The following is a 144,179-nucleotide window of genomic DNA, read 5'->3' as shown; positions in this document are numbered from 1 at the left end:
TGAACTTGAACGTAAAACTACACCATACTCCGTTCGCAAACGTAAGTTATTCGGTCACTCCTTGTGTTAAAGAAACATTTTTACAGCGTATTCGACTGTACTGCGTTTGAAATTCAGCCAAAAGCAGTAGCGTCTTCGAAAAGCACTGAAAGGTTATACAATAAGCTTTGGAGGTAATTTGGACGGAAACTCGTTTCGACATGTTCTCCCGTGCAGAAACCAGGACTGGTTACCTTTTTGAGAGGCCATGGTCATCTAACTGCCTTTGAATACAACCTCATTTGGCCGATGCATTGACAACTCAAAAACGGACGCAAGGTATGTGTTTCGGATGAGTGGCAGTTGGCGGACCTTAAACACCCGCGAAAGGTGAAATTCTTAATGATTAAGTCTAGTACTTTATGCTTGCCTATCTGCAATTCCATTGGCTTAAATTGTAGGTTGTATTCTAAATTAAGTTCACAACCAAACTATCAGTTGACTTCTATAGAATATTTAACGTTAATGAATAGTATCACACGGTTGAAAATTCAAACCGATATAACTCATCGACAACTTACCTTGACAAGTTGTTGGAGGCCTTATGATGTTGATCTTTCAATTAAGACTCTAAGTTGAAAACATATAAATAAAACACGTTCAATGGTTGTGACCTCAAAACATAACAAAAGTTGCACAAACGGACAAAAGGCTACGGTAATTATCAGTGCTATTCAATCTCATCCCTTCGCCTACATTATTCGCTGGGAATTATAGGCTATAACCACCATTGTAGCACTTGGGAGAAACTAGAGATGACCTGTCACCATGAGGATAAAAAATAAATTGGTATCTCATGAAAGGATTCTTGAACAGTGGAAACGAATGCTTCCCATCGTAGTTTATGGCGAGAACAGTAACCGGAGGACAAGGCAGAGGCTATAGAGTTCTTACTAGTATGTGAGTTACCATTAAAAGAAAAAGATATATTCAAAGAAGGAACTCGGACTGATTTTGAAAAATACGTCAAATCAAACCATAAAAGTGGAAGAGGGAAAGAGACAGAAAGCTACTACTACTACTACTACTACTACTACTACTACTACTACAACTACAACTACTACTACTACTACTACTACTACTACTACTACTACTGCTGCTGCTTTTATTTGGAAACTATGCGAAGCATTGGTAGTTGTTTATATGTGTACAAGATAGTGTTTGTTGATACATGTATATGCTGTTACCAATTTAAACGTACACACAGCGGTCTCACAGGCGGGGTCATAGGATGAACAGGCAGTTAAAAGCGAATATGTAATAAGTTTAATTATTTTATCAAGATCGTAACAAAATGAATGTATGCTTTTTACTGGTACTTTCCTTATTTTGATTTTTTTTATTAAAACGACAATATTGTGCGATTACCATTCTTTTGTCACCATTCTTTTGTTAGCAAACATGACATCATAACAATTCATCTTACTTCTACTAAATACTGCTTCTGCTGCGTCTGTTGATTATTCATGTTGTGACACGGAGACGACTTTAAATGAAAGAATTCACTTTTGCAAACGTAAGGTAACTCTATCAACTGGTGAAAAGGCACGACATATCATTTCAGTGAGAAACGTCAATCTTTCTTAATACTTTTGCATGGAAAAGTTAATCCAATTTCCCAAATGGAAGTTATTTCGGTTGTGAATTTGTTATTGACAGTACGAATTGTGTACATGGTTGTCAATCCTTACAAATATTTGCCATATACAGATAAGGCAACATCAAATCATTGTTTCCTTCGACAGATTTACAGCGACTTTCGTATAGTATTATATTTTTAACAAAAAAAAAAAAAAAAAAAAAAAAAATGAGAAAAAAACAACACTTCTTTGTAAATCAACGCTTCATGGAATTACGCAAAAATTCAAGTAGATTGAAACAATTGTATTATTAGAATACTCACATGGAAGGGAGAATAAAGTAATATTTTATTCAGGGTTATCTTATGCAATGATAAATAATGTAGAAAAATTGGTCCCTCTTTTGTTTTTCCTACTTCTTCTTCAAACGAAATGGAAATAGTAATACTTTTAAATGCTTGTATCTTAAATCGTTCGCTTGCTCGATAGTTTTCGTCAAAAATCCGTGGAACAATAAATTATAAAAAGAATGGTGTTTCCTGAGGACTGATTTAGGATATGCCTTTCTCGGGTAATATGAATCATATTTTTTTCCAAATTTAAGGTTATTTATGGTTTATATATAATAAAGAAAAGAAAAACTCTTTGTTAGTATAAGTATTTTGCTATATTTAATTGCAGAAAAGTTACGACACATTATACAAACAAGAGATAATTTGTATTAAACAGGCAAATAAGGTTACAGAATCCGATCAAGTACACCATATCTATCGAAAAGTAAAGCACTCAAATTTTTCTTTGTATGATTGAGAGATTTTTTATTTGTTTTATAATTATAGCCATTAAAATAACATACTTCTGAAAGCCAGTGCTCTGACTTTTAGTTTTAGAAACTTGCATTTTTAAAGTGTCTTGCTTTCACTCTGCATGACGACAAATCCTGATGATGGACAGCCTCGCAATGTTTTTAATTACCAATCTACTTGTTCAATGAATACACTTGTCTGCAAGTTTATATATTATCACAGTTTACGTCAATGAATCTCGTTGCTCTCCGAGAATATGTTGTTGAAAATGAGGCTGTTTCAATTCCAGGCTATGTCAGCATTGAACTGTATCTATCACTGTTTATTTGGCAAATTTAAAATTCTGTTACTGTTTCATTTCAGTATTTTCGCTTAGTTAAAAAATGAGCTTTAGACATGCAAGAGTTTACTGTAATTTTCATTTGATGTTATGGCAAGTGCAACACATACTACGCCCTTAAATAATAGCATCGTTTTTTGTTTTTTTTGCAGTACAATGGTTAAGACAGAGACTTAAATGATAAAAAAGTTAGTCTGATCCCAAAGGACCAAAAAAGAGATACTCCGCGACCATTTACGGCCGCCAGACAGCTGTATCGAAAGATTAGAAAGCGTTAATGGCGGTAAACAGTCCGACCACAAACACAACGCTATCGGTCGAAAGCGGCAATTTTTCTATTTTTTCTCTCAAGTTCAGTCGAATGTCTTTGTCGGGAAACAATGTTTCTTTGTTGGCATAAAACGATCATTGACAATCTTTAACAGAATTTGGGTGACTACATCTGTGCGTGTTATTTTCAATATTTCATATACAGAAAATATGCTAGAACATCCATATACAAGCCGTACATATTTACAAATATGATACAAATGTTTTTACTTTTTTTTTTAAATTTACACTGTTCACGATAGGCTCGGAAAGTCCAAGAATGTTTCAAATATTTAGAGTAAAATATTAGCGAACTACGCACATAACACCTGCTTGTTGTTAAATGTTTCAGAATGCATATGGATGTCAATAAACGGCGAGTAATGAAGCCATGGTGTAGAATGATTGGATATAAACACGGTATTTTTGACCGTAAAACTTCATGGAATCCAGGAAGAAATATTATTAAATGTGTTCACAATTGTTTAAACATTCGGAGAACTATTTCGACATTTAACAACGTTATTCGATTGAAAAAACAACAACACAGTAATGAAATTATATTCATGTCTGTTTTATTTCAATCTCATTTCAACATTTAGATGCATATCTAAGTGTTTGGCCCAGACTTTCAATGGACTGAAATAATTTTGAAGATCATATGATATCATAAACAATCAAAATCAGAAATAAATGTTCTGACATCAATTTAGATAACTGATATGGATTCAGTAATCTTTCTTTTTTATAACCTTTACAGTGCTCATTTACGACATAAGTGACAGGTGTTACATTTATTGAAGATGCTCCTGTTGAACATCAACTTTTTATACTAGACGCATTTGATTTATGACGGTTGTTAAGCTTAGCTACTTCTATATGGTGATATAAATGACCATAACTAAATAGATGATAGCTACACTTACAGAACATATATACAACTGACACATTTGTGTGTTCTATTATCATTTGCAAACATTTATTTTTATTCTTTTTATATAAGGATATTTTTGGGGGCTGTAACTAGTTTGGAACAGGTTGGGCAAACATGCAACTGCAAAATACTGCAGTCAGAGACAAAATAAAGGGGAGATAACATCATAATCATTTTTCTCCCACCTCAGATAAGAAGATCCAATAATTTAAACATGCTAGAAATTCTTATTTTGCCCACGGGCGAAGATAAAACGCCCGTATGGAACTCCTTTTAAATGGTCACCACATTGTAATTACCTCCCTTGTTGAAGACTGTCATCTGTAGCATCATGGACACCTTGTCTTGTGGCAATATTTAGAAAGCTAATTAATTATTTCTCGCTTCAAATGTCACCATAAAACAGTTTTCACGCACCTTTCAAGAAATAATGCTTCATTCTCCTTAGAACTATTTAAAGACCGATTTAACTATTAACGTAATCTGAATCACTGCGCGCATATCCATGACAACCACGAATCATCGCATATCCATACGCAATTATTTTCACTAAGCACAAAAGAGTTCCAGCAAAAATTACATTTTTACTTAAATTTGTTTAACTGAGGTGGGAGAAAAAGCATCTACCATAGCCGCTCGTGTAAGATAGGTTCATCCCGACCCTCGCGCAGGGTGTTTGCGGAAACTCGGTAAACCTCGTTTCAGCAAAACACCCTACGCTCGGGTTGGAATGAACCTATCTTACACTCTCCGCCATGGAAGATACTTATAGTCTACCAGTTAATGAATATTTCAACCTCGATTAAAAATTGATATAACGTTGAAATATTGACATTAATTGCAGCGCAGTTAAATAATCAGTTCTCGATTAATGGCAACTAAGCAGCCAAAAAGCATTATTGCTGTGTAAAAAGTCAGATATTGAGCCAATCTGGTCAAAACAGATTAATCAGCGAAAGAAAAATAAACTAAGTGATGTTTTTTTATCTGGAAAAATGTAAAATTCTTTAAAAAAAATCCATCTCCCCAAAAATCATCCGAAAACCACGATGGGTAGAGACAACCTTCGATTTGAAGCGATGTGGAACATATGTATTGTGCCGGTCTGTCGACTGGGAAGGATATCTGATGGTATTGAAAGTGCAAGTATGTTGATTAGAACGGATAACGAACGACGGGGAAACTGCGTCTGTTGATGGAAACGGGTGTTCTCGAAACGCCGTGGGTTGCCATGCAACAAGTATAACCACATAAATAACACATCGATTATATCGATAAATGAAGCGCAAATGTTATCGTCGAGTCTCAAATTTAGCTACAATGTCATACATTTATAACAGAATTAAAGGGTAGTTGTAGTATAAATGAATGCCGCAGCCATTCTCGCAAGCAACATATAGACAAGATTATATTAATAATTACATGTGCGTTTCTTTCAATCAGATGCTGCCATTACAGCGCGTGTATACAGGTATACATCACTACTTATGTATGACCTTCTGGAGGATAGCTTTTATTATATTTACGTCAGTAAATGCCTTTAAATCGCATGTCCTCAGTAATTTGAGTCAACTTAATATTCGCTACGACATGTCGAATGCCTCTATTCAAGAATACTTCAGACGCGTTGGTTATAATGACATGGGTATACGATACAATTGATTGTATATTCGCAAGGGTTCTTTGAAATATGCCTTCAAGACAGTGATTGAAAACACACATAATCAAAACCAAATTCATACAGTGTCTTTAAGTATTGTGTTTCTTTTTTAAAAGGAATTACCATATGAATATATGTATATGAATGGCATTTAAATGTCGTACCTATGGATGATCGTTCTTTGCTTAACACTTTCAGTATTATATTTATTCAATAACTTATATTTTTCTTAAAAATTCTCTGAGCAGAGTGAGACTTCTGCTAATGATCTGTGTTGCTAGTTCTTATTAAGCTTGTGGTGAAGACATTGGCATATTAGTTGAACGCTTTCTTTAGAATAAGCATGCATAGTACCCACACACCTTACACAACCTATCGGTATGCATAACGACTGAAATCCGACAGACCGGCAATATTCACCTTGTCAGACATCCATTCCAATCGACAGCCAATTGGACGACCGGCCCCTTCCTCATCGTTACGCATCTCTTCAAATTGACATATAGATGCCTCAACCCTTGTTGTACAATAACACTCGTATTTTGACAGTGGACACAATAGAGACAGGCTAAGGCGTCAAACATTTTCTTTTGATATTTGTTAGGCTAAATGATCGAGGATGAGGTAAACATCATTGAGATTACCTTGCCCGTCAGATTGGTCTAGGAGAAACTATAGTAACAAGTCTCTTTGGAACAAGTTGAATGTTCGGTGACACCAAATATAACAGATAAACATAATTTGGTGAATGTATGCTTTGGCGGACACTGAAAACCTGTTTCTTAAACTTGTTGGCGTGGCGGGGATTTCGCACTTTCGCAGAAAGTAGCCGACAAAGTAAGAGCGATCCTTTAGAAACACAAATATTAATTGAAAGATTTAATCGAGATTGTTCATTCGTAGGAAAGTTAAACGCATTATTGTCAACAAGCATCGACTAAAAATAGTTTATGTCCATACATAGTTTCACCACTGTTTGCATGAAAAGTTATACAAATACGAAATAACGTTTTAGAGTGAATGATGCTGGCTTGGCAGCGAATATTTTGGCAATAAAATATAGGATACTCTTATCAAAGTGCGTTCGATAAAATATCATAAAATCAAGATCTCCGCTAAGTTGTTATGTCAGTGTTACGCATTAAATTGCATGTTGTTTTTTTCTTTTTCATAAACTTGCATGTTGTGCTTGTATAAATTAAATAAACAATGTTTGAACCGACTCCAGCAATTTTTACCTTCGAAATATACTTTCATTACTGTACAGAAATATAGATTCGAAAACGTGATTATCCGCAAACCTAATCTGCATTCCTAAATATATTTTAGATGTTACTGGATTAAAAAGGCATTCTTTAAAGTCTCTTTGATAATCCGCAAATCTAATACACTACATTCCTAAATATATTGGAGACGTTACCGGATTAAAAAGGCATTCTGTATATGTATTTGTATGCTTTGTATTTGATCTGTTAAGCCTGCGTATCTTTGATCCATCTTGTTAAGTTGTAAATATTATCTTCACTGGCATCATTCTGTGTTCTTTTATACGTATTCTTTCATGAACTGAAATCGATACCATTTTCTACAGAATATATAACTTGTAAGGAAAAAAATGAACAATTTATTTTTGTAATCGATATACGCAGGCATTAGTTTCAAAAGTAGAACAGTCAGCTTGATTTGTCATACCTTAAGCCTTAAGCAGTTTTAAGTAAATTTAATAATGAACATATTCAAGATGTTATGTATATCAAATTAACTTACATGATGCTTAACTAGGTGACATATCATAAACATTTATACTGGATGCAAAACTGCTCTCTAAGTTATTCATCCGGATTTATCTATACAAGTAATTACTATTAGTATTTCCTTGCCCTTAGCGATCATTTATATGGCAAAGTGGATCTAGAAAATAGTGTGTTGGTGCAAGACAGAGACTGCCGTTTTCATTCAATGTATGTGTCTCAATCCAAGACAGAGACTGCCGTTTTCATTCAATGTATGTGTCTCAATCCAAGACAGAGACCGCCGTTTTCATTCAATGTATGTGTCTCAATCCAAGACAGAGACTGCCGTTTTCATTCAATGTATGTGTCTCAATCGAAGACAGAGACTGCTGTTTTCATTCAATGTATGTGTCTCAATCCATGACAGAGACTGCTGTTTTCATTCAATGTATGTGTCTCAATCCAGGACAGAGACCGCCGTTTTCATTCAATGTATGTGTCTCAATCCAAGACAGAGACCGCCGTTTTCATTCAATGTATGTGTCTCAATCCATGACAGAGACTGCTGTTTTCGTTCAATGTATGTGTCTCAATCCAAGACAGAGACTGCCGCTTTCATTCAATGTATGTGTCTCAATCCATGACAGAGACTGCTGTTTTCATTCAATGTATGTGTCTCAATCCAAGACAGAGACTGCCGTTTTCATTCAATGTATGTGTCTCAATCCAAGACAGAGACTGCCGTTTTCATTCCATGTATGTGTCTCAATCCAAGACAGAGACCGCCGTTTTCATTCAATGTATGTGTCTCAATCAAAGACAGAGATTGCCGTTTTCATTCCATGTATGTGTCTCAATCCAAGACAGAGATTGCCGTTTTCATTCAATGTATGTGTCTCAATCCAAGATAGAGACTGCCGTTTTCATTCAATGTATGTGTCTCAATCCAAGACAGAGATTGCCGTTTTCATTCCATGTATGTGTCTCAATCCAAGACAGAGATTGCCGTTTTCATTCCATGTATGTGTCTCAATCCAAGATAGAGACTGCCGTTTTCATTCAATGTATGTGTCTCAATCCAAGACAGTGACTGCTGTTTTCATTCAATGTATGTGTCTCAATCCAAGACAGAGACTGCCGTTAATGTATGTGTCTCAATCCAAGACAGAGACTGCCGTTTTCATTCAATGTATATGTCTCAATCCAAGACAGAGACTGCCTTTTTTATTCAATGTTTGTGTCTCAATCCAAGACAGAGACTGCCGTTTTCATTCAATGTATGTGTCTCAATCCAAGACAGAGACTGCTGTTTTCATTCAATGTATGTGTCTCAATCCAAGACAGAGACTGCCTTTTTCATTCAATGTATGTGTCTCAATCCAAGACAGAGACTGCCGTTTTCATTCAATGTATGTGTCTCAATCCAAGACAGAGACTGCCGTTAATGTATGTGTCTCAATCGAAGACAGAGACTGCCGTTTTCATTCAATGTATGTGTCTCAATCCAAGACAGAGACTGCCTTTTTTATTCAATGTATGTGTCTCAATCCAAGACAGAGACTGCTGTTTTCATTCCATGTATGTGTCTCAATCCAAGACAGAGATTGCCGTTTTCATTCAATGCATGTGTCTCAATCCAAGACAGAGACTGCCGTTTTCATTCAATGTATGTGTCTCAATCCAAGACAGAGATTGCCGTTTTCATTCAATGTATGTGTCTCAATCCAAGACAGAGATTGCCGTTTTCATTCCATGTATGTGTCTCAATCCAAGACAGAGATTGCCGTTTTCATTCCATGTATGTGTCTCAATCCAAGACAGAGACTGCCGTTTTCATTCAATGTATGTGTCTCAATCCAAGACAGAGACTGCCGTTTTCATTCAATGTATGTGTCTCAATCCAAGACAGAGACTGCCGTTAATGTATGTGTCTCAATCCAAGACAGAGACTGCTTTTTTCATTCAATGTATGTGTCTCAATCCAAGACAGAGACTGCCTTTTTCATTCAATGTATGTGTCTCAATCGAAGATAGAGACTGCCTTTTTCATTCAATGTATGTGTCTCAATCCATGACAGAGACTGCCTTTTTCATTCAATGTATGTGGCTCAATCCATGACAGAGACTGCCGTTTACATTCAATGTATGTGTCTCAATCGAAGACAGAGACTGCCTTTTTTATTCAATGTATGTGTCTCAATCCATGACAGAGACTGCCGTTTTCATTCAATGTTTGTGTCTCAATCCATGACAGAGACTGCCGTTTTTCATTCTATATATGCATTTGTTCTTCCGTAGGATCTGTCTTTAAGATTGGCGTCATGTTTCATTTGGATGGAACTACAGGTTCCAACCAAGGAGCTATTATTTGACACCTTTCATGCACTTTATGTAGTTCGATTTACGTTTTGCAAATATTATTGATTGCGTTACATGAGATCGGAGACACCATAACGGATCGTATCTGCATCATTTTGTGGGGAGGAAACGCCATATCTCAAAATATAAGCAGTCATATAATACAGACAAACAACGCATTGAAACGAGCATAGGGTCTTAACATACAGCAAGTTGCACGCGTTAGCCGGCCGAAGAGGTTTGTTTGAAGGAAAAGTTTACTCTTAGTTACCATTGTTAGCGACTATTAACAGAAAGAAAAAAAATATTATTCAAAACCTTAACCATACGTCTTAGAAAATCAAGTTTTCTCCAGACAAATATACTGAAAATTGTAGGTATTAAGTTCTCTTTCATTTATCAATTAATCTTGATTATTGTACTCGAATTCATATCGTATGTAGTAAATTGGTTGGCAATTAGCAAGTTGGAGAGCATGTCCTCCCACTTTCTTGTACGACATCCTTTTAGTTCATTAGTATTCAGACAACGACACATGCCGTCGAGATAAAGTATCAAACTCTAGACGTGCAATTTCCTATGCGACAACCCCAGGACCAAACACATTTATATGTTCTTTGTATTTTTATAAGAAACCTGGCTACACATGAAACGTTATTAATTTTCTAAGGAACTTTTTCAGGAAAATAGGTCTGCAACGGAAGGATTCTGAAGCAATTACGGTAGCAATTTACGGGTTAAAATGAATGAGCTTTTGAGTAATTAACGCCAGCTTATCTCATCTGAAGATGGAAGATGAATGACTTCCGGTTCAAACAAGATCTCGCTGGTAAAGAAGTCAGTTGGTTTAAAAAATGTATGCATGCAAAATTCTCATCCTTATGTTTGATTTCATGATTTGTGCAATATAACAAACATTATCACATATCAGACCGTATAAACACATATTTTTAAACATCGCATTTACTAAGACGAACTATGTCGGATTGGTGTTTAATTGTATGAATGTATCGTACTTCAGAGGAGTTGGCTAGTTTCATTTGTTTAAAGCGTTGTCAGTATCTGGTTGGTGATGGAATATAGTTTATTTGATTTATTTTACTTTATTCTTCATTGTCTTCAAAATTGACGCTTGATCAAACTTGGTTTATAATTTTGCTTTTGCATTTTTATATGTGCCGGAAAGTTCAGGAAATACGGCAGCAGTACAGCACTTCCGATTTGGGATACCATTTCTGTACAAAAGCATAGTTTTTTTAAAGAGTTATTCTTAACCTTTTATCCATGCTTCATTTTATCTGTGAAATGCGATCTGATCTTTTGTCAGCAGTCTTAAAAACTGGTTTGCCGGTATTTACGCAAAAATTGGTTCATTCCAAGACATAAAATAAAATGGTTGTCAAAACGGTTAATCTGTGAGAGTGCAGCTTTAAGAATTACACAATCCCATTTATATTGGCTTAGTTAACATGTTGATGGGATGTTGTATTTCAAGAGTATGTATAAGTGTAAACTCCAGAATAAGGTTGCTTTAAGTGTATTAAATACCGTAATGTTTACCTGTTGTTTTTTTCGAAGTACTAACATATTCCATCCTTATAATACATCCAGACTTTTATTTGGAGCTTATAGTATGCTTTTTGCTTTGATCCAGATGTATATCAAATTACCCGAGCGTTTCGTTTTGATTATCGCCCCTAAACATATGGTAATTGGTCTGGGCTGTCTAATATTTTTCTCCTTTTTGTTGGCAATTCTGTTTTTTCCAGACTCTTTATTTCAAAGTTACCACTTGCCTTATGGGTTTAATCTTAAATACACACGATATTGACGTTACAGTGACGCCTGGGAGGACTGAAACCAATTTTGTTATAGCTTGTAGCTCAACGCAGGAACAGTTACAGGGTTTCTTACAAGAGGAGGGCGCACGCATGGGCGAAACCTAGGATGTGCACCACCTCCTTGTTGAACCGATCAAAATGAGTTCTTAAGGGGGACCTTCACAAAGAAATTGTAACTTATATTTGTCTTAAGTGGTGCAATCGTTGTAATGAATGCATATTTCTACTATTGACCAAAAAACAATTGTGTCTTTCCTCCTTTTTTTTAGTTTAAGGTGTTTGTGACTCGCCGGTTGCGACACATTTGTTCTTTTTGTGTGGTTTGTTTGAATGTGTATATAAACTATGCATGGTTTGTATGCTTTGATGTTCTGTTGACCGTCGACTTTCAGGCTTTTGATGTAATTTAGCACTTTTCGTACTCCGATTTAGAAATGAATTTATTGTATATTAAACAAACCCGGTGCTTTGTAACAATGTATATACTATTTTCACATATTTTAATTAACATACTAATATCATATTGTTGCGTTAGTTTTAATATAAATGACCGACATGCTGAAAGATGTGTCTTCAAAGTGCTTAAATAATAAATCATGTCCATCTTCGGCAGGATAAATAAGAGACAGAACACCAAGCTTGACTTTAAACTCATTATTTAAATAGTTTAAATGAAAGACGAATAAATTATGCATCAGGAGTCTACAGAAGCTAACCGATCTGATACCTTTAATGAAATAGCAAAGCAAAACAAATTATAACCATTCTTATTTCATTGCACTTTTGGGTAAAAATCATTGCATCATATCGAAAACATGATCTTTAATAGCAAAGAATAGTTTTCCTAATATATATGAAGGAAGTAAAAACATCTGGTGAGAACAAATTAACTGTTTATTCTCTGTATGATTGAATTTCAGCTTACGAGACACCAGTTTTTCCGAGACGTTGGCAATGAAAGAGCAAAAACATACGATTACACTAAATAACACTTTCAACAAGAAAATGAAACATAATACACTTTTGTCTTCACCGCATTTAAAAGTTTCCTCTTTAATACACGTACATTTAGTGTATACTTATTTTAGGTAAAAGGTGATATAAGGACTCAGTACTGTGTCCAGTTTTGGAGACAATGAGAACGTTCCCCTGATGGTAATCCAACCAACGGTCTCTTATGTGAATGGTCGACACCTTAACAGCTATAGTCGACTAATAGTATGGGTGAAACCGACTTTACATTTTGTGTTTCCATCATGATTGCTAATACTTACTCTTTGGTTGTTGTTTGGTAGTTTTGATTATTCATTTTAGTAGTTTACAACAATAAACTCCTTGGTCGAACTCCTTCTATCAATATAGACTTATAAACACGGCGTTTAACTCCACTTTTTTTTCTTTCAGAGCGTGATATTCCACGAGGAGGCACATCCAGCCTACCCCTGGTTCCGACAGTGCATCACATTCAACTTCTTCCCAACCCCCGCCCACGAGCTAGTGTACAACCTTTTCACAATGGTGGCGATGTACGGTCTACCTCTGGTAATCATTTCACTGTCCTATGGGCTCATTCTGAGGGAAATCTCCAAGAAAACGCGCCAGAGTAAAGGTAAGGAAAATATTGTATTTGAACTTTGAAATGTAAGATAAGTAAAATGTGGAATATATTTTTTACACATAATTATGTGTTTATGATATGAAAATGATTGCCTTAACATTCATTTCAACTTTCAAGTAATGGTTAGAGATTGTTAGTATGTTCTTAAAATTTCTTAATTAGATTTGATGCGAATTATTTAACCATAACCATTTATTTTGTTTAAGTTCATACTATCACTCTTTAAGGCTTTTAGTGGTCTACATTATAGTGTGAACACTTCTCAAAAACTAAGCCAGTCACTGTTAATGTCTACCGCTTCACCTGATTTATAATACTGATTTACAGAAATAATTGCCTTCGCATTAGACAAAATATAATTTTGACCTCTTAAAACATTTGTGATACGTATATCCTCATTAAGGAGCCGCATTGTCATTAAAATTGAAAACTGTGCATTCCGCTGCATATTACATCATAAATATAACAACAACCTGTTCTTAACAGATTATTACAAATTTCCTTTTCTAAAGCAAATTCTTGTCTTATATTTTTTATGCTTCGCTAGGCTTGAACTATAAATTGTCATAAATATCTTCAATTATGTAACGAACTATACTTGGGGTTATAAGATATTTTCCTAGTATCAATTCACCACGGGAACATTTGCTTGTAAATGCAGTTTTCATATTTTGTAATTGGCGGCAGTGAAGAGAAGAGTGCGTGTTTGTTATAAAGATCAGACGAAACGAAATGTATAAATCAGTACTACAGCAACGTCAGAATATATAGCTCATAGGTTTCTCTTATGTGTTTATATACGAATACTTTATGTTAAAGTATCAATGGCTTAAGCTCTAGGACCGTGTGCTCGGAGAATGGGTATATCACAAAGCGATGGTAAAGAAACACTAATTCCTTGACAACCAACATACATTTAACATAACGTGATAATCTGTGCAATAAACACATTCCAGAGGAGATGCTGGACTTAAACTGTCCCCAGTCCAGCGGGCGGCTCAGAAGGTCCGCCGTCGGTAACATTGAGAGGGCGAGGTCAAGGACGCTCAAAATGACGATCGTAATTGGTAATTTACAATTATATCCTATCATTGTAGTTCGAAACCGTTTGTGAAAATGTAAGTAGATGTGAGGTAGGTAGAATTGATTTTAAGTAGCGTTAACTTTAGAAAGACAGAGTGATAGAACTTAAAAACAATAGAAGCTATATACAATCAAGGTAAATATACGTTTAGTTCCTAAGTTTCGCAATTAAAAGTAAGAACAAAATTCTCGATAGTTTTTAAGCAGTGTGGCGGTATACCACGTCATATATGCTACGTCGGAATGCAACATTTTGTTTTTAAATGAAGACTTAAAACAAAGATAACATTTCTTTTACTACACCATTTTAAATGAAACAAAGGGCAGTCTATGCCGCTTAAAGAGCCCTGCCTTCGTTTTATTACCGGAGTTTGATAAGGTGATTAGTTTCATCAAACACTTCGACGAAGCTGTTTCCAAAATAACCTTTTGACAGTACTCCGCCAGACGGCCGTTTTGGTAAAAGGTTTGTCGAAATGTTTTTAGAAACTAAACTCTCAATCAACAACTCTGGTAAAAGACCGAAGGCGGGGATCCGTAAGCGACGTAGACTGCGCCATGGCGAAAAATGGTGAAGAAATAGTGAAGTTATCTTTGTTTAAAGTCCTCAGTCTTAGCTAAATATTGCCCTCCGATGTAGCATTTATGGCGCAATTTATCACGTGGTACACGAACACTGGTAAGTAGAATGCTAAGCGTCTATGTATTAACAGTCATCATATCCGAAACCCTGAAATTCCATAATACAGTGTAATTACAATCCTGCTTAGTTGCCGTGCCGAACATGATTAATTTATCTTAATCATAGTTTTTAATGAGCACCCTGCTACGGCTTCAAACGTTATTGATCACGTCTTTATAACCGAATACATTGATATTGTTGTGAGGTCTTTTAAACATAGTCTATTTCGCAAAAGTTAACCAGATGCTTACTGAGGTCGCAGTAACGAAGTCAATCTTATATCACATACATATGTTAGGTAAAATGGCTACGAATGGAATAATTGGTATATGCATTTTTATTGCATGTTTTGTCATTCTTAAATTTGCTATTTTTCGCGCATATTTCGAGAAAACAACCATTCCGATAGACTACCAGATTTTTAGCAAAAGAATCATCATTTGATAAAAGGCGGTATATGCATCGGATGAATGAAATCCTTGTACTTGCTTGATTAAAGTGCAAGACAGTTTCAATTCCTTATAGTATTGAGTTTTATCAGTTTAGCACTAACCCTCAACTTTGTGGAAAAAGTGTAGGTTCAGGATTTTCACTTTTGAGTTTTTTGTCTCTGCTGTAAAGAAACATTTTTGGATTTACTGGGGTTTCAATTATTTGTCAAAACCCGGCTCAGAAGTTTGATTTGAGACGAGACATAACTTTAAACATATACACCAGTAAACTGTTATTATTGTACATATTCAGCTCTACTATAGGGCATAGAGTCATCGAGCCAGGGTTGTTATTTATGTTATATTTTCTTTTTCAGTGGGAGTTTTTATATTTTGTTGGACACCGTACTACGTTTTAGCTGTCTGGTGGTGGTTTGACAGGTATGTTATATATGCAGGCAAATTCATAAACGTTATTCGTCCCATGTTTGAGAGAGTTTTCTGTAGTTTTGTCCACACATTCATTCCCGTACCAGAACGGTTACAGGCAGGATAGGCGTAACCATTCTATTACTGCAGTTTAAATTCCAAAAGTATCTTTATTGATTAGGATGTCCTTTAAAAGGTAAGTTTGTTACGCCTTTGTCAAATTTTACTCATTACAGCATCTATTCCATTTTGCCCACTTTTCAGTACATTCAGCCTGCATTCTACTGTGTAGACTATGCGCACGGATAGTTTGATCTGGCGATATAAATTGGTTTTCTAGTTAATATTTTTGTAGAATAATTTTTACTTTAATCATCCAGTTTTTACAACTTCCCCCGGATTGGTGCTCAATGCAATTTAACACACGTTGATTTATACGAAAATTATTCATTGACTATTTTGGTTTCAATATTCTGTTCATTAATTTTACGTAGATCGATACTGACGAAAGCACTAACAAACACCAACTGATTTAGTTTTTACCCGCGGCCGAGGTTCGCCGTAAATTGCCAAAATTCAACTCTAACATATGCTAAGTAAAATATAAAGCCACTGAAGGATATTGCGTAATATAAGAAATTAAATATATTGAAATGGAAAGCAAACCATTTATATCTATGTTATTTGATTCCCTTAGATTTGATAACACTGATTAATTATTTGCATCTTCATTTTATATCTTTCAGGGATTATAAAAATGAGATAACCACACTGGATGGATACTAAATGCTATTTATCATTTAGAAAAAAATGTCTTTAACACTCTTTAATGGACAGATAGTTAATTAATTCTTTATCTGCATAGAATGAAATTATTTAGGTGTATGTGTTGGCATAGCAACGTCTTTATCTACATATTAATTATCCACTTTAACTGTTCAGTTCCCATATGATTTATATTCGCCGGAGCCAATATCACCTTTTAATTAGTGGCTTTAACCAGTCAAGCTATAAGTACTTAACTTTTTTTCATCCTTTTTTCCTTGGCACGCATTACAGGCTATTGAATACAATACTTTTAATAGTGTCGGAAGCACTGACAGCTTTCTCTATCATATACGAAACGAATAGTTGTTGGAATGCATCATAGAAAAAGATAAAGAATATCGTCATAAACATTGTAAGTTTTATATACATATTAATTATGGTACCAGAATATATAACACAATATAAATATTAAAAACATTAAAGATTTTTAATGACTTATTATTCTATCATAAAAACTTACACAGCAAAAGACCCTTGTAGGTTTGAAATGACCCTTTCTGGACCGGGCCATTTTGGACCGGGTCTTTCTGGTAGATGGACATTTTCTTACCTTTTTCCACAGTACCAGAATCGAGTAATCTACACAGCAAATTATATATCAAATTCAATATTAGAAGAACGGATCGCCGGCTTCATTGTTTATCTATAAAACAGACAAGTACTCGAGTTTTAAACAGGCATTATAGAGAGTGTTGCCCATTAAACTTTCCCATACATACTGAATTTTAATAACTAAATTATCAATTAAAGCATTTATAACATTCATAACTTTTTGCAAAAATAAGCGTTTAAGAGATTAAAAATGAAAACATATATTTCAAACGTTTGCTATGATATATATAATAAAATCATTTTGATATCGGTATGGCTCTTCTATAAGAGTAAAATGTGATCGGCGCTTAAACCGGTAACCGCGGTACCGTAAGATATAATCGCCTACGAAAATTTCCATGCTGCATTCATTGCAGGCTATTAATGCAGTTTTACCGAGCTTAGACGGCACGATGAACATGAAATGTGTGTAGGTGGTTCTGGCGATATGTGTTTTATAACTTCGTGCTTAATGAAGTTACGTTAAAGGCGAAGGGAGAATATAGCGGTCCAAAAAGATATCCTAATATTGTTTTCAGTCCTGATTAAAATACATCAAATCGTTCATTGCTTCTCATACATTTCAACCAGCAAAATTATTAAATTAAAAAACAGTTTCAAATTTGATTAATGCAAAAGTCATTCCGTTCGGACGTAAAAAAATGTAAAAAAAGAACAGAATTTTATCCAGAACTTGGTTGCAAATGATTCAATCTGAGTGCTGTTGGAATCTACAGCTACGAGAGCTATGGGACGGGTATCCTAAACTATAAGAAAGCTGTCATTGAAAACAATAACTGTGCAATCAAACTTGCATTTCAATCTAACAAGATCCAATTTAAAAGCCTGGGGATCAAGGCATAACAAAATTAAAAAAAATACCCAACAATACGAGCCAACACACTCTAAGCAACAATCTAAATATCGTCTTTGGTAAACCACTGAAGTATCAACATAGTTTGCAAATCAGATACTCAAACTGTTGTTATATGGAACTTTCACAACTAAATTAGAGTTTTTGTTTACTAGATATGTTTATAGGGTCAATGATGAAATTACATAAAGCTAAATATACTTCTTTCTGGAATGTAATAATTACTTGGCCCGTTTATATTTTTTTAAATTCAACTATAGTATCTATTTATTTTCCAGTGAATCAGCTCGGGAGTTGGACTCGAAGATACAGAGCAGTCTTTTCATATTTGCAGTATCTAATTCCTGTGTTAACCCTATTGTTTATGGTAAGTTACTAGAACGTTTTGATTTTGTTACAGTACGAGTCTGAGAAGTTAAACACAATTTAGTCAACGGCGGTTTAAATGAGGTTTTTGAGTCTCATTTCGATGATGGACGCGAAAATGTAGAAAACACATTTGGAACAAATGTTTCTACTCGTTAGTATCGTTAATTAAATATTTTCCATTATTGATAACGCCCTTTATGCTGTACATTTTTAAGACTTCTTTTTCCTTTTTCTTTGTAATTATTTCAAGTTTGAAGGTAGCGGGAAAAAGAATGCCTACGACGTATCTGATGTTTACAAATGCGAAAAGCGAGAATATCAAGCGAAAACGAAAATAAAAGTTTCAATATTTGTAAACATCAGATTCGATGAAGCTTTTCTTTCAATAAGGGCGTCACATGTTATGGCAATATATTAGGAATACTTCCTACCAGTTATGTCATGGCGCTACATTTCCCCGTCATTTGCGAAATCAGACCAAAAAAACTTTATCTAAATTGCTGTAGACTATTTTTAACTAAAGTCCCTGTTTACCCAGAAGCCAAACGTAAGGAAGTTTGAAACAAAATCTTGACTTGCATGAACTACTCAAATTGAATTTCCAAAAACGAACAGCTTAAAAGACATTGATGAATGTTTAAGGACACTAACAACAAGCCCATTAAATATTTTTACAGTAATTAGTTGAATACATTAATTGACGGAAGTACTTTTTAAGAGACTTAGCACAAATTAATACATAAAGCCTTTACAAAAAGATAAATATTAAAAGTTTAATGTACGTGGGTGTCATAAAGTACAAACTGTGTTTTTGACGACAGCAAGGTAGCCTGCACTCTCCTCCAAGAACCTCAAAGCTTCATGGTCACAAATAAGTAAATCAATTGGAACAAATACAAATGTCAATTATGTTCAAGAGTTGGTTAGTTTACAACTTTGCAACGACCCAAGTTTGCATTTTATCGCTTAAATCATGACCACCACCTTTTAGTACTCGAGAAGCTACGATCACTATGAAGCCACGTGCCGAGTGTTAGCCCAATGTCAGGTTTGCAAGGGGCCGCGACGGAACGTTTCAGTTTTTGCTCTGGGTTTTCTGTTATCGCATGTGTTTAACTGTTTCTGAACCAATAATTGTTTTCACTGGTGTCATTCGATCTCGGTGGTCTCTGTTAGTAATCCCTTTCTATATTTTTCTTTATACCATCCTTTGGAGCGTTTTCGTCTTTTCACCAAGTATGATTTAGACCATATTAGTTGCGTGATATGGAATACTCTTTTAAATCAGTTAAACTATTTTTAGGCATTATCGCATTGGACACAACACTACGACATTTGAATGATTGATTCCGTAACAGGTGCATGTTTTTGTCGAGCCCGCATGCGGTGAGCGAAAAAAAGTTGTAGAAATGGCAGTTCCGTGTATGTGCCTTCGTGCGTTCGTCAATCCGAACTGAATTCGGCTGTATCTTCACAATGCATTGTAGACTTTTCAAACAAAATGCCATGAAGGTTCAACATGATGAGGTGGCGTGCCGCGCACAAGAACCAGGTCTTTACCTAGAAAGTCAAGGTTAGAGCTCAAAGGTGGAAATGATTCTGGTCCTGGCTGTATCTTGACCATGCCTTAAATGATTTATATGATATAACAAAAACACACTTAACATGAGGGTTTTCCATGATAAGGTATCATTTCTTGCACAATGCCCGAGTATGTCAAAGTTCAAGGTAAGCGGTCAAAGGTTGAAATGATCCTTGTATTGGCTGTATCTTGACTTTGCATCATACGATTTTCCAAAATAAATTCATGAAGGTTCACCATGATCAGGTTGTGTATCATGCACAAGACCCAGGTATGTAAGTAAAATGTCATGGTTACGGATCAAAGATTGAAATGATCCTTGTCCCTTGTTTTAGGTAAAGTAAGGCAGGGTCTTTCTTTTTTCTGCTAAGTATTGATACTTATCTATTCCCCTCAGTCCTTAACCAACATTTATGTAAGATAATTCGGCTTTCTTTCAAATTCACATCAACATTGTTATCTTACGAACGTTTTAAAACAAAGTGGTCTTTTAACTCGCACTATTTTAAACCAAATTACACCATGCGTTCCATAGTGTAAACCCGGCTCATTAATTCTTTTAACATGTCCTGTTAAATAGTAGATATCACGATACCTGATTTTGATGTGCGGTACTACAGTGTAGTGTCTGAAGGTGTGTGGCCTACAGTCTAAAACGGTTATTCAATGTTTTAAACGAGTATGCTATACTAACAATAAAGGGCTAGTGACTATAAATTTTGATGCTATTTTACGGAATATTCTATTAGCACTAGGTTATATACGTGAGTGGGCATTGACGTCACGCAACCGGCGATAATACACCAGGAGAAATAGTGATAATTTCCTTTGTTTAACCTTTAATAATAGACCAGGAGAAAAAGCGATACTTGCTTTAGATAGTAAACACTCATCCCTTTTATTTTTGTTTTAATAGTTGATATTAGTTATTTCTTATTACTAGCGCCAATGCGCTCTGGATTCAAAATATTGTTCATAGAAGCTTGGGCCGTTTTAGAATTACCAGTCCCTGGTAATCGAAGGAAAATGTAACAAAATAATATAATATGCGTTGTCCCTTTAAAGGGAATGCAGGAAACATGCATCTTACCATGCAGTGCTCATACACTTACCAAGTTCCAATAGTGGATTTGTACGAGCGTCACAGTTCATATGTCCAAGAAAACGTGAGCACGCTTTTAACTAAACATTTAATAAACAGCATTGCAAAAATAGGTCAGATTACTTTACTGAACTCAATTAACAAATGGTGAGATAAACTTAGTTCCACTGATTGTATTTTTTATATTGTATACTATTATTCAGTGTTAAAACAATAAATGGAAGTTATATTATGCTTTCAAACCTATTAAAATTTTGGATTACTTGTATGCAATCTAGTATAAACTGTAACTTGAAAGCTGTCAAATACTTCGGAAGCAATAGCATTAAATGGTCATGGTCAAAGAAAGTTTACCCAAATACGTTATGGAGTAAGCAAATACGTTAAAACATTCATTTAATTAATGAAAACAAAAATCATTGGGCAATTGCGCTGAGGTTGGGCTTGCATTTCTACGAAACATAATGCAATACATTTATTTTTATTTCAGCGGGAGCCTCCCCACAATCCCACAAATATTTTTTTAACCAAACTGGTGAAGTAGCATGGCATAAAACGTGATTGTGTTCATTTTTAGATATCCTGTTTTCTTCAACATGATAAACAAATGCTCGAATCAGCCAAACATTATATACAATAATAGCTGTTGTATACCCACGAGAACAAACTGAAAATTCATCTCTTCGGATTGTCTATCAGGAGTTCCCGAGGCCATCCCATAAGAAATTGATGGACCTGAAAAACACGTGTGGTTATTTCTTTTGACTCATATAAGAATATTTTGGTTTGTGTATGTCTTATTGAAAACCATTGTATGTAATAACATGCAGTCGATACCCGTTGGCTCGATATCCCAGGGACCGGCCAAAATACTTCGAGCCTCACGAATATCGAGCCAAGCGGGAATAGTTATATAGAGTTAAATTAATCGGTCCTATACGTCAACTTTGAGCCAACGCGGAAATCGAGCAAAGCGATATCGAGCCAGTGTTTCGACTGTAGTTTGGAATGAAATTAATCATACGGCTCAAAACTGTAATGCCATATGTGTTAAAACGTTCATGATATCTTAGTTAGTATATTTAACAATAAATGTAAATTGAAAAACTGTGTCAAAAACATTTACTTCAATATCATATTTTCAAGTTTAAAGTTAATAAAGTTAAACCCCATTTTTAATATAATATTACAAATACACATTTGTCCAAATTAAATGCAATTTTACAAATGCACAATTATCAAAAGTTTCAATAAAAAGGTAGCTTGGGGTCGTATTCATAAAACATCTTAAGTCATTTCCTAACATAAGTCATTTTCTTAAGTTAAGAATCTTTCTAGTGAATAAGGTTAGGAAATTACTTAGGATGTTTTGTGAATACGACCCTATGAGATAATGGCTTAATAATTTCTGATTTCCTTGATTGCCATTGCCTTTATTGAAAATGCATACTTTTATGTTAAAACACTTACATTTCTCTTTAAATTTGATTATGAAAATGTTAAGAAATTTACTTCCGTTAAGAAATGACTTCAGATGTTTTATGAATACCCGCACAGGCCTCCACAGTTCGTGAACCACAAACAAATTAAAATTCCAACAAACACTTTCGCATACATTTTAAGATTTTAAACACTTAAAGATGCACTCTTATACTCCCAAATAAGATTTAACAAAATTAATACAAGTGTTCTGGTATACCGAAAAGTATGAATAAATATCGAAGACAATGGTTCTTATGAAGGGTGCCGTGTTTAATAAGAAAGAAAGGTACAGAAAACGCGGTACTTTTACCATGTGAGATGATAGTTGTCTTGATCACTTTAAATATTTGGGGACTTACCAATCATTATTTACTGTGTGTGCATTTTCAGCTATTAAATGCAATGTTACAATCTTGTTATCAGTAATGAATATTTTCCATAAATGCATTATTTAGTAAGTAGTTAAAGGTTTATCACTCAACATTTATGTTTGTGATGCATATGTATGTATTGATTTTAAATACGAATGTCTCTTTAAAAAAGAAGTTTCTTATTGCATGAACAGATTATTTGAATCTCAAAAGAAAACACATAATTATAAACACATAATTATAAATATGATACCAGGATAAAGTCACTATTGTAGAGTTTAAGATTCGCTTAAACAAAAACGGTAACGCAGAGAACACGAGTTATTCAATATCAAACCAACATACAACAAGATAAAGTTGATGCCTGGCATCTGTATGAATTGTATACATTTTAATTTTTATATGACGCATCCAAAAGGTTTTATGTACAAGTGACGACGAACATTTTACAAAATGGCAAAGGTTACGCTGCCCGTTGAACGGACAGTTCGCTTTCGGAGAAGGTCGGACAGTTTGCTTTCGGAAAGGGTCTTTAAAGAGCATTATTATTCGCTGAACGTGTGTTAATATCTAACTTCCGATATTGTTGTAGATGAAATGCTCGATATTCCCGAATTTATCTCTGACCCTCGTAGTTATAAGGAGCATTTAAATCCACGTATCATCAAGATTCTGTATGTTTAGTATATTGCAAGCCATTCACGACTCGACTCGATTTGGTCAACGTGCATCACAAACGAAGAGGTACAGGGCAATACGCGAATTTCTTAAAAGTAATGATAACTCTCGCAACTTCCAGGGAAGGAAGAAACATATCGGATTTGATTAAGCATTGAATTCCCAATTTTCTTTAAAATATTTTGTTATTGTCAAATACCACGGCTTGTTAAAAAAACAAAATTTAGGCGTTCCCGTGTTTTTGTTATATCTGGGTGTTTGATTCAACCCGTTGGAAGCGATAATGGACTATCCAATAGACATACGTGGTTGTTCAGCAATCCCTTATTTTCGATGCATATATATATAGACACGCGAGTTTTCCTTGGTCATGATAACTAAATCAACGGCTTGAACAGACTGCTTGAAACGGCATTGGCTCACGGCAAACATGACCTGTCTCGTCCTCCATCCAAAACAGTGAGTACAACAATAAATTCAAATTTTAGCTAGATTTGTTTTTGTCATCGTATAAAAACGATTGCTATAGTGAAATATCATATATAATGGTTATTTTATACTATATTAATTTTCCGATATTGCACGATTTAAAAAAACAAACAACATTGACAAGCGGACAGAAAATCAGCATCACACAATAGCCTATTGCGCATGCGCAATGATCTATTTCCCCCATTGCTCGACAAAAGAATAAGACGTTTGTCTGTCGAATTTATTTATTTATTTTTTTTTTTAAATCTAAATAATTGGTTTCTAATATAAACGTCAGTATTGGTATGAAAAACAACTGCGTCAGTCGACTGATCTGTGGGACTGTTTCACTTCGATTAGGTTGCTTAACTTCCATACTAAGACAACACGAAGTGATCAATTTTGTTTTGTTTCAGTTAACTGATTGGAGTATTCCTAGAACAATGACTTTTAGTTATATTAACTACGTTGTTAATAATACTATTCACAAATTAAATAAAAATATAATTTTCGTATTTTCAAAATTCTAGGTCAAACTCCCATAGTTTACAAACGCCGTCGTTTCGTGTGCGGGCGGAGACGTCACCTAGACAGAATACTTGTATCGCCATAATTGGCTCGAAGCAGGTTGGTAAAACCACGATAGCTAATTGGTTCGTCAGGGAATGGCTGGCGAAAGAGATTGTTTCATCCACAAGCGGAAATCCCCTTCTCATGACCGACAGTATGTCGGTAGATCTGATCGACAACGATTACCATGACTTGTCATTAACCAGCGTCATGAAAATGAATCTTCGGCGAGCCGATGGGTTTGTGTTAGTGTACTCCGTGGACGATGAGTCTTCGTTCGAATACGTCCGGCAGCAGAGGGAAGAGATCTTGCGCATGCGCGGACACCATTTGCCGATTATCGTCGTGGGAAACAAAACAGATCAAGAAACCCGCCACATAAATCCAGTTATTGCTGACTGCATAGTCACAATAGATTGGGAACATACGCACGTGGAGGTGTCCGCGGTGGAAGGGCGAGAGCTGCAGACCGTGTTTGAGCTGCTCTTCGCCCATCCGGTTATCAGACAAAAGACTGGGTATTGTGGAATCAAACGTAAAAGTGGCCGTTCGAAATCCCTACCCCACTGTGCTGTGAATAGCATCAAGATGCCGGCATCGCTAAGATCACTAAAAGGTGTCAATCCATTCTTGAGTTTCATCAATGTTGTGAAAAGAAAAATGTCAAACGACAGCCAGGCAACAACCGGTACAACACGCGAGAGACTGTTGAAAAGGCGAATATCTTGACAATACAACGACGGATGTGTGCACAAAGACCAAGCATTAGATATTTTGAATGTACATATTGCGTCTTTCTTTGATATGTTTTAATATTTACTATTGTTAATATGATTGCACTAACGTTATTATATCATACATGCCAATGACTTTCATTCAAGACAGTGTTTCAACAAACGTTGTTTTTCCTATATTACCATGTGTTTACCATTTTAATTTACTCCTATGTTTTTGTGTTATCAATAAATGTTACAAAAAGGTATCGTAGGTCTTCCGTATAGTTAAGAAGTTGATGCCTAAATATGGCATCGTGCGTATTTTCAAAATCATTACAACTGAATACGTTTACTTTGTTTGCGTGGCATTTCAAGTTATCGTTATCATGTCTTAGTGATATATGTAATAGTTGGATAGCATCAAGTTACATTTTTATTATTAATAATTTGCGGAGTAAGCGTAGCAAACGAGTCCTTCTTAATCATTAAAATATTACTTCCAGTCATCTTACTGTCTTAGAATACTACCTCATTGGCTGATACATAGAAAACGAAAACTCAGACGCAGAGAGTGCACGTGTGTATCGGATGAGTAGCAGTAGGCGGACCTTTAAACGCCCGTGAAAGTTAAAATTCTGAATGATTAAGCATAAATACGTGATAACTGCGTAGGTTATATTCATCTAATGACAGTCAGATGTTGTACCCTGTAAGAAGTATCCAGGTATCCTATGTTACACCAAACCCGATGACTTAACATTTTGGTATCATTTGAACGGGTATTGTTTGCTTATAACTAACATATAAAGCAAATGACCGAAAATGCATTATACGTATAAATATAATTCCAAGATTCGCCTTTACATGAACCGGCTCTACACCAAATTTTATCATTATATATCATTTGGAACTACGGTAGTTATTGAGAATAAAGTGTTTCAACTGCTGTGTATCAGTAAGTGGCATTGACCTTGACACGAAATGCATCCCATCATGAGCTTGCTGTATACCAAGTCTTATCACTATACATCAATTCCCAACTGAGCGGAAAAACAGCGACCCCCAAAATACAATCCTTAGGTACGTCTCCACATGAGAGATATAACGTACTTAGAGTAGAGACAATCGTCGACAGCTCATGTATATATATATATATATATATATATATATATATATATATATATATATATATATATATATATATATCAAGAAAAGTTTGTCAAACAGTAAGCCACGTAAAGCCGCTTAACCAGAAACATGTGGGTGGTTGATAAAAGGAGAGGACGGCGTTGAGAAAAGGTGCACGGTTGCAAAAGTTTTTGTGCAAGTGCATTTCAACATTGTTTTCATAGGAATGTTGACTCTGACGTTGGATCGATCGACCCCATACCCCAAAATACGAATCAACTTTACTACTGTAGTTTTACGGTCTTAGTCTCTCGAGTTTCATGACCTACTGACGCCCAAAACAATACAGGTCATCTACTGGTCAAGGGTAACTCATCACTGAGGTCAAACCGTTCTCTAGTTATTGTGCGGTCAAAACTTTTATAAAACTGATGATTGGACCTTACCTCTAAACAATAGGGGTATCTGCTGGTCACCGGAAACCTATTACGGAAGTTTCATGGTTCTAGGTCAAACCTCTCTCAGGTGTTTTGCGAAGAAGACTTTGGTCTACCGATTGGACTGACCTATTATCAGACTGACCGATATTTGCGAATATATATGCCACTTTTTCAGAAGATGGTCATAACAAATGTTGCAGTATTCGAGTTTCTTGATAAGTGTCATTTTGGGACTATAAAGAGCATACGGTGTACTATTTTCACTTTCATATCATCTACAAGTATGATCTAAAGTATATAATTATGAAAGAAAATAGAATTAAAACTAGTTCTATGCTAATATCCATCACCATTTATTACATGTGTACAGCAGTGCTCGCATTGTGGGGCTAATTTTGCAAAACAGTTACATTTTATCGCCTTATTTGATGCAAAATATGCGTATAATTTCACAACTCAGTGTCTCTACTACAGATTCAAGAAGGCGTTCCATAGGTCAACCACACTATTGCTGAACACATATTGTCATCATTTGTGTTAAATACCTCTTCCTAAAAAGTTTGTTCATGTGCCCTCATTTTGTATCATCAATCCGAATATCAGAAGTAAAACAAAGTTGGTGCAATTCAAGTCCACATACTGATCGAAGATAGATATAAAACCACCATACACTGCAACAAAAATAGTGTTTAATTGTTTTATTATAAATTTAATTAACATGTAAAATTTAGATAAAATGATAAATTATAAAGAAAACATTCAATAACTTTTACAAAACAATGTTAACAGGTTTAGCCCACATTCTAACATATACAATGTAGGCAAGCAAATTAATTACCGCACAAGCTAGGGAAGGTATAACTTAATTATTTTTAAATAATACATGTACTTCCAACAGTTACCATCTGCTTCACTTTAAAGCAAGTACCAACACTAAAATTAGGATCCATATTATGCGAAGTTGATATAAGCAGAGTTTAACTCCATTCAAAATAATAAACATGATAAAAATCTTTGGTAACAGGCCGACATGAAATAAAAACCTGTATTTAACAAAAAATAAAATGCTGACAAATTGTTAGAAAAAATGCAAACATAAATCATGTGTAGCTTCTACATGTATACAAAAATCATCTGTGGCCAGGATTACAAACAGTCTCCTGTCCAAATAAAAAAGTTAAAGATGCACTCTTATTCCCAAATAAGATATACCACAATTAATACAATTGTTTTAATATACGAAAAAGGATGAACAATGTCGAAAAACATGCTTCTTATAAAGAATATCGAGTTGAATTTGAAAGAAAGGTGCAGAAAACATGGTATATCTACCTTGTGAGACTAAAGTAGATCAAATAAATCTTTTAGCATTCGCCAATCATTTAATATTTTTGCATTTTCAGCTATTAAATACACAGTTATAATCTTGTTATCAAAATTTAATATTTTCCATAATGCATTATTTAGGAAGTAGTTAAAGGTTTATCACTCAAAATCTATGTTTGTTTTACATTTGCATGTATTGATTTGATATTGATAAGAGTAAGTCATTGAGAACTATAAATAGTAATGATTTCATCACTCAACTAGAAGGTAAGTAACAATGAAATGAAGATTTGCAGTTTTTTTGCTGGAGTCTGAAATCAGACTGGAGAGACTGTTCGTAATCATGGCCCCTTAGCAAACAGGCTCGGTTCCAAGCAATAACTAGTAACTTTTAGTGGTAAAAATCAAAATTATGCATCTAAAACACCAGTTCCAACTAGCACTATCAGATAATATTGGAGTGTTTGATTGTAATGTTACATAAAGACACCTTTGGTACGAGAAATAAGGCAAATGGAGATAATGAACACTTGGGTTGCATCCAATCAAGGAAACTTTCAACAACAAGACAAATTCAAGTATAATACTCAATAACATTTGAGACATCTTATTCTCATTGACTTTTATCCGATCAGTTACTTGAGATATGGTACACAGGGTACATCAAATCAGTTCAGTTTCCTCATACATTAAATGTACACAAACATGAACATCTGCTTGATTTCTGTTTGTAACTATTAAAACTTTTATATCGACAAAAACATTTGGCACTTCACGGTTTTCAGAAATGAGTCTTGCAGATTGATGCTATCAGATATAAAACAATGTATCCAATCCTCATCCTATGCATACACTACTTGATTAAGAGCAATAATTAACAAATATGACACTGGCAAACAGTACCCACCAGCACTGGCAGACAGTAACTTTCCAACACTGGAGGACAGTACCCACTAGCACTAGCACAGTACCCACCAACATTGGCAGACAGTACCCACCAGCACTGGCTGTCAATCTTTGGTAACAGGATACTGTCTGTCAGTGCTGGTGGATACTGTCTGTACCCACCAGCACTGACAGACAGTCTCCATTAACACTGACAGACAGTTCCCACCAGCACTGGCAGACAGTACCCACCAACACTGACAGACAGTACTCACCAACACTGGCAGAGTACCCTCCAGCATTGACAGACAGTACCCTCCAGCACTGACAGACAGTACCCACCAGCACTGGCAGAGTACCCACCAGCACTGGCAGACAGTACCCACCAGCACTGACAGAGAATACACACCAGCACTGGCAGAGAACCCAACATCACTGGCAGACAGTACCCACCAGCATTGGCAAACAGTACCCACCAGCACTGGCAGACAGAACCTACCAGCACTGGCAGAGTACTCACCAGCACTGACAGACAGTACCCACCAGCACTGGCAGACAGTACCCACCAGCACTGGCAGAGAATACCCACGAACAATAGCACCATCAACACAATACACAATGCAGAGGTAGCTCAAGTATCTGACAGTCCTGTTTATTTACAGAAAACTTATTTCCAGCATCATTGTGTATTCTTTATTTCTAGGCTTACAAAGTTTGCTTTCAAACAGGACAATCGTAGAGACAGGTTATAAACTGACACACAAGTTCATATGGCAGAGTAATGCTCACTTCATCATCACAAGAATGATTTTAAAATGCCCGTTACAACACTTCACACATAGCTGCCAAAGTGTTGTATCAAAAAGAAACTGAATGCTAAACTTTGATAGCAAGGGAAGACTGTCAGGAGAGTGCACAAGGGTGTGGACTGACCAGACCAATCGACAGGCACTGTAGTGGTCAGAGAGGAGAGATGTTGCAGTGGGCAGCCATCATGGGAGAGAGTTTGTACTCTGAGAGACACAGATGAACACAGGCTGTTTTCAGGGAGGAAAGTTTCAGGTATTCTCCCCCATGTATTGCTTCTTATGATTCGTGGCAATGTCTGTCACTGCGATCAGTTTCTTCACAGAATTCTGAAGAAAAACAAAATAACAAACATTTTAAATGGACAAAATTATTTCCCATGTTACATACCAGTCTCTGAACTATGCTTACATTAAGATATCAGAGTAATTGTTCCAACATTAGAACAGTCTTTATAATACTTTTAAAAAACTTTTATTTCTAACATTACTGCAAGGTAACCTTCTTAGAGGACAACGACTAGAATACCATAAATATTTCACAGATTAAATACAATTTACCAAGTTTTCCACCACGCCGTGCCCTGTTATTGATATGACGCTTACACTGATTACAACTGCCCTCAATAATTAACTACTTTGTTTCTAGAAAGACAGTACTGAATCCAAATTTATGTGCATTTATTTGTTTAGAGTCACCATGGGACACGTAAATACCTCCATTGGCTTAATGCAATACTGATATAGGTGTTTTGGCTTTTTGTCAATTACCTGTGAGTCGGAAAGTTTCCTGAGATCGTCGAGGTGTGTGGCACATAGCTGATGGATGGTGGCGAGGTCGCGAGCTATATCCCCCACGGCATTATCTTGGATTTCTACACAGTCAGTCCCTGTCTGAAACCAACAACTCCAACATTAGTATAAGGGCCGTATTCAAAATTTGGGCAATAAAAATAGAAACCAGAAAAAAATACAAGGTACAAACATGTTGACACTAAAAATACAATGTTTATTTTAGGACAGAAAGTTGTTCTACTAGTTGAGATTTAATTGTATTAAATTCAATTGTGGAAATTCATGACAATTCAAGGAAATTTTTTGACAATTCAAGGAATTTTTTTAAGTGATTTGTACAGAACAAATTCAGAAAGAGGTTTGTGGAATTTTCAAGAAGAAAAATTGGAATTGGTGGGAAGATAAATTGGCAACATAATGTTGTTTGACCTTTTTCCTACATTGGCTAACTCACAAAAACTCAATTTTATTTAGAGTAAGTTTACTCATCGACGCCAATCATGAACGTAATAAGAATATAACTGGAGTCCAGGTTAACTTATATAAAGAATAAAGTAAACTTGCAAACAAAGAAAAAAACTAATGTATTTAAGAGTTTAATCCATGGCCCAGCTAAGCCGTTGCATGATAATTGGCCCTTGTGTAAATAATAAAAGAGCTCCCATCTTCAAAAACCAATATAACAGCCCGAGTGACTTGCCACACATGTTCTTAATATCATAGTGAAAATGTGTAGCAAGTCCTTAATGGTTTACAATAATGGCTAACATTTAAGTCACCATAATACCACCACAGTTAAGCTGCACATACTGAGAGGGTATGGAGAAAGTCGACCATGCGTTGTTTGTTTGACTTGATGAAAACATTAGCCTTGGCCATAAACTGTTCCTTGCTCTCCACGAGGTTGGCCAGGTTCTGCAGCGCCTTGGCTATCAACTTCAACGCCCGAGCCGACGTCTCTGATGGGGTTTCTGTTGATACAGAACACAAAGCGCCAACTGTTACATATACTCTAACAGTCCAGCATAAGTATCATATGTATACAACTCACATCCAATCTGAATGAATATATTCAGGATGCGAGATCCTTCACAGTAACTAAATACATCTGAAGGATTGATCAAGACAGTTGTTCACTGACAGCAATGCTTTTTGCATCATTTGTCAATGCCCATAAGCAATAACTTTTCATATTATATTTCATTTTTTTCTCAAAATATAATATTAAGTCATAACTCACATATTACACCAAATGTTTTAATGAAATGAACATAATGGATATTGGTAATAAAGCATGTCATTGAAAGCTGATGCAGTCATTCTTCTGAAGTTTGATTTCCACATTATCATTTGTGCATTTTAATAGTTGTAATTTTGCACTTTACCTGTTATCAAGTTGAAGGACTTTGGGTGAATAATGGCAGGACAAAGTAACCGAAGAAAGACAAATCCACTGAAAAATAATAGTTTAAAAATCACTCCAATATCTATCTAGTACCTGCTGGGTTTTAACAGAGGTTTTGTTTTACACAGATTTTATATTGCAATAACCAAGAAGAAACAAGAGATGTTTGTCAAACAGTATGCCTCCCCTGAGCGCCATGTTGTCAGGATTATTTGGACAATTGAATGAAAGATGCATGGACCTCTAAGTCAAGTTTTAGGGCCATGAGTGCAGACAGTGTCAAGTTATCACACAGACAAGCTTTTTGCGTTCAAGTTCACTATGACCTTGACCTTTGACCCCTAAAATCAATAGGGGTCATCTACAGGTCAGGCCCAACTCCCTAGTCGAGTTTGATGATCATAGGTCCAGGCTTTCAGGGATGTGATTGACCTGGCAGCTGGAGTGCTGAAACCATTTCGGCCATGGATTCTTGGGGCACTTTTAGGGTCAAAAGCACACTGCCGTAGAAGAAAAACTGGCTTTTTAGAAGCTCTTTTGAGGGTTTTTCTGACTTTAAATTTGAAGAAAACTGGGATAACAACTCTAACAACCAAAAGCACACTAGTATCTTTTTAAATAAGCTAAAAAAAATAAAAAAAATTTTTTTTTTTTTTTTTTTGGGGGGGGGAGGGCCCTGGGGCCATTAGATCCGCGGAATTCCGTGAATCCGCGGACAAATCACATCCCTGGCTTTAAGAGAAGCTTTGTTAACTTTTTTGTGTTAAAGATCACTCACTGACCTTGACCTTTGACCCGAAGAAACCCAAAATCAACAGGGGTCATCTACTGGTCAGGCCTAACCTTCATGTCAAGTTTGATGACCAAAGGTCCAGGAATTGTCGAGTTTGCCTTCAAGGTCACTGTGACCTTGACCTGATAACCCCCAAAATCAATAGGGGTCATTTACTGGTCAGACCAAACCTCCAAGACAAGTTTGAGGGCCATTGGTGAAGGCATTGTCGAGTTATCACACGGACAACTTCTTATCATTCAAGGTCAATGTGACCTTGACCTTTTGGCCAGATGAACCCCAAAATCAATAGGGGTCATCTACTGGTCAGACCCAACCTCCAAGTCAAGATTGAGGGCCATGGGTGCAGGCATTGTCAAATTAACAATCAGACAACCTTTTAGCATTCAAGGTCACTGTGACCTTGACCTGATGACCCTTAAATCAATAGGGGTCATCTACTGGTCAGGCCCAGCCTCCATGTCAAGTTTGATGACCATAGGTCTAGGCATTGGTGATTAATCACTCAGACAAGCTTTAAAATCCTTTTAACATTTAAGGTCACTGTGACCTTTGACCCGATGACCCCTAAAATCATTAGGGGTCTTCTACTGGTCAGGCCCTATCTTTATTTTAAGTTTGATGACCATACGTCAAGGAATTGTTGAGTTATCACTCGGACAAGCTTTGGTCTACCGACGGACCGACCAACCAATATGTGCAAAGCAATATACCCCTCTTCTTCGAAGGGGGGGCATAAAAATCCAAATGGCTAAATATCAAGGAACCCCAATATGAATATTAAATTTCATCAACAATCATAAATAACAATTTTGAAAATAATAAGGAAATGGCATAGTGTACAATTAATGAAAGCAGTCAAATCTAGGGAACAGATTTATATGTAAACGAAAATTAGCACAATTCTTTTGGATGAATAAAATACTTGCATGAAATTATGACAATTAAATGAACAGTTTGGTAATTGAAAGACATAAATATTAATCACGTTTTTAAAGTAATTACCTTACAACTCTAGTCTTCACACTTTCGTCCTCCGGCCATTTGGCGGAGACAGTTCTTTGTAGACTTCCAAAAATATAACGCAATACTCTACAAAGCCAAAAATCATTCCAATTTGAATTGTACAATACCATGCAAAATAAAATTAATGCCATATATTATAATTATTATGTAACAATATCTAATTTTTTCTAAACATGTTTCCTACCAGACAAAGCATTTAGATTAATTAAACACAAATAATAAATTGAAAGGTATTTTTAAAAAACAATGACTTGTAGTATTTCATTGCCTGTTTAAATGTTCACATGCCATTAAATGTGTTACATAGTATTGAAGAATTGCAAATGTCCCACCTGGGGCATTTGTCAGCGGACTTGAAGATGGAGTCCACCATGTCCCTGAGGAACTCGAGAAAGTGATCGCTGTTACTCTGTAGCTCTGACTGGTTCTCCAAATACTGAGGGTTCAGCTGAAATAAAAGAGCAATGAAATAAATGGCCTGTTGTAAGGAAATTCTTAAATGTATATTTAAGTTATGTATAATGAGTTATGCTGCATGTAAATGTTGTAACATATGGTGTCTAAGTTCAGTCAACGTTATAAATTTGATTAACCAGTGCTTAAAAAATGCCTGAAAAGAACTGTAAAGACATGAAAACATTGAAGTTGACAACTGTCTGTTTTGATAAAAAGGTTGCAATGTCTATGTCTCAGCCACATACAAAAGAATAAGATATTAAATCATCCAAGATTTCAAAACGTGAGATCCATTTCCTAAAGATAACCATGCAGAGTTCTAAAAAAAGAATGTACAAGTATCAACATTTGATAAGATGACCAGCAGCACCATTACCTCACAGCTTTGCTTGCTATCACAGATGCGACAGACAGGGCCCTTCACGGCAGAGTGCACAAACTCTGTACACACCATCTTCATGTACTGGTCCATCAAAGTCGTGGCCAGAGTGGAACTCCGGAACAATGTTGAAACCACATCTGCACGAAATAGGTAAGCCTTCATTGTGTATTCAACTCATTTGCATGAGAACAACATATCTTGTACCAGAGGTCTAGGGAACAATTCGGCAACTTAAAACCATTAAGAAATACAAATGTGTATTCAAGTGTTTATTGCTTAACTACATATCCTCAATAATTGTACAGAAACATAATGCTACAAATATAGAATAGTGGCAAACAACACTGTAATATTTAAACTTCAATGCAGTCAATGTCAATGCAGTCAGACAGACGGACATCTCCGGTATATTTCCATTTTGACTGACCAAACTTTTTTTTGGTTGGTCACAATGTCCGGTGAAAAATTTCAGTCATGATGTACACCGTTTAATTTTCGGAAAATTTACTTTCAGTTTCTTAATAAATGTTCAGTGTTATTTTTAACTATATTGTCATGATTATTCAGCATGTAAATCCATGTATCACTATTTGTAAAAGCCGAAAAATACACACAAAGTTCCGATTTCAGCTCGTACTTTTATATTTATTAATAGACGGAATATTACGGAAATGTTGGGAAATTTCAAAATTCCCTTTGTATTTTTAGGCGAAGTGGTTCCCGGCAATCATGTTAATTTAAATATAATGACAATTATACTGATCTGACAGTCTTTCCGCTCTGTTTAACATTGTAAATAAGAAGAACTCTTCTTTTGTTTTTTCATAAATGTTGTGTCTTGAGTTGACTTGAAGAACTATTAGTTATATTTTATAAACATAAAGTATTTTTAATTTAAAGATGAATTAAAAATGTTAGATATCGCTATACCATGGTTTGAAATAGAACGAGTTGTTTGGTAGGCAAGGTAGGAAAAAAATGATGACTTAAAGATCCCAAATAATGATTTTTTGGTCCTTATGTTTAGCTTCCTTATTTATTTTACAACAGTAGGACACTTCTCACCCAGAAAATCTAACATGTTATAGTGGGAAATAACTAAACTTGTTTAAATAAGGGGCTTAAAATCAAGATTTAGGCTTATGTTACTGAATACTGTTAGAAACATTTCGACAGGTGAAAATTTGTTGGTACAGGTTAACTTATAGTGTTTACCTGTCGCAATGTCCTGTGAAGAAGAAAAAGTTTTAGCGATGTCTGCAATGTTTCAAAGGAATTGACACAAAATTATTTTTGAAATACCGGTGGATTTTCATATATGTTTTTTTTTGAAATTTCAACAAAATTGGTAAACATTACCTTCTTTCGCAATGTAGTAGTCGTTGATGTTTTTAAGTAGCACTTTAACTTGTCTCTCATTCCTGAATAAGTTAAGGAGAGCCTTGGCCAGAGACACTCGATCACTGCCACAAACATCGGCCAGAGTCAGGATATTACCAAAGTCATTCAGGATCAACTGGAAAACACACAGAATGATGTATTATTAACCAAATACCAATCTACAAAGCTGAATATATCTCTTCTGGATACGAAAGCAAAACATTAAACAAGTTGACCACCTCTGGGTGCTGGACAGGCATCCAATCTAGATTTTTTCTCACTGTAAATCTGTATGGAAGTAACAAATCATCAATTTTAACAACATTCCAGTATATACAACAGCTTGCTTTTGGTTAACATAGAGTAGACAACTTAATGTAAGAAGTGATATCATTTGTGCTCACAAAGTTGTATGACTTACATCCTTAAGGCTTGTGTATTGTTCCACGGGCATGATAACCTGGTGTATGTATCTGGAGCGCAGACGTATGGACCCCATGTCGACCCGGACTGCGGGGGAATAAGGAGTTAACGTGTACCACTTGTCCACCAGCTCCCCATTGTCAAACTCCTGCAGGGGGATTGTCACATTCGCTACAACCACACAAATGGAACCGTTAATAGGGTGTTTTGATGATGTCATTTATTTCCCTAGGGGTGGGTCAAACACAATCAAGCAATCAAACACTGATCTGTCATATTGAAACCTATTGCATGAAGCATGCTGATGCAAATCAATTTGTAGGCAATTTTGAATCTTAACTTACATTTCAATTTTTTGACAAATACACCATTACTTAAACATATACTTTTTTTCCAAAGGTGAAAATCAATTCCCAATTGCATGGTTTGAAGGGAAAATGTTTTCCATAACAACTGTTGTATGAAAAATTATTTATTCTGAAAGAAACAAGCTCATCACATTCTTATAGCTTTTCTGTCTATTTTTTTTTTTTATCATTCTTGATCACTTTTAGGCAAAACTGAAATTTCCAATCAATTACCGGTAAGTCAAAATTATGCATTTTTTCCCAGTTTGAAAGGCCCCAGTGCTATTCCCAAAATGGTGAGAAAAAACACTGGCATACATCTGTATAACCTAAACGCATAAGAAAAATATATATAAATGGCATTATCACAATTATGTAATTTATTGCAAGTTTGTTTTGAACCAAGAAAAGTTGTGTGCATCACACTTAAACACTTCATGATACATTTATATTTATAAATTACAAAGGAAATGAATGAGAACCAGACCCTATCAATGAAACTGTTTGTACTTGAAAACAAGTGCCATATTTCCCTATAGTGACACATACCTACTTCTGTATCCTTTGAACGCTTACTGTGGTTGAATATCTTGGCAGCAATGAAATTCACATCACCGGGAATATCACTACAAGTAAGAATACAAAATAATTACTCATTATTGAACATCAAAAGGTTTTAAATGAGCACTTATATACTATAAGGTTATTGCTGACTGTCAAACTCTAAAGAATGGAATAGAAACTAACCATTCAATAAGTATAACAAACATACCATGTCAACTATACTATAGTATCCTTCATAGGAAAGAGTGGTGTAGACAGCAAATAAAATCTCAAGGATTCATGCAAAAGCCAGTCACAAGATTAACAATGTTAATGGCTAGGTTGCATGCCTGAGGGTTGTATTCAAATTCAATTCAAATTGCAAAAAAAAATACATAAAAACATGTAAAATAGGCACACTTTTGAAGCTAACTTTTCACAAGAGTGATTTATTTAGAGTTATTTTCACTGTCAAATTTTGGCTGTTTCCCAAAGCCAAGGAAACATTTCCACAAAAACTCCTTTTTTCCACCAAAGTTAAAAAAAAGAAGAAAGTGCCACTCCGAAAAGGGCACTTATGTTCTGAAGTAGGGCAGGGCATGTGGGGAAGGGCAAAATACATTCAGCAGTAACAGAAAATTATATTAGTTATAAGATAAATAAACGATGCCCTTATTTTCCCAATTTCGAGATTTTAAGGTTTATTTGTTCCAATTTTTTTTTTTACAAAGAAATCTTATTTAAACCCTGAATCACTGTACACATTGTAGTACAGCCTCGATCACTTACTCTAGGGTAAAGGTCTCTCCCCAGAAGATGTTGTTTAAATCAACGTGTTCAGTGCGGCAGACCTTCACATTGTTGAGCGTGATGACGCAATAGGGGTGAGAGAGGTGTTTGGGGGGCAGCTTGCGACTTTCGATCACCTCAACAGTAAGGCTGCGTAGCTCCTTGAGGACGGTGGAGCGTTTCTGGATCCGCGTCATCTGGGTATTCACACAGTGCTCTTTCAGGGTGTTGATCCAGCTCTGTAACAATGGGAAATCGTGTACGAAGTATTATTTTTGATTTGCTTACTATTTCTTGAATGTTGATAAAAAGTTGCGCAAAAACATTTACACCAAACACTAAAAATAACAAAGCTTTACTGCTTCTGATGCTATCATAAGTATTGGGTTTTTTCGAATTACATTTAAACGTTCAAAACAAAGGAAGATGCACAAAAGAAAGGTAATAATTTTAATACATTATAATATTAAACTCACTTGACTTTAATAATCAAAACAAACAAGAAACATTTTTGAGTACAAACAGAAAAATACTAGCATTTATAATGTGGTTTTCAATGAATAGCTACGTAGCCACGAAATCCCCTGTTAAAAAACACAAATATATCACTAATAGTTTATAACTGTTATCAATGTTTTGTACCTTTAACATGGAACATTAAATACGGAACTATAACTGTTCAGACACGTTGAATTTTAAAAACTTTACTCCAAGATGTTCCAATAGTTTTGAGACTACATACTGTGCCCATGTCAGTGTTTTCTGCACACAAGTAGTATATCTGGTAGTGCTGCAATGCATTGGTGACTAGTTGGAAACAGTTGGGCCTGTAAAACAAACAAGGATTGAGCTACACTTCAAGGCTACATTGGATCTGTATTTCTGTATTGTACATGTATTTAGGTCATCCTTATTCGTAACTTGTTTTCAGTGACATAAGGTCTGCATGAAAGACTTTATATCTTCATTCTTTGTTTAAAGGAAATGATTTAAGGAAAATACTGATAGTAAACACATTAAACAATAAAAAGTTTGTGGTAGCGACATTTACTCTTGTGATCATAATAACATGCGATATCCTTCGACCTTGTCAATTTCATTAATATTTGACACAGATATAGATTGCTGGGTACACCTGCTAAGATATTCATGATCTAGTTTGAAAACCTGATTAAACAGCAAAGTCAATAAACAAAGTGAAATAGTGGCCTGAATGGCCTTCAAAGTAGAGCCCTGTGTTTACTATTAATATATGCTAACTATTTACTTTCTTAGTTCTGAATAAACACAAAATTATTGTGTGAATCAAACGTTGTTGCAGGTTAATTTAAAAAACTATTTTTTATTGAAATCTGGTACTCTCCAACACAATGTTCAACTCCACATTGTCTCAACCTGTGTCCTCTAGGGTGGGGCCATTTTCCACCACAGGGACATAATTTGAACAATCTTGGTAGTGGACCACTACATTAGGCTGCATACAAAATATTAAGGGTCTGGGCCTTGCCGCTTCAGAAAAGAAGATTTCAAAGATTTTACTATGTAAGTATAGAGAAAACTTGTGAGCCCTGGTTAGGGTCCACCTTTGACCACAGGTATATAATTTGAACAATCTTGGTAAAGGACTACTGCATGAGGCTGCATACCAACTATCAAGGGTCTAGGGCTAGTGGTTACAGAGATGTTATAGCAAATACTTTTACTATATAAGTATACAGTAAGCTTGTGACCCCTTGGGAAGGGCTTCTTTTGGCCAAAGGGACATAATTTAAACTTTGGTAAAGGATCACTACCTGAGGCTGCAAACCGAATATCATGTGTCTGGGCTGTGGGTTTTTAGAGGTCTGTAAAGTTTCAAATGTTGACAACGGACGACAAACCACAAACAAGACATTGGACGATCACAGTAACTCACCTTGAGCACTTTGTGCTCAGGTGAGCTAACATTGGTCAGCCACAGGGTTATACAAACCGACCTGCCAAAGAAGCTGTCATCCACAGGGTAAAGCTCGCTGTAGTTAAGATCTATCAAGCCTTTCAACTTTGAGCGCTTCTCATTCTCAAAGAAGCACAGTTCCCTACTGCTGCCATTTAAGATAAAGAAATAGCTCTTCCACTTTTTCGTTTTGTTGCCTGAAATGCATTAAGATTAATAAAAAATACACTATTAGTATATAGTGTAAGCATTTAAAATATCAGCCGATCACAAGTACATCCCATGAGAATTTTGACGAACTATCACAGAATATCAGCTTTAATAATGAAATGAAGTCAAAATTTATCATTATTTAAAAAACAATCAATAAAAATCAGTCAATTCACAATTCATAATATTGATGAATTTCTGATGATCATACGAAAACTCTAAATACTCCCTAATACTTTTATCTGCAAACTACATGAACAGTATATACATTGTAAGCCAAATTAACCTACTTTTCTTCTGGAGGTAGCCTGTACGCTCTATGCGGTCACTGCGGCCCATGAGCCTGTGTGGCCCCGTGGAGCTGCGTATGAAGGCATAGATATCCTCTGCAGAACTCTTGTGTTCCAGCTTAGCCAGCAGAGGAACCTTTTCCGGTAAATCTTTACTGTCCTGAGGAGGAAAATTGTATATGGGAGATATAATCACAATTTTTATGTCTTTTTTGATTGGAAATACATAATCCACTGTCATACTATTGCACTATCAATAAACAGTGTGCGCTACAGAATCCAGGGTTCCTACTGGCCATCACTTTGTAGCCATTTGTGACAATTTTTCAAATTGGCGATAATGATATTTTCATAATATTTACTTTAAATGACGCAAGCAGCGCACTAAGTGACCTTCATGATAATAGGTTCAGTCCCTGCAGAAATCAAGCCAGCCGCTGTTTTGACATATATCAGATAAATATGGCACAGCTGGGTAATTCATTCGAAAATTTAAGGCTATCGCAGATTAACAATGAAATGATCATGTACTTTTGAATCTTGTACTTACATATTTACCAATATATTTTGTCAATAAAGAATGAATATGTTATTTTATGACAATGAGCATGTGCTATTTATGTTATTGCAACAATGTGCTAATTATAATATAATAACAGGAATGTGATTTGTCCACGGATTTTCACGGATCCAATGGCAGGGTAAAAGATAAGGTGCATATCTGTGTAGCTGATAAATATACAATTAAGATCTGTGAAAAAACAATTATTTTAAAATTGTAGAGTGACAGAAAGCAATTGGAATAATGTGTCATGCGTTAACTTTGAAATAATCATGTATTGATAAGCAAAACTCTTTTTTCGAGGAGTTGTTCACAGTTTGTCAGAGAGGCCTGACTGGTTATTCAATTTTCTTTTAATATCCAAAAAATAGACACAGTGTCTTTAATCTACTTTCTGAACTAATGTTACATAGCATTAACTAGTCAAATTTCTCGTTTCTGCTTTCAAAATGGCTATGAGAGGTAGGTCCTCCTTAGTAGCACACTGTTCAATACAAAAAACATTGTTCTAGTACTTTGGATGGGGTTATAACTGCGGTCTGCAAGCCAAACAAACATGATGCATATTTGAACACCACTGTGCAGTTAGTTTAAGCAATTGCTCCTAAGTTGATGGAGCAACCATTCGCTTGTTCCTCAATTTAAATTCTGATTACCGAATAAAGTGTAAAGTTGATGAGAAAATACCCAATTGACCAAACTTCTTTGGGAGTCCCTCCCAAAAAGAGACACTCCACAAAAAAGAGGCATGAAATTTTCCAAACCAAGGGGAACCCTGGAATCATGGACTTTGCTGCTACGTTTAGCCCAGCTAATCTCGCAAGCTTGCTTGTTCTAGTGAATAGTCATTTATTTGGAGATTTTACTGAGTGACAACTCACCCTGCACACAGCAGTAGACAGGGTATGACCCTCAACTATCTCCTCCTGTTTATATCGTCTTATGATCGAGTCCATACTGAAAATGAACATTAGAATATCTACAATCATCAATGTACTATGCGGTAAACTTAAGATTGTCAACTGAAACAAGTCTCAAACAGGTCATGGGAACAGTGGGTTTTTGATAGGAAGTTTAAGTTATTGACACTAATAGGTTTTAAAGTTTGATATCTATTTTTGTTTTACTTTTATTGCATAACTGTAAACACAAACTTTCATTAATGTTACTAAATGAGTCATGAATCAATTTATGGGATTTATGTGTCAACATCCTCTTGCGTGTCTGATCTGTGTCCACTTCAATCACTCTGACAGTGATCCAACAAGCATTTGATTGAAAAATATATGAAAAAATTGCTAGAAAGTTGATTTATGGTCATAAATTAATTCAAATGCATAAAAATATTGTCATAAAGAAGATCAAAGAATGAAACTATAAATTATTTCTCTGCTCATATTGAACATTCTTCAGAATGAAAAAACACATTTTAATAACAAAAATTTAATGGTTGTACATCAAACTTTTGTATTTGTTAATGTGGAAAACATTTGGGACTATTGAACCAAACAAACAATTTCATTGTCAGTTGATACTTCTACTCTAAAAGATTTTTTCTCTATCATTGGCAAACACATCAAATATGATTTCTGTTTTAAAATCCAGATCCTGACTGCAAGCCAAAAAATTTTGGCCAAAGTCTGACCAAAAACAACTAGGACAGTAGCATGACACATACTGAGGCCATTGCCATGACTTAGTTGTCTTGTGAGTATGTCATAAACTTAAAACAACCTACTCATCAAAGTATCTTCCTCCCATGAGGAGTTGCCTGCCCACTTTCTCTATCTTGAACCTCTGTACAACCTGCTTGCAGAGGAAGAACAGTGTGTAATGGCCCGGTGAGTTGTCACTGGGACGCACAAGGAAACTGTTGGGACCAGCTGGAGTGGTAAAATGTTAATCTTGAAACAGGTGAATGTCATAGTAAATCTTCACAATTCTTTTTAACATGTCATAGTAAATCTTCACAATTCTTTTTAACAACAGTAAAACATCAGTTACTAAGATATATTTCATATTATGACCTATTTTTTTTACCAATCATTGGCCCTGTTTATGTATTGCGTTGAGGAATTTGCTCATACGTTCAAAAGCTGTCATATACTAAATATGAACATGTGAAAGAAAAACGAAACAGTGAATGAATAGCAATGTTATTTTTACAAAAAACAACAAATATTCTTAACAAGCAACATTGGAATATGACATGGCATGTTATGGCTTAAGTGAGATTTTAATTTCGCGGAACTCTTTGGCCATCGGCAAAGCAAATTGACAAGAAGGAATTATTTTCAGATATTATGATATACCACCATTTTGGAACAGTTTAATTTAGATATTAATTACCCTGTCCGACCTAGTTACATTTTACAATTAAATTCTCATCTTTTACATCTCACCATTATCTTCTCAAATGCCCTTATCAGCTAAAATCGGTCATGCATAATCTGTGATCATTCTTTTTCACACCTATTCATTTTACTTTCATCTGTCGTTGCAATTTTTATAACTTGCAAACTATTGCACCTGTCAATTGTTTATTTTGGAACAAGCTTTCGGGAAATGTTTGAAACTTTGACCTTGAGGTAATCATAAGCTTTTGTGTATGATATTTTTTGTATTTAGGACCAGCAATGGTGCTAAAGTGCTCCACTTATTTAGGTTTAAATCTATTGTTAGTATATTTAATATGAAAATAGAAGCAATAAAGGTCAGGACTTAGTCTCAATAATGACCAGTACGCAGTTCTCAAGAAATCACCTGCTCGAGGAACCGCAGTTTTGCTGTATTATGATACACAGTCACATACATAGTACCAGATGAAAACATGAAATTATTACAATACAAGAAATATACTTGCATTCTGAACACAATTGGTAGACTTTGTTACCATGTACATTTTTGTGTCAGAATTTCACACAGTACCTTGTCTAAGTTTGTCAACAGCGTCATCTTTGGTAATTTTAGGATGGAAGTAGGGCAAGCTTTCCACTGGGTCTATATTCCCGTTCTGCAAAGAAGTGGTGGAGAAAAATGGATAAAAGCCTACATGTCAAAAGTCAAAAATAAGTGTTTCAAGTAATTATTCCTTTTGAAATAGGACTTCCAAGATATAACAGATATTAAGTGTTTAAGAGAGCTGTTTAGATGTATTAGGTAATATGTTCTGTCTGGAGGTAGCACAAGACATACCAGATCTTCTACGAGCTCCTCATACACCTGCCCCTCCTCACCCGTTCGCTGATTACACATCCACAGCCAACCATCACCCATCTCGTTGTTAACAACGAAGATGTCACCCTTCTCAAAGCTGAAACATATATCATGTATATTGTTAAGACAATTCCACTCTGGGGATTTAATATATGAAAAAGAAGAGCAGAATTTCAAATCATCTCCAAAAATATGAAATAAACTTTGAGCACTGTAATTTAACTTTAGAACTGATATTGTACACCCTATGTTGATGACAATGACATCTGGCAGCATAATGAATCATCAGATGGTTAATATATTTAGATATTTTAAGGGATGGCAACGAGTAGGAAAAACTGTACTGAGGTACTCAAATATCATCAGATCAAGAACTCTGGTACTCAGAAAAACTTAAATTGGTTTTCGGAAGAGGCATACATGATCATGTACTCTTTACATGGGTTAATGTTATAATGGCTATTTCCATGTCTTTCATCTTTAAATAGGTGTGTAATTATGTACTTAGAAAAATATATTAAAATAAAATGTTGTTTCATTTTTTAATGTGTGGTCTGTCCGTTTTATTTCATTCTATATATAAAGATATCCCACTTCAAATATAGCTCATGCCAAATAAAATTAAATGATATACATGTAAAAACATATCACGTCGTAAAACAAAGACATGAGAAACACTCAAATGATAATAAACTGAAAAAAAATCAGGGGCTGTTTTCACTTTCCTCTTGAGAATGAGTTTTAATCCCAGATTAAAAAAAAGGAATTCTAAAATTTTATTTAACATCTTTAATATAGAACTACCCCTATTAGTCTAAAACTCTCCAATTTGTTATAATAATGTACTGCTATCAAAACTTAGCTAATTGGCATCAGTTCAAATTACAAATTTGGGCCCTTAGATAACAGTTTGAATAATCTCACAACAACTGTCATTAGATCTGATATTGTGCCAATCATGACCCTAGCGGGGATAATAGGGACCGTACATTGTGTTTTCTTGGCAACATGCCAGTACTGTTACAGCATCTGTATATTGTGCATTTAGCGAAATTTAAAACAACACTGTTTTTTTGGAGTTCTCAAATAGTTCATTAGTATTGGAGTACTCAGGTGATTGATCAAGTACTCGTTGGGTAGTTGTAGCCATCCCTAGTAATTTAACAAAGTTTGTTTTACCTCAGTTCATCAGTCTCCTGCATTTTGCAGTAGGGGAAGATGGCTATCACTTTCCTTCTATCATCTACTGGCTGCAAAAACATAAATTGTGTTATAAAATTTCACTTTTCTATAATTGTTAAAATTTTAACACTCATTTTGAAAAAAGGCAATTAGTCAAATTATTTAGTTATGTGTACTTATTAAAGAAATAATGATACTGCATTAATGATTTAGTCAGTGGTCAAAATTAACACAAGCCTGCAAGCCCTGCACTGGTAAAATGTTATCGGGCTTGCTGAAATACTGAATTTTATATTGCCTGGCTTGTTCAAAAATTTGATGCCAAGCAATTCTATAAGAAATCAGGCTTGCTCAAAGTCTAATTTTGATGACTGCTTAGTTGGAATGCCCAATTATATCAAAACACATTGATATATTACCTCAGGTGGAGGCACTGGACTGATCAGCTGCTCTCCCTTGAGGAGATATGAGACAGTTGTGTAATAGCCAATCAAGTCTGACAGAGTGTCAAACTGACGACCACCAATGTAGTAATCACCTGTCATGGCTGTAATTCTGTAAAAGAAGTCCCAATACATATTAAGGTCTGTAACAAGAATATGACATTTTCATATACTTTCATGCATTCTATGTCTTATACATGTAAAAGCATTTTTGTGTTGTTTTTTTAACTCACAGGTAAACTCTTCATAGTGTTTTTATATATACATACATTTTTTATGTAGCTTAAATGGCAATTGCACCCCTCAAACCTTCTTTGACTGCAATCTACCATGTCACTACTGTATCTTTCTATTTAACACAATATTGAAATCTGCAAAATAAATATAATCACCTTTCTTCCTCTTGGCAATAGAACATATTCTGTTTCATTTAAATAACAAACAAACAATAACTAATGAATTCACATTAAGATACCTGAAATGATTTATTCCTGTTTTCCCATAGTAGGAGAGCACATAAGATCCTGGTTTGCTTTCACTCTCCCGGATCAGATAGTCTCCAGGAGTGGCCCGCTCTTTCAGCCTAATCTCAGCAGTGTGCCGATCAAGCCTACCATGATACCACCTGTTTTCGAAAGAATATCAAGTTCATTTATGTTTGCAAACAAAATATATAAATATGTTTATTTAAAAATCAAGGAGAGCACCACTTCTTCTGCAATATTCTTTATAATTTGCAAAAAATATAGTTATATACCTAGTCAATTTACATAATTTTTACCTGATATTGGACAGAAAACAGCAAAAAGGCCATTGAAATTCCACGCAATAATAATCGGAATTGCATTGAACCAACATTTCATTCATTGAGCTAGACAGTAGAACCTGCACAGCCTTTGCCCTTGGCATTTCCCATTCATAAAATGATGAATCCCATCCTTCATATTTCCATTCATAAAACTAGATCAATGATTCTATAAAAATGTCCTTAACGACTTCAATCTGTCATCAATCAGATCACTAACATTCTTGACTTTGGTTTGCACATACACACTTTCTTCAACTCTCATTTTAATAAATAAAAGACTTGCATCCTGAAGATCTGACGTGAAATATAGAAATGGGATTGGTCGCTTTCCGGAGATGATCAAACGTGGGTAATTATCTGTCAAACTTTAATGAAAGACGTACTCATTTTCAGGTGGAGCATTTAGGGCTGGAACAATCTGAATCTCTAGATTTTCTGATGCAGGATCTTCTTCGTCGACATTTTCGCCTGCGCCGCATTCCTCGGAATTTTCCCCAGGTGCTCCTTGGTCGGCCTTGTTGTTGTCGGCCATTTTTCTTCAATGAAATTGAGGTCATCGAATTTGAGCGTTTTGATTGGTCGTTTTTTTTTCGCGGGAGCCCCTAAAATGCGGAACGAGTTTGTAAAGTTCAATAAACATATTTGGCCCTCCAGATGTGGACAATGTTCAGGCGCGTCGGAAGCTTGTTAACATTAAGGACGCGGATAAGTGCTTACAGTTTTATTTTTTGTAAAAATACGTACCTTTCATTATAAAACTATCTCTTTAAGAGGCAAATGGCGAGGTTCATGTACAAGATACAGTAGTCTTTATCTAAAGTCAGGTAGATAGATTTATTCTCCCACCTCAGATAAGTAGATCCAATAATTTAACCATGCTAGATATTCTTATCTTGCCCACGGGCGAAGATAAAATGCCCGTATGGAACTCCTTTTACCACATTGTAATTACATCCCTTGTTGAAGACTGTCGTCAGTAGCATCAAGGAAATCTTGTCTTATGGTAATATTTAGAACGCTAAAATGTCACCATAAAACAGTTTTCAGGCACCATTCAAGAAATAATGCTTCATTCTTCTTAGAACTATTTAAAAAGACCGATTTGACTATTAACATTAACTGGATCACTGCGCGTATATCCATGACAACCACGTGCTATCACATATCCATACGCAATTATTTTCACTAAGCAAAAAAGAGTTCAAGCAAAAAATACATTTTTACTTAATTTTGTTTAACTGAGGTGGGAGAAAAAGCATCTGCCATTGCCATGGAAGATACTTATATTCGTGCATATAAAATTATGTCATAGTAACAAACCAAATATTTCATAAAGTTATTTCACAGACTGATTAACAAAGTATAAGGGATGATATCTTTACTAAATCCCAACATCATTCGAATGCGTTGGATACATTTATCAAGAAGCATTTGCTCAATGAGCTATTTTGCGACATGACTAACAGACATGCATAACATATCAAATCAAAACAAAGAGCGGGTGACCTGGAAATAAAAGGATATAATTTAAATAGGTAATATAAAGGAACAAGCATTTACAAACGCCGTATCTTATTACTTTCACGCATACACTTACAAATAGTAAGACTTATTAGAACACTGTTTACAGTGATAACCGTGATCAACTATATATATGTATACTTTACCTTGCTGTATGGTCAGTCAACATGCGCAAGATTTCTTCAGGTGACATACCACTGTAAAATGGTTACTTCTTTCAAGAGTAATAATTCAGGATAATCGTATACTTTTAACCTGTTAGTACTGCATTATGAATGAGCATTATGTATAGCATGGTGCATCGGTGTGTGGTTGATTAAATTCAATTCTAATAATGAATAAAGCTTGCTAAAAAGTCATTGGAAATAATTGCTAAGAGAAGTCACTTAATTTATCATGTTACTTAAATACTACTAGACTTTGCTGAAACAGTAGCGTACAAAGCTCCTATAATTGGTCCAATTCGGGCCCTACCTGGATATGTAACCATCCAAATCTCTGCCCGGCTACCGTCACCTGACAATATCATGCAGCACCTACCACTGTGCAAGATTCACTGTGTGGGAATGGACACCGGATATAGCTAAAAAAATGATCAATCGATAAGCGTTTGATTTTGACACATGGTCAGTTTTCTATCATTTTTTGTATTTTATGTTGATATAATTAACAAAATCGAAGAGTTTTGAATTACTTGATACTGTGCAATATACGACTATGATGGAAATATGTCTCCTCTTTTGTATAATAGCCCAATTCACTCCGAAAGTTTCATGATCGCTCACAAATGTTAATTTATGTGGTACGATTTCAAACATAAATCAACAAATTGAAAATAAGAATAAAAACTGAATCGAGCGATTTCATTGTAATTACATAATCTAGTGATGTGTAAAATATCATAATGATATATTTTGTTGTTACGGAGATATTCATACCTTTTGATGCCCTGGCAGTGTACTGGGGATAGATGAAGCAAATAAATAACTGCACAGGGGATAGCTATTAAGTGGACGGGGGATAGTAACGATGTATTTAGAATAACGAGACTGTGATAATGATTACGGCTATTTATCTATACGCGAGCTCGAGGGAAATTGTTCGATGTTGTCCATATCGAGGGATGAGAGCAAAAACATGTTGTTTTTTGTATCTGTATGCACTTAAAACTCTTTCATTCATACATATTAGTTAACCATGATGTGTTTTTCACAAGCATCAATATCTAAATATTTGAAATACGCCGGTAATCTGATTTATTGAGTAACACAAAACATATGGCCGTATAATTTTTGTGGTGTTTGCATTTCATATATATAGTATTGCTTTGTAAATCAAGTAGGTACGTTTTTGCACACAGCAAGTCACCAGTAGGGAATGAGATATTTTGATCAAATTTGGAACACGTAAAGCTTTTTTCTTAGCTTGAGTCGATTTTGGTATTACTTAGAACAGAATAATGGTCTCTGTTCGTTCATTTCAGTGAGAAAGAATGTATTGTGACCAATATATATGCAAAAAGCTACAGAAACATGCTCAGTGGCAAAAAGTGTAAACAGAAACCCGGTTTAGTGGCAATGGGCAAACGCCAAAGACATAGAACACAAATTCACAAACAAGAAACATAGAACAGCACAAAACTCTACAAACAGCACGACCCTGATATTTTCGCAGCATATACGTTCATTTAGGAGAGCATGGATCAAACTCATTGTTAACTAAAATTTGCTCAATAATTTCTTATCAAATTGTACTCTCACTTTTTGCAGATTATTTGAAAGTTTGAAATAGACCTGATACATGTATATTGTATATTAACAGTGTCACTATCAATTTTTGTCCCATTTTATATGTTATCACCAGGACACAAATTTCTCAACTTTGAAAATATCCCCTGTACATAATACGGCTATCCCCAGTACAGTACTGTGAACATTTCTAAGGGCATATCTTTAACAGTTTAAAAGTTACATTGCCATATCTCACAATAAAAATAGTTGAGCTTATGCTAGTGAAATCCTTCGATTCAGATTTTTTATTTATGCGATATATTTCCTAAAAATAACAATACTTGTCGAAATTCTGTAAGTTTTGAGGTGATCAGCTCAGATTTGAAGAAACATTTTACGAAGTCTGCTAATTCGTAAGCACTTTAAAGTATACCATAGGCCAAATTAAGCATTCAGCTATTAATGCAAACACTTGCTTCATTTGTGGATACGGTAGATATGCGTTTACACAGCAAGATCTTACCTCTGATTAAGAAAAACAACTGCATAATTGTCTGTTTACTTATCACTTTTTGAGCTATATCCGGTGTCCGTTCCCACACAGTGAGATTGTAGTAATTAAAAATGTCAAATCGTTACACCTTAACAAATACTTGTCGAAAAATAAATAACTAGCTGTATGCGTTAGACAGATGTGAATGATCTATAATTTTGAAACAATCATAAATAGATATTATCTCTTGTTATTTAATTTGAATTTTTTTATTAATATACAAAATGCCCGTTGAAATATTTTCTGGTATTTGAATGCCACATCTTGCCCTGTGGGTGTAGGCAAAAAAACTCCTTTTCCGCGGAGACAAAAGATAACTGATATTCTGTGAAACACTTTATAATTCTCAATTATATACTTCTGTTAAAGTTATAAAAGATTATCTGCACATTGGGCATTTTGAAAAGGGACCTATCCAGGTGCTGATGAGCCTTTTAAATTCCAGGCAGTTTAGAGAGCGCATTATTGCCTTTGGGAGGCTGTTTCATACCTGACTAGCCTCAACGCGGAAAGCGTTTCCCCATATCTATTTAGTCTTACTGATGGCACATATATACAGTGTGTGTATACCACGTTATAAATTTCGTCATAAATGCTACGTCGGAAGGCAATATTTTGATTTGAAAAATGACTTTAAACGAAGATAACTTCACTATTTCTTCACCATTTTAAAGGAAACATAGCGCAGTCTAAGTCGCTTACGGAGCCCCACCTTCGGTCTTTTACCAGAATTTGATTGCGGGTTTAGTTTCTTAAAACACCTCGACAAACCTTTTTACAATACGGCCGTCTGACGGAGCACTGTCGAAACATTATTTAGGAAACAGGTTTGTCGAAGTGTTTGATGAACTAATGACTTCATTAAATTTCGGATATAAAACAAATGCGGGGCTCTTTAAGCGGCATAGACTGCCCTTTGTTTCATTTAAAATGGTGTTGTAAATGAAAAGTTATCTTTGATTTAAGTCTTCATTTTAAGTACATTTTTGCCTTCCGACGTAGCATATATGACGTAATTTATCACGTGGTATACACACTGATATACTCAGTTTTCATATCTGAGATTAAAATGACACGTCTTCAAAACTACAATGTTTTGAACATATTCTGGTGAGATACCGTACACACATTTATAAGTTTCAATAGCGATGCATCTTACCATGCTCAGATGTATTGTTGGCAATTTAACTCTATGAAGATTTTGGTAAGTTGAGGTGTAATTATTTAAAACAATTTTTAAAGCTCTGTACGTATGAAACTTTTCCATTTTTTTTCTGTGTTGTTTCTACAGAATTCAAAACAACAGCAAGGACAGTAGTTGAAATTGGATCTTAAAGATTTTAAAGAAAATAAGCTTAATATTGATTGTCAAAAAAGATTCATACCATTTAAGGATATTCAGTTGCTTAATTGCTTTTTGTGCACATTTTAGAAATCTGGGTATCACAATTTAATAAACTATCCACCCCAACGCCTAAAAGTTTAACTTGCTCTTCACAAACAATTGTGTGAATAAGTATATTGAATTGTTTTATTTCTTTAACAGACTTTGAGCCAAATGTAAATGCTGGAAATTTGTCAGGGTTAGCCTGCATTTCATTGGAAGTAAACCAGTTTATCATAATGTTACTTTCTTCTTCACGAGTGATCTTAACAACATCGGGATTTTTACCACCCACAGAGAGAATGTTGTCATCTGCATACTTAGTAATTATACAAGGCTGCCTTGATAAAGCATACGATGTCATTGAAAGAGATGCTGAAGACTAGAGGCCCTAATATGGATCCCTGTGGAAAGCCTTTTAGGATGGAGTCCCATTCACTTGCAGTTTGACAAAGTTTGACTGTGCATAAGTTTTCCTGCTGGGGGTGTGAGACCATTTGCATGAATTAAGCTGGTCCAAGATGAGATCTTTGGGACAGGCAGTCGAATGCTTTTGAGAATTCCATTAAAACTGCACCTACATATTTGTTCTAATCAAGGGTCCTTGTCCAGGGTTGCACCAGCCTTAACAGGGTTGTTTGACATCCATATGTTGTTCATAAAGCTGCCAGGAAAGGATGAAACATGTTATCAAAATGACTATTCAAGCGCTCACTTATGACCCGTTTATATAATTTGGATATCGATGGTAAAATACTGACTTATCTGTAGCTTTTTCTATAAAACGGTCATCTTTCTTGAAAATAGGGGTAACTTGTGCTAGCTTAAAACTATTTGGAAATGATCATTGGCTTATGTTTTATTGGCCATGTTTTGGATGGGAACTTTTAACGCATCTTTGTCAGCAATGATGATTTTGGGAGGACTCAGATCTATCCTATTTTGGATTTAACCTGTCAATATATTTTCCAATATATTCATCGTCGACCGGGTATTCCGGTGACATTTGTCATTTTTTTCAGTATTTTGTCAAGACAAGGGAGGGTGTTTTTCTTTAAGCTAAGTTTCACCCAGATAACTCAATATTTTCGGCTATTTCTATGTAAAATGAGTTCATTTTATTCACCACAAGTTTGAGATCAAAAACCAATTTTCCTATGTTGTCGTTGAGTATTATTGAGTTAAACGATTTATTTGTTGGTTTCTGTTAAAGATTTAATTGTCGGCCAGAAGTTTTTTCTCTCACCTCTGTGAGATTTTGTATTGTTGAATTACATGCCGGATTTACTTTTGATGCATTTCAGACAGACTCCTGTCTCCGTCGTTGATTGTTATGGGACTATGATATGGGGTTTACCTGTGAAAAACAAATTAAGAAAAAAATGATAGAGGTCAGAGACCACTTAATAAATTTCTTATACATTCTATAGTCAATTGACAAATTTGCACGCGAAATAACACTGATTTCTAGTATTTCACAACCCTTAAAGCTGCACTCTCACAGATTTACCATTTTTACAGCTTTTCTTATTTTTTGTCTTGGAAAGAGCAAATTTTTGCGTTAATATCTGCAAACCAATGATATAAGATTAATGACGAAAGATCAGATCGCAGATTTTCGTATTTCCGTTCGAAAATTAATGTTTTATGGCTTAAACCGTTACTAACGGTTTAAGAAAAATGCATGAAACATCATTTTTTTAACTTAAATTTAAAAATCTGCGATGTATTTTTTTGTAAGCAGTCTTATATAAATGGTTTCCATTGATTTTCGCAAAACAATGACTCGTTCCAAGGCAAAAAAGTTGTCAAAACGTTCAATCTGTGATAGTGCAGCTTTAACACCAGCATCGAGCGCACACCTCTAACACCGTACGCACATCTCCAGCACTCAGTGCAAATCTCCAGCACCGATCGCACACCTCCGACACCTAGCGCACATCTCCAGTACCTTATGCATATCTCCAGCACCGAATGCAGACCTCAAGCCATTAGCGCACATCTCCATCACCTAGCGCACACCTCCAGCACGGAGCGCACACCTCAAGCCATTAGCGCACATCTCCAGCACCGAGCGCAAACCTCTGACACCTAGCGCACGACACCAGCACCAAGCGCACACCTCCGACACCTAGCGCACGCCACCAGCACCAAGCGCACACCTCCGACACCTAGCGCACATCTCCAGCACCGAGCGCACACCTCCGACACCAAGCGCACACCTCAAGCACCGAGCGCTCACCTCCAGCACCGAGTGCACACCTCCAGCAACGAACACTCACCTCCAGCACCGATCGCGCATCTCCAGCACCAAGCGCACATCTCCAGCACCTTGCGCACAACACCAGCATCAAGCGCATATCTTCAGCACTGAGCTCACATCTTTAACACCGAGCACACACCTCCAGCACCGTGCGCAAACCTCAAGCCATTAGCCATTAGCGCACATCTTCAGCACCGAACGCACATCTCCAGCACCTTGCGCACACCTCAAGCACCGAGCGCACACTGCCATGATCGAGTGCACACCTCCAGAACCGAACGCTAACATCCAGAACCGAACACTCACATCCAGCACCAATCGCGCATCTCCAGCACGAAGCGCACACCTTCAGCACTGAGCTCACATCTTTAAAACCGAACACACACCACCAGCACCGAGTGCAAACCTCAAGCCATTAGCGCACATTTCCAGCACCGAACGCCCATCTCCAGCACCAAGCGCACACCTCATGCACCGAGCGCACACCGCCAGCACGGAGTGTACACCTCCAGCACCGAGCGCTAACTTCCAGCACCGAACACTCACCTCCTGCAACGATCGCGCATCTCCAGCACGAAGCGCACACCTCAAACACTGAGCGCACACCTCCAGCACCGAGTGCACACCTCCAGCACCGAACACTCACCTCCAGCACCAATCGCACACCTCAAGCACTGAGCGCACACCTCTAGCACCGAGTGCACACCTCCAGCACCATACACTCACCTCCAACACCAAGCGCGCATCTCCAGCACTGAACGCTAACCTCCAGCACCCAGCGCACACCTCCAGCAATGAGAGCAGACCTCCAGCACCTAACGCTCACCTTTAGCACTGAGCGCGCATCTCCAGCACAGAACGCTCACCTCCAGCACCGAGGGCGCATCTCCAGCACAGAACGCTCACCTCCAGCACCGAACGCTTACCTCCAGCACCGAGTGCACATCTCCAGCACCGAACGCTCACCTCCAGCACCGAGTGCGCATCTCCAGCACCGAACGCTCATTTCCAGCACCGAACGCTCACCTACAGCACCGAACGCTCACCTCCAGCACCGAGCGCGCATCTCCAGCACCGAACGCGCATCTCCAGCACCGAGCGCTCACCTCAAGCACCGATCGCACATTTCCAGCAATGAGAGCACACCTCTAGCACCGAACGCTCATTTCCAGCACAGAACGCTCACCTCCAGCACCAAACGCTCACCTCCAGCACCGAGCGCGCATCTCCAGCACCGAACGCTCACCTCCAGCACCGAACGCTCATTTCCAGCACCGAACGCTCACCTCCAGCACCAAACGCTCATTTCAAGCACCGAACGCTCATTTCCATCACCGACCGCGCACCTCCAGCACCGAACGTTCATCTCCAGCATCGAACGCTCATTTACAGCACCGAACGCACACCTACAGCACCGAACGCTCATCTCCAGCACCGAACGCTCATCTCCAGCCCCGAACGCACACCTCCAGCACCGAACCCACATCTCCAGCACCGACCGCTAACCTACAGCACCGAACGCTCATCTCCAGCACCGAACGCTCATCTCCAGCACCGAATGCACATCTCCAGCACGAGAAGCTCATTAATAAAACTATTGGCCGGTACTTACATTTACTAATGAAGAATTTAAGTAAAAAACATCATAACAAACAAAATCAAATTGAATCTTAAAATAATCTTAGTGGTGAACATATTTATTTTTCCAATGAGAAGGTATACAAAGTATATTTTAAATATTCCAATATATTTATTTTAGTTAATCAGCAGTCAGCCGTTATTGACTTGAATCAGGTGAAGCGGTATATATAACCGGCGTCTACTTACACACAATAAATGGTAATAATACTGCGTCGCATCAAACCATTTATTTTTATAAATTCATACAAACAACATTTAACCATTACTGAAATGGCAATTAGTCTGTATTTAAGAAATCCCAATGCAGAAAGATGTTTGGAAGACAATTGATAAATTCTCCCTGACAAATTATATAGACCATGAGCAAGCGTTGTTAACACTGCCTCTTACTCTTAATTGTACAACCTTCTGTCAGGAAGCATGGTTTTGTGCGCAAAACTCCATTTTCACATAAAATAATTATACGCATCAAAATCTTGACAGCGCTTTTATATTTTGCGTGATTTCAAGAGGCTATGCATCATGTTAGCAGTCTCCCATCATCCATATATAGAGAAAACAACCGGATTGTGTCATTTTTCAAACTTTTAATAATATTTCTGTTTTATTTGAGACAATTCATAAATTAAACAACCATGGATGACAGTCACAGTAACGCGCGCCACGACATATACAATTATGAAAGTAAAAAATGTAAGCATTCATTAACACTACGATGTTGTAAGCATCCCGCAAATTAACATATACCGTCAGTACCTGAATGATTCTACATTGTAGACAACTAAACTACATCAATCAGTACATTTTTTTGTAAATCACATATGTCAAACAAATAAAATACTTGTTTTATATACAACCGTTATACAACATTAAAACACTCAGCATCCTGACACGTATCTAGTAAATGTCGCATGAAAAGTAATTTCCTTAAAAGAAAAGAGACCTTTATGCTCAGACGTTTAGTGTTAACAGTTTTATGACTTCTCCTTTCTTAATGTCATGGTAACGCAAACAATGTGAAAATGGGGAAATATGCTAAAAACATGAAAAGGAAAACTGTACAGTATGATATAAATCAAATGAAAGACGAAGGATATAACCTTTCAGCCCTCAATGAACATTCAAATGCAGACGCGACTGTCGAAAAGTCAAGCAATGCTTTACAAATTGAGCATCATGGCGTCGTACCGTCCACGTTGTGCACGGGGTGGTGCAGGTAAATTGGTGATCGATGGTAGAATGATTAACTACACGTGCATATGCTACTCGGGCAGTTGTTTTGTTGGCAGTTAAGAGTGCACCAGCGGTCCATTGCGGAACCCTTCGACCTGTCCACGCCACGACAGTTTGCGCCTCCGCTACTGCTGTTTTCAGCACCGCTCCAGCCCTGGGTCCCACCGGGACACGTGCACGCACACAGATCAGTGGGGCACTGTCCGTTCACGCACGCGCCTTGGCAGAAAGAGTCAAAATCAGTGCCCTGCAGTGTGTTTGTCGCTCGGCATTCAAACTCTGAACCGTCAGGACACGCCCCAGATGAACTGCCTCCATATGACGGTACGATATTTTTCTGTGATTCTTGGAAAGCAAGTGAAGCTTCATTGAATGGCGCATTTGATTTGATGTTAAGGCCCGGCATGCCGAATGATTTCTGGAACTGTTTGAGTGCATCATTGTATCCTTTAATGTAAAGTTCGTTCTGCGACCCTTGACTGCTTCCGGATGATGGAGATTCTCCTTGCTCCGGATACTCCCCAGGTTCGTATCCAGGATAGTTCACCTCCGTGTTAGAAGAGTCAGACTGATGCCACGGCCGGGAAGTTGTAGGTTTCCAAGGAGCGGGTGTTGGTGCCTGCCAGGGTGTTGGTGTTTGCGCTTGCTGCCATGTCGGTTGAGGGGCGGGAGGGTTCCACTGATTTGTCGGAGCGATAGGAGCAGCCGCCGGCAGGCCGGCCCACGGTTGAGTTGCTGCCTCCTTTTTCTGGGCATGTAAAAGCCGCTGGAGAACATGTTTCATAAGAGCCACTCCGGTGTCCATTTGCGTATCCGAAGCAGATTGGACGTTGTATGTAGGCCCAGCAGCGACGTAATTTGTGTTTGGAGCCGCGACCGCAGGTGCGGGAGCCGGAGCGGCGGGAGGTGTAATACCAGGAGCCAGCGGTGGCAGGGGCGACACTGCATTGGGGCCGATAGCGACATCAGCGCAGTTTATGAAGTGTTCCTGATTTCCACAGCCGAGACACTCGCCACCGTATCCGTCTGGCCCCATACTCTGACCTGCAAATACATAAAATATATCCACAATATGAATAAGGTAATCATATACTTATTCTGTAATAGTGGATTCTTCTTTAATTTTTGAACATTGGATACGATGTCGCAGAACCCAAACACCCGGAACCTTTTGATCGAAGTTGACATTTACTGGAGCCAAACTGAATGATGAGTTGCCTTGGTTAAGTTATTAAATTGAATTTTCTGGGTCTATAATTAATATTACATATTATAAACTTTAGCATGACATTAATCTGTCATTGTCATAGTTTTATTAATTTAAGGTTGTATAATTAATATTTTTATGTCAGTTATAAAGTCTTTAACCAAGACTGCACGGAGTTAACGTATAGCTAATGTCCTTAGAAAAAGGTTCAAAATAAATTCAAATGACTGACTTTTTTTGCATTTTTGTGGCTTTGAACAGCTGTCGAGTAGTTATAACAAAGACCACTTTGCATTATAGTAAATAAAGTTGCATGTTTTGTCAATTTTAAAATTATATGATTGCTGTTTACCTATTATCATAAACATGTCAGCATTCAATAGAAACACAACACATCCGTTAAATTTTAACTAGAACTGCTCATATGGAAAGAAATCGCCTAGCAAACCAGCAAAAGTCTCGTACAATTATGATGTTGCATTTGTTTTTACCGTAACTCAACTCTTTTGGTAATAACACAATGGAAACTACAGGGACAAGTCCAGTAGTCGAACATTCAAAAATAAACCTGTTTAGAGATACAAGGCAAGAGCCCAAACGACAATGAACTCGAGTCACAAACGTATAAAAACCGCACAATCATAAACATAGCTTTATCCACTGGCGGCTCCGGGGGGGGGGGATCACCCGGTGTGTACCCCCCCCCCCCCACCCCCCTTTAATCGTCCAAGTTTATTATTTATTTCACCTTAGGAGGTAGTAGTTAATAAAATACGCCAACAATGCACTATTTCGGACTAGAAGTTGTTAAAATTGTCTTGTGGTAGTACCCCATAACACCCTGCCAAAACTAAATAATTGTCGGATCTGAGAGAGGGGTGCACGTAAAAAGCTATCGCGTCTAAGTTACGCCCCTCTAACGTCAAATCCTGGACTGCCCCTGTTAACGATAAATGGTGGGATTACCACCACTTGGAACGGTCAGTGATACACTAGTTTACTGGAATGCGAGTCTATTGGGGACTAAGACTAGTTTGTATGGCCTTATAACCTTACACATTACCCAACATTTATCAATTATAACAACATTTAACATATAAGCCTCAATAGAAATGCATTGCACGCGAACGTACCGGCGACCCATTTCCACTGAAGGACGCACTGGGAGCACTGGAGATTGGGCGGCAACATCACCATCAGCTCAATGACCACGGACCCGTCTGGCACGGTGATGAAGTAGCGCGTGCCGTGACCTACGATGTTGAGGAGGTGGCGGTCCAGGCACGCATGTGTTGCCTTCTTCCGGGGGTCGTTAACCGGACACAACCGGAACTCAAAGTAGCCCTGATGGTTGCTGGTGAGCTCTACGGTCACGTTGATGAAAGCGCCCACCTTGTACTGACGGGCAATGACGCCCCTGGCGTACTTGCCACCCGCCTCGTGGTCACGTGGGCCCTCCGGGCGGTCGCCGCACACCCCACACTGTCCACCCTGACGTTCGAACTGGTTCTGCAAGATACAAAATAGCACACAGTAAAATATGATTTTTTAAGTATATCGTGAGTTTATTTCCGGACATTTGAGTCCGTGTCTTATTGCGCTGTTGCACAGCTGCGCCGGTGTCCATTTCACCCGCTCGATACTTTTGTATCCACATAGTGTAAACTAGTGTATCTTTTAGTTATTTCACTTCTAAGATATTTACGTCTATAAATTGCAAAACAGTTTTTTCCAGTGTGGTTACATGATTTGAAAATGTTTCCCGCGTACATATACATTTGTTTGCGTTTTTTACAATAATCTATTAGCTGCACAGTACGATTTTGTTTTGCAACCTAATATGATATTATTCTAAAATTCATCATGGCTAAAACAGTTACTCTATTTTTTTTTTGCATTAGCACCTTTCAAAATGCTGCTTTTCATCAAAATGAAGTGTGCAGTAATAACCGTTCACATTTATATTTAGTTTGTTCTCCGACAGCTGCTATGTCTAAAAGACGTTCGTAGGTCATAAATTTCAGCAGTGTATATTTCCACGTTTGCTTTATTTTGCTATAAATTTGATGGTTTCTGACAAAATACTAAAACAAGTTTCATTATTCAGTTGACAAGTTTGACTACTATTACTGGAATGATGATAAAACAGCACTAAATTTGTAGTTTCTTCACAAAATACCGCCAGGTAAAGGCGACATAAAAAGCAGTCCGCTCGTTTCCGTTCAGTGTGTACAAACAACAGGCATTGTTCATCCTAATTTGTTTTGTTTATGTATATATAATTACTTAATTCTATATAAGGGATTGAAAGGCAAGTATGATCATTACCTAATCTCGAAGGGAAAGTAGAGACTGTCCTTAGTGCCAATAAAGCAAAATGAATTGCATTTCTTGTTGACATGTCTCCTTTATTCATTTGTAACATGAATCAAGTTTTACCACACTATTGTTTGGTATTTTTATCAATCCATCTTCGAATTCTTATTATTTTCAATGTAGTTTGCATTTTTTGGACTAAAGTGCTTGTACAGCGAACACATGACCTCTCGATCCACACGCTGGCATTTTATCCATGTATCTGACATAGGAGACGACCAAATGAATACATAGCTATAAATACATATGGTCCGTTTTACCGTAATTATGTTTTACTATATTTTAGTAGTTTATGTAGAAATGGGAACTTTGGTGAGCTGGACTCGCTGATTTGCGTCGTATATAAAGACTGCTTGTTTAAACTTTATGTGGCAAATGACGCACTAGTTTACGTATGACGGACTTTATAGTGAACATTAACATTCAATAACGTCCGACGAAAAACAGTCAAATCGCCATTGTCCTGGTCATAAAACTCGCAAATTAATATCCAATGATGACAGGTGCCTGACAATACACAGAAATGAATCGATACGGTGAGTAACGCGGTCAGTCTTCTCGTGACGATTGTCGGACACTCGGGCCATAAACTTTGTATAATTGTATTTATATACAATTGTGTTTGTGCAACGTTTCTGTTTCTTATAAAAATGCAATTACGTGTATGGCATGCCCGTATAAACTATTGAATCATTATATTATCGACAACTTATTTAAGCATCGATTGACACGATTTTCTTTGTGTTTCATTTTGGGGCGTATCAGGTTAAACATTCATGTCAAAAAAGAAACAAAATATATGAAAGTACGCATGTGTCAAGATGCAAACTCTAGCAAAGTAATAGGAGTTATACATTCTGGTTGTAATTTATGTTTGAAGCTTTTAAATGCATTTCCCATCATTATATCTATATTACAACACCATTTTCATATACCTTTTGACTCCGGTAAGCACTAACTAAAATTCATTTAGAGCGAATTCTTCTAAATTTCAAATCCAAAAACACTGTTATTCGAGATATCATATAAATACATATACGTTCTCTCTATGCAATTTAGCGCGTTTTCCATCTTGTTTTGGCAAAAAATCTTGTCATTATTATTATTAGAGATCAACATATTTTATCGAAAAAAAAACCGTTGAATTTAAATAGCATTTTCTTACTGCTGATTTTCAAGTGAAACATTCTAGTCTAATATATTGACATACCGTGAATCCTCCACAGTTGAGGCCCATGTCGTTGTAGTTGCGGGGGTTCTTGTAGTTGAGGCGCCACATGGCGTTGCGTGCCGCCGGCTCCACCATCCGTCCGTGGCCAGAGGCCCCTTTCGGCCCCATTACCGCCAAGGCCAATATGACCAGCAGTCCGCGCAAAGGTAACATCACAGGAAGATGTCTGTTCGTCGAAGAATAAAGTATCAAGTGCAAGTTAATCATGAATTAATTGTTAACCACGTTTGCAACTTAAGCGTACTTTTTTTGCAGTAATTGATTATCGTAGGTGTGTACGTATAACTTCAAAAACTCAAACACTGTAGAGGCAGCTGTAACAAAAAAACGAAAGTTACAAGTTCTCCTCCGCCGTTTGTTAGTTAAAGCTTGTTATAACTGTATGACACTGTTCTGTTGGCTCAGGTTAATATACACCATAGCTGGACGAACTTCGGCCCGCGTATACACGTCATTGACGTTAGCTCGTCCTTAAACGGCAAAACTACGTTTTCGCGTTTCTAATAATAGATGATTCTCATTAGTCTTAAACGGCCTATAAACTGTTATTGAATACATTTAGATGATTAATTGATTTTTTATGCTGGTACATTGACTTAATTTGAATATACAACATAACGCGGAGGTTGGGGTCTCCGAACTGAAATGAATAACTAAAGAAACCTAAATTAGTGACTAAAATCTAAACTTGAAATACTTTAGCCATTATTGTGTTCATTTTGTTTTTCAGCAATGCTCGTTTAATGCAATTCACACGTGTTTTCAGACTATGACGTCACAAACCTTTGGAGCATTTTGACGTTGATCTATATAATAAACGATGTTCAAACCTAACTGAATTTTAAATTATGCCTGAAATTGCATGAAGACTGTATGATACTATCAAACATTTTCAGTAAAAGTTCAAATTTGTTATTATCATTGTGGCATAGAGTTTTAACAGCAAGTATAGCCATCCTGTCTGTGTGAAATGTTCAACCGTGCAGTGTCAGTTACAATGCCTGTACAACTATATAAAACTTTCTTTTAGATGACTAACTTTCAAGAACAAGTATCAAAGATTAAAAATGAAATTCTTTCATGATCATTTTGAATTAACTTGTACACACAACACACATAAACCAGCATCCTTAACAATGTGTTGTCGTATACTGGTTGTCGTATACTGTATACTGGTTGTCGTATACTGGTTGTCGTATACTGTATACTGGTTGTCGTATACTGGTTGTCGTATGCTGTATACTGGTTGTCGTATACTGGTTGTCGTATACTGTATACTGGTTGTCGTATACTGGTTGTCGTATACTGTATACAGGTTGTCGTATACTGGTTGTCGTATACTGTATACAGGTTGTCGTATACTGGTTGTCGTATACTGTATACTGGTTGTCGTATACTGGTTGTCGTATACTGGTTGTCGTATACTGTATACTGGTTGTCGTATACTGGTTGTCGTATACTGGTTGTCGTATTCTGTATATTGGTTGTCGTATACTGGTTACTGGTTGTCGTATACTGGTTGTCGTATACTGTATACTGGTTGTCGTATACTGGTTGTCGTATACTGGTTGTCGTATACTGTATACTGGTTGTCGTATACTGGTTGTCGTATACTGTATACTGGTTGTCGTATACTGGTTGTTGTATACTGGTTGTCGTATACTGTATACTGGTTGTCGTATACTGGTTGTCGTATACTGGTTGTCGTATTCTGTATACTGGTTGTCGTATACTGGTTGTCGTATACAGGTTGTCGTATACTGGTTGTCGTATACTGTATACTGGTTGTCGTATACTGGTTGTCGTATACTGTATACAGGTGGTCGTATACTGTGTCGTATACTGTATACTGGTTGTCGTATACTGGTTGTCGTATTCTGTATACTGGTTGTCGTATACTGGTTGTCGAATACTGGTTGTCGTATTCTGTATACTGGTTGTCGTATACTGGTTGTCGTAGGTCGTGACCGGTCGTTTAAAGGAATCACCCATCTTGTGATATAGAGTATGTTGTCATCGAAAGTTCTCTATTAATATATTATTAACAGAAAGCAGAACAAACTTCAGCCTTAGTGTCTGCTCGTTGTTGTTTGTTGTTTTGTATTGGCGTTCATTCAAATTGATTTATTGAATAACACAAAATTGGAACAATTTTTGAATAACTCAACATTGGAACTAATTTGATAACAAATATTGAATAACTCAAAGAACTAGTTTGATAACAATTATTGAATAACTCAAAATTGGAACTAATTTGATAACACAAATTGATGTTGATTTCAACTCTCTGAGGGAGTCTCTCAAACACTCACATAAAGAAAAAAATAATGAATTGATGTATCAAAAGTCCTCAAGGTTCACCGTAACATCATTTAGTCGACGTCAATGGTTATTAAATTAAGTGCAATAATGTATATGTTTATTAACATATCTGTAAAACACTCATAGTGCTTTTCTTTTAAAACGTAGCATATAAATCATTTTTAATCATACGCATGTTCAATGAATTTTATACTTGTTTTTATTCTTGACAGTACAAGATGGTTATTTGCATTTTTTTGTTACACAAGTCTTTAATCTAAACAAGACCACTTAGGAGATGTCAAGATTTTGCATGTTGATGTTCAGGACATAATAGCAATTAATGGACATTAAACATATTGTTTTTATTCCAAAAAATCTCACTGAACATCAAAATATAATTATTCGAAAAAAAAATGGCTGATAGAATAGCTACCGAATAAAACCTTTTAAATAGTCTTCAAACGCTGAAATTTGTTTTGTGAAATAAAGATGGCTATATCCACTGGCCCCAGATTTCAAGCTGATAATATTTTTGTAAAAAAATCAAAACACATACGATGCCAAAAAAGTGAAAAATAATTGAAACACCTATTTTTTTCTCACGAATTTCCACTTTGCACTGTCTATCTATTCTCACATATATAGACATTACAAAGTGCATATTTATTAAAAATATAGTTTTCAATAATAAAAGTTTGCAATTATAAGGTGTTTTAAGATTTAAAAATCAGGCGCCCGAGTGGCTATATCTTGAACAAGTATAAGATATAGATATTTTATGGTTAACATTATTTTATTCTTATTCGGTCTGTTTTGTTTAAGGTATTTAGCAATACAGATATCTATATTTTTGTACTTTATTGATGAGTATAGAAAAAAAGAGAAAAATGGGTCATACTATATATCGCAGTAGCTGTATAAATATTGATTTTGGCTAGATTGTAGACCAATCAGATGTTGAATATAAAGCGCTGTGGTTAAATATACAGCAATTTAAACGTTTTACTTGCTGTAGACTTTAAGTGGAAGGGAGCCATGTATGCCTTGAAAATATAACTTTTTACCAAGTCGTTACACACTCAATAAGAGTAAAACATATTGAATTTATGGTATTTGTAAGTCTTAGTACCAAAAACCACACAAATGGTTTATTTGAATTCAATTATACATTTTGTACTTTTGTACTATAAACAAGACAAAATCTGAATCCCAAACTACCAACTGGTTGATTGTTGAATATTCGCGAATTACCTACCGGAAGTGGTCGAATATCCGACTGGCGAATGTACGAATAAAGGTGATTTAAAACGGCGTTTTTATGAAGATACATATGTGTACATGCATAAACATACATTTGGCGTGTGAATTCTCCATATGTGACCGTTCAAACCATGTTAATGGACATTATCTGTATACCCAACTCCTGACCGGTTGGTAATTGAATATTCGCGAATAACCGACTGGAAATGGTCAATTATCCAACTCAGGCGAATGTTCGAATAAAAGTGGTTTAAAACAGTGTTTGTTACGAAGATTCATTTGTGTACATGAATAAGAATGCAATAACTGTTTGATTTCTATACATTTGTACCTTTTAACCATAAACAAGACAAAATCTATACGTGCCATATCACCCGGCGGGGGGAAAATCCCCCGGAATTCCGACCCATCCCCTGGTCCCCCAACGGGGGATCCATATCCCCTGCAATTAAATTAAAAAAAAAATCAGAGACTAGCTCAAGGTTAAAGTGGAAAGCATCCATAATAATAAGAGTGTCAAATTACATAAAGGACCATGATGACTAAGTCCAAAAAGTAATGTAATTAGAGTGTTTTTTTGTATTTATTGTTATATCATATATGTCGATATTTCGCAAAATTTCGCTGCGTAAAAATTCCCTGGTGTAATACCAAAATCCCTTGGAATTCAGACCATAATCCCCTGGGAAGCCTCTCAAATATATGGCATTCGCCAGTCGGATATTCGACCGGCGAATGTACGAATAAAGGTTATATAAAACATTACGAAGATACACCTGTTTTCATCTATAAAAATACATTTGGAGTGTGATTTCTTCACACGTGTACCTTTTAACCATAAAAAGGACAAAAGCTGAATCCCCAACTATCAACAAGTGACTCTGGATTCTCGTCAAGACTTCTGTGACCGAATATCCGACGTCTTATCCACGTATATTCCTAGTATATAGCCGGCGTTATGATGATGACCGAAATCCGATATATGACCGACGTCTATAAATAAAATGAACGTACAAAGTACTTGAAATACTTGATTTCGGCCATGGATCATTTTGCGAACTTTAAAGCTGAGATTGTATTCATTTAGACAGATCAACAGTCGTGTATTGTCTGTATTTCCTTAATGTTTTTGTTGTTGTTTTATGTAATAGTAAAAGTCATTCGTTCCAATAATTTGGTAAATGTATAACCTTTTTAATACTAGTTTATGACAGCTAGATGGTTTAATTTTTATTCAAACGAAAATATAAATAAAACAGTCAGCCTCATGTTTAATTTATATGTTCCACAAAACTTCAATGTCATGGGGCTTGAAAAGTGAACTTACAAGAACCACAAAATAAATCACTGAGTTAAAACACCTACGTGATCTAGCCTGTCTATATTTAAACTACATTAATTATTTTTCAGATAATAATAGGTCAAAATTAATATGAATGAATTAAAAAAGATGAGCATCAGTGTTTGTTAAATACGATATGACCTCCAAAATGTTACAGCTTTTAACAAGATTGCCATGAAGGCCTTATATCACCCACCGGAGTGCTGTAACTATAAGCTTATTTTTGTTTGTGTGCTTTTTAATTTTTGTTTGTGTGCTTTTTAAATACTTTTAAGGGTTCTTGATGGTCGTACATTACATCGAAGTAATTACACAGAGCCATGTCTCAGAAAAACAATGCAGTGTGTAAAACATTTCGGCAAGGATATGGTGGAAAACTGTTGACATAGTGGCCTTTTTGACCAGAAATGGCCAATAACCAATCTTGACCAAAGTTTCCATCCTTTTTCTTGCTTTGGTAAAAGATGTTGAAGAGACGTGTACAATATGTCAAACGTTTGACCATAGGTCCGTGACCAAGTGACCTGATATTTGACCGGTCATGGCCAATAATCAGTCTTGACACACATTGATTTTAAGTAATTTTCAAGATAATTTGGTAGAACACATGGTTTCAAGCGTGTTAAAAAAAATAGTCGAACTTTTGCCCTTATCAGCAATTAGTCACAAATGAAGTTAAATATATAAGTGTACAAACTAATTGTTTCATTATCATTATTATTATTATTTTATTATTATTATTATTATTATTATTATTATTATTATTATTATTATTATTATTATCATTATTATCATTATTCTGTCCAACGTTACTGGTGATAGGGTAGAACATGCTATTCTTAGTGTTGTAACAAGATTCCCCCCCCCCCACACACACACACACAATTGTAACAATTGTGCATAGATCGAAATGCCAGCTGATTGGACCTGATGATCTCAACACCAAAAAGGGCCATGTACTGGCCATGCCCAACCTCCACATTAGGTTTGAGTACCGTCAACGCGTGCATCGTTATCACTCGGACAACGTTTTTGCATTCAATGTCATTATGACCTTGACCTTTGGACCTTATGACACCAAAATCAATAGTGATCATTCACTGGTCCCACCCAACATCCATATGAAGTTTGAGGACCATGTGTTGTGTTTTCACACGGACAAGCATTCTACATTCAAGATCACTGTGAATATAACATTTGATCTGATGACCTCAAAATCAATAGGAGTCATCTACTGGTAACGCCCAACCTCCAAGCCAGGTTTGAGGATCATAGGTCCAGGCATTGTAGAGTTATCACTTGGACAAGCTTTTTGCATCCAATGTCACTGTGATCTTGACCTTAGAGCCGATAACCTCAAAATCAATAGGAGTGATCTACTGGTCACACCCAATCTCCAAGTCACGTTTAAAGACCAAAGATCACTCGGACAAGCTTTAGTCTTCCGGCCAACCGATCAACATAAGCAATGTACACCCTCTTCTTCGAAAGGGGGAATACAAATGTGTAGTGACACAATAGTTTGGCAATTTCATTTTAGTGAATTGCTTCATCATGGTGTTCTACTGTAAGAGGTAACTGGTTAAACAGATTTAAGACAGAAATGTTCTTACTCCCTTATTGTTGTTTTTCTTTGCACTAAAATAGCAATGGATGCTTGACATCTTGCGAAACAGTAAACGAGATTATACTCAAGGTAGAGCGGCTTTTAGATTTTTAACTTTAATTTAAAATTCTGTTTTTATCATAGTCATTTGGTCTGCTTTCAAATTCACCCAAGTTTCACTTTCTCTTTGAAATACAGGTAAAACTATGACTTTAGCGTCACCTTACAGACACATACTCTGAATAATTTTTAATGGCGATGAGGTTAGAAATGCTGCTTCATTCATGTATTTTTGTTCTTTATTTCAAATGAAATCGTAAGTTTAATGACAGATTTTTTTAATCTTCCAAGGTCAAAATATCCCATTTGCAATATTTGTATCACAGTGTCAGTATATATGTTCATCTTCTTTCTCCTTGTTAAACCCTTTCTTATGTACCCAAAATAATATGGGGTAACATGAGAAATTTCACATTATTGTTCACCGGATACCTTAAATAGACATTATTTTTTTCAACCAGCCATGCTCTATAATCAACCTTTTCGTAATATTAAACATGCTGACCAAGTTTTACAACATCAGGTAGAAATTGTGATCTCCAGAGTGGTAGTAAAGTTACCCTTTGAACATTGCTACCTTTGTTCAGAGATGACCCCTAATCAACTTGATGACAAACATTCTAACAAAGTTTCTACAAGATTAAGAAGGAAGTATTGTCACTATTGCCTAGTGACTTTTATTTTGAGCAATTAAGGAATATGACCCAGACTTGTTACAGACACACATTTTAGTTTAATGTAGACTGTGTTTATAATCAGAGTTGATGTATAGAGAACTTGAACTGAGTTACGTTTTAGCAAGTGCTATTGAAGGGCGCTTCACCCGGTACTTTTTAAGAACTGTTCTGCCTTCATGGAGACCAGCATGGGCACCCTTCTTATAAGATTATAAATATAAACAAACTTGACATATTCCCAAGTTTAAACCCTATATTACTTCAATTAAACACAATTCCTAAGATTTTTTGTCCCAATTATCAAGTTCTTCACAGCCTATTACAGTGTTCATTTATTACCCTAAGCACCCTGTCCCTTTTCTGCAGCACCCTCATGTCCTTTTAAAGCCTGGCTGTAACCCCACTATCAAAACTACATCGATGACAAATGAAATACAATTTTCTTCATAAAATAAAACATTTTATTCGAAAATAATTTACAACAACATTCATAAACAACCAATTATTATAGTCACAAACATTTTCTTCTTTCTAAAATGCAATATTTCTTAAGTGACCGTAAAGTAAGTACTAGAATTTCTAGTGACTAGAGCAGTTTGACTATTATAAATAATAATTGTGATTAAAAACCAACCATAGATCTTCTTAAATATGAGAGAAAAAATACTTCTGATTATGTCTAACACCTTTTATTGTTAATTTCAAGCTATAATCATGTTGACAATTTTACCTGAAATATTCATAGGAACTGCTGACATCTATGATTTTCAACTCAATCGGAACTCCTCGGCCATTTTCTATTTGAAAAAAAAACCCAACTCAGATGTATGTCGGTACATCAGTAGAAGTTGTTTGAACTTTGAATAATATTATTAATCAAATGGATTGTTTTAAGGTGTATTTGTATATTTTAGTTTAAATTGATTGCCAGTGAAGTGTATTATTGCAAACATGATCAAGTTTCAGATGAGTTAAGTCATTAAGTTTAACTGCTAAATACAAATTACTAAACAATCTACTTGCGCGTAGTTAAAATGTTTAGATTTCTGACATTGTAAACCGTCCATATACATATTGTTTTTGATAGAAGATGGCCCAGGAGTTCCAAATGTTTTCAACTTATGTTCAGACATTGAACAATGATGAAAATGACAAAATAATTCAGACCTTCTAACCACGCTCTTGTATGATTAAAAACAATTTTCTTGCTACACAAAGAATCTGAAAACATTAATATCAAAGACTTATAAGTATGAAGCATATATTGCTGATTACAGGTGAATCTGAAATATCACAAACACAACATGGTATCACTTATCCACATAACAACACAACAATAAACAATAACAATTTGCGTATCATTTTGTGAAGCACTTTTAAAAATTCATAAATAGTATCATTAAATAATCAAAATAAATATGACAATTAAGAAAAAAACAAAAAGAAACTCCAATATTTAGATACTTAAGTGAACTGTAATTAAATAGATAAATATTTTAAGATGAAATCTTTGCCCAGCAAATGAACAAAAAAGAAGAAGAAGATATTATATGCTTTCCAGTGGTTTATAGAAATTTATCAGTGATAAAATGATGATATTTCACTGCTTCAAACAATGAAATAACAATTTGATGCTTTTTTTTGTATTTAGCTTAATGGTTAAAGTGCACTCACTTCTCAACAAGCGACTTAGTATAAGTTAATATTACCTTCTTTACAATTATTGTAAAACTAACATAGCCATAAAGAATTTGTAAATTATTATTACACAATTTTTATTCTTTTTCCAAAATATACTTTGGGAACTTGGGAGATCTTATAGCCTTATCTGGCACACAATTTATGAGAACTTATATGAAACTGAGAAATAAAAGAAACTTAAGATTGATGGAAAAACTTCACAATGTAATTGTCAAAGTGAATGTATCTGATGTACAGTAATGTGATATTTGGAGGCCTGGTGAACCAGTCCTATTCTTGAATCATTTCAAATGGTTTGACACGTATAGAAAAATTATTTAAAAAATATACTTAAAAAATAAATTTCAATCTATCATCTTGGCCTAGAAAGATTGCAAAATAGATAATTGCAGTTTAAATAATAAAAAATACAAACTACCAAAACATTATCTACAATGTATATTTATGATACCGTAACAGTATCAGTATTTAGCTATACGCTTTCAATATACCAACTCTTTATTTGATGAAGAAATAACATTACTGCCAATAGCTCAATAAATTAACAAGCTTTTTTGTACACTAGAAACCTTAAAGGAAGCACTTCAAAACAAGGATAAAAGTATTACAAAATATATCAAGTTTTAGGTATTAAACATTAACCAAGTGCTTGCCAGCCGGGAAGTGTTAGTTAAATACAGTATTGTCTACAAGCAAAATCAAGGCGAGGCAACACAAACTCCAGACAATTAAAGAAACATTAAATCCTGTGAATCTATCAGAACAGGTTTAATTGTCACCTCATTGTCATATTTTTCAAATCAGCTGCCAAATGTGGCAATAAAAGCACAGTTTTAATAAAGCATTTATGTCTGTAAGCCGATTGCGATGATTTAATTGATGAAAATAATTTCAATTCATTTGCATACATTGTCTACCTTAATCAAAGTTCAATTAATCACAACAATGAACATAGAACATACAACTGTTTGCAGATAGACTTAGTGAAACATGCATGTCAGTCAGTTAAATAGTAAGGTTGTTCACAATACCATTTTGCACTGAAGAGATGGTCAGATTGTGCCAACCCAACACAGTCTTCCCACTGCCAGTTTCAACACTTAAAAGAGTTTTGCCACAGCATCATCCTTGTAATTTAAAGCTATGATTTATTTGATTGGTTCAAATGCAACGAATGCAAATTGTACATGTATGGATGCATTCCTTGCTGGGGTAGGATTCCATTTCTTCACAACAATACGATTAAGTGTGTGCCAAAGCAGCCATGGCGCCAGTCTGTTACTTTGATGTATGAAGTTAATTTACAAGCTTAATAATATCTGTCATGTGTTTCTGGTCCAGATAGAAAAATCCAACCCGAGGGCACCTGCATTAATTGCCAGGTAAAGAGGCTTACCGAGTTACCGGCTACGCAGCATGCCCAAGGGTCAGTTTTTCTATCCGGACCGGACACAAATGATTGATATTTTTTCTAGCATGCCTTAAATTACATTTTTGTGAAAAATGACTTACAAAAATGCATTTTTGTACATTTAACCAAAAAGTGTGTGTGATGATGTTTACTGATGTCATGACGCACAATAATTTTTATTGACAGCATACTCCATAAAGCACCCTCAATATAACGTCTTTTAAGGGTTAGTTTGTTTTGTTTTATGTTAAATCATCTTTTGAAATATCATAATCATGCTTACAGTACTTAAAATATGTAATAAAATAAATAAAAAATATTGCGTCACAGTGCGTGACTAATCTAGCATGGGGGATGCCAGATAGTTTTCCAGCATGGCTGAATTTCACCAAAAATGTCTATCCGGTGTGCTAGAAATAGATGTTGTACTTGTTTAAAATGTTCTTGATGGTTTGGGGCAGACTTAAGGCCACAATCTTTAACAACTTGAAATGCTAAGTTCATTTGCAAACAGCAGGAATTAGTAAGTTACATATTTTATCAAATCCTATGAAGCATATGTTTCTTAAATGTACAACCTTAATATGAACACTTAATCAGTTTTTATCTGACTGTGGCCAATGAAGACTGTAATTGTAGATCTATACATTACAATGTAATTGTAACTCTGAATTTATACACTTATCTTCACTGTAATTCTTAGTTTTAGTAGTATGGTTGCAAATCAACATCATGTATAACAGAACTTACATTAATTTTAGCAATGTATATATCTTGTGACTTTGTTTGACAGAAAATCTATACATAATCATCAATACATACAAGTTATATTCAGACAATAAATGCAGATTTATTCCAATGCAAAAGCTTGCAAAAAGGCAAGTAATTGAATATCCTTTTTGGTCTCAAAATTGTCATTTGATAAAAGTCTTCTACATATACCTCATGTTAATAAAGGAAAATTAACAAAAAATTATTTTTTTACATTTCTTTTATGTTACTATGATCTGAGGTAGTTAAAATTGGACTTAAAAATAAAAATTGCCAACTAAAAAAAACAACAACAAAATATTAGTAGTTTTTGGAACTTGAGAAACCATTCGACTAAAAACAAGGATAATCTTCAGAGACCAAAAAATATTAAGTCTAACAGACAATAAAGCTACATTAAAAAGCATCCAAATTATGTCTCGTTTTATGTGCAAAATACTGCCACATTATCCCTACTGGCTGTTCTACTTTTAATAAAGCAGCAGTAAACATATCCTTTAAAGTTAAATGCAAAATGAGATATTTATTTTATGAGATAGGTCATGCAAAAATATAACTACATTATAAGTACTTTAATTTCAAATCAGTTGTAAAACAATTTTTTTGGTATTGATTCCTGAAACCAAAACTGAGTTAAAATGTTATAATGTTATAATAAGATAAACTTTCCCTAGGCCAGAATTTTGTGTGATTCCCATTTCGAGAAGTTTTCCATGAACTAGATCATACAATAAATGACAGAATACCTTGTAATGTTAACATCACCTTTATGATTTCAAATTTTAAAAGCAATTAAAAAGTAAAAAGTATATTTTGTCATGGAGATCCATCAGTATAACACAGCCTAATTACTGCAATGTCAACATTAAAAAAAATCTTAAATTTATTAGATAATAATATATTTAATTTCTGAGAAAACAATATATAACAAACTAAAACAGACGTAAAATATCAATTACATTCAATTAACATCACATAATAAATGAATATGGCTGTTGTTATGATGCAATCATAACAAAATGAAACTAGCATTTAAAAGATCAACATCTCTGCAATAAGTTTCCCTGAATGGAACACTGTCCATCCCACTTTTCCATTGACTCTCGATGCCTATGACCCTGCATACCACACGCCCTTTACATGCCCATAACATTATGCAGTTTCCTTCCTTAGCCTTAGAGATATTTTTAGTAGAAAACCACCCTTATATAATTCAATACTTTATCCAAACAGACGTTCTATTATGATTTTATCTGGAATTATTTTATTTACCAACCATACTGCTTATTTCTGAATTCATAAAAAAAGTCCCAAAATGGAATGATGCAGTCTCCATTTTTTAGTAGATGACGCATTCAAAATGAAGAATAATGATACTTGTGCCCCACCTTTCCCTCCCGGCAAATTGTTAATTTGGCATGTATGCAACAATCCTCTGCATGCTACGCCTTCCTGGTGATGCTGAACTCCTCGTTGTCTGAATCATCGAGGGCATTGTCAATGTCATGGTCGTCATCCTCCGTGCTCAGAGGGTCGAATCCCTTGTGGGAGTTGAGGAAGTTGCCCAGATTGAATATCGGCTTACGCCCTCGACGTCTGCAGCAGCGGTCGAGTTGACCTGGAAAACAAACACCATAAGCTACACAACATTGGCATTCACCTGTAAGTTACGAACAGCTGAAGTCTACTGGTAAGGGAACACTTTTCACCTGAAATGAAGTTATTTTTTGTATTTTTTTGTATTAACTTGAAAAAAACACAATATTTTTTCATTGAAATTCCACAAGGGGAAGGTTAGGCCCTTAATCTTAAAATCAGTATGATGAGATTTGTGATATATTTTCAGTTTAAGAATTAACTCATGTGCCAGAAATACTCAGTAAAATCCACTGAATTGAGAGTATACTGCACTAATAATTGACCCACTTCTGAAATTTCAAAATTTTTGAAACAAATGTTGATGACAAAATGCGTTATTTCTATCTATTTTCTATGAAATTAAGCATGTTGCTCTTTTTAAATGAGTATTTTAGGGTGAAATGCTTCATTGGTTGAGTGGTCAAAATAATTCATTTACTGGAAGAAATATGAAACCCATGTGCAATTTCAATATAATTGCTTATAAATTGTTCAGTTTCAGAGAAAATTATTTGATGCTCTATTTTGAAGCTTCAGTTGAACACAAGATATCCTACATATGAAAATCAATCATACTGGAATAGCTTAACAAGGATTTTACAGGGTGTTGAAATAATTTCTATGGGCAAAAAGTGTTCCCTAAAAAGTTCTATAAACTGGGTCTTTAAGTGGTATATATATATATATATATATATATATATATATATATATATATATATATATATATATATATATATATATATATATATATATATATATATATATATATATATTAGAGACTTGTAACAAACAACAAGCAGACACTTTATAACATAATAAAGGCAATATTGTTTCTGAACAAACTCAGATAATTTAGGTAAAGATAACTATTTTTGAGGCAAATACTTGAAAAACATTCTCCCAAAAAATATTATGAAATATTTTTAAAAATATTGTGAAAACTTTAGTACATGCAAAAAGAAATATTTCTATTAAAATTGTGATATGCAAAGAAACTGCACTGGATCCCACACCAAATAAATGGAGAAAAACAAAAGAGAGACAGAGTGGGTGTTATATATGATTTATAATAGAGTCCTTACATGAAAAACATGTTAATCATTAACAGTTAATTTAACACAATTTAGTTTCTAGTTATAAACTTTGCTTTCCAGCCCACAACTTGCACCTGAAAACAGTGGTTAGCACCTGCAAAATGTTAGTCAACAACCCATTGAAAAACAATCTCCCTACACATGAGTGCATGTGTAAATTCTCCCGACAGAAATCCTCCATCTCACTCTGGTAGAGAGCCTCATTCACAGCTTACCTGCTCATTGGAATCTTGGGGTGGGGTCGACTTTCGTTTCCCTACTATTCTACCTATACAACCAATCACATTTCTACAGTTAGGCAAAATATAAAGACAGGTACCCAAAAACAAACGCAAAAACATGAGTGACTAGGCAATATATAAAGACAGGTACCCAAAAACAAAGATGAAAAAGTATGAGTGACTTTCTTTTACACTGCATAGTTAGCCGGCATGAATAAGATGCATTGAATCCATTAAAAAGAAATTCTGTTCATGGGTCAAAAGTGGTCACTATTTTTTAGGACTTTAATACACCTTGCATACACATTATTTTTACTCCTACAAGCTACTTCACACATATTCTGCGGAGTAAATAAAAACAGAATAATAATGGTAACATAACATGTTACAGTATGTATGGTACAGTATTTGAAATGAAACCTTAGACAAACAATAAGGCCTGGCTACCGGCCCTTACCAACAAAAATACTGCCCGCTACCCTTGAAGCAAGTAAATTTATTTTTAGCAATTACCCAGTGTCTCATGGTTTGAGAATATACTTAAACATAGTAAAACTAGGCCAAATCAGAAGCTGGATCAATGAAACTGTGACTGGCATATATTTCAGGAAGGAGTAACTCACACATGAGGCTGACTAAGGATGACATGAAAACAACCATAGTTCACTTTACTGTGATACTGTAAACATTTTTTACATAATGTTATTTTAAAAGCTTTATTGAGCATACAACATTTCAGTTCAGGCATAAATGTCACAATGAAATACTCAACGAGGTATTATCATCAGAGTATTTAATTTTATGACGTTAATTGACAAACAGCTTTATATAAAAACTTTCAAAGCTGAGCAATTGCTCAATTAATATTGATAAAACATGTCAGCAGCCTGTTCTCCTTAAATGTTACAGCCTTGTACTTAACAAACCCTTCATCAACTAGATTTTGGACTGTATAAAGAAAAGGTAGTACATACATCTTGATGAGAAAAAATTAGAATTTGATAGTGAGAAATATTGGAAGATTTATGTCCACACAAAGAATTAAACAAATGTTGAATAAGTGGAAACATAAATAAGCACGTAAATGAAAATGGAATATTAACTTGAATCTATGTTGATGCAAGAAAATGTCCTTTGCACTGTTGTAAAGGTTAGAAGTGCCAAGGCAGATCTAACAATTTCGAACTTCCCATTCACATAAACTCACAACACTATCAACTGACAACATTACAAAACAAACATACACAAGTACTCTGGTCAATTAAGGTCCATCTTAAAGGACTATTATAACGCCATAAAGGCCTCATCCTGTGCAATGTAACCTACCTGTATGATAGAGGCGCACCAGGACCGTGATCACAATAAGCAGCACGACTGGAACCACCAGGAGGGCACCAATAATCAGGGATGGCCCCATGTCCTCCTCTGTGTCTGAAATGCATGGAAATAGTGTTAACATATCACATCCTAAATACCTGTCCAATATTCATGCAACTATGTGAATACAGTGTATGATTTTTTTATGTTGTTGTAAAGTCCGATGACTGAGCTTTAATTTACTTAATTTGCATGTACTCACTTATCTCAACATAAACTAAAATTTCGCAAATCCGATATCTCACCTCAGTCGGGACTCTTAACATACTGACCCCAAAATCAGTAACAGTCATATTCTGACCATGACCAAAGTGCATACCAAGTTTGAACACTCTACAACAATTCATTCAAACACTATCAAACACTATCAATCGGAAACAAAAGAGTGATGCTGTTGAACAAAGTTATCCCTGCGTCTTCAACTCTTCACAGATGAAACAAAACATGCTCTAATTATACAATTTGCAAAAATAGATGAAATTAACTTCTTAAAACAGTTGCCGAAGCACGCAGAAAACTAAACAAGTAAAAAGATAAAAAAAGAGCAAATTAAAACGAAGAGCAAAATTAAGCAAAGAGCAGTATTGTGAAATAGGCTACATAATATATTAGAAAATTACTTTTTTTATATAAAAGAATTGAGCCTTATAATTATCTTTTAAGAATTTCAAATATAATTCCAAAGCTTTGATGTTCCCAAGAATTATTAATACGCATTTAGGATGAAGGAATCTTTATAAAAAAAGTGATCATAATAAGAAAAAAAATCTGATATAAAAATGTTATCAACAGCTTAATACCTGAATTGTAATTATCGTGGCAGTATTTTATAGAACATCAACATTTTAATGTCTTTGTTATGAAACACTACAACAGTAAGTTTACCTGCACCTAAAATATTGCGAACATCTTTGTAAAAAAAGAGCAAAGAAGTGTTTAATGACAGAAATGAAATATTTACACAAAAAATGATATTTCAGAGGAATACAGTGTCTAAATACCAGAAAGATAGAATACTCAAAGTTTCAAAAGGATTTGCGAGCAAAACTGTATAGGTATATTCAGGGCTTCTAAAACTTTGGAACCTCAATCGGTCCGGACCCGGTGACGACCCCCCCCCCAAAAAAAATGCAATGTGGCAATTCGTATATTATACCTCTATAACACAATATGGCATGTAGTTTTAAGAAAAATCACAGCTAATCTTGCAATTTGGGAATATGACAAACTGTAAACCTGTGTTTGCTGAAAACAAATTTATTACAAGGGAAAACTGAAATTTAACGTGTAACATGCGGCTCTACATGTGTACATGTGAATGTGTACAAAAAACATGAGCATATACAATACTATGATGCAAAGGTGCTACCACATACACATGGAAAACAGTCACATGAACAGAAAGTGGGTTAAAAGCATAAGCAGAATACACTGAGGCTACAATCTACAAGGGTACAATGAGGCTACAAGGTACAAGGGTACAATGAGGCTACAAGGTACAAGGGTGCAATGAGGCTACAAGGTACAAGGGTACGTACAAGGGTACAATGAGGCTACAAGGTACAAGGGTACACTGAGGCTACAAGGTAACACTGAGGACACAAGCACACTCATTATTTACTTGTTATTTCAGCTGTTTTTACAAGAACAGAGCCCATGTTGGATTGTAACCCCTCGCTGCTATCTGAAGCCTTGACCTTTTCACTGATCACACTGGATCCACTACCAGGTAGAACAGGGTCGCTAGTTCCCGTACTGGCAGTGTCCACTTGCTGACCACTGTTCGACTGTACAAGGGTACCACTCGAGTGATCACTTGAACCATACTGACCACTGACCCCTGTGCTTGACCCTGCATTCACAACTACACTGGGCAGCTGAGAACCACTGTTTGTGACTGTTTTATTTGCTGCAAAACACCACTGTCATGTACAATGTCGACAACGATGGTAATTCATTTTGTATTGGCAGGTTCAAATTTGACATATTTTATGTACTTCTAAAATGTAAAGCTTTAGTTTTTATTTGTACCACTATCACCACCACTAACTTGGATTTATATAACTGCTGAAAATTAAAATATTAAAAGACACAAAACCATTCAATATTCCATTGCCTGATAAACAGTCTACATGATGGTATAGTTTAAGTTACCAATCATCATAATTGTACTACAAATATCTGTCACACACCTGCATAAAGGGCATTTGGCACAAGTAATAACATTTTTTACATTGCTTGAAAAACAATCAAACATTACAGACTCCCTGTAAACAAACACAGCCTTCCTGTTAACAACCATGGTAAGTATTTACAACTGACACACACCTGCATAGAGAGCCGAGTCCATCCTGAATGTCCAAATCTTACTGGGATTCAGCTCCCCCACATAAACCACATGGTCACGAGTGTCAACCGTCACATCGTGGGGATGGGACAAGCCCTGCAGGAAAGAGTTAACATAAATGTTATGATATTTTAAAATTTCATATAAAACAAGAACTATAGTTTGTGATATCCAGACAGCACAAATTCCACATGACTCCGCCCCATCACAAGTCTCTGCACCACCGCATGTCTTCAACAGCTAGAATCTCTGCCCCACTACATGTCTCTGCCCCACTAAATGTCTGCCCCACTACATGTCTGCCCCACTACATGTCTCTGCCCCACTACAGGTCTCTGCCCCACTACATGTCTCTGCCCCACTACATGTCTCTGCCCCACTACAGGTCTCTGCCCCACTACAGGTCTCTGCCCCACTACACCATAGGAGAGACTTTTTATTGAACAGCATGAACTCACAGTGTCTGGTCTGTTCCACATGGAGAGAAGGTTGCCTGTGTTGATGTCAATTGTGAAACCCTGGGTGGCTGGACTTCCACTTCCAAGGCTCGGGCCATTCACAGCAAACAGCAGCCCACCTAATGATAGTAAACAAATAAAGAATGCAAAGTTTGATTTTAAAAACCTGTGTGTGTCCTAACTTTAAGTTTTAAATATGAAGGAGCCAATGACTAAGATCTGTATTAAAGTAGGCCCTAATTAAACAAAGGGAATCATTCAAATTCTAAACAAATGTCTTCTGAACATATTTAAATATTATTGAACTGCTTAAACATATACAATTGTCCATCTGTATCCAGGAGTTCATTAAGCAAAAAAACAGCATGAAACATTACCCAGACCTGAATTTATATATTGACTCAAGAGTACTATCTATATATTGAGCCAGAGCAATATATTTTTAGTACACTCAAGTCTCACCATGGTTGGGACAATACTCCAAGGCGTACAGAGCAGCCCCAAACTGTGGGGGGTGTATCTGCCTGATAAAATTCCCCTGCAGGTCGAAGCACTGTATACGCCCGTTCTCCCTGTCTGCTACACACAGCTGACCTTTGTCCTCTGCCAGTGCAAGCCCGTGGGGCAGACTAAATGTTCCCGGGGCTGGAAACCCATCTCCTACAGAGAAATTGGTTAAAAGGTGTATACAAGTTTAGTTGAATCTCCATTGTGAAGACAACTTCAAGATGAAAAACATATCACTCAAGCCCATTTCTGGGTAGAATACCAGTACTGGGGTCCTTTATCAGTTGACAATAGAATATTGAACCATCTTATCCTTAATTGAGAAGCTGACACCGATATTTCTAGACCACTTTCACCGAGGTGGGACTCAAACCACCTACCACTTAATTGAGGAGCTAACACCCATATTTCTTGACCACTTTCACCGAGGTGGGACTCAAACCACCTACCACTTAATTGAGAAGCTGTCACCAAAATCGCTAGACCACTTTCACCCTGGTGGGACTCAAACCCTCATCCACTTAATTGAGAAGCTGTCACAATTATAGCTAGACCACTTTTACCCTGTTGGGACTCAAACCATCATCCACTTAATTGAAATGCTGACACCCATATCTCTAGACCACTTTCACCCAGGTGGGACTCAAACCATCATCCACTTAATATAAAAGCTGACACCCATATCGCTTAATCACTTTCACAATGGTGTGACTCAAACTATCAACCACTTAATTTACAAGCCGACTTACATACAAAAGCTGATACTCATACTGCTAGACCACTTTCACCATGGTTGGACTCTACCACTTAACTGAGAAGCAGATACCCACACCATGAGACCAAATTGAACTGTTTAACAGAATCATTGAGTAGCTTTCAAGGGTTAAACTAAACCATTCACATTCATTCAAATTTTATAATTCATTGGTTTAAAAAGTTATAAAACTGGTTCAAATATCCTTAAAATATTATTTATTGATTGTATTTCTTAAGCAAATGATATGATGCATAAAACTCCTCTCCTATAGCTAGCACTGTCAATAACAAATGAATTACCTCCCCTCCTATGGCTAGCACTGCCACTCCCAAATGAATGACCTCCCCTTTTATAGCTATCACTCACACTACCAAATGAATTTATCCGCTCAAATAGCTAGAACTGTCAATATGAAATGAATTACCTCCTCTCATTATAGCCAGCACTCACAAATGAACTAAAGCTGTCACAGGAGTGACGAATACCCCCAAATGCCGCCTGGACACAGGAATGGCAAACCATTCCTTTGAAAAGAGGCCATAACTCCAAGGTTACTGCACACTGCATCTTCTTTTATCATGCATGTATTGTTTTATTTAAATCTGTTGAGTAATTTAGAAGTTACACTGCTGACAAGAAAAACTAGCTGAGCTCTAGCTGATCTCTTCTGGAATAAGACATCTAGAGCATTCACGAGCTTTTCTTCCAACACGATCATCATCAAATTTTACAAGTACATATTTGGGCTTGAATGCATCCTTATCCACCTGGAAATAAATCGCAGGACTATTACTGTAGCCGAATTAACAAGTCCATCTGACAGGTCAATATTTGTAGTAAGCACTAGTGTGGCAAATATGCCATACTTAAGTTCTGCTGGTATTCCACTGGCATCTGGTTCAAATGAAGCATGCTGGATTTGTTTTGTTTGTTCATCTTTCCAAGTGTCAATTACTTTTAAGGTAAATATTTGCTCATTTAGTTTTTAAAGGATCTATCGAACTTGACCTGTATCTTCTGATGTTACACCTGTGTACCAAATCTGTCAAGCCTTTCATGAGTTATCGTCCGGAAACCATTTTTCTATTTTTAGTAACAGTGACCTTGACCCCACCAGCCCCAATATCAAACTTGATCTGTATCTTCTGATGTTACACCTGTGTACCAAAAATTGTTCAAATCCTTCTAGCCTTTCATGAGTTATCGTCCTGAAACCGTTTTTCTATATTTAGTAACAGTGACCTTGACCTTGGCCCCACCAGCCCCAATATTGAACTTGACCTGTATCTTCTGATGTTACACCTGTGTACCAAAATTTTTTCAAATCTGTCGAGCCTTTCATGAGTTATCGTCCGGAAACCGTTTTTCTATTTTTAGTAACAGTGACCTTGACCTTGGCCCCACCAGCCCCAATATCGAACTTGACCTGTATCTTCTTATGTTACACCTGTGTACCAAAATTTTTTCAAATCTGTCTAGCCTTTCATGAGTTATCGTCCGGAAACCATGAAAACCGACATACCGACCGACAGACAGACCGACCGACAAGCTCACTCCTATACACCCTTCGTTTGTGGGGGTATAATTACTTCCTCTTCTATAGCTAGCACTGCCACTCCCAAATGAATTACCTACCCCCCTATAGCTAGCACTTTCAAATGAATTACATCCCCTCCTATAGCAAACACTGCAACTTTCAAATGAATTACCTCCCCTCCTTTAGCTAGCACTCCCAATAGAAATACCTCTCCCATAGCTGGCTTTGCCACTATCAAAAGAATTACCTCCTCTCCTATAGCAAACACTGCAACTTTCAAATGAATTACCTCCCCTCCTATAGCTAGCACTCCACCTCTCCCATAGCTGGCTTTGCCACTATCAAAAGAATTACCTCCCCTCCTATAGCAAACACTGCAACTTTCAAATGAATTACCTCCCCTCCTTTAGCTAGCACTCCCAATAGATACCTCTCCCATAGCTGGCTTTGCCACTATCAAAATAATTACCTCCCCTCCTATAGCTGGCACTACCAAACTGCTGCATAAAGTAACCATTCTCGTCAAACTTCATGATCCGGCTGTTGCAATACCTGTTAAATGTAAAAGTTCAAATTTTAACTCAATTTTAAATTTCTTGATGGGTTCAGAAATTAAAAGAAAAGATATAGCCTTAAATACTTTTTGGACATTTTGTAGAAGCTAGATTAAGATTTAACATAAAACAAGGAATAGATAGATGTCAATTTATTTCTCCGAGTAAGCACTAAAAGTGCATCATTTCTACAGTGACTTATTCACTTTTGGTGTTAACAAGTGAATGAAATATATTTCAAATTTATCCTGAAAAAAACAACAACAAACATACTTTTTACTATTTGCCTGAAGTGTTGGTTTGAGTTTAAGTCATTATTTAGCCTCTTCAAATTGGATATATGCAAACCCACTGCCTAATAAAATATATCTAAAAAAAAATAGTCAAAAACAGTGATTTTTATAAATTGAACTAGTGATTGATGACAAAGCACATTCCGCTCACCAGCAATGACCATAAAAAATGTGGGGAATATTTGACAATTTTCTCCAATATACAGCTTTAAGTTTTGCAATAAATACTTCAATGAAAACAAATAAATACTTGTTTTCTTTTGAAACCATCTGTGATAAAAAGGTTATCAAATTCATGTGACAATATATACACTAGTTCTGGCGCAGAAATTATAGTGCATGCCTGATGGTGTGCAATTTAACTCCGCTCCAGAACTTGTGCATATATCTTCATATAAGAAAAAACAACAACCCACAATTATTGAATGAAAATATATGTTTAATCTTATTAATATTGTAAACAGCTTAATGAATTACCAAGCCCTGCGATTTCTACAAAGATCAACATTGAACACCACACACCGGATGTAAGTCAGTCTTACCCATCAGCGACAAAGAACTCGCCACTCTGGAGTACCGCCACATCTGTGGGCTTACAGAAGTGCTCCTTGTCCGAGCCAGGCTCAAACTGGACCCCAAGGGTCATGTCCACCTTCTCCTTGCCAGGTTCCTGGCCCGCAGGGATCCTGAACACTTGGTGCAGGGCCACGTCTGTTACCCAAATGTTTCCTCGGGAGTCTACAGTCAACCCATGGGGCAGGTAAAACCTAGACAACACATGTTTTTGAGAATTAGGTAATAAGCTATTGACTAGAGAAATGGTTCTTAGATATATCATTCAACTAATCACTTTATGGATCTTATCAATTGCTATACACCATTATTACTGCATGTACACGAGTTATATGCCTACCAGAAATAAAAAAAACTGTAGCAATTAAGCTTTTGATTTCGTATAAAAATATTTTTTCATAATCTATTAGAAAAATAGTAAGTTTGGCACATTACCAGTTTTTGCCAAAGCTGTGTTTGAGTGATCCATTTCGGTGGAGAATAAGTATGGTATCTACTTCTATAGGACGATTTCTCTCAGTGTATTTGTTGCTCATATCAAACGAGCTGAAATGTACCAACAAGGAAATAGATTGTGAAATGTAACAACAAGGAAATAGATTGTGAAATGTACCAACAAGGAAATCGATTGTGAAATGTACCAACAATGAAATAGACTGTGAAATGTACCAACAAGGAAATAGATTGTGAAATGTACCAACAAGGAAATATATTGTGAAATGTACCAACAAGGAAATAGACTGTAAAATGTACCAACATCCTAGTTTTGGAGGTCTCTTTACATGAGTTAAATTAAAGATGTCACATCCAGGAAATTATATGTGGATCTTTTACTAATGTAGTTTTAAACAACATTTAATAATTGAATTTCTAGACAGAGTCATTCCACAGCATCTTTGAAAACTTAAAAATTCACTTAATACTTATTCCTGAAAAACTGGGAAAACTCTTAATAAAATGTATATCACCATCAAACACATCTAAAAAAATGTAAGTAAAGATCACACCTTGATGGCAAATTTTAAACAATCTTTCTAAGCCAATCAAGAGCCATACTTTGTATAAAGGATAATGTGGAGTTATGTAACCTAACTATGTGATGGCCCAGAACAACTGTGTGAAGTATGAAGTCCATTGAATGAATGGTATTGGAGTTCTGAGTTTAAACCCTAAGTCTTTAACCAAATGGATCAATGGTATTTGAGATATACCGCTAAGTAGTGATGAAACGATTATCGAGTACAATCGATAAATCGTCGCTGGCAATGCTATGTCGGCGACAATCGATAGTGGTTGTCCAAAATCGATGTCGCTAATGTTACTTCCGGTAACTACGTAACTTGTGGTAAAAGTCGAGTAAATGTCAATTTTTCTTTCAGGTAAATTCTCATTAAGTTTATTTTAACAAGGAAGGTCACTCTCTTACAAAAATGCGATGAATGTAAACTCTTTTGTTTAAAAACTTAATAACTCTCTCAAAATTATAAATTGATTTTAATTGTTTATATATTTCATAAAACCTTCTTCAAAAACCTGTCTCTATAGTAGAGTGTGTCCAGTGTTACATGCAAATACAAGGGAAACCGGCTCGATGCATTCTGTTTTTGATACCTTTTTTGGTATTGTTTGTTATTAACTAATTTACTTTTTTGTGAAAGGTTCATGTAATTAAGATATTCTAATGAAATGTTGAATATAACAGGTTATTAAAAGTTAAGCTGGTTCACAAATATTTAAGATAGATTTTAGATAGATAAATTGCTAAGATAACTTACATACATGCCATATCCCCCAGCGGGGGGAAAAATCCCCCGGAATTTTGATCCATCCCCCGGTCTCCCGGCAGGAGATAAAAATCCCCCGGAATTTATATAAAAAAAATAAATATTTTTTTTTTTTTTTTTTTTTAGAAATTTTACATCAGGCAATAATGACAAAGTAAGTGAAACCACAGTATGTGAGTGAAACCGAATGTAAAGAAACAACTAACAACTCCTCAAGGGTGAAATGCCAAAAGGAAACTTTTACAACATCAATTCATTTGTAGTAATTATCGAAGGAAAAGAAATATTACTATTTTGGAAGAAAGAAATCAATAATACTTATTCTATTCTCTTATTGTCTGAAAGTCATTAAGCTGATAGAATTAAGCACAATTTTTTAAAAGACTTTGGAGGAAGGTAAATTTAATTTAATTGTCTCGAAAACATATTTTTCCCCATTACATATTTTGTTCTGCAAGTGCATTACAGTATGACATGACAGTGTATCATAAGAATATGATAAATCATGACATAAAATAATTCTGTATAATGAAAAAGTTAAGAGGTTTTCAAAGCAAACTACATGTGAATACATTTTTTCGTACTTGCGTCTAAAAATACTTTAAAATTTCGCCAACTTAGACCTGCTAAAAAAATCCCCCTGAATACAACCCAAATCCCCCTGAATTTTCAGCCTTTTGAACGAATCCCCCTGAATGGTCTCCAGAAAATATGGCATGTATGAACTTGAAGCGGTGTGCATCGTTATGTAAGAGATGTGCAATTATTAAGTAGGGGTTGTGTTGTTATGTTTTTTCGTTAAGTTATTAAAGACAGAAAAACATTGAAATTTATTTACTGTTGCAAAAAGCATGACTATAGCATCACACATACTGATTCCAGGTTTAACCTTAAATGATCATGATGATACTATGTATAAAGAATGTATTCCTTACTGATATTATGAACTTTCGATTGTTGTCCGATAGTAAATCGAAATGCTTGGTCCGATTCGATTCGATTATCGATAGCAAATGGAGTCCGATTTTCAAACACTACCACTAAGTGAAAAACCACAACATGCCCTAGATCTTAAAAAAAAGATTTAATGAAGGGGCATTATTGTATTTAGTATCCTACAGAGTTGTCTAATTTAACTGTGTGATGTAAATTTTAACCATTATTTACATATGATTATAATTTCTGGGTTATTAAGTTCAAGTTATAAATTGTTCAGTTAATTTTAATTTAATTAAATAGCATATATGTGGTAATGAAGGTTTTAACCCTTTGCATGCTGGGTAAATTGTCGTCTGCTCAAAAATGTCGTCTGGTTTATTCTAAATTTCTTTCAATTTACTTGAAACTTTGGGGATATATTGACTAAGTGGCAAACAGCTTGGAACCTGACCAGACGCCGAGTTACTCGGCGTCTGGTCTGGTTCCAAGCTGTTTGCAAAGCCTTTAAAATCGCCATCAGCAGCCTAAGGGTTAATAACATTCAAATTTAGATCTATTCTATTTCTCACAATGAGGTCCAGATGTTTTCCCCACGGTGGAAGACGAACAGCTCCCCCTCTTTGCCGATTGCGAGCCCTCCAACCTGCCCTACTGTGACCGTCTCAACCCCAGACACAAACTCCAGCCCAAGGGTTGGGTCCAATGCCACACCTAGGGATCATGAAGCAAGAGTTTATCATGAGTACTAAATACTTTACAATCACAATGGTGTGGTTTGGTGTAGTGAGCAAAAATTAAACTAAAGCATAGCTCTGAATTGCTTTACATATAAAAATACAAAAGTGAAACATAAATACTAAAACAAAGTTCCAAAATGTGCACTTTTATACATAAATGCAAATTTTAAAATTTTATTAGTATAGCAGAGTTCAGAAATGTTAAAATTTAGAAATGTTTAACAAACAAAAATGCTAAATGCGTTTCTGCTGCCACATCAAAGTTTAAAGATAATAACTTGAGAAAATGCAAATTCCTTGATTTTTTTTGCACATGAGAAACTATTATTTCCTAATTAAACCTCTTAGAAATTACTGGAACCACAGAATGGTATAATATTTCAAAACTTACAAAATAGCATTCTGTGATTATCAGTATCAAAGGAGAAAAAAATCTTGGTTCCTCAGCCTGCAGAAAATGTGACAACTCTATGGCAAAAAGTTTATTATATTTTGCATAATTAACCAACATTTTCACTGAAACAAACTCAGTGAAACGAAATTTGAAAAAAAAAATCAAATGAAATTTCTAAATAGCTGTAGAGCAGTGAACTGAATGAAAACCAGATCTAAACAATTAAAATGAAAACAAAAGAACATCATTTTGCCGTTTCATCATCTGGAATAGAAGGAGTGTTTTAAAATGGATGGTGCTAGCATACTGCTTGTCCTCTTTGTACAAAGATGTACTTGAGTACATGAGTACGGACAACACTGACACTATATACCAAAAAAAAAGTGTAACTGTTGTGTTCTATATACCAAAAAAAAAAGTGTGACTGTTGTGTTCTTATTATGAATATCAAAGGATTAATCCTGAGTTTTTTTCATTGAAAACTATTATATAAATTGCATCTGACATATCCTCTCCAAAAGAAGACCTAAACAAAAAGGAAAAAAAACCTTCCTTACCAGCATTTACAAACTATGGGTTTTGTTATATTTTCACACAAGAATTAATTGTGGAAAAGCATTTGAGTATGACCTAGTATGGATACTTCTTGTGGTGAGAATGTCAAGAAACCTAAAAAATCTGAAATGAAGCAGGCTAGGCGATAGCAGTTTTATTTGATTAAATCAGGGATTGTCCTTGCCCTAAGTGAATTGAGACGAGGGTTGAACTGGAGTTGAAAAGAGGGCACAGAGTTATTTTGTTAGAGACAGCGAGTGCAAATCACCTGTGTATGTCTCACAGCACTGTTATATTTCCTATGTGAATCTCATTTAAAACGTCTGTTTGAATGATTTTCTTTATGTAGTATGTTGGTGATTCAAAACAAAGTACTGCAAATAAAACATCTATCAATATGCAGATTTAAAGTGTCAAATAGTTTGAAAGATACTGACCATTGGCTCAAAAGTGACCTCAATAGTTATTTCTTGTTATTCAAAATATTAACTTACACTATAAATTGGGTTTCAAGAGATAATTCCACTGAGTAATTTCAAGAATTAAGTCTTTAGTTAACACAGTCGAAACTCGATGGATATCCCAGGGACTGGCTAAAATATTTAGCCTCTAAATATGGAGCTCAGGGGGAATGCTTATGTACAGTAAAGAAAAATTGGTCCTTTACATCAAGTTCGATCCAAACGAAAAAATTGAACCATGTGATATCGAGCCAATGGGATTGGGCTGTAATATTTTTCTGATCTGATTCTGACAATTAATTAACTTGAAGGTAAAACACCAATAAAACAATTAACAAACCAAAAAATTAATACAAGGGAACAGATACCAATGAATGCATTGAAACAAATAAAAGCAGTCAACACAAAGCATCACATGCGATAGCCACCATGCTCATTGTTTCTCAGTCAAAAAGGGGAATCATTCTATAATAAATAAACTAAATATATATATATATATATATAAACAGACCCATCCAATGGTAAAATTCCTTTTCTTATATTTATCATTTGACTATTTCCATGTTTATACACACTGCTTGTAGTTTAAACCAATGAAACTGTACTTTTAAACGTCACATGCCGGAATTTTCATTTTGGAAATAACGTCATTAATCAATTGCATAAATGATTTAGTGCATTTTCATGAATATAAACACAAACCAGCCATTGAATATATTTGAAAACACTTCTTTAGGAAATATAGTATGTTCCTAAAAATGTATATGTTACTGTATATTTAGTGTTTATTTAAAAAAACAAAACTTTTATAAACATCAGTCTGCAAAATGTAGCAATCAACATATGCTACGGATTTTTCAATATGGCATGTTGTATTTTCACTGCTGGATATGGAAAGGAAATTGATAGGTATATAATTACTAAAAGCTTTGCTACACATGTGTGCAATTTCTCTTCCAGCAAGTATACTTAATTTGATGTAAATTTCTTTAACAGTTTTCTAGTTTTGGCCAAGGTTTTGCATGACACGGCTGACAGTGCCACCAAGACCAAGGCTATCAAAATACAATGACCTTTTTCTCTGAACAACAGACAAGCCAAAACAATGGGAATCCGAGAACATGTTAATGAAAGAGGTAGAGAAGAAGACATCATTATGTGAACAATAACAGTCGTTCATACCAGCAACACCCCATCAACCAAAAATAACCAAAACAAAAAGTCACGCAAAAAGTAAACAGCACATGCAAATATGAAAAACACTGAACAGGAAAGGGGAGAAAACTTCACTTGAAGCTGAAAAAGGTGAACTACTCTATAGGAACCATCACCGGAGTATAAAGATAACTAGAACCTGAGCCACAACATGATCAGGCTACACCACAACATATTGAAGTACCTGACATAACAGAACCACCAACAACTGACTGAAAAGCTACAGGTCCTGGCTTGCGACCGGTGCTCAAATGGGGCTTACTTCCCGCCAAACTGCCAAATGTCCCAGACTTTCTGTCCAGGGCCTCCCTGGTTGCATACTCATCATACTTATTATTAAAGTTCTTGTTTCTATTCCTACTCAACTTGGGTAAAGAGCCCTTGGGAAAGTCAGAGAAGCCGAGATTGTCCACAGCACCATACCAGTCGTACTGAGGGTTCTTGAGTCTGTTCCTGCCTCGTTGTCTCATCGCATCATAGTCATAGTCCTCATATGAAGGATAGTCAAGAAAGTAGGGTCTCCTGTTGCCAACATTGTAATCCCTTTCGTTTACACTACTCAAGCCAAACCTGTCCTTACCAACATCAAATCTATCACCAAAATCATTATCAAAACCAGCAACAGATCCTTTACTTGGCAACTTAAAACCATTTTTATTCAATCCATCACCATTGTTGCTAGATTTAAGCAGGTTATTACCAATATCCTTAGTCTTCCCACCCGGCTGGGCCACAATGGTATTTCCCGGAGGAGAGATTTTATCCAATCCCCCAGCTGGTTTCCCCTCCTCCTTGTCCCCACCACCTGTCATGGCATGGTGGTGGTGGTGCCCCATGGCCACATCCTCCAGGGCAGGGTTGAAGGGCAGGGGTGTGTCCGAGTCTGTGGGGATGTTGTCGAACACCCAGCTGACTGTGTTTCCCTCACATGTGTCAACCCCGCGCTGGCTCTCCAGTGTGGCATTCATATAGTACATAATGTAAAAATTGCACATCTCATCTTCTGATGTAGACCTGAAGATATTTTAATTTATATCTAATTGTTGATGAACAACAACTCATTCATAGATATATTTCTATTACCAAGCCAATTGATATTGTTTGTTTAATATATATTTTACCAAAATAATAATCAACATTAAACAGTTCTGCATCCACTCTGTAAAGAATCTAAATTAACCGTTACACCTGAATAATATGGAAGATAACAGTAAATTAAATCGGAAACAGTAAGCATAGTAACACGAGATAACACAAGAACTGTTTTGAAAATCCTTACCCAATGTATGTAGCCCTGCCTCTTCCTGTGGAGTTATATGTACATCTCGCAGCCTGTAAAGTAGGGAAATACATTTTTGCTCATGCAGAACAGAATAGAAGATTTTTGTCTTAAGCATTGCCATCTGATATATTACTCATAAACAAATAGCTCATTGTTACTGCTGATTTTTTTAAAATTCAATTTACAGTGTATAACCATAACACTGTCTCTTGTTACAGAGTACCTACCAAGATGTCTCCTGGGTTGATAGCAATGTCACCTTTGACTGGATAGAAGGCCTGCAAGTAGGTAAAATAATTGTTCAAAACATCCATAGGCAATATGATTTACTGATGATATAATGTATGAGTGGTTACATTATTTTCTAGCAGTAATATGTAATTTACAGCCACAAAATGAAATCCTGTGCTTGAAGTGCTGGTATATATTAAGCCCATAAGAGATTTTGGTTAAACAAATAATAATTACACATATAAACAATGCAGCAATCCAAATGAATGCTAATTATAAACAAGATTACAGTGCTATAATCTTTTAGATATATTTAAATAATATAAGGTTAAGGCATAACAATAAAATTGTCGAGAATTGAGAACTTTTCAAGCCTCAGGGGTATAGGCTGCAGCTTTTTGTGCAAAGCGGGACTTAATGTCTGAGCCTGGTAACACACGCATATGTGATGTCAAATAAAAAAAATAATAATGGAGAATAGATGATAGTGTGAAGTAGAAATCTGTGTCTACCTGTGGCCATTGGGGATTGCCCTTCCCAATAAGATCATATTCACCACTGTTCACACGATAGCCCGATATCACTCGACCTGAAATTGGGGCAGTAAAGCAAATTTAGTCTGGTATTTTTTTTTTAAATATTTGGGATACCCATCAGCCATGTAAGGAAGTCTAGCTTCTTTTATCTTTTAAACATTATATAGAAAGAAAGAAAATAAGCATTTTTAATAACTGTACAGTGACACTAATATTTCAGAAGCCAACAAAGTAAGAAACACCGCATTTTTATTAAAAGATGATGGTATTAATAAGAATTTACTGTAATGTGACTGTGTGCATGTAAATACGGTAATGTGCCCCTACCCAGACTGTGTGCATGTATAACTGTAATGTGCTCCTTCTCAGACTGTGTGCATGTAAATACTGTAATATGCCTCTACCCAGACTGTGTGCATGTAGATACTGTAATATGCCTCTACCCAGACTGTGTGCATGTAAATACAGTAATATGCCTCTACCCAGACTGTGTGCATGTAAATACTGAAGTGTGCCCCTTCTCAGACTGTGTGTATGTAAATACTGAAATGTGCCTCGATTCAGACTGTGTGCATGTGAATACTGTAATATGCCTCTACAAAGACTGTGTGCATGTGAATACTGTAATGTGCCTCTACCAAGACTGAGTTCATGTAAAAACTGTAATGTGCCTCTACTCAAGACTGTGTGAATGTAAATTCTGTAATGTGCCTCTTCTCAAACTGTGTGCATGTAAATACTGTAATGTGCCTCTACCCAGACTGTGTGCATGTAAATACTGTAATGTGTCCCTACTCAGACTGTGTGCATGTAAATACTGTAATGTGCCTCAACTCAGACTGTGTGCATGTAAATACTGTAATATGCCTCTACCAAGACATTGTGCATGTAAATACTGTAATATGCCTCTACCCAGACTGTGTGCATGTAAATACTGTAATGTGCCTTTACCAAGACTGTGTGCATGCAAATACTGTAATGTGTCCCTACTCAGACTGTGTGCATGTAAATACTGTAATGTGCCTCAACTCAGACTGTGTGCATGTAAATACTGTAATATGCCTCTACCAAGACATTGTGCATGTAAATACTGTAATATGCCTCTACCCAGACTGTGTGCATGTAAATACTGTAATGTGCCTTTACCAAGACTGTGTGCATGCAAATACTGTAATGTGCCCCTACCCAGACTGTGTGCATGTAAATACTGTAATGTGCCTCTACTCAGACCTTGTGCATGCAAATACTGTAATTTGCCTCTACCCAGACTGTGTGCATGTTAATAGAGTAATATGCCCCTACCTCGACTGTGTGTATGTAAAGACTATAATGTGCACCTACCCAGACAGTGTGCATGCAGATACTGTAATGTGCCCTTACCTAGACTGTGTGCATGAGTGCGGAATCCAAATGGCACTATGCTGTCTCTCCAGTTGAATCTGCAGGATGAGTCAATGTGGAACTCTGCAAACAAGTAAAAGGGACATTAAAACATTTACCAGCTGTTTTCTGGATAGGTTCTTTTTAATCATCTACCTGCTGTTTCCTAGAAAGGAGCAAGTAAATCATCTACCTGCTCTTTCCTCAAAAGGAGCAACTAAATCCTCTACCTGCTGTTTCCTTTATAGGGACTATTTTATCACCTACCTGCTGTTTCCTAGAAAGGAATTACTAGATCATTTTACTGCTGTTTCCTAGATAAGGACTATTTTATCATCTACCTGCTGTTTCCTAGAAAGGAGCAAGTAAATCATCTACCTGCTCTTTCCTCAAAAGGAGTAACTAAATCCTCTACCTGCTGTTTCCTTTATAGGGACTATTTTATCACCTACCTGCTGTTTCCTAGAAAGGAATTACTAGATCATTTTACTGCTGTTTCCTAGATAAGGACTATTTTATCATCTACCTGCTGTTTCCTAGAAAGGAGTTACTAAATCATCTAGCTGCTGTTTATTAGATATGGACTATTTTATCATCTACCTGCTGTTTCCTAGAAAGGAGTTACTAAATCGTCTACCTGCAGTTTCCAACATAGGGACTTTTCTATCATTTACCTGCTGTTTCCTAGATGGGGACTATGTTATCATCTACCTGCTGTTTCCTAGATGGGGACTATTTTATCATCTACCTGCTGTTTCCTAGATAGGGACTATTTTATCATCTACCTGCTGTTTCCTAGAAAGGAGTTACTAAATCATCTAGCTGCTGTTTATTAGATATGGACTATTTTATCATCTACCTGCTGTTTCCTAGAAAGGAGTTACTAAATCGTCTACCTGCAGTTTCCAACATAGGGACTTTTCTATCATTTACCTGCTGTTTCCTAGATGGGGACTATGTTATTATCTACCTGCTGTTTCCTAGATAAGGACTATTTTATCATCTACCTGCTGTTTCCTTGATAGGGACTATTTTATCATCTACCTGCTGTTTCAAAGATAGGGACTATTTTATCATCTACCTGCTCTTTCCTAGATATGGATCAATATATCATCTACCTGCTGTTTCCTAGATGGGGACTATTTTATCATTTACCTGCTGTTTCCTAGATAAGGACTATTTTATCATCTACCTGCTGTTTCCTTGATAGGGACTATTTTATCATCTACCTGCTGTTTCAAAGATAGGGACTATTTTATCATCTACCTGCTCTTTCCTAGATATGGATCAATATATCATCTACCTGCTGTTTCCTAGATGGGGACTATTTTATCACCTACCTGCTGTTTCCTAGAAAGGAATTACTAGATCATTTTACTGCCGTTTTCTAGATATTATAAAGGACTATTTTATCATCTACCTGCTGTTTCCTAGATAGGGACTATTTTATCATTTACCTGCTGTTTCCTATATAGGGGCTATTTTATCATCTACCTGCTGTTTCCTAGAAAGGAGTTACTAAATCATCTAGCTGCTGTTTCTTAGATATGGACTATTTTATCATCTACCTGCTGTTTCCTAGAAAGGAGTTACTAAATCGTCTACCTGCAGTTTCCAACATAGGGACTTTTCTATCATTTACCTGCTGTTTCCTAGATGGGGACTATTTTATCATCTACCTGCTGTTTCCTACATAGGGACTTTTCTATCATTTACCTGCTGTTTCCTAGATGGAGACTATGTTATTATCTACCTGTTGTTTCCTAGATAAGGACTATTTTATCATCTACCTGCTGTTTCCTTGATAGGGACTATTTTATCATCTACCTGCTGTTTCCAAGATAGGGACTATTTTATCATCTACCTGCTCTTTCCTAGATATGGACTATTTTATCATCTACCTGCTGTTTCCTAGATGGGGACTATTTTATCATTTACCTGCTGTTTCCTAGATAGGGACTATTTTATCACCTACCTGCTGTTTCCTAGAAAGGAATTACTAGATCATTTTACTGCTGTTTTCTAGATAAGGACTATTTTATCATCTACCTGCTGTTTCCTAGATAGGGACTATTTTATCATTTACCTGCTGTTTCCTATATAGGGGCTATTTTATCATCTACCTGCTGTTTCCTAGAAAGGAGTTACTAAATCGTCTACCTGCAGTTTCCAACATAGGGACTTTTCTATCATTTACCTGCTGTTTCCTAGATGGGGACTATGTTATTATCTACCTGCTGTTTCCTAGATAAGGACTATTTTATCGTCTACCTGCTGTTTCCTACATAGGGACTTTTCTATCATTTACCTGCTGTTTCCTAGATGGGGACTTTGTTATTATCTACCTGTTGTTTCCTAGATAAGGACTATTTTATCATCTACCTGCTGTTTCCTTGATAGGGACTATTTTATCATCTACCTGCTGTTTCCAAGATAGGGACTATTTTATCATCTACCTGCTCTTTCCTAGATATGGACTATTTTATCATCTACCTGCTGTTTCCTAGATGGGGACTATTTTATCATTTACCTGCTGTTTCCTAGATAGGGACTATTTTATCACCTACCTGCTGTTTCCTAGATAGGGACTATTTTATAAGCTACCTGCTGTTTCATAGATAGGGGGTATGTTATCATCTACCTTCTGTTTCCTAGATGGGAACTTTTTTTATTATCTACCTGCTGTTTCATAGATGGGGACTATTTTATAATCTACCTGCTGTTTCATAGATGGGGACTATTTTATCAGTAACCTGCTGCTTCTAAATAGATTATGAATCTTATTCAAGAGAGAAATCTGTCTCATTCCACCGAGATATAGAGAATGTAAACAAAAGTCTTTATAGAGAAATCAGTCTCATTTAACGAGAAGTCTTTATAGAGAAATCAGTCTCATTTAAAGAGAAGTCTTTATAGAGAAATCAGTCTTATTTAAAGAGAAGTCTTTATAGAGAAATCAGTCTTATTCAAAAGAGAAATCTGTCTCATTCCAACAGACAGAGAGAATGAAAACAAAAGTCTTTTTAGAGAAATCTGTCTCATTTAGAGAGAAGTCTTTATAGCAAAATCAGTCTTATTTAAAGAGACAAATTTATAGAGAAATCAGTTTTATTTAAACAGATGGCCTTTTAATCAAATCTGTCTCTTTAAAATAGAAGTCTTTCAAGAGAAATTATGAAAACTTCTCACATTGCATTGCATTGATGCTCTTGTCACATAAAACAGTGATATGCAATGTGTAAATGAATAAGTTACTTTTAAAGATCAACTTTTAAATAAAAAACATAATTTCTAATTTAATGCCCTGTTCTGTTTGATAAAGAAAACCCTTACCGGCATTTTTCACTAAAAATATTTTCATTTTTTTCTAATCACTTAAAATTGTTAAGTTTTATTTTATTATTAGCAAATCGAAAAGTTAATTGACCTGCTTTATGAAAAAGTAAGCTTAAAAAAAGCTCAGACAAGGTAATCATAGTTGATAAGATTCTAAGCCTGATTATTCAAGCAATCATCCCATCACATCAACTTACTTTCTGTCTGCTCTGGTATGGTAACCCCGTAAGACAGCAGCAAATATATTCCAGATATGAACTTCTGTCTGCAAATGAGATCAACTATGAGCCTCACATGTCAAAAAAACACAAAGAAGAAATCTAATACTCTCACATAAGGGACTTCAAACAGTTTTATAAACCGGTAACCCTTTTTCATTTCCTTATATTTCTGTATTTACGTCTGTTTTTGAAATCGTCAAGAAGCTTTACAAAGGAGGAAGGAGACATGAGGGCAATATAATTAATTATATTTTCCAAATTGAATTCTGCTCCGATGAATTAAATTGAAGCCAGAAAACTTTGTGCAAGATCCATAATAAAGCTTTCAATTATAGTTTGCTAACCGAATGTAATTGTAAATAACAAATGACTAAATATGAAGGTTATTTCAGAATTGCATAAAAATGCAGGCTTAAATTTTCTGGCTTTAATTTAATTCATCGGAGCAGAATTCAATTTGGAAAATATAATTTATTTCATTTTCAGACTTGATGTATGCAGATATTTAATCCATTATTGAGATCCAATATAACCCAATATAATATTTGGTATCATATGAAAGCCTTTTATATGTCCAAAATAAATAACTAATATATGTGTTATATGTGAATAATATAACATAACTTATAAATACAAGCAAATTCGTTGAATTGATATCCCCCGCCTGATTGGGCTAAGTCAAGGAATTGAAATCAATTGTTGATGAAATATATATATATGAGTGTGAGTTTGATGGCAACTGTTTGATATAACAAAAAATATTGTATATAATGTAACATTTAGAATTGACCAAGAAACCTAGTTTATGACTCCATGTTACCCAGTTCCAAACTAATCTAAGATTTCATCAACGTAAACATTCTGATCAAGTTTCATGAAGATTGGTCCAGATATATGCAAAAAATACAGCCTCTAGAGTGTCCACAAGGTTTTTTAAGATTTGACTCAGTGACCTCATTTTTGACCCCACATAGTTTTAAACTATTCCAAGATTTCATCGAGGCATTCTGATTAAGTTTCATGGAAATTAAAGCAGATGTATTGCCTCTAGAGTGTTCTAAAGATTTCTGTAAGATATGAACTAGTGACCTACTTTTTGACCCATATGACCCACTTTTAAAACGCAGTCGAAATTTAACCTAAGGCAACATTCTGAACATGTTTGAACTTAATCAGACCAATCACCACCATAAAATAGTTTCGGACAAGATTTTTGAAAGATTTGACCTAGTGACCTAATTTCTGATCACATGTGACCGAGTTTAAAACATGTCCAAGAGTTCATCAAGGAAAACATTTTGAGCATGTTTCATGAATATAAGACCATACATATTGCCTCTAATGTGTTTCAAAGATTTTTCTAAAATTTGACCTAGTGACCTATTTCTTGACCCCATATGCCCCACTTTTACAAGCAGTCCATATTTCATCAAGGAGTACATCATGACCAAGTTTGAACATAATCTGACCAATCATTTCCATTCCAGACCAAAAAAATCTAAGGTTTGACCTTGTGACCTAATTTTTGATCATATATGACCCAGTTTTAAATAAGTCCAAGATTTCATCAAGGAAAACATTCTAATTAAGTTTTATGAATATTTGACCATGTATAATGCCTCTTATATGTTCCAAAGATTTTTCTAAGATTTGACCTAGTGACCTAGTTTTTGACCCCATGTGACCCACTTTTTTAAGTGGTCTATATTTCATCAAAGTTTACATCATGACCAATTTTGAACATAACTCGACCAATCATTACCATGATATGGTTCCGGACAAGATTTTTCTAAGATCTGACCTAGTGACCTAATTTTTGATCATATGTGACCCATATTTTTTACGACCAAGAGTTCCTCAAGGAAAACATTCTGATAAAGTTTCATGAATATTTGACCATGTATAATGCCAAAGATTTTTCTAAGATTTGACCTAGTGTTTGACCCCACGTGACCCACTTTTAAAAGTGGTTGAGATATGATCAAGGGGAACATTCTGACTAAGTTTGAACATTTTCTAATAAATGCCTACCAAGATATGGTACCGGACGGACGGAATGAAGGACGAACAACGCCAAAACAATATCGCCCTCCCGAAATCTTCGTTTCAGCGGGGGATAATAATAAGTAGTTTCAATATATAACCAAAATCATACAGTTATTACCAATACCTGTAATGAAGTGTTTTTTAGTTCATTCTTTCAAAAATCAGACAGATAACAAATTTAAAATTAAACCAATAACATGTTGGGGGGGGGGGGTGCATGTGTGTGTGTGCACAAAGATCAATCTTCCTGCCCGATGTAAGATGAATCATGCACAATAACGTGCAAGTTTCTTATATTTCTGCTAGATCACTGCTTACCATAATGAAAGATTACAAACATGCTTCATTAAATACACAAAACCCATGCATGAAACATCCAATTGTACAGCACTTTAAGGTATGCAAGAGAATGTATCATTCATGTGGTTCCAGTGCTGAAGGAATATTGACCCTCACTCACACTCATCTGCACAGGCCCACTAGGTGGATTTCCAATCTGCACCCGACACACATATACTTATAATGGACCAAATGCCTTACACGGACGAGCAGATAATATGATGCATCATTTCCTAAATGAACTAGACAGAAATAGGTGAATGGTATCATCAAACTCAATAAGCAAAGGAATTGCAATGCCCAAATTGAAGCCGAAGACTTTTAAGATATTATGATATATGAGAAAATGAATTTCTAAAATTACCTCTGTTCTGTGATAAACAATCTTATGCCTGAAGTATCTGGACCTGAAAATATAGATTGCAGCCACTATTAGAAATCCTCTACAATTTTGTTCAGTTGAAAGGCCTAGTACTCATTATCAATGAGTAAAGAGCACTGACAAGACACAATGTCACAAGTCTCCGTTCAAATCATTCTAAGGACAGGAGATGTTGGAGACTTTCAACTTGTTGTCTTTGCTGGCATTAAAGTCATGGGTTATATACGCCAGATATGCCTGACCTAAAACAACAGAGTTGAAATGGTTCAATGTTTTACTTTGTTGGATGAAATTAAAATAGGCCGAAATAAGACTGCAGAGAGATATTTGTCACACACACAGACACACAAGTCTCTCCAGAAACTAGAACGCCTTTCTAGTTCATTCAAAAAGGTTTATGTCTTTTAACTCAAACAGAATTCTCTGTGAGAAGCTGGAAACCTCCAAGTGATGTAAGGTATATAAGGCATAATGTTTTAAAACTTTAAAAATTGAATCAATATTATTTTCAGCATAAATATATGCCAGGAAAATAAGGTTGCAATAAATTTGCTATGAAGCTATTCTCACCATCACTATTGTTTGTGTTCAAGATGATATTTTAACCAATGGGATGGCAGTATTTTTCAAATCAGCCTAACATGTATTTTGGTTAAACAGTTTTCATCAATTTCATCAGGTGAATCGGTCCATTTTACCCTGAGTTTGTTCACTTCCCCACAGAGGCTGGTTCAGGATATTCTCATATTTAAATTACTACATTTCTATAATTGATGTTATTTTATTAATATGAGTCCTAAACAAAACTTTATTTGAGTTATTGAACATGCCACTTTAAATGTGTGTGAAATAAATGCAGTTTAAGTTCTTGTACTTACTTTGTAAAGGAACTGCATAATGTATCTGTATCACAATGTAATGGATGTTCGTCCCATGACCGATATGCTGACCAACATCTGGAAACAACCATAACACGCGTGTAAAACACTCATGGCTTATAAATATATAAGAACTGTTTTAACGATGTTTACCTACCAGTATAGAATTATGACTTATGTCCGAGCACAAATCAAAACTGGTCTGATTTCCCCCATGATTTGTAAACTACACTATCTAAGATTAAATATGTTTCAATAATTAGTATAATATTAAACCATCATCCATAATTTATAACTTCATATCTTAAGGTGCATGATGCTCAATTCAGTTTTGACTCTTCAAGAAAAAAATCAAGACTCAAAACAAAAGTGCTGCTGAGTGAAAACCATAGCCTGTTGTCCTTTTTTGTTGAAAACCTGCATGAGTCATAAATTATATAAGACAGTCTAATGGACCTTTCTATACATGTCTCTGACAACATGTGTACCAAATTTCATTTGAAAATTAAATATACGGTACAGTAAAACTGCCATCGCTCAAGGATGCCGGGGTCAGAGCTGAAACCTGGAGGGAACCGATGTTTCGAAGGACCCAGGTTTCAATTTTCCAGTCTGTTATGAAATATCTTTTAGTGTATTTTAAGTTTGAAGTTGTCAAACAGACTGTTTACTATGATACTGATAGTTGCCTTGTGGAAACCCCTCATATGTTCAAACGCTGTTGTATACTAAATGTAAAAGAAAAACACAATTATAAATTAATGAATAGTTATGATTATTTTTTACAAAAGCACATTTTCTAAACAAGCAACATTGAAATAAGATAGTACATATTATGGCATTAGTCAGATTTAAGTTTCTCAAAATCAAGAATCGATAAATGGAGCATCTTGTCTGTCTCGCGAAACTGTTCAAATAATTATCTTCTCTAATGCCCTTATCAACTAATAGCGGTCATGTGTAAACAGTGATAAACGTTTTTTTTAAATGGTATTTGGGACCGGCTATTGTGCTCGACTCCTCCACTTATTTCGGTTTCGATGCAGTGTCAATATATTTTGTATGAAAATATAAGGAAAAATGTTCGGAACCAAGCTCTGACCTAGAGGGACTGCCGGCTCTCGAACGACCGCCTATTCCAATGACCACAGTTTTTGAGTTATGGCTAAGGTTGAAGTTTTTGTGTGACAACGTCAACGCCTACAACGCCTACAACAACACCTCAAGGTTCACAATACTTTGATGTAATTTTCAAAAAAACAGACAACCTAAAACCTTTTTATAAATGATTTAAATAATTTATTTGAATATAAAAGAAATATGAAAGTGTATGTAATAGTTAATAGTAAAAAATGTATTGAGCATCACTCTCAGATATAAGACCTTGGTTACCACAGGACTAATAATTGTCTGGTTACTCTACCTTTTGGCAGGGTGAGGGGTGGGGCATTCTTTGCCCAGGCAAATATGATCTGGTCTCCCTCACACACATATCCACACTGCCTGAAATGTACAAATAGACAACATTGGAAGTGCTAGGCCTTAAAAAGGAAGTACACCAAATGTGCAATGCCTAGTTGGTTGAGGGAAATATCCACAGTGACACTAGCAAGCTTGTAAGCTTGAAGGAGCTATTGACAATGAAAAGCTTGTAAGGCTGAATGAACTTTTGGCACAAGCAAACTTGTAAGGTTTAAAAAACTATTCACACTGACAAGCTTGAGGGATTTATTGACACTTGCAAGCTTGTAGGAACTATTGACTCTGGAAAGCTCTGGAAAGAGCTATTGACACTTGCAACCTAGTAGGAACTATTGACACTGGCAAGCTAGTAAGAACTATTGACACTGGCAAGCTTGTAGAAACTAGTGACACTGACAAGCTTGAGGGATTTATTGACACTTGCAAGCTTGTAGGAACTATTGACTCTAGAAAGCTTTTAAGAGCTATTGACACTTGCAAGCTAGTGGGAACTATTGACACTAGCAAGCTAGTAAGAACTATTGGCACTGGCAAGCTTGTAGAAACTAGTGACACTGGCAAGCTAGTAGGAACTATTGACACTAGCAAGCTTGTAAGAACTATTGACACTGGCATGCTTGTAAGAACTATTGAAACTGGCAAGCTAGTAGGAACTATTGACACTGGCAAGCTTGTAAGAACTTTTGAAACTGGCAAGCTTGTAGGAACTATTGACACTGGCAAGCTAGTAGGAGCTATTGACACTGGCAAGCTTGTGAGAACTAGTGACACCAGCAAGCTTGTAGATTCTAGTGACACTGGCAAGCTTGTAAGAACTATTGACAATGGCAAGCTTGTAAGAACTATTGACACTGGCAAGCTTGTAAGAACTATTGACACTGGCAAGCTTGTAGGAACTATTGACACTGGCAAGCTTGTAAGAACTATTGACACTGGCAAGCTTGTAAGAACTATTGACACTGGCAAGCTTGTAGGAACTTTTGACACTGGCAAGCTTGTAAGAACTATTGAAACTGGCAAGCTTGAAGGAACTATTGACACTGGCAAGCTTGTAAGAACTATTGAAACTGGCAAGCTTGAAGGAACTATTGAAACTGGCAAGTTTGTAATATCTATTGACACTGACAAGCTTGAAGGAACTATTGACACTGGCAAGCTTGAAAGAACTATTGACACTTGCAAGGATGTAGGAATTATTGGCACTGGCAAGCTTGAAGGAACTATTGACACTGGCAAGCTTGAAAGAACTATTGACACTTGCAAGGATGTAGGAATTATTGGCACTGGCAAGCTTGAAGGAACTATTGACACTGGCAAGCTTGAAAGAACTATTGACACTTGCAAGGATGTAGGAATTATTGGCACTGGCAAGCTTGAAGGAACTATTGAAACTGGCAAGCTTGTTCAAATTTAATGTTGGGCCAGTCCAGCAGACTTTTTTCAGTGCAAGGCTTGCAGAATTCTGCTTATTTCATTGACTGACTATTTCAAATCTCTAAATCTTTCTAAATCTAAAAACAGGATGTATGCAGACATCTTAACACCATTATATGTCACAAACTGCAGTATGAAATTATGTTTTAAACATCTAAGTCACTTATAATTACCTGATGCAATCATCCTTAAACCCTCGTATTAAACTTTGTTAGATTTAATTATTATACATATTTGGTTATATCTGCTGATCTTTTTCAATTAGATTACATAAAAGTTCCTAAACTATTTTAATGACATGTCTTATCTTACTACAGGCTGGCAGTCAAATTACTAAATTAATGCCTGAAAATAAAAAAGCAGACAGTCTGGTGCACTAGAGACGTTTTTTTTTATGAAACTACAGGCTTATTTGTAACTGGAAATGACTACATTAAAAAGCAAAGAATAGAACTAACATAACTGCTTTCTTTTCAAACTGATTTTTTAATTACTGGGACATTTTCATGAAACACTGTCAGCATTCGGAGGACAAGGTTAACAAAATGAGTTTTTTTCACTTTTTCTGGAAGATTTAAACTTCATAAACTAACATTATTATCTCTACTCTTAAGATACTAGCCTGAAAACAAACAGCAACGATATCTCTGCAAACAGATTTCCAACATTTTTCTCAGCTGGGCTTAAAATGTATGAAGTTACATATCAACAAAAACCCTGCAGTTTCAACAGTTTTCACAATAGCTTCCTAAGTCTACCTTCTGCATAAAATTCAAGGTACAATGCAGATTATTATACTGTAAGATTCTGAAAGCAAATAGAGCTGTCACAGGAATGACAAATGTCCCAGATTGCCGCCGGGACACAGAAATGGCAAACTATTTCATTGAAAAGAGGCCATAAAGGTAATTGTACACAGCATTTTCACTTATCATGCTTATCCAATGTGTGTTGTTTAATTAAAATCCATTGAGTAGTTTAGAAGTTAAGCTGCTGTTAAGAACAAATAATAAAGGGCAATAACTCTGTAGTTAGGTGAAATATAGTTATGGTTCTTGCACACTGCACTTCCTGCTATTGTGCTGTACCATTGCATGAAGTTAAATTCCATCCTTTAGTTTTCAAGTTAGGCACTTCGTTTGTAGGGGGTATAAAAATAAACACTGCTCAACCTCACAATGACACATACATGTTCACGAACATTAAAATAAGTGATTACCAGAATGAGTTGATGTCTTTCCTGAGAGATTTGCAGCCAAACACAAGGATGTGGTGGGCTGTGTTTGCATCTGCCAGGGCTTCGTATTTCACTAGAAAATAAAACATTACGTTTAAAGGTCTTGTTGCATTCATACATAAATTTGATGGTGCCCCTCATATCAATAAGTATGAAAACATGAGGAAGAATCATCAGGTCCATAAATATCATTGAGTATAAAATGGCAATTGAAAAAGAACATGTTACTTACAAACTTTTTTTTTCAATCTACATGTAAACAAGCTTTTAATCAAAACAAATATCCTGAACATTATATTTGAACAAGAGCTTTCACAGTAAGTGATGCATGCCCTCAAAGGGGGGATTTGCACATGCAATGTTGTCTTTATTTACCAAACACATGTGCCAAATAATTTAAAATTTCTCTCTGCATGACAAAGTTACAGCCCAGACACAACCAACTACAGGGTATTCCCTATGTGCATATATGCTGCATTCCATAATGATTAAACTTATTCTAAAATCTCTCTCTGTATGACACAGATACAGCCCTGACACAACCAACTATACTCTATGTGCATTTATGCAGCATTCGATAACGATTAAACACAAGTGTGACCTTGAACTTTGAGGTAGGGCTATGGGAATTGTATGCAACATGTCATGTTCATGTACCAACCACATGTGGCTATTTATTTTAAAATCTTCCTGTGCATGACAAAGTTACAACCTGGACATGACCAACTATACTGTATATTCATTAGGGATGTGAACTAGTAGTAAAACAGCTGGTACTCGAGTACTTGGACCATCTTCCGTTCCAGTACTCAGGTACTTGATTACTCCGAAAACTTGTATTGGTTTTCGGGGATACCAATATATTGGCCATTTCCATCTTTAAATAATTTTATCATTATGTAATAATGTGATTTTTTTTTTTAAAAGTTGTTTTATTATGAGGATTTGTCAATACATAAATAGGTGACACTACAATAAAGCGCATACCAAGAAGTAAACACTATATATGTAAAAACAATTATCACGTCATAAATGTAGTATATAGATATAATATTGAACAGTTTTTTGCATGTCATGCCACCATTATACACTAACTTGACACCACACAGTGTACATTTACACAACTTGCTGTCGGCTGCTTTTTAAAGTAATTTAACGCTGTGGATTTTGCAAGCTGCATAATTCATTGCAATGTATGTTAAGTTGTTTACTTGACAAAATATTATTTCAGAATGACAATTCTTTATACTGTTATATTGTTAATACCTCATTAATATTCCTAATTCTTAATTAAATATATCCATCAATCAATTGTAATGATCTTTGCAAAAATACGCCAATTAACAAGTCAATGCTTGTACTGGTGTTCTTAATGCATTTGTTAGGTGAAAACTCTTAATTGGTAAACAATATAATCATGTAGCAGATGTACCACTATCAAAACTTCGCTAATTGGCATCACTGCAAATCAGGGCCCTTTGTTGACAGTCTGTGTACTCTCATACCAACTGACATTTAATTTGTTCGGGTCAATTATGAACATAGCGTGGATTAGTGGCACTGTGCTATGTCTAATTGCCAATGCATCAGTACGGTTATATCGTCTCTAAAACGTATATTTGGTGAATTTTAAAGATTTGATTTCAAATACTTGAGTAGTGAATAAGTACTCAGGTACTCGAACTTCGATCGCGTACTCGGAAATTGATGCTATCCCTAATATACATAAAAGCCATTCCATAGTGATTAACTTGTTAGTGTGGCCTTTACCAACGTGGGTCTTGTGATATGTTGCCCTTATTGTACTGAACCTATGTGCCAAGTTATTGTTAAATCCTTTCTCACATGACAAAGTAACAGCCTGGACACGAAAAACTGAACAGACAGTGTGATTTAAATACCGGTATGCCCTCCCTTGGGGGCATAAAAAGTGATCATTTGGAAAACTGGTAGGTAAAACAGGGCCACAGTCTTCAGATTGAGACCATACCCATTTTTACAAGATCTCATACTTATAATATCTATGGTATGTTTCTAGTCTTGATTGAAAAAATTGACAAGTGCAGAAGCCAGATTTATGCTCAGCATGCAAATTTATTGGCCGCGCAGCTAGCCAGAGTAAGATTTTTATATCATTCAGGGGTCGACACTAACCATTTTTCCAAGGGATCCCGAAGAGACACCAACATTTGAAATCAGGTGTTCCTTCCTAAAATTAGGAGTTCCTTCCACGTTTTACATTTTTTCATTGTTGAGCCTGTTTTAATATTAAATTCAACATACAAATACAGTGTCTTTTACTTTCAATTTGTAATTCAAGTATATACCATATTATACATGTTTTCAGCAGCATGTAATGACAAGTTTATAGTAGCACTGAATGTCAGACATGTGAACCTCTGGCGATGGGAGAGAGGTATATTTGGGTCTCTAAGTTGATAGATTGGGTTCAAAAGCGGTAGAATGTCTAAGTCACTTTTGTTTTCAGTCAAAAACAAAGATTTTTCAGTCAAAAACAAAGACGGATACAATGTAAACAAAAACTTGATGTTGATACTATTTTTAGATTTTCGGAAAATACGCATTTATATTAGTAGAGCTGCTGATAAATCAATCAGACTGCCCAACAGCAGTATTGCATACTGGAAGAGCAGACGACCAAAAATTGTGGATGTTAATTTTCGCGGCATAAAATCACAAAATTTTATAAATTGACTGTAGATAATGAATAAAACTTAGCAAATTTTATTTCTATTATGATTTGATCATAGCATTAAAATAAATGTCTTTAAAATTAACAAAGAATACTGATAAGTTGAATGTCAATTAACAAAGAATGATGAATGTATGATGCCGGTCTTCTGTGCCGTAAATGTTACTGTAAATACTCGAAGGTCGTACCATGAAGGTATCACCAGTGTTGGCATATTTTTTGGGCGGTTCTGACACATAAGCAAAACAATTCCACATAAGTATTTTACCGATAATAAATCTCTGTCAACTCTGACCTTGTTGAAAATGTAAACAACAAAACAGAAGCGTTAACCCGCATGCGCCATGTGAAATGACCAGTTTATTTATAGATTCATAATTATAGTCCAAAAGTCAGCTATACTTTCGCTTTGCTGTGTCCGATGATAATAATTACAGTATCATTTTGACATGCACTTTTAAGAAATTTAAGGGGACCCGAATTTAGGTAATAAATTAATGAAATGCTACTTATTTATTTATATTTAGCCTTTATTGGTCAGAAATTTAAGTGTCCCGACGGAATACCGGACTTCGAAGTTTAGGTGTCCCTCCCGAAAAATTGGTGGCCTCGGAATCCCGGGACCCCGTTAGTGTCGAACACTGTCATTAACAGAAACATTGACTTCTCTTTTCTTGCAGGTATACCATAAATTTCCAATAAGTGTAATAAATGACAATGCATTTTTGCACACTAACATTGGACTACAGACCTGGTGGCTGCTTCAGTAAAGGATTTTAGCTGTAATTTCAATGATCTTAAATATGTATAAACTTCACAAACAGCAATATAATTCCTGAATTCCTCCCCCCCCCCCCGATAGATAGAGCCTTATTTACAAATGACCTTATAACTTTATTTAAGGGATTCAAGGTTAAGCTGTAGAATTTTACCATTGACTATTAAATGATCCTTTATCAGTTGCAAAAAATAGCTGTGCATTTGTCCACAAACCAGTTGAAGAAAAGTGATTTTTCTTAGAGTCACTGTTTTGGGGCTGACATTATCTGTATCAAATATGCCATATACTGGTACATGATAATTCTACAATATGAAACATTACCTATGTACCCCTCCGCTGTAGAGTTGGCTGGGTGACCCAAGATATCCTCCGTCACCCGATAACCCGTGCAGTAATACTGGTCAGACTGAAACAATCAAACGCTCATGAGTAATAGGCATACATGGGTCATATCAACTGTTGATGAACATAGCTGCATGTCTTGTAGATGATCTACAGTGTCACAAAAGCTCAAATGTCTGCTAGTTCCAGACCATCAGGTGACATTATATTTACAGCATAAATATCATATATTTTTATACTTTATCAGAACATTAATACATAAATTTATTATTCTATTAAAAGATGAATATATGAAATACTTTACTAAAACTGTATTGCTTTACTTTAACTACCATGTCATTTAAAAGTCTATAAGTAATATTAACGAATCAATTATACAGCATTGAAAATACATTGTTCCCTATATTAATTGGAGTCTCATTGCTATTTGATGCCAAAATGACACTGATTGCACTGGTCAGTAACTCAGAAAATGTGTCTGTAAATATCTGTGACTTATAACATGAAGCCACTCATGAATCCGTATTTATGTCAACAAAGTAAGTTTATATCTCATTACTTAACATTTTACATGTAAAATATTACTCAGTATTGTTCTTGATACATATGAAAATCAATATCATTTAAAACAACAAATCCAAATCAGCAATATATGTAACTTCAGTATCATCAGGTGAACCTATTAGTGTTCAATAATATTATACAGACATATACGTGTTTTAGCAAGTTTTTATAAAGGACAACTGCTGCAGAAGAGGGCCAGGGGGACAGGGGGAAGGGGGCACTTTGTATGGCACAGTGTATAGTGTGTACTTTATTAGTTTGATAAGGACCATGTTTATCTGAAGTAAAATAAGGTTTCTAATGCCAGGGTTGAACACCTCCTATATTACTGAAAGCAAACATGAAACACTGCTTTTTACAATGTATATATATATATAAATATGTAAAGAGAGAAAAACAAGTGAATGTCATACACAAAGGTTAAAGCTCTTTTTTGCATAAAGTATAACTATAACATCTATTTGTCAAGCCTGAAGGAACATGAATTATATACAACATGAACAACTAGAAAAACAATGCACTGTAAGCAGTAAACTGTCACTACATTCTTTATGAAAGACTAGTGTAAAATGTAAAATATACAATAACTTCAAAAACATAACAATAAGCAGCTATGACTACAAAATAAAACCTAGGTTTACGTTGTAGGTAAATTGAGATACACAGTGAAGAAACTAATTTCACTACAATAACTCCATAGAAGTACATGTACCTTAGTAGCTTTGCTCTGAGATAAGAAAATAATAATTATATAATCCCAAATAAGCAGCCGAGGTTATAATGTACATATCAACATTATTATTGGTCTGTAAATCTTTCAGAGATATTCACTTAAATAATGGTTAAAAGTTATTTGTGCATATTTACCAAAAAGAAATTATTAGGTGCAGTCTTACTGCCATCCCTTTGGAAAGAAGAGCCCAAACTATTGTGAAATGTGCTTGTCCTATTTTTAGAACAATTTTGGTTATAAGTGGCTGTAGTACATAAAGCAAAATTTAGAAGGCAGACACTGTACATACAGTTTTTGCCCATTCAAGGGTCATAACTCTCAATTGACTTGAGCAATATGACTGGTTATCAAACATCTCTGAGATTGGATGTGGCAGGACCGGTCTCAGGTACATGTAATTTCATAACCTAAAGGGTGACAACTCTAGAGTGACTCGAGCAAAATGGTTTGTTAATTGAACCAGTACATATTATGCCCATACACAGTCTGTCCAAATTTGGTGATGATTGCACAAAAGATTCTTAAATTATTGATCAGACAACATACTGGACCACGCCAGCCTGAAATTATAATATGTTCTATTCTATGAATGGGCACTTAAAGATATAATTTGGAACACTAAAGTTATTAATCTCTTATCTATATAATTTAACATGTAAATTATGGGTTTAACTTCAGAAATGTCCCAAGCATCAACTGTCTTGAATTGCCAACATAATCCCATCCGTTAATCAAGCACAATATCATGTTCAAAAGTGCACATTGAAGACCTTGTAAAGGCTCCTCAAAAGGTTTAAATAGTGCTGTAGAACATTAAACTTCATTAATTTTCATACACACCTGAGCAGGTTGTGCCCCTCTCATCCGCAGGTCGAACGTACATGCGTCATTCGGAAAGCCATTGTGGTCAATACTGCAGTTCCTATCCCCTCTAACTTTTATCACAACACCAGCAATTATCACTTGAACAAACAAGTTCCACATGGCTCCTTTGGGTCTCAAAGTGTTGAGATTTCACAGAAAAACTTCTGTAGATCTGTAGCTGAGCACAAATCAATCCATCAGTTAAGGAATTTGTCCATGTTTTTGCAGAAAGTTTCAGAGAAAAGTGTGTTTTTGTATTCAAATCACGTAATATCTGTTTGTTTATCTTATAAGCTTTAAGAAACTATTTTTATCCATCACTTGTGAGGTTCCTTCAGTGTTTAAACATCATTTTACTGCATCTGCAAACATTAAACTTGATGTGTTATATATGGGTACCATTTATTCATTTTATTGCACAATAAATGCATTGACCGTTTTGCTAAAATTGAACACAATAGGAAGACTGTATGTTAATTAACACCACATAAAAAAACCCACAACAAACCTGACATTAATTTTGTTCCAAACATTAAATTTTGCTGTTCTAATAAAATACTTGTTTATGTGTACATGCAAGTTAATCATCCATGGCCTGTATCTTGAACAGTATCTACACTTGAGCTTTACAATTAATGAACCATTAAATGTCTGGATATAAGCAGGGGCATAGCTAGTGATGCAGACATACACAGACGTGTAACATCAGTTTCAAAAGAGAACAACAAATATTGCCAAAAATTACAAACCAGGTTGAAAGCTGCTAAAAAATCATATGGCAATGGTTCCTAAGGCCCTTAACGTAACATTTGGCCTACCTAGTTAACGATACAAGCACAAGCCTACAAGTCTTGTTCAGGGCATGTTGACAACATTATATGCGAACGCTTGTGTAAGAATTCAGGCTAGTTCATTCAAAAATCATATTTCAATGAGTGAAACTATGCCCCAGATGATAAAATTTTAAATCAAATCACCACAAAGTTAAACAGTGTACAAAATGCCCAAACTTACCCTATTTACCTACCAACATTATATGCACACTATATAAAGTACTTCCAATGAAAATCAATTACAAACAGCTATAAACATAATTATAATTTATGAATGATTAAGAAATGATAATTGACTGTTTGAATAATGTTAGCTCAACTATAAAACCATATCTTTACCATGAAAAGTCAGTTAACCAGGTTCTAAATGTCTTCGGGCATTTCCTAGTGTTGTCAGCTGTCAAAGGCCCTTGTTAGGACGGGAGATCACATCTGTAAATATACACAAATATTTTTCTTGTAATAAATTATTAATGATGCTTAATGCTTGTATAATCATAATGAAAATAGAAAATGTTTTAAAACATAAGTAACATAACCCAATAATCTTATTGACAAACAATATTTTTATACTTATTTTTGCATTAATTTCATCACTGACCATGAGTTTTATGTAATATTCTTTGTTTTACAACTTAAGTGTTTCATTAATAAAGGAAGTGTGGTAGTCACCAGATTGCCTTCAGATGAGTTTAAAATGTGCTTTTACATATATGAAGTCATCAGTATACATGACTGTGTTTCTCCAAAACCGTGGAACAATGACTTTATTGACAATTCAGAAACTGTATGATGTCTTACTATTTTTCAGTTCGAAAACATTATCAATGATGTTGTCAAGGTTACAGTAATTTAAAGGGGCTTGACACCAGATGGTCAAAAATTTGGCAAATACATTCTTTCCTCAAAACAAGCCTAGAATCGTCAATGCATGCTAGTTCTAAGGAGGCGGACAATACATCACTTTACATGGTTAAAATAATGAACACAATGATCATGTTGCTGTCTCATCTGTGTTTGGATCCTTTTAACATAGCGCATAATGGTTTAATGGTTTCCCAGTTCATATCATATCATATCATATCTGTTCATGCGTACAGATAGATATACCAACGCTATTTTAAACTTACTGGGATTTGTGTGGTAGACAACCCTAGTTAATTTTGAATTGGAAAACTGCTCAAAAACTGCAAAAGATGCAAGTGTCGTAAGCAATGTGATACATCAGTAAGTAAGATTCGATGCCTTGTACACAGCAATGTCAATTTAATGCAAGTTTTTGACATTTTTTCTTCACTTGCAATTTTATCATTGGTTGTCTAACCACTTTAAAAAGAATTGCAATACAAAGGACAAACAGAATCAAGAATATTGTGACTTTTTTTAAGCATACCATTATATAATTTTATATACTGGCAATGGTATTTCATAAAAAATATAATTAACCTGTCACAAATACAATTATATTGTTTTTTATTCTTCTTGTAGACTTGCACTGACTGACAATGTATATTTTAGCACTACAAACATCCTAATGTTAAGTTATCAGGGAGATAATTACTCTCCAGGTATTAGAAGAAGATTTTTGTGAATTTGTAAATGCTTACAGCAGCTATTCACTTTTATAATAATACTCTGAATAATTTACGATCACTTCTTCATCATATGTCATCTGAAATTCTTTGTGAAACAGGCATTTAAAAGCCCATACTAACAAATTGAACAAAGACAAATTTTCGAAGTGACATCTGACTTCTAGACGGGACACTTGCTATATACTGGTTGTATTCACTCAAGATCCCAGGTGTCCTGGAAGGGATACTTGCTATACACTGGTGGTATTCACTCAAGATCCCAGGTGTCCTGGAAGGGGGACACTTGCTATACACTGGTGGTATTCACTCAAGATCCCATGTGTCCTGGAAGGGACACTTGCTATAAAATGGTGGTATGCACTCAAGATCCAAGGTGTCCTGGAAGGGACACTTGTTATAAACTGGTGGTATCCCCTCAAGTTTCCAGGTGTTCTGGAAGGGACACTTGCTATAAACTGGTGGCATCCACTCAAGATCCCAGGTGTTCAAGAAGGGACAATTGCTATAAACTCAGGTGATATCCACTCAAGATCCCAGGTGTCCTGGAAGGGACACTTGCTATAAACTTAATGTATCCACTCAAGTTCCCACGTGTTCTGGAAGGGACACTTGCTATAAACTGGTGGTATTCACTCAAGATCCCAGGTGTCCTGGAAGGGACACTTGCTATAAAATGGTGGTATGCACTCAAGATCCCATGTGTCCTGGAAGGGACACTTGCTATAAAATGGTGGTATGCACTCAAGATCCAAGGTGTTCTGGAAGGGACACTTGTTATAAACTGGTGGTATCCCCTCAAGTTTCCAGGTGTTCTGGAAGGGACACTTGCTATAAACTGGTGGCATCCACTCAAGTTTCCAGGTGTTCTGGAAGGGACACTTGCTATAACCTGTGGTATCCACTCAGGATCCCAGGTGATCTAGAAGAGACACTTGCTATAAACTGGTAGTATGCACTCAAGTTCCAAGGTGTTCTGGAAGGGACACTTGCTATAACCTGTGGTATCCACGCAGGATCCCAGGTGTTCTAGAAGAGACACTTGCTATAAACTGGGAGTTGGCACTCAAGTTACAAGGTGTTCTGGAAGGGACACTTGCTATAAGCTGGTGGTTACCCACTCAGAATCTCAGGTGTTCTACAAGGGAGACTTGCTATAAACTTGTGGTATCCACTCAAGTTCCCAGGTGTTCTGGAAGGGACACTTGCTATAAACTAGTTGTATGCACAAAGGTTACAATGCTTCTCCACCCCTCTCCAACCACCCTTAACCACGACATGCCTTCCACTTAAACACAATGGAGTATCAAACCTCGGCATACAAACCACCTTGCATACTCTATTGTATGTACTTATGAAAATGAAAGGGGTTCCCGGGTTATAGTCACGCCCCCTTCCTCTGACTCCCCCACCCATCTCCAACCACCAACAACTATGCCATACAACCAACTAAAACACAATGCAATTTTAAACCCCGGCGTACAAACCACCTGGCATACTCTATTGTTTGTACTTATGAAAATGAATGGGGTTCCCGGGTTTTAGTCACCCATACCCCCCCCCACCTCCAACTCCCCCACCCCTCTCCAACCACCCTCAACCACGACATACAACCCACTAAAACACAATGCCTTATCAAATCCCGGCATATGAACCACCTCTCATACTCTATTGTATGTACTAATTAAAGTGAAAGGGTTTCCCGAGTTTTAGCCCCCTCCGACTCCCCCACCCCTCTCCAACCACCAACAACTACAGCATACAACCAACTAAAACACAATGCAGTATTAAACCCCGGCGAACAAATCACCCAAGCCTATTGTATGCACTTATGAAAATGAAAGGGGTTCCCGGGTTATAGTCACACTCCCCCTCCACCGACTTACCCACCCCACTCCAACGACCAACAACTACAGCATACAACCCACGAACACAATGAAGTATGTAATATTGGCATACAAACCACCTCTCATACTCTTTTGTATGTACTTATTAAAATGAAAGGGGTTCCCGGGTTTTAGCCCCCTCCCCCTCTCCTTCGACTCCCCCACCCCTCTCCAACCACCAACAACTACAGCATACAACCAACTAAAACACAATGCAGTATTAAACCCCGGCGAACAAATCACCCAAGCCTATTGTATGTACTTATGAAAATGAAAGGGGTTCCCGGGTTATAGTCACACACCCCCTTCACCGACTTACCCACCCCACTCCAACAACCAACAACTACAGCATACAACCCACGAACACAATGAAGTATTTAATCTTGGCATACAAACCACCTCTCATACTCTATTGTATGTACTTACGAAAATGAAAGGGGTTCCCGGGTTATAGTCACACATCCCCTCCACCAACTTACCCACCCCACTCCAACAACCAACAACTACAGCATACAACCCACGAACACAATGAAGTTTGTAATCTTGGCATACAAACCACCTCTCATACTCTATTGTATGTACTTATGAAAATGAAAGGGGTTCCCGTGTTATAGTCACACACACCCTCCACCGACTAACCCACCGCACTCCAACAACCAACAACTACAGCATACAAGCCACGAACACAATGAAGTATGTAATCTTGGCATACAAACCACCTCTCATACTCTATTGTATGTACTTATGAAAATGAAAGGGGTTCCCGGTATTTCCACCGACCCCCAACCTGGTTGTTTAATTTCAAAGATGTAATATTTCCATAATCTATTAAACATAAAGGACAAATAAAACAAAATTAATCACCACGCTTATCTGAAGGAAAACAACATATGTTCGATTTCAAATAAAACCAAAAAACAACAACAAATAATCCGGTTTAAAATATCCGGAAAAACATCAACTTGGTCATCACAACAGATGTTTTCATATATCTTCGTGAGAAAACATTTTTACATATCTATATTTATTCTATATGTCAAAAGAGCGATTAAACCTATGGTAGTATGTTCTGAATAATATTGAATACCTTTTAGGGAATGACAGTATAATGTTTTTGTTTTAGTTATCGATCCATCCGCTTGACAGGCTACAGTCAACACTTTCTAATATTACAAACCCAAACCGTTGGTTCCAGCGTACTCTGCACAACAAGAGTACTGAAATGGTAAGGGCAGGTAACCCAGGCTAACCCAAACCGCTACCCCTTCTTATAGCAGTCAACACTTATTATGATTGTGAGTCGGACAGGGACAAATCCAATCGGAACTACTCGGCTAGTATCAAGATATGGCCTCGGATATAATACGGGTCGTAAGAAAATAGTCCATCATGGCCGACCAAGAAGATGTTCAAACAACCAAGAGATATGTTAGTCCAAAGACAGAATGAGGAGCGAACTTTTACCACTTATTTGTGTGTAAGTGTTATTTTTTATACTTATTGTATTTTAATAAAATATAAAAATAGTTTTAAAAGAGCCCTAATGAGAAACTAATTGGAAATGTCATTAATTCTTAGTGGGTGGGGTAAAGTCTTCTTTCATTTGACAGATTCTAATATAGTAAATAACAATTTTGAAGCTCCAGTGATCAGTGGCAAAAAATAAGAAAACAAATACTCTATTTGATTTTTTTTAATAACAAATAAGTCTGAATCTGACTTTACTTAGATCGATAATTGGTTCGACTTTCTTTCTCAGTGTATTTATCTCATACATTTCATATCATTAACTTTAATTTTAATTATTATAATTAAAGTTTACATTCTTTTAACCAAGGATGTATGGTTTAAATGTCCGTGAGTGTTGGTATCGAACAACTTAATGTAATGGCACAATTGAATGCCTCGGCCTGCTCACTAATATAGTTCTCTAAATAAATTAGATCTTCATTCTATTGGTTTAACAAAATGAGTTTGAATGCATAAACCAGCACACATTTCTTTCAAGACTAAATTCTATGATATCCACCAGTGGTGGTGATGCAGAAACATTGAAAAATGCTGACATTTTTACTGTGCCAATGAAATGCAGACATTTAAATTTTAATCTTATTGTCATTTTCAGAGAAGAGTATGGTACCAGGGGTACAGCTGACTCTGATTCCCGGCTTTTTCTAATGAAAAAGGCAGATGAGGTAATGGTTGTGCTATTTTCGAAATTCGGACAATAATTTAACAGTCAAGTATCCTATTGGTTTAAGCCCAAAAGTACCTGCATGTTTGTACAATTAACCAACAAGGATTGACAGTATTAAAATATCAACATTGTTACAATTTATCTACAATTTGTAGATAAATTAAAACATGATAACAATTTCATTTCATATTTTTTAATTTACCAGTAGTCCAGAGCTAAAAGCTGCTCTCTCACAGATTGACAGTTCTTCTTGGTCATTCTTCAAAAGCCCAAAGGAGTAATTAAATTAAATTTACACATATAATTCATTATATGGCTTAAAGCAATAGCAAAAAAATATTTTCCAAACAATTGAAATCTGTTCTATTATGTGTGACCTTATATGACTAGTTGGAGGAATTTTTACCAAATTTTCAAACTTGTATATGAAAGACTGTGATCTGATATTATGTCAGCAGTCTAATATCACTGGTTTCCATACATTTGCACAATAATTGCCAATTGGCTCGTTTAAAGGTAAAAATAAAAAAGGTGTCAGAACAGTAAAACTGTGAGGATGCAGCTTTAAATTGGTGTTGCACTTAATGTTTTGTGAATACTTTTCTGTTGTTGTACCGGCTTTTAAAATAATTGATCTGAAAATATAATTCCTATTATTGTTGTATTTTCTGTTTTCTATTTCAGGCACTGGAATCCGAATGTAATCAAAAATGCCATTGTATGAGGATTGACCTGCAATGCATGGAAATCATCTAACACAACTGCAACGCCTACCTTGAAAAATGAGTGCAAGATGGAAACAAAGCATTCAGTGGAACATCTTGTCATCTCGAATATTTGATGACTTACATACTGATGTGAAGATGAAGATAAAAGACATCTGTTGGTCCGTGATTATTAAATAAATCCGAACATATATTTTAAAAGGGTAATATGGTAAAGGATATATCTACGCTTAAAGTGGTTTTCCGAGGGAAGATAACTACAAAAACAGAAACAGATGGCATCGGCAGACCAAATAAACTATTTTGTTCAGTTCAATTTTTAAGTCTTCAGAAATTCCGTTAATAGGGCACATCCTTGCAAATGCCATATTGTAAACTGGGCTCTTGTGAAAAGGTGAAAGTGGTCTAGAGGATAAGCCTCAAATTCAAGGTTGTGAGTTCAAGACCTCCAAGATACTTTCTCTTGACCTCAGGAAAAGGATGTCCATACTTGTTTCTACTTAGGCAACAAACTTAAGAGTGATCTTGTAAGCTTCCATAGCAATCTGATAAGGCATAAAATAAGATACTAGCTGACTTGCAAACAGTTTTTCCATTTGTGTTGATTTATTTTTCAGTCTGTTGGAATGTTTATTAGAAGTGATGCGCATTGCTTACTGCAACCACAATTTATTTTCTTTATTAAGTTAAATTTAACGAACACGTAACATGACTTGTGATTTTACAGATGCATGTTTATTTTGGTTGATTGTATGAGTTTATTTTCTCAAATGATGTAATAATAAAAGTTATTCTGAATGACTGTCCTTTTTTGTTTGAAGAAAATGTGTTGAGGTTTTGGCATAGCATAGTGTCATCATCATCATCATCATCATTGTTGTGTACAAATAAAACATTCAAAACAATGTAATTAAAACCAAGCTGTCAAGCCAAGTACTCAAAGAGGCACAAGGATATTGCTAAAGAGACCGGTAATACATTTAGACAAATAAAATGCAAAGAAAGATCTATAATTCTGACACATGGTAATGCTTTAAATAGTCCTCTCATTGTGTGTTTATGGTTAAAGTGGAGACATACAGTATTTTTTATAAGGAAGACTTAAATTTGTATGGCAACTTAAAGCCATATATGTGGATTAAACGCCAGAAATATTGTGAAGTCTCCAAACTCAATGCACTTAAAAGGGCTTGGCACAGAAATGAAAGTAAAAATGGGAGCAAAACCTAATTTATCATTAATTTTACATTGGATTGCATACACATGGCTCTGTTATTACTTGACTAATATCAAAAATAAAATTAAGAGACATGTTGATCCAAACTGTAATTATTCTTGTTTGCATTTTATGGAGTTGGACATAAAAGAGTCATTTGGTGAAGAGTGATCTAAAGGCTAATTATTCAAAATAGATTAAGTATTATTGAAAAAAGTCTGGTATACATTGCTGAAAAGCTTAGTAACCTGGCTAAATATTTGTTTAAGGCTTTTATTTAGAAAAAAATAAATCAGTTGAGTATCTTATCAGTTACTCTTTTGGTGTTGTTGTTTTTAATAAAAAATGACAATTTACTCAAAGATATTGAGACTAATAATTATAGATTAAGACAAATATAATGTGTAAGGAAACTTCTAATGAATGGGTTTATCCACAGCCTAGGAGGTAAAGTGAAGCATGATCTGCCTTGAACAAATACAATTTTAAGACAAGTTCTGTCAACTTAGTGCACCAGTCAATTGTAACCCCACCCCCACCCCCACCCCAGGTCCGGGGGAATACTGGGGTTAACCCGGGGAAATGGGCCGTGTTTTTACCTATCTGGTGGCCCTGCAGTGCTGGGTGAATGCGGTGGTTTTATCTTCGCTTAAAATATAGAGGGGAATGGACCTTACCTATAGTCCCTGGGTGTGGGGGCATTTGGCAGGGATTTTGCCATTGGATCGTCCGCGCAGGGTGGGGATTTTAGCCGGGGTTGGCTGTATTGAAAGTCAAAGTCCCCACTATTCCCCAGACCGGGGGGGGGGGGGGCGTGGTTACAATTGTCTGGTGCATATCCTCATGAACGTTGTACTGGCACTCTAACAATTGAGCTTACTGCGTGGATAGTCACCGCCCCACCCCAACCACACAGAACTGTTTACACAAAAAAAATCTGCAGCCCAAACCCAACAATGCTGAAGTAAAGGCATGCATAGATTTCAGCTGGTAAAGCTGACTGGGTGCCAAGCTCACACCCATCCTACCACAACCCACAAAACTCTGCACAAGGCAATCAATGATTTTACAGAATAGTAATGCTGTTTTAATGGCAAGGCATGGTGTGAAAAATAACACGGCAAAGTATGACTTAAAACTTACATTTCATAGGGTATTCCTATAACTGTTGAGAAAATGTTGACATTTAGTCCATGCATGCATTTAATCCGATGTAATGATTCATGCATGCCATGAACCGTATGATAATTTCAATGACTGTCAAGTACATTTTCTGTGTGCTCACGATTTTTCTAGAGGAAATAGAGTGCTTCAACTATAAGCAAACATCTAAATATTCATAAAACGAACATTCTTTGAGGTTACAATAAATATTTTCTCTTAAACAAGCACATTTAATTTAACACAATCCATTTCCTTGTTGTTACAATGGGCCTTCTTTACGCGGATTGAAAACGGTGTTAATCGCCGGCAGCCGCATCGCACTTTCGTATATCCTTACTACTATTTACGAGGTCTATCTCGAAGCTTGCCGGAGATGGCCGAGTTGTTACGATTGGGACAAATCAACTAAAGGTTAATTTACAAACATGCTTACAGTCTACATCACCCCAGATCGATATTTGAGGATAGCTCGGGCAACGTGTGTGTTCACCCTTCCTATTCACTATTTCTCTTGTCGGAATCGGCAGAGTCATTTTTTTTGCGGATGCCACACCGTATCGTCTAAAGATCAAGTACCCGGCCATTATCAGCTCAATATGTTGGAAATTTACTCACAGTACTGGCTGAGAAGCAGTTTACGACAGTTTTTATACGTTTTTATTGAATTATTTATACGTATAAATACCTACTAAAATTGTTCACATTTTAGATAGCTACAGCTCAATTAAGCTGCGATTGTCGATATATTTTTCACATGTGTGGCGTCACATATACTGTATCTAATAGGGGCGCAAAGGGTACTTACACTGTTCTGATTAGCTTGTGATGAGAAGCATTTTCCTACAAATCGAATGCGGGGCAGATTTAAGGTGCCTATTGTGTGTTTTTATTATCCGTTTATTTAATATACTAAATATAAGACTGTTATAAGAGAAATATTATTTATTTTTTCAGTATTTACGAAAACCTTAAAATTTACGACAGTCAATTCATACTCGAAAGCAGGCAGACACTGAATATCAATGATATTTTGATTCATTTCTGATAGAAACATGTCTTTGTATACATTTAAGTGAATGTGGGTGCGAAACAAGCGTCATGCTTGTCATACCAGTGTTCACAAATATGTAAACAATGATCATCGTTTGTATAAGTCTATTTAGGAAAAACTTGTAGCTATTCATAGATATGCAAAGTAGGCTCACATGCATGCGCAATACGCTGCGCGTGCCGATCCCCCACGTGCAAGTGTGTGTACAAAACTAAAAATAAACATTAAACATAACATAAAAGTTACTTACCTGTCTCGGTAAGAATTTCAACTTTTGCCTAGTTACCATATAGTTGAATTGCAGTACCTTCTTTTTTGAGATCTAAAGAAAGTACGCGAAAAAAGCGATTTGTCGGAAACTGCTTTACGTCGGAAACTGCTTCCCAAGTATGCCTCTTAGACGACTAAAAATCGGTAGTAATTTTGCTCTCTGTCATCAATGTAGCAGTAAGGGGCATATAAAGATCGGTGGCTCACCCGTGCCTTTTCGTGTATCTTTGTTTGATTTGTAGACTGTTGTTCCTACAAAACACTTTCCTAGCAATAATGTCCGGTCAAAACCAACAACACATTCGTTTGAGGAGATGAAAGTATGTGACTTGTTCAACTGTGTAGCATTTTACAGATGGCAGTGGATTTTCACGCGAGTGAATAATTTCTACGACGAATGGATGTTTTTCACTGACCATCTGAAAGACATTCATCAATTTGTCTGCTTTATTCTTCTTTAACCTTTTGTAATGTTTTCACGTTCTGACATTGTCTCGTATCACGCGGATAGTCCGTGTAATTATTGTAGCTTGGATCTGTCATTTGGGCATACACGTCACTGGGTTTCTGGTGTTCAACCTTTTCTTGGACGTTTTTCATAATATCAGGAGCAGTTCTTTCATAGCCATTTGTTGCAGCTTTGGCGTTGCCTTGAGGAGTGGGATTTTCGTCATGTTCGCCGATAGCAATTTCTCTACCTATGTCGCGACCTTCTATCCAGGTTACCCTTTTCTTGTAGTCTGTTTTCCCCTTAAGTGACAAGTAGTACCGATGAAATGTTACAATATCTTTTAACGCTGGCTGTGGTTCGATTACTTTGGTAATAATTTCCCCTGTTCATGCATGTGTTTCTTTGTAGACTTTATTGTCTTTTACTAGGACCTAGTCTCATGCTCCGCAGTCGTCCTAGTACTGTGCTGGTTTATTTGACTGTCGGCGACCTGCGTTCACTTTATTGTCCAACACAACATACAAATTTTCCATTTTACCGCATAGCACCTTCGGCAAAGCCGGAATGTCATGAACAATTATGTTCATCAAGTCATTTGCAGATAACGGTTTGTTCCCTGGTAGTGCATATGTGCCCTCTAAGGTATTGATTGAGCTCACACAACTGGGGTCGTCCTCCTGTGAACTATTTGCGACGATAGAGTTTGCGTCTTTACTTTTATCACTTTCTTTCATTGGCACTTCGCCAACCATATCGAGGTCATTCGCACCAGACAAGACGGTGTCATACATCGACACACTACTGAACTCGTAGGGATGCTTCGAAACTGACGTTTATTGTCGGCTTGATTGGTGCGCTAGACGCAGTCGGTTCGTTGAGGACGGACACCAAAGGAACACAATAATTTGGTATCCAAATATTTCCATCTGCAAGACCTAATCTTGACCATATGATTGTAACTGGGTCGTTTTTCTCATATTTTCTCGTGCTGTGAGTCTTTGATAGCATTTTTGCTAGGTGGTCGCGTTTACCATTTACTAACGGATAGACGGCGCGGATGTTCCGTTCGAGGTTATCTTAGCGGCAGATTGGATAGTCCATGCATACGAACTTGCTCCAGATTTTGCGCATCTTATATTTGCTTCATCGAACGACGGTGAACAGAGTTCGTAGACTTTGACATATGGTAGCGATGTGTAGTACGACTTGAAGATGGACATTTCAATGCAAATGCGGACTTAAATTTCTCTATCCAGGCTTTCGTTGCCACATACATGTAGAGCAATGGACAGGGCGTTGAAAAGACAGTTGCCATCACCGCGCGTCAAGATCGACTGCACGTTTTCGGACACTTGCCTACTGTGTTCTAAGAGTCCAAGAGCTTGAAAATCAACACGTACTCAAAAAACTCTGTTTGCGAAGTCGGTTGAAAGTTGCTTCTCCTGGTGCGCGACAGCATACAAGTGAGTAACGCTGTATTGCGCAGCCTATAAATATAAATAATTTTAACTTATATTTAACTTTTAACAATGAGGTTTATACAATAAATATACATGGCAGAGAGTCATAGGTTTATACAATAAATATACATGGCAGAGAGTCATAAATTGATCAATATGGTTAAATTAGTTCATTGAATTGCAATTTTTAAGTTAATTAACACATATAGAGCAATTTTTGTGAGCTGTTTTTTAGGCCATTTTTATTTTTGAAAATTCTATAAAATATACTGTTACTTGCAGTTTCTATATTCGACGTACAATCATTTAATAATAGATTTGCTTGACTTTTATTGACTTTGCTAGACATTGCTTGACTTCTCTCGACTTTGCTAGACTTTGCTAGACATTGCTTGACTTTGTAGTGTTAAGTAGGACCGTTCCGGATTGTGCCGAATTCCATAAGAAAAACAAATATACGAAAACAAACTATCTCGGATGTATGCCGGTACATCAGTTGAAGTAGTTCGTTAATTTTAGAATTATATCATTAATTAAATGTAGTGTTTTAGAGTTGTATTTATTAATCTACGTTCCTGGGTATAAAGATTACACCTAAAAAAATATTGCTCTGCATCTTCAACTGGGTAACCACACTGGCATCTAGTGCTATTAAGCAAATGGTTATTTTAGAGGTCAAAGTTAAGATTACTACAATGTTTCCTTATACGAGCATTCATTACGTAGTATACACGTTCTTCTAACAGAAAGTATTTGGGAACCACAGGACCTTTGAATTTTTCCCTTAAATTTTCTTTAAATGCCGAAATTGAAGGAGATGCTGTATGTTATGTTCTAAATTATTATATAAATCTATTGCTGATGGAATAAAAGACTTTGAGAATAACTCTGTTCTGCGAGGAATATTAATGAAATTGCTATTATTTCAGAGATTATAATTTGTTGTTGTAGAGATCACAGGCGGTATTATTTCTTGCAAATAAACTGGTAGTGTGCCACTTTTAGCTTAATACACGAGAGTTAACTTTTGAATTTTTCGTATGTCTGCAAGCGAAACCCAACATATTTCTTTCATTAGATTATCAATCGATACAGATCGTGTTAAGACTGTGACTATACGCGCGGCTTCATATTGAAGTTTTTTTTAAGTTTTCCTTTTCATACACTGTGCATCCATCCCATACCACAGCGGCATATTCTAGAAGAGGTCGCATATATGAAATATATATATATATTGTTGAGAGTTTTTCTGCTAACTCTGAATTTGATCATCCTCATTGAGTTCAATACCTTTAATTGATGCTGATTTTGTAATTTCATGCCATTTGTAATCATCGCTGAGTGAAAGACCTAAGTGCTTGTGGTGCTTAACAAAATTTATTTCGACGTTGTTGAATTGTATATTTGGTAATCTTGGAAAACGGTTGGAAAATATCATTCCTTCAGTTTTACTTGCATTAAAATTTACAAGCCATTATTTAGACCAAATTGTTATAACTTCCATATCATTGTTTAGGACACGTTCGATTTCTTTTAAATCTGTAGACGTAACTGATAGTGAACTGTCGTCCGCAAATAGACGTGTTATGCTTCCAATATTTTCAGCAATATCATTTACATATATCAAAAATAATAAGCGACCCAGTACTGACCCTTGAGGTACATCTGCATTTGTTCGCAATAATGACGAAGCGGTATTTCCAACTCTAACTTGTTGTTTTTTATGACTTAGATAATTTTCTAACCACATTAAAAGTGTTTCTGTTATACCGCATTGTCGCAATTTGAATACTAGACAAGCGTGCCAAACTCTATCAAATGCTTTAGAAATATCACAGAATATTATACATGTTGTTTCCTTATTGTCAGCTGCATAACAAATTTGATGATATATGTCTATGAGTTGATACACGGTAGAATGCCCTGGAAGAAATCGCGATTGATTTTTAAATATAAGTTCGTTTCTTACTAAATGGTTATAAATATACTTAAATACTATCCTTTCCAAAACCTTACCCAAACAGCTTATTAATGATATTTGTCTGTAGTTAGATGCCTTTGATTTGTCTCCTTTTTTATAAAGTGGAATAATTATTACTAATTTCCATTTGCTTGGGAACTGACTATTTGACAGTGATTTAATAAAAAGTTGACATAATGGTTTGCAGATTGAACTCGAAGTATTTCTCAGTAGGAAGTGGCTTATTTCATCTGGTCCAGTGGCTTTTTTTACGTCTAAATTACTAAAGTATATCGGTTATTTCTAATTCTATTATTTCAAAATTACTTATAGTTTCAGCAGACCTTAAGTCGAACGGAGGTAACTCCACTCCATTATTGTCAATTGTAGAAATGGATGCAAAATATTCAATAAGGGCGTCTGCCTTATCTTTATCAGTAAATATATAATTGTTGTCATCTAATGATAAAGGTGGATTTTTTTTTCACAGTACTTATTTTCTTTTACAAGTGTTTTCATTGTTTTCCAGTATTTTTTGCTCGAATTATTTTGAGACATATCATTTAAAGAATTCTCTAAATTTCCGTTAAAAGATTCTTTTCCATGTTTAATCAAGTTATTAACCTTGTTTCTAAGTGTTTTATATTTATTCCAGTCGCTAGGTAACTTTGTTTCTATAGCTTTACGTTTTTGTCGGTCTCTATGTCGAGAAAAGTTCCATATTACAGAGTCGTACCACGGTTTATCATTTGGCCTAATAGTTACTTCTTTTTGTGGAATATGTTTTTCAGTTAATTCAATAAAAGCTTTTGTGAAAGCACAACATGCATCATCCACAGAATTTTGATCTATAAATGACCAGTTATAATCATTAATTTCATTATTAAGCTGATCGTAATTTCCATTTTTATATAACCAAACTTTTCTCTTGTAACAATTATTTCTTAGAGATTTGAATTTAATGTATACGTAAGTGCTAAAATGGTTTTTATTGTACCGCTATCTTGAACATATATATTGTTAGATATTATAATTGGATCAAGTAATGTCTGTGTGATTTGAGTTACTCTTGTTGGTTGCGTTATAATATTTTTTAGATCAAACGCCATCATTGTCGGGGTGAGTTTATTATTTCTATTTAAGAGATTTTCATTCAAATCACCTACTATTATTACTCTTGAGGACATTTCAAAGGCTCTTTCTAGGCTAGTTTCAAATCTGTCCCAAAATTCAACTCTAGTATTTGGACGCCTATACAATGTACATAATAAATATTTGTTAACACCGTCATTTAATTCAATCTAAATTGATTCAGAAAGAGCATTCTCAAGCTCGGTGACACGTTTTGATACTAAATCATTATTGACGTATACTAAAATCCCACCGGAGAAATTATTTACATCTTTACGATTAACAGTGTTGAAGTTATTTAGTTTTACAATTGAGTCTGAAACTTCATTTGAAAGGTGAGTTTCAGTAAAACATAAAATATCAAAATCTGATATATGTTCGTTTATGTATGATAATTTGTTTCTTATACTGCGAATATTCAGATGAATGATTGATAGCGAATTACAACCTTCTTCAGTAATCGGACCGGGATTCTGTTCAACGTCGTTAGATAAAACGATTAATAATATAGTGATGTACATATACATATGTATACCTAATATCGACCTAGTACTGTCTACCCAATAAGTATTTATCAAACTAGAATACGTTTCTTTCAAGTCTCTTGACAATTGAATGAAACACATATTTAGAAAAGACAAGTTGATCAACAATACGTACAAGCCTCCGCTTAAAGGTGAGGATAAAATCTAAGACAATAGCAATTGGTGACCAGGTGTAAGTGTTTGACCTAGTTTACCCATTTCTTTTTGCGTAGTACAATCCGATGGATGCTCGCCATTGATCTTGTTCAATACCCATGGTTTACATGGTAATATTCAGAATATTTAAATATGTATAAAATAGCGATGCATCCAGCGAAGTGACCACATATAACTGAATACCCAGACTAATATATATTGGACACACTATGGAAAACAATGAGTCAGACATAGGAGAAGAAAGATTAAAGATAAATAAATCAATAAAGGAATGAATAGGTAGAAAACTAGTCATTCTCATAAATCTACTGAGTGTAAGGGAAAGTATTGCATTATCATAGAGCAATAATTATTTAAAGACAACGGTAATTTGATGAATGCATAATTAGTTTGTCTAAATAAGGCCACTACTTTTAAATAAATTGGTTTACAAAACCGGCGGGTCTTATTTTCCGAAAAGTACAAAAAAATCAATAATTAATTTCATTTTTTTTTCAAAATTATTTTCCCGCCCGTATTGATTTTGGTGCGAAACGAAAGAAAAACGAACAGATAAGAGTACGAATGCAGTAGATCTCGACTGGTTTGTTGTTCCGTAGCCGTAATTGCCAATTTATAGTGATAGCATGTGAACCAGTCAACTGTTATGGCAGCGCCTTTGGCAATGGCGGAATTGACGATAGCAGTCATTCTTTGTAAGAAATAATTAAAATATGCAGGAGTTGTTTAAATAACAATAGCAATAAACATTGGCAAAACTAACAGCCGACACAAACAATAACTGTCTCGTGATTGTTGATTTTCCCCGCCAATTTAGGTCATGAAAATATTGTTGTTTGTAGATAAAAAATAAAAGTGTCAGCGGCTGCCATCGAATTAGTAGACACAAATATCTGTAAATTATGTGTGATAAAAACATTTTATAACATTTTATGGTTAAATATCAAATAACAGTGCACTATAAAGTGTGAGTGGTGAAATCGAAAGTAAATTTTCTAACTAAGTTAACACCGGTGTCCTAGTTTCACAAGGTTCGGTCGGTGGTGTTTATAGATTTTAAATCACAAAATGGTTTGGAAATACTTGTCATTGAGTCAGTGTAAAGCTTGTGTTTATTCTAGATTACATGTTTATACATGTTTGGGTTAAAAGTAGAGTAAAAACAATGAAAGAGTTGAGCACATGTGTCAATGACATTTACTAATGCCAGGAGTTGTGTGCAAAACATTTAGATAAAACAACACGGAAAACTATATTGAATAAGTCCATTTCAATTTGTAATGAACTTGACATTTCACTATAAATGAGATTTGTTGTTTTAGCCAAGGAATACTCTTTAAAATGAAAAATAAACAAGCATGAAGTATAGATGCCCTGTGAACACATGTATACACAAAATGGCGGAGTTGGGAGAAGATGAAAATATCCAATACATAATTATGGATTTCTCTGTTACTATCATTGGTACATAAAGTTAAGTCACATGCTAGATTTATTATTTTGTTATGTGATGTTTATGTACTGATATGGTACTTTGCTGCAAGATTTGAATTTGAAATGGATTTGGTGAACATCCCATGGTAAATATCGCGGTCCGAAAATATCCGGACTTAGCATGGATCGGGTTACACACAACTAGGACCCCGCGTGGTAAAAGTTATTAAAACTCAAATCAAGGTCTAGTTTGGTTTTTAGGTTTTCTGGAATTGTTTTCACAATATTAAAGCTCAAATGTCTTCATAAAATGTTACTTCCTTATTTACAAAATTGGTAATTATTTCACTTTATTGACATTTTCCAATATTGAAATAACTGAAACAATGTTTAGAAAATGTAATGCATTGTTTTAATACAGTGCAATTTTTATATATTTTAATGCTGAAATTGGCCTTCTCTTTTTTCAATTTAATATTGGTCAGTTTTTAAGTGTTCTGCATTCACTTTTGCTTTAGCATACGCTTAAAGCTAAGCAAATGTCTTGCTGAGTGATATTCAATATATCTTTGATAAAAAGCGTAGTTTATACATGTAAACATGTTTTATAGTCAATTTCATTGATGTTTTATATGCACAGCATTAACATTTAAACTGTGTGTTTAATTAGAACTTTGAAACTTTGAGTGTATTAAAACATGCATTAATAGCAGTTTAAGAATTTAAAATGTCAAGTAAATGATATAAATTTTTTTTATGTTGTTCTCTGATTTTCACCCTTTAAGAGTTTGTTTTGTGACCTTTTTCCTTTTTTTTTTCTTTTTTTTCGACCACCCAGTGGACATTTTTTTCCAAAATTCTTGTAAACCAAAAAATAAAAAAGGAGTGGCCTAATTATTAAGATAAAATGGTAAGTTATTTTCGAACAAAACATTTAGCATAATGACACTTATCAAGTAGCTAACATATGTAATCAATATGAATTATATAATACGTGCTATTTCATAGAAAAGAAAATATCATGCTAATACCAACTTAAATAGGTAAAGATCATTAACATGTATGGGTTTGTCTAGACCTTTGGAAAATGTTGGATATTTACATAATAAACAATCTGTTTACACCCTGGGTTTACCGCAACTGTTTAGATTTATGAAATTGAAGTTAAATTATCGTGCAAATTACAAATATAATGAGAAAATGTATCAGATGTATAGCTGGACTAAAATGGAATGTTAAGTCATAAAGTTAAACTGCTGAATAAAATTACTACGCGATCTATTCGCAGCGGACTTAAACGTACCACTTTTTGAGTATGTAAACCGCCCAAATACATCCAAGGTTGTTTTCGAAACAAATGGCCGATGAGTTCCGAATGTACATGACCTAGATTCATTAAACTAAGTTTCTATCCTATGAAAATTTTCGGATGTATTTATTTTGATTGGTTTCGAATGTTCTGGAAGGTTCTTTTATTCCGTTTATAGAAATTATTAACTAAACAAGATTCTTATCAAATTTGAGAGAAAGATTTTTGATATTTTTTCAGTATCTGGAACATGCATATTTGGTATATAAGGGCCAACTTCTCTGATCTTTAGGTAAAATAAAATGTCTTTACCAGTTTCACCAGTATCTCTAAATTTTCAGAATAAATCCAGTTTTATGATAACTTTTCAATCTTTTGTGAGAATTATTTTAAAAGTGCTGTTAGACTTAAATAGTGCTCATACAGTGTGTTTGGATTTAATTCTGTGTTTTATACATATACCATGCTCGGTGAAGATTTTCGGGCACTTTTAGAATGTGGACATCATTCTTTATTTTATTTATTTATTTAAATTTTAGTATTACTAATTTGAAGTATATGTATTTCCAAGAAAAAATTGAAAACAAACAAACTGTGAGTAAATAATTTTTGATATGTTGCTGGGTTTCTATTTCTGTTGCTAATGGTTGGCCTAATAGAATGCCCAAATTTTCTGGATCGCCATGCTCAATTGTCATTATATCATACATTAATACTATACACCATTGCTTGTTGAAGGAATTATGAATTATTTAATTTGTATACGTGTCGCTACGCAAGAGTTATACCTAGAAATCATATGTAAAGCAGGGTTAGCTGTCCGTCTGTTCGCCGATAACAGCTGGCTATATCGGATCAATAAGAGCTTGGATGATGCTAATCAGCAACAAGTTGATAACCCCCAAGCTTGGGGGCGAGATTGACTGATGTCGTTCTGTCTGGAAAAAAGCGAAGTCATCCAAGTCAACAATTAACTTAATTTCCTCCAATCCAAAACAATCTCCACTACGAAGACAGCCAAATACCTTGTACTATATATATATATATGTTAATATATATATATATATATATATATATATATATATATATATATATATATATATATATATATATATATATATATATATATATATATATATATATATATATATATATATATATATATATCGCTTATGACATATCAAGGTGGTATCCTATAAATCACATCACCAAAAAGGCAAACGTACTCAACCAGGGCAGCTCGCTTTATCAAACACAAGTATTCAAGGACCAGTAGCATCAGTTGCATTTTGATAGAGCTAGAGTAGAAAACCCTCGAGTGCCGAAGTAATAATGTTCGGTTGACCATGCTGTACAATTTCGTAAACAACCATGTCACCATCGGACAATGACACCATTTAGACCAGCATGCAACTCCACGAGGGGACACAATCATCAATATACCCATCTTTCAACAAGGAAATCAATCTACTTTTATAGCTTCTATCCAGCAGCCTTTGTTTTTTGGATCCGACTCGATAAGTAGTAGTCATGGATCATATGTTGTCCTTGTGTCGCTTTGTATCAAATACCTTACTAGTGATTCGTAAGTGTTTCTTGAAATACATCGAAGGCTGAAAAGAAATCATTACGTTTTTTTCCATAACGTTTAACCTATGTCCATGTCCAAGTTTCGCACATACTAGTGTACACCATTGTAATCATTATTTTCAAATATGTACACGCGTCAAAAGAAAATGGAATGAGAATTTAAAAGCATCTTATTTAATATAGTAGTGTGACGTAAAAATAGTTGTATGTAACCTACACAAATGTAACGGCCCTAAGTTATTCGTATGTATTTCTGTATTCTTAGCTGTCAAAAGTGTTTGAAAGTATATATGACATAATCTTGAGTTTTCATGATCAAAGGGGCAGTACTCCGTATGATAAAATTGCGAAAAAAAAAAGAAAAGAAAATTGTCGAAAACTGTCATACCTTGGTATTAATGTGTACAATGCATTGAAACTTACTAACTGAAGAACCAAATAGTTTACAATTTATTTAAGTTCAGCAGTTTTTTTCGTATTTTTCCATTAAAAAAGATTACTTGGTATGTCTACCTATTAGAATTCATTCCTCATGCGTGATTGGCTAGTCGGTGTTATCACGTGATATTACCCAGTCACCCGATCAGAATAAGCCGTCGAAGCTCAGTGGGTACGACGTTGGACTGCAATTTTGGCGACACGGGTTCGAACCGGTCTCCGACACAATTTTTTTTTACATTTTGGTACCTTTTTTTACAATTATGATATCAATGCGTAACACATTCTATTAAATAATTGTCCTGAGATTCGTTACAGAAAAAAACACTATTTTTGGTGCCAATCTGGTGTACAGTCCCTTTAAGTTACTAGCTTACATTCTCGTACACCAGAGTGATGATGCTATGCGTACCACAATTTATCATTATCAAACCTCTGATGAATGAGAATGCTAGCAAGAAATACGATTCAATATCACTTGTTAATACTGAAGCGAAAGCAGACACAGCCATTGAAAATACCAACGAAGCCGGGCGTTTTGAGTTTTCAAGCGTTTAACTTAAAGCTGTTATTTCTATTTTCATTCTTCTGAAGTTTTGCTTAAAAATAACTTTTTGTTAGAATATATTTGTTTAACATATAATAAATTATATGTATACCAAATATGAGTGAACAGGGCAGTAACAGGCGATTATTTTAATCGATTAAAAGATTATAGCCATGGGTCAAACGGCTTCTTCCGCCCGCTGCTGACATCATGTTTATAGTAAACGTATAGTTTTCCTTCTCTACATTTTAACACTGCTTGATCCCGACAAAAAAGGTATTCGAGAGCGCGAAAAATAACATTCTCAATTATTAAGGCTAAAGTCGGTAATAATTTAAATCTTAACTTAAATTGTTACTAATCGTCTTCCTTCGTCAAAGTGGTTTCCCTTTTAAGCTCGCCAATTTCAGCCGAATTTCGATTTCGTCACGTTGTTTCTAAACATTGGATTCCATATATTCTATTCGTTACATACTGATTTTAGACACTCCTTAAACATAATTACGAGATACATAAATACCTTAATAATAAATTAAAACATAAACATGCGTTTTTATGCCAATTAAGTTGAACAAAACAGTACATCAGTGCGGAAGTCGCATGATTGCATGCAACCGTACTTCTAATTGAAAATATTAAATTATAATAACATGTGCACACACAGTCTTTTCACACAAAAAGACAGGATATTGTTTTTCGTATTATGCAAACTGATAAATAATTAGCCAACAGTAGCAAACTATTTTTTTCATGACCATATTGTTTAAAATGTGATAGAATTTCTCTTAGATTGCATTACACCTGTCTGTTTTATTATGTTTAGGAGACCTTGTTTGCTGTTGAAGGAAACGATTGGACGAGAAATGTTCTTAAGACACTCCTTCAGGCAATATATTTGAGTCTTCAAACATAGACGTGACAGCTTTGGTGACAAACGCTATTTCGTTCTGAAACTGGGCTTCTTTAAAATGCTTCTAAGTTTATATTCATAACAAACTTATACCTGCTTTGTATTATACAAGCGCATTAACAAAAATGTCTTGTGATCCAAATGGATATGTGGAATGCAAAGTTGCGTTCTGGATTTGGAGGACGGTTCCAACTCTTCATCTTGTTATAGGGACTGTTGGTAACTTAATCAATGTTATTATTCTACTCAGATGTATTCTTCGTAAATATTCCACGAGTGTGTACCTTTTGGTCTTGGCGTTTGCAGACTTGGCAGTACTATGGTCGTCTACGTTCGTAGAAATGTTTCAACGTTTTTCGAGTATGGTTGTGATGGATGTATCTAATTTCTGGTGTAAATTTTTGCCATGGGCTAACTACACCGCTGCAGGATTCTCGATCTGGCTTCTGGTGATTTTGACCCTTGAAAGAATGTTAATGGCCAGATGCATTTTCTTTGCAAGGACGAAGATGACACCTCGAAATGCTGTTCGGGTAACATTAGTAGTGCTATTGCTTTGTGCCATTTTAAGTTCGCACACCTTTGGTGGACTAGGGTTAGTTCAATATGCTTCAAACTCTTCTACTCCTTCTTGGAAGTGTAAAGCATTATCTGTGGAGTTGCAACGCTTTTACTCTCACATATGGCCGATGATTATTTTCTTTGGGTTAAACATTATCCCGACAGTAATCATAATCATGGGAAACATCGGAATAATGTTCAGTTTATTTCAGCAGAAGAGGAAATTAGTAAGAGTGAATCCATCAACTGTGAATGATGCAAACATCTTAAAAAGGACAAAAAACATGACAACACTTTTAGTTTTGATATGTGGATTTTTCATTGTTACAACTTACCATATACATGCTATAATGCAATATCTAGAAGAACAAAATTAAACAATGAGTTAGAAATGGCACGAAATGAGATGTACGAGGCGTTGCTTTTAAATCTTACATATTGTAATTTTACATTCAATTTCTTCTTCTATTTCGCATGCGGAACCTTGTTCAAACAGGAGTGGAAAGCGTTCATCCGAGAGACAGTAAGTGGAATTCGACGTTTTCTTTGTTTACCTGAACAACAAGAATCAGACCGAAACAATATAATGATTTTAACAAGGAGAGAACCTGTGTAGTATAAAAGATACTCGATAAAACGTTGACAATATCCATTATTCTGAGTTTGGTTAATATTTATTCAAACACTCTTGACTACTGCACAAGGTACAGTGGATCAAATCCGGATGTGGCTAGCTATTAATTATGTAATTCATCACATGGATGCTATTTCAACAATGTTAAAACAACTTGGGATTGTAACACAATTTTGGCGCTTTTCTAACCCAATTAAGTATTGGGAAGTCATTTGTTGTGTGGTTTCATATTGTGTCATAACATAATATTGCATCGACATTTCAATAAATAAGGTACAGTTTCGTGTCTATGACGGTTTCTTATTTTCGCCACCTTGAAAAAAATTAATACACTGCGACCCATATGAGATGGGGTGTAAAGTGAAAACAATCATAAAATTAAACGTGTTTCAAATAAGTGGTACTATTTGGCTATTAATAGTATTATATGTTTTATTTTGATATTATTGATAATTGTTGGGAGAAGCCTGAGAGTGCGAAAGCAAAGACTATTTTAAACGCCCAGCGAACTCGTCTTTTACTGACCGTTCCAATGCGATAACCATAGATTGTATTGATAGATGATGCATTTGTGGTCTGTGACTGTTGTTTGTAGAAAAGACACAAACATTGTGCCTCTCAACATGGTTTAATTTCTTTATGTTTTGTAATCCTTGGTTTGCCATTGTAGTTTTCATTGCAGTATTTACATTTTGTTACTCTATATGGAATCTTCATTTCAACAAATAAATGATTTTCGCAATAATTTGCGAACTTTATTAGAAAGGATGTACGCCAAAATTTCATTAATATTTCTTACAATATTATTATTTATATATTCATTTTTATAACACATGGTGTCTTATACACATGTAATTATTTTATGCATGTTTGAGTGTCCGCGCACAGTGTACCGCCGCCAAAAGGGTAGCACACCGTTGTGCCGTGCTCAAATCGCATAGCAGGAACACTATAATTGCAACATGTACATGACTCGTTTAAACGCAGCATGCCGTATATATAACATTCTTATACTCAGTGGCGGATCTACCGGGGGGCACAGAGGGCACTTGCTCGTGCCCCCCCCCCCCCAGCGGGTGGGGGGGGCACATCTTTATTGATTTAACTGCACAAATAAGTTGCTTTATCACAATTTAAATTGTATATAAGCATTTGAGCAAATAAACAATTGAACCTGATTATCGAGTATAATATAATATACGACACGAAAAAGTCTCTTGAAAATGACATCGGGGCCCGAACGTTCGCTAATGAATAATCGACGCCGCATTTTACACAAGTTAACTGTTTTCAGAATATATCATATACCAGAAAATCATATATAAGTTGTTTTAAACTGTTAACATGTGCACATTATATGTTCGTCATTGCTTTTAATAATGTCATTGTGAGTCAACAAGATATGTGTGTGCATGACTTGCATTGAACAAAAGTTTAAATTCAAAACGTTGCCGCCTTGAAACTTTCCATTTCGGCCTTTATTATTGTCTTGTTCTCGGAATTATGCTAGAGCCTTTGTTAATTAATACCTAATAATCTATTTGAAACCCTTTTTGGAATTTGTTGTCAAGTTGTTTTTACTTCAGTTAACTTAAATGACAATGACATCCGAAGTACCTACAGTATTGTTGAGTGCAATCCATATAATGTAGGTTTAAATAGCATTTATTCTACGGCATTTATATGTGTGTCTCAGGTGGACGAGTAGTAAACGTCTTAGCCTGTTAATCCGTCGACCGCGGTTCGATTACCCAAACCGGCAAGATATCGTTGTTGTTTTTTGAAAGGTTTATCTTAGATCAGTAAATGCTATCTTCTTAATTCAATTGAACTGCCAAACATCATTGACAGTGAAGACAAATGTTAATTCCATGTCATTATATGATTGAAATAAGGCGTTCCAAAAAAGATTGCCCCCCCCCCCCCCCCCCCCCCCCCCCCCCCCCCCCCCCCATTTAGAAAGTCCTGGAACAGCCACTGATTCTAGAACAAAGACATTGCCCGATCTTAAAGACAGCCTTTCCCCGGTATTGATAATACTAGTGAGTATTGAAATCCATGACCTTTATGCAAAAAGGTCTTGGTACCTGTTAGAGGACACCACACCTCTGTGCAAAAACAGTTCATCATGCTCCAAACCAACAGCCTCCAAACCATCTAGTGGTTTTAAGAAATAGTGAACTGACATATTTACACATCTATTTCACCGATAAACCAATACAGTCATTAATTAAGCACTTGTTTCTGTTTTAATGTGATGAATTGTAGAAGTTTCAGAATTGTTGGCAAAACGTATCGAGGTCAGTTCAAGAAAAGGCTCAATAATGGCAGTAGTGGACATTAAGATACTTAAGACAAAAATATTATTGTTGTGACTGTTGTTGTAATCAAGAAGTAGGTCAAATAGTAAGAGAAACGTTCCAGAGAATTAATTAAGCTGATTGTTTTTGTGCGTGTTTTTTTAAAAAAAATTAACAAATGAATTTTGCCAAAACTAACTTTACCCTTTTAATTGTACTTAATATGTATGCTTTTATGTTATGATATTTTCTTTGCAAATGTTATTTTGTGAAGTTGACTTAATTAGGCATTAAGTTTACGTGATCACATGTTGCAAACATATTGTTTACTGTTCAAGTGATGTATTGTTGTGATTATGATATCATATTGTGGCTTGTAACATGATACAGTTATATATTTACAGTATGAATGCAAAACAAATATTCAATGAACAATATGTCCATATTGATTAAAGGTAACAACATGTACTTTATTTTAGAAATTTACCTATTTGTAAGAAATGACATTATTATTAGTTGTGTACAAATGTTTAAGAAATCAGACTAAACAATTTTGTAGGGCTTTAATTTGTTTATATTACCCTTGGCACTCATTTTATATGTCTGTAAATGTTTTGTAGTAAAAATAAGATCACATAATCACCATTGGAAACTAGTATATACTTTGGTATTGTATTTTTCGCATTTTATTTTAATATTATTGATATCTATCACATTTGGCAATGCCATATAATTATTCGGAGGCATTTTATATCACAACCAACCATTTTTAGGGTAATGTAAAGGTTGTTTTTATATCACACATTGTCGGATAAGTCAGTTATAGTTTATTGATGTTGCTATGGTAACCATTTTGTCAATATAATCATCTCAACTTCATAGATATTATGATAGTTGTCAACTTATTATATTAAGTTCAACAAACTTCAATCTCATTGGAGTGAAAATTTGCCTTTCACTAAAATAATGCTTTGTTCCAAACTTGATGATGAAATGTTAAATGATGAATTCTATCATAAGTACATGTTTGACATGTTTGAAGTCTCATTCATTCCTTTACTTACTCGAATGAAAATGGTTCGTCTCTCAGGGCGACTGGAATTATCCAAATACACTTTTATAAAGAAATAAAACAATAAAGTTTCCAAATTTATCAAACGATGTTTACGTCTCCATCGACAAAATATGAGTGCAAATACATCAAATTACACAAAAGACAAATTCACACAATGCCAACATGTATATTAAAGTAATAAATCATACCTGGAATTATCCAAATACACTTTTATAAAGAAATAAAACAATAAAGTTTCCAAATTTATCAAACGATGTTTACGTCTCCATTGACAAAATATGAGTGCGCTGTGCACGAGGAAAAAACCGCCACCAGCTGTGCACGAGGCGAACTACTTTAATAAATATAGGAAGTGAAAGCAAAAATGAAAGTGAAATTAGTATCATTCGGAACTCCTCCGCCATTGTTTTCAAAAACAACCTCGGATGTATGCAGGTACATCAGTTGAAGTAGTTCGTAAAATTTTGAATTGTATCATTAATTAAATGTAGTGTTTTAGAGTTGTATTTATTGATCTAAGTTTAAATTGATTGCCATTGAATTGTTTTATTGCAAACATATTTAAGAATCCCAAGAGTAATGTCACAAAGTTTAACTGCTAAATAAAATTACTACGCGATCTACTTGCAGCGGACTTAAACGTACCACTTTTTGAGTATGTAAACCGTCCAAATACATCCGACGTTGTTTTCGATAAAATGGCCGAGGAGCTCCGAATGAATTAGTATATGAATTAGTGGATGATAGGAATGACTGAAATGCCTGAAAGGACTGGAAGAATAGGAAAATGGAGTATTGCAAGAAAGATGGACTTGGATGGTACGTGTACTGGATAAACATACATGTAGAAATATGACACTAACACAAACATATAGATCAGGGCAAATTGACCCCGCGACACTCCAATGAATTAAATTGAAGCCAGAAAATTCAAGCCTGCATTTGTGTGCAATTCTGAAATAACCTTCATATTTAGACAGTTTCTATTTGTTATTTACAATTACATTCGGTTAGCAAACTATAATGGCAAGCTTTATAATGGATCTTGCAGACAGTTGTTGGTTGAATGTTAATGCAACATATTTGCCACATGCCCTCATCATGTCTCCTTCCTCCTTTGTAAAGCTTCATGACGATTTCAGAATCAGGCGGATATACATAAATATAAGGAAATGAAAGCGGTTACCGGTATATAAAATCAAGTTTGAAATCAACATTTCTTTATTTTGTTTGAAGTCCCTTATGTGAGAGTATTAGATCTCTTCTTTGTGTATTTGACATATGAGGCTCATAGTTGATCTCATTTGCAGACAGAAGTTCATATATGGAATATATTTGCTGCTGTCTTACGGGATTACCATTCCAGAACAGATAGAAAGTAAGTTGGTGTGATGGGATGTTTGCTTGAATAATGAGGCTTAGAATCTTATCAACTATGATTACCTTGTCTGAGCCTTTTTTAATCTGACATTTTCATATAGCAGGTCAATAAAATTTTCCACTTTGCTAATAATGTAATACAACTTGACAGTTTTAAGAGATAAGAAAAAAATACAAAAATATTTTGAGTGAAAAATGCCGGTCTGGGTTTTCTTGATCAGACAGAACAGGGCATTTAATTGGAAATTTCTTTTTCATTTAAAAGTTAATCTTTAAAAGAAACTTGTTCTTTACACATTGCATTTCACCTTTGTATGTGACAAGAACATCAATTCAATGCAATGTGTCTTTGAATGTCTAATATGTGAATCAAGTGCTCATAATTTCTCTAAAAAGACTTTTGTTTGAAAGTGACATATTTCATTATAAGACTTCCCTTAAAATGAGTCTGATTTCTATATAAAGTCTTCCCTTAAAATGAGTCTGATTTCTCTATAAAGTCTTCCCTTAAAATGAGACCGATTTCTCTATAAAGACTTCTCTTTAAATGAGACAGATTTATCTATAAAGACTTTTGTTTAAATTCTCTGTCTGTTGGAATGAGACAGATTTCTCTATTGAATAAGACTCATAACCAATGTCTGTAGGACACAACAAGTAGATGATTATATATTGACTTTATAGAGAGCAGCAAGTAAATAATTTAATAGGCACTGTATAGGCATAAAATAGTCCTTATCCAGGAGCAGCACATAGATAGTGACTCCATCTATGAAACAGCAGGTAGATGATAAAATAGTCCCTATCAAGGAAACAGCAGGTAGAGGATTTAGTTCCTCATTTCTGTGAAACAGCAGGTAGATGATTAAATAGCCCCTATCTAAGATACAGCAGGTTAATAATAAAATAGTCTCTATCTAGGAAATCGTAGGTAAATGATCTAGTAATTCCTTTCTAGAAAACAGCAGATAGCGGATTTAGTTACTCCTTTCTAGGAAACAGCAGGTAGAGGATTTAGTAACTCCTTTCTAGGAAACAGCAGGTTGAGGATAAAATAGTCCCTATATAGGAAACAGCAGGTAGAGGATTTAGTAACTCCTTTCTAGGAAACAGCAGGTAGAGGATTTAGTTACTCCTTTCTAGGAAACAGCAGGTTGAGGATAAAATAGTCCCTTTATAGGAAACAGCAGGTAGAGGATTTAGTTACTCCTTTCTAGGAAACAGCAGATAGCGGATAAAATAGTCCCTATATAGGAAACAGCAGGTAGAGGATTTAGTAACTCCTTTCTAGGAAACAGCAGGTTGAGGATAAAATAGTCCCTATATAGGAAACAGCAGGTAGAGGATTTAGTTACTCCTTTCTAGGAAACAGCAGGTAGCGGATAAAATAGTCCCTATATAGGAAACAGCAGGTAGAGGATTTAGTAACTCCTTTCTAGGAAACAGCAGGTAGAGGATTTAGTTACTCCTTTCTAGGAAACAGCAGGTAGAGGATTTAATAACTCCTTTCTAGGAAACAGCAGGTTGAGGATAAAATAGTCCCTATATAGGAAACAGCAGGTAGAGGATTTAGTTACTCCTTTCTAGGAAACAGCAGGTAGCGGATAAAATAGTCCCTATATAGGAAACAGCAGGTAGAGGATTTAGTAACTCCTTTCTAGGAAACAGCAGGTAGAGGATTTAGTTACTCCTTTCTATGAAACAGCAGGTTGAGGATAAAATAGTCCCTTTATAGGAAACAGCAGGTAGAGGATTTAGTTACTCCTTTCTAGGAAACAGCAGATAGCGGATAAAATAGTCCCTATATAGGAAACAGCAGGTAGAGGATTTAGTAACTCCTTTCTAGGAAACAGCAGGTAGAGGATATAATAGTCCCTATATAGTAAACAGCAGGTAGAGGATTTAGTAACTCCTTTCTAGGAAACAGCAGGTAGAGGATTTAGTTACTCCTTTCTAGGAAACAGCAGGTAGAGGATTAAATAGTCCCTATATAGGAAACAGCAGGTAGAGGATTTAGTTACTCCTTTCTAGGAAACAGCAGGTTGAGGATAAAATAGTCCCTATATAGGAAACAGCAGGTAGAGGATTTAGTTACTCCTTTCTAGGAAACAGCAGGTAGAGGATTAAATAGTCCCTAAATAGGAAACAGCAGGTAGAGGATTTAGTAACTCCTTTCTATGAAACAGCAGGTTGAGGATAAAATAGTCCCTATATAGGAAACAGCAGGTAGATGATTTAGTTACTCCTTTCTAGGAAACAGCAGGTAGAGGATAAAATAGTCCCTATAAAGGAAACAGCAGGTAGAGGATTTAGTAACTCCTTTCTAGGAAACAGCAGGTAGAGGATAAAATAGTCCCTATAAAGGAAACAGCAGGTAGAGGATTTAGTAACTCCTTTCTAGGAAACAGCAGGTAGAGGATATAATAGTCCCTATATAAGAAACAACAGGTAGAAGATCTAGTTACTCCTTTCTAGGAAACAGAAGGTAGATGATAAAATAGTCCCTATATAGGAAACAGAAAGGAAACAGCAGGTAGGTGATAAAATAGATCCTTTCTAGGAAACAGCAGATAGATGATAAAGTAGTCCTTATCTAGGAAACAGCAGATAGATGTTTTAATTGACCCTTTCACTTGTTTGTAGAGTTCCACATTGACTCATCCTGTAGTTTCAACTGGAGAGACAGCATAGTGCCATTTGGATTCCGAACACATGCACACAGTCTTGGAAGGTGCACATTACAGTCTTTACATACACACAGTCGAGGTGGGGGAAAATTACTGTATTAACATGCAAACAGTCTGGGTAGAGGCACATTATAGTATTTGCATGCACACAGTCTGGGTAGGTGCAGATTATAGTATTTACATGCACACAGTCTGGGTAAGTTCACATTACAGTATTTACATGCACACAGTCTGGGTTGGTGCACATTACAGTACTTACATGGACACAGTCTGGGTAGGGGCATATTACCTTATTTACATACACAGTCTGGGAAGGGGCGCATTCCAGTATTTCCATACACACAGTCTGGGTAGGGGCGCATTACAGTATTTACATGCGCACAATCTATGTGGGGGCACATTACAGTTTTTGCATGCACACAGTCTTGGTAGGTGCACTTTACAGTATTAGCCGTAGGCTGAGGGTGAGCTATTAGGATCGATAAATGTCCGTCGTCCGTCGTCGGTCCACACTCAGTTCGTTAACACTCTAATGGTCACATTTTTGCATCAATTGTCATTAAGGTAACATTTTCAGCCGAAATATCCTGGAAATTTTGGCAGAAATGTTGTTTCGTTGATTTCTAGCTCAAGTTCGAATATGGGTCATCTGGGGTTTACAACTAGGTCACAGAGCCCAAATATGGAAAAACCTTGTTAACACTCTTGAGGTAACATTTTCAGCCCATATATCCTGGAAATTTGTCAAAAAGGTTGTTTCGATGATTTTTAGCTTAAGTTCGAATATGGGTCATGTGGGTCATGCTGTATTCTCGTTTCCATCGGGATTGATTTAATGAGGGTTTGGTATCTAATGTAATCGGAGCTTTGTACGCCGTATAAATATTCAATTTGTTTAAAATTGTAAAATGTATTGGTTCTATAATCAGAAATGTGCTCAAAGTACATTATGCCTTTATCATACCATTTTTTTTTTTATAGAATATAGTGTTTCCCATATTACGAACATTTTTCTTATTCCATATAACTGTTTTGGCAATTTTTATTTTATTTGAGTCGTATATTTGTTTTATTTTGTTCCATGATTGGAGAACGACATTCAAAAATGAGCCGTTTTTTGACACGTAATTAAAAAA

The 144,179-nt window shown here is 35.6% G+C and overlaps 4 protein-coding genes and 1 long non-coding RNA gene across 7 annotated transcripts; 2 read left to right on the top strand and 3 right to left on the bottom strand.

Moving 5' to 3' along the window:
• Positions 1-27,728: 27,728 nt before the first annotated feature.
• LOC128228623 (ras GTPase-activating protein 1-like) lies at positions 27,729-47,580 on the bottom strand. Its single transcript, XM_052940038.1, has 22 exons — positions 47,432-47,580; positions 46,716-46,865; positions 46,217-46,352; positions 45,795-45,865; positions 44,595-44,712; positions 44,328-44,412; positions 43,138-43,282; positions 42,281-42,356; positions 40,838-40,997; positions 40,378-40,534; positions 39,144-39,228; positions 38,402-38,640; positions 37,619-37,695; positions 36,721-36,893; positions 36,279-36,435; positions 34,914-35,056; positions 34,414-34,529; positions 34,061-34,147; positions 32,243-32,310; positions 31,668-31,828; positions 30,834-30,956; positions 27,729-30,392 (listed from the first exon to the last, which is right to left on the bottom strand). Exons 1-22 carry the CDS (start codon positions 47,578-47,580, stop codon positions 30,315-30,317), a joined length of 2,754 nt encoding a protein of 917 aa, XP_052795998.1. The 3' UTR covers positions 27,729-30,314.
• A 7,713-nt stretch (positions 47,581-55,293) lies between these two features.
• LOC128226234 (uncharacterized) lies at positions 55,294-56,004 on the top strand. Its single transcript, XM_052936121.1, has one exon. The coding sequence runs from the start codon at positions 55,294-55,296 to the stop codon at positions 56,002-56,004; it is 711 nt and encodes a 236-aa protein (XP_052792081.1).
• A 709-nt stretch (positions 56,005-56,713) lies between these two features.
• LOC128228383 (uncharacterized) lies at positions 56,714-62,609 on the bottom strand. Its single transcript, XM_052939671.1, has 3 exons — positions 62,167-62,609; positions 59,714-60,089; positions 56,714-58,417 (listed from the first exon to the last, which is right to left on the bottom strand). The coding sequence occupies exons 1-3, from the start codon at positions 62,392-62,394 to the stop codon at positions 57,384-57,386; spliced, it is 1,638 nt and encodes a 545-aa protein (XP_052795631.1). The 5' UTR covers positions 62,395-62,609; the 3' UTR covers positions 56,714-57,383.
• A 7,274-nt stretch (positions 62,610-69,883) lies between these two features.
• On the bottom strand, positions 69,884-121,865 carry LOC128227433 (peptidyl-glycine alpha-amidating monooxygenase-like). Of its 3 annotated transcripts, none has more exons than XM_052937969.1 (24): positions 121,844-121,865; positions 112,714-112,806; positions 111,518-111,903; positions 109,360-109,444; positions 105,527-105,617; positions 102,815-102,894; positions 101,392-101,469; positions 100,496-100,538; positions 97,723-97,790; positions 94,190-94,273; positions 92,786-92,862; positions 92,270-92,320; positions 92,040-92,092; positions 91,461-91,774; positions 87,968-88,109; positions 85,111-85,221; positions 84,645-84,869; positions 83,725-83,807; positions 80,917-81,114; positions 80,455-80,573; positions 79,978-80,092; positions 79,271-79,558; positions 77,599-77,703; positions 69,884-74,937 (listed from the first exon to the last, which is right to left on the bottom strand). In XM_052937969.1, exons 3-24 carry the CDS (start codon positions 111,659-111,661, stop codon positions 74,762-74,764), a joined length of 2,730 nt encoding a protein of 909 aa, XP_052793929.1. In that variant the 5' UTR covers positions 111,662-111,903; positions 112,714-112,806; positions 121,844-121,865; the 3' UTR covers positions 69,884-74,761. The 3 variants fall into 3 exon arrangements, with proteins under 3 accessions (XP_052793929.1, XP_052793928.1, XP_052793930.1); XM_052937968.1 differs by lacking the exon at positions 121,844-121,865 and adding an exon at positions 116,940-117,076; XM_052937970.1 differs by lacking the exons at positions 69,884-74,937; positions 121,844-121,865 and adding exons at positions 75,896-76,319; positions 116,940-117,076.
• LOC128227434 (uncharacterized) lies at positions 117,205-119,490 on the top strand. Its single transcript, XR_008259819.1, has 3 exons — positions 117,205-117,329; positions 117,978-118,047; positions 118,734-119,490. It is a non-coding gene; the product is annotated as an uncharacterized LOC128227434 (long non-coding RNA).
• Positions 121,866-144,179: the final 22,314 nt, after the last annotated feature.

This window comes from Mya arenaria, chromosome 3 (assembly GCF_026914265.1).
Source record: "Mya arenaria isolate MELC-2E11 chromosome 3, ASM2691426v1".
In the NCBI taxonomy this organism is placed as follows: domain Eukaryota; kingdom Metazoa; phylum Mollusca; class Bivalvia; order Myida; family Myidae; genus Mya; species Mya arenaria.
This window is presented reverse-complemented; position numbering and strand designations above follow the sequence as displayed.

Bases quoted from the DNA above. Each gene is read 5' to 3' on its own strand.
- LOC128228623 (XM_052940038.1), bottom strand. From the start codon at position 47,580: ATGGCCGACAACAACAAGGCCGACCAAGGAGCACCTGGGGAAAATTCC. The intron at 42,357-43,137 runs GTAGGTTGTTTT...GTTCATTTTCAG, and splicing joins GGAGGAAGATACTTTGATGA to TATGGACTCGATCATAAGAC. The intron at 35,057-36,278 runs GTAATGTTTACC...TATTTCGTGCAG, and splicing joins CTACTACATTGCGAAAGAAG to ATGTGGTTTCAACATTGTTC.
- LOC128226234 (XM_052936121.1), top strand. From the start codon at position 55,294: ATGAGAGCAGACCTCCAGCACCTAACGCTCACCTTTAGCACTGAGCGC.
- LOC128228383 (XM_052939671.1), bottom strand. From the start codon at position 62,394: ATGATTAACTTGCACTTGATACTTTATTCTTCGACGAACAGACATCTT. The intron at 60,090-62,166 runs GTATGTCAATAT...TGTATCTTGCAG, and splicing joins TCAACTGTGGAGGATTCACG to AACCAGTTCGAACGTCAGGG. The intron at 58,418-59,713 runs GTACGTTCGCGT...ATGTATTTGCAG, and splicing joins TCAGTGGAAATGGGTCGCCG to GTCAGAGTATGGGGCCAGAC.
- LOC128227433 (XM_052937969.1), bottom strand. From the start codon at position 111,661: ATGTGGAACTTGTTTGTTCAAGTGATAATTGCTGGTGTTGTGATAAAA. The intron at 84,870-85,110 runs GTAATGTGCCAA...TGTGTTGTCTAG, and splicing joins CACAGCTTTGGCAAAAACTG to GTTTTACCTGCCCCATGGGT. The intron at 80,093-80,454 runs GTGAGTTCATGC...TCTTTCCTGCAG, and splicing joins TGTGGAACAGACCAGACACT to GGCTTGTCCCATCCCCACGA.